Source organism: Phodopus roborovskii, unplaced genomic scaffold (genome assembly GCF_943737965.1).
Source record: "Phodopus roborovskii unplaced genomic scaffold, PHOROB, whole genome shotgun sequence".
Taxonomy (NCBI): domain Eukaryota; kingdom Metazoa; phylum Chordata; class Mammalia; order Rodentia; family Cricetidae; genus Phodopus; species Phodopus roborovskii.
In genome coordinates this window covers 1770952-1884417 of record NW_026126541.1, presented here as the reverse complement: position 1 = coordinate 1884417, position 113466 = coordinate 1770952, and the positions used below count along the sequence as shown (strand labels likewise).

The 113466-nt window shown below is 43.9% G+C and overlaps 1 protein-coding gene across 1 annotated transcript; it reads right to left on the bottom strand.

The window, feature by feature from the left end:
• Positions 1-2282: 2282 nt before the first annotated feature.
• Pdzd8 (PDZ domain containing 8) lies at positions 2283-56426 on the bottom strand. Its single transcript, XM_051200075.1, has 5 exons — positions 55504-56426; positions 35000-35122; positions 23701-23803; positions 10062-10224; positions 2283-7003 (listed from the first exon to the last, which is right to left on the bottom strand). The coding sequence occupies exons 1-5, from the start codon at positions 56379-56381 to the stop codon at positions 4803-4805; spliced, it is 3468 nt and encodes a 1155-aa protein (XP_051056032.1). The 5' UTR covers positions 56382-56426; the 3' UTR covers positions 2283-4802.
• Positions 56427-113466: the final 57040 nt, after the last annotated feature.

The window sequence follows — 113466 nt, the reverse complement described above, 5'->3', positions numbered from 1 at the left end:
TTTTTAGACTCCTAAAAGTTGTTCATAGCAATGTAGAAATGAATTTCAAACAAAGATGAAGGAACGAAATTGTTCATGTCTAACATGATTATGTTAAGATAATAGGGTGGTCAGGACACTTTCCCTTTCTGAAGCAGAAAAAAACAATCTACAAATGTGTATGTATTACTGTATCATCTTGTGTGCTGGGTAGAGTAACTTTTCTAAGCGTGGTGACGCTGATGTCCCTTTTCAGTGTGCCAGCTTAATATTACTAGTGACCATTATCTATAATTGCTTTGTATGAGATTACAACCTTCTGGAATACAAAGTATGGGATATGTCTCAAATAGTATGTGTTAATTCTGCAGTTGTGTAATTATATATAAGAACAATACCTGTAGGTTTTGTTAAGCTAAATTGTGTTTGTGTGACCCTGAACATTAAGAGAACTTTAGGATAATAACCCCTCAAACTTATTGGCGATTACACATTCTTTAGGAAAGTAGCTTATACTTTTGCTTTATGAAACGTTCTGTGACCTTGGTGGTTTGAAGTCTAGTGTCTTTGAGGGAAACAGGCTTCCTACTCATTAAACTATTGGATAGCCATACAGGTATGCAACTCTGAAAGATGGCTGCAGAGGACTAAAATCGAAGGGTGGAACCTATACATCTCCAGGACAGCTTTAGAAGTACTGTGGTTAGAAAGGGCTTGTACTTTTCCTTGCCTACAATACCGTGTACAGTAATTGACGCTGATGCCATTTTTGTTTTTTGAGGCTTCATCAAGAACAAACAGCAAAGGCATGCCAGTCACTCAACTACGGGGAAAAGAAAAAATAAATTTAGAACTGTTAGAGAGCAAAAGATAACCTGTTCCTAAGGTGAAAGTAAAGACGTTTATATGACTAATATTCTGGGTACACAAGACTGGAAATAGGATGTTTTAAAAAATACCGTGCACACACCAGAAAAAAAGGATGTACAGCTCTATGATGGTTTTTACAGAGTAGAGGTGGCTTTTGTTCGTACTTGGTAATTCAGACACACATCTTAGTGAGGTAGTGATGGATACTGAACTTCCTTTTGACTGCTAAGTGTATCTGTTCTGGCTGCACTTTAGATTACTTAATAAATCTTGTTGAACACTGTGCTGTGCCCGCCTGTATTCTTTCATAAACCATTGCATCAACACTGTTGTTGGAATAAAATACATAGACATTGTTTTGGCTGTAGATATTTAATTAAAAAGCATTCTTTGTGTTTGTAGGCATCAGGCAAAAGTTACTCCAGGCTAGGGTGAACCATTCTCTGGCTGTCCACCGTTTGCTTTAAATGAAACATATGGCTTGTTGTAGCCTATCAGCATGGAGAAAAGAGTGAGTTTCCCTGGACTTCACCTCCAACATTGTTCTAATTGCTGTGAACAGATAATTACCTGATAGAGAGAGAGCTCTAACACCTAGCCAACTAACAGAACAGGCTCTGCAAGATGTACAAATCAGAATCATTTTGAGTGGGTTAGGATGGCTTGCTGTTTTATGCAGACCTTAAGAAACATCAAGGGATCAAAAAGATGAAGGTAATCTCCTTTCTACCATTGTTTGCTTTCTGGAGGGAGGGGATAAGGAAAACCATCACCTCAATTTAGAAATTAAGGTAACAGAACTTTTAAAAATTGAAGTGATTTCAAACTTACTTTAGAGGACTTAGAATTTTGAATTCTATTGTCTTACTACATATGGTAAAAATGTCTTTAAAATTTTTTTTAAGATAGACTTTACCCTCAAAGCTTTAGGCTGTTCTTTTTCTTAGAATAAGGAGGTATCTACACAAAAAGTTCTATTATTAATGAATGAAGTCTGATACTAAGAAATATAGTACAGCTGGACATGATGGAACATGTCCTTTAATCCCAGAACCCTAGAGGCAGGTAGGTTATCTGTTGAGTTCAAGGCCAGCCTGATCTATACAGTGACCAGGATAGCCAGACCTATGGAGAGAGACTTTTATCTCAAAAAAAAAAAAAAAAAAAAAAAAAAAAAAAAAACCACACACAATAAATAGAAAAGAAATATAGCATATCGTGATTGCAAAATAATACTAAAATGTTGCTCATTCTGTCTATCCCAGTCATTCATCTAAATACCAATGAAGACAATACATTTTAAATAGTCTAATTTTTCTTTCCCGAGACAGGCCTCACTATAAATCTACTTATTGCCATATAGCATTAGGAAAAAAAAAAAAAAATCCATATATCTATTTCAAAAGGTAAGGAGGCAAAGGTAAAAGTTTGGATGCTTTTGCAAATTTGTTTAGTAAAAGTGGATTGTTAGCTAGTCTGCATGGCCAAATTACACCAGGCACAATGCCACAGAGATGAACCAATTACTTTGTTTTCAGATGCCATCAAATGAAGATATTCTTATTTTCCGTGGTAGTCTTTATTATTATTTTAGCTATTGATAACATAGCATGGTAGCAAGATTACATGAGTAATGTAATAATATACAACCTTTTAAATTGAAGCCTTATCCTTTGCTATGATCTAGGATATTTGGAGTTTCCCCTCCTTCCCTGCCCTAAAGTACAACTGTGATGCCTCTACTGTCTCTCCCAATAGAAAAATATTGCACTACATTTAAAGGTATATTTTACAAACATCATTAGCAGCACTGTTGAGCTTTCCATGATTGTGGTTCTACAGAGATAAATACTTTAAAGCATGAGTAGATTCTCAGAACTAAAGCTTTGCATTATTTCCACAGCTCTTTCAAATGGATCAGTGCAGGAGCATGCTTGGGTATCACTAAACCTTCCATGGTTTGATCCATAAGCACACCAGCCACTTACAGACACATCCCTTCAGTAGCAATGGCAAGTTACTGTTTACAAGATGAAACAAGGCTATATGTCAGGCAGAGCGTTTCAAGCATAAGATGTGGAACATCATATTTTAGCCTCTGGGATTTGTTGTGGAAAGTTTTCTATTGTGCTGTCCTTTTAAACCGTGAGCATGCTTAAGTAAACAATAAAGAAGCAGGGGTGGGGTGGGGAGTACACAGATACAGCCTTTTCTGTAAATCTGGCAAAGACAGGTTTGTGTCCTAGTATTTCACTTAATAACAGGAATGGGAGTGAGCTATTGAGTTTAAATCTGGAGTAACTTTCTACACTCAAAGATGCTTTCCTTATGTAAGTGATACCTTTTGTTTTTACAGCTTTTTACTGTTCAAAGAGTTCTTGCAGTTATGTTTGTCTCACAACAGTCCCATGAGGTAGAGTAAGTACCTTCAGAGATGAAGACGCTGTGTGACCCCTGTGACCTGCTCTTGGCTGCAGAGCTCACTAAAAAGTTTGACCTTAAACTCCTGGTGGAGTTTGGGCTACAGATGGGCCAGCCTCTTTAATATTATACTATGATTTTTCCTGCAGCCAAAGAGCTGTTCCATAGTTTTAATTCAGTTGGCTTGTGTGTTATCACAGTAGTTACTGTGAAAGGGAAAAACACCTTCTGCAGGTATAACAGGCTCAGACCTTTAAAGGCGTGTCGGTAGGGGTCAAGCTCACATATCCCTCCTCTCAGCTGTGTTACCAGCATCCATTACATGAGCCCGGGGCTATAGCACGCCTGCATTTTTAGGAACTGGTCCCAAGTCCTATGTACACTGTCTATTTTTATTTTTCTTTACAACGAATGAAGATGGTCTGAACTACTAAAGTATTCAGAATGACAGACATCCCTTTAAGGCCACAGACACCAAATGATGTAGTAAACATATTCTGTATAATTGCCCTTCACATCATGTTCCTACATTAAATTTTTTTTTTTCAAACAAAGCCAGCTATCAATGCAGCCAATTGTCAGAACAAGTCCTGTGAAACTTTAAATAACCTTGCACATGCTTTATTTCCTACGGGAGAACCAGAGATGAAGAAAATCATCACGCGTGTTTATAACTTCCATTTAAAAGGAGAGCATCAACATCTGAAAGATATTTCAAAGTCCTACTGGCTACTGTTCTTCAGTAATAAAATCCTGTTATCCTCTCTATAAAATTCTTGACCAACTAGGTTTTGCAATTGTCCTCTACACAATACAACTTCTTCTAACTAATTATTATACTTTTACTATACTTCAACTGCATAAAAGCTTTAAAAATATCACAGAAGCATAAGCAAGCAATATATGTAAAAAAAAAACTAAATCAGCATAACATTTTTAAAGCTGTAGGGTTCACTTTCATTTATATTTGGCAACAAAAACAAAAGAAAACAAAACAAAAATTCCCCAAGCCCCTTTCAACAAAAACCTCAAGCAAGTGCAGCTGAAAAACCTCATAACACAGGAGAAAGAGGACTCAAACCCGCTCCCTCAATGATCACTGTTGTCAATTTAGGCATGCAACACATCTGCTGCTAGAACCGTGATGAAAATGAGGATGAAAATATTTCAGGACTCTGGACAGCATCTGCCTTAACATTAATTCAAAATCCAGGAAGGAGGAAAAAAGAAAAAAAAAGACAGTGAGACATCACACATTCATAAACACAAAGTTAGCTTACATAATTAGAAAAAGTTAAAAATAAATTAATAAAACCCAATTCCCAGTACAAACCCCCAAACCATTAACTACAAGCACAACCCTAACAACCAATTCGGTGAGCTCGTCACGTTTCTGCTGGAAAACTACCTTTCACTCTTTACAAGCAAGTAACAGCAGAAGCAGGCCAAAGTGTACCATGAGAGCTGACACATGGCTGTACCCATGGCATTCCAGATGCATTTTGTCCCCAACCACCTGAAGGTTTAGTTTGTTACACAGACTCAGATGGGCCAAACAAGTCATCTGAGATGCTGCCGAATGGCTGAGAGTCTATCAGTTGGCTTATTTCACTATCAAGGTCTTCTTCTGTATCGTCCGTGTACTTATTTATTTTTTTCGAGTGCTGGTCCAAAGACAGGCTTTCTAAGGTTTCGATATCTTCAATGCCTGCTCTGTAGTGGATCATCAGAAGTGTCAGGGCTTGTAGTCTTTCACCTGATTTAACCAGCGCAGCAGAAAGAAGGGATTTTTTCCTTGTATCAGTTGTTTCCTTTTCTTCTCTAACAAGGGAATTATTGTGTTCTAACTCCTGATCAATTTCATTCTGTAATTTATCCAGCATGAACTCCAGCTTTTGGATCCTTTCTTCTGTTGGCAAGCCTCTATACAGATCACGGCCTATTTCCTTAACTGCAATGAAAACACTATCATCCAGCCCACCTTCCTTCCTCACTAACTTTATTCCTGCACCGTGCCCTCGTTTGGAAGGGCTGTTGGGACCACACACCTCTGTGTCACTGCCTTCATTGTCTGATGTGTTGGGTGTGTGCTTTGGTGATGGTTCCACAAGCTCTGTTCCTGGTTCAGAAAGGCGAGTTTTAGAGACTTGGCGCAAATTAAGTAAGCGAGAGCTGGTATTAATGATGTGCCTGGTCAAGCCTGTTGTCTTGTGGACTGACTTGTTGGCTTCCATCTCAACACGAGGGGGAAGACCCACAAGTGGCTCCTGTCCTTCCAGCCTGAGGTTCTTCAGGGCACGGTCTATTCGCCTCTCCGTTGCCCCACAAAGAGGCGTCTCAGCTAGACACTTTTCTTGACATTTTTTATGGCAAACATAAGCACAGACCATGCACTGGGAAGCAGCTTTTGTCCAGACTTTTTTCTTACAGTAATCACACCAAGTTGGGTTTTGGAACTGAGTATCTTGGAAACTATGTTTATTTTCTGACAAACTCATCTGTCCCACAAAATGCTCCTCTTTAGGGAGTGTGGAAACTTCCTCAACCAAAGGAGGTTCTTTTTCTTTCTCTACATTAGGAACCACGTGGTGATCTGGTTCTCCTTCCTTCAAATACTTGAAATGAACAGTAATGTCACCATAACAAAATTTGTCATTGAAGCCCTTTTGCATACTCAGATTGCGTAGTGCAGTTCTAGTGACCATGGCCTTAGGAGCAGGGGCTTCCAGTCTGAACTTTGAAAGGTATTCCATGTTTGATGTAGCTAGGCATCCTAAAGCCACCTCTTCAAGTTTTAAACTAACATGCCCCAAACAGATGAGGCCTCCTAACTTGAAAGGATCCCTGCACCAGAGTGCAATGTTCAGGTACCTGTGGCAGGCTTCAATGTCAAACAAGCAGGATGCTCTGGTCCTGGACCACTTCCCCACCTTATTGCGATAAAGAACCTCTGATGATTCCCACATCTGATGATCATCTGAAGTGTCCTTAGTAGGCCCACAACTTTCTGAAGGAAGATCCTTCACTACTTCTGGCTTCGCTGAAGGCTGCTTCCCTGTGGCCACGTCTTCCACGTGATCCACACTTCTCGCCTGCTTTTCAGCAGGTTTCTCTGCAGGAGGAGGAGGGAGCAGCACCTTCTCTGGCTTTTCAACAGCATCCGGGTCTGCCTGAGTTGGGGTGTCCGTGGCGGGCAAAGGAATTTTCACCTGGGGTCGTGGCGGCACAGGTGGTTTGAAAGTGGGTCCTTGGGGTTTGGACACTGGTGCAGTTTCTGTGACCTCTGAAGCTTTTAGAGCTGATGGTTTATTTCCTTCTTTAGATGGATGTCTCTGTGGTGGTGGATGGATTCCTGAAACTAGTTTACGATTTAACACTGGGGATATAGCGCCCAGGGGTTTAATAGAGAGTGTTGTTGGAGTGCGCTTGGGACTGTGAGTTAACGGCTGTGCCTCCTCTTTGAACTCTGTCTGTACTCGAACGTCACTTGCCAGGTCTTCAAATTCAGAGTCCAGGTCTCTATTCTCGGTATCCAGCGGCAACCCAGCAGCTTCCTCCTCATAACTGGGCTGGCAGGAGCTTGACAAGAAGTTTTCTTCAAGCTGGCCCAAACTGTCTGGCAGCACTGCCCCTTGGTTGCTCTGGCCAACAGGCCTTTGGTAGTACACCAGGACTCGGTCCCCAGCCTGCTTGATGAGCTTTAACACCTGCAGGGTGGATGTGATTTTCACACCTGGTTTAAGATTCAAAAGGGAAAGCATGTAAATTATTGCAATAAAACTTGCCTACACCAACCATTACCTCATGATTATTTAATAAATGGAAGAGCAATAAGGAAACCTCAAAAAATACTTTCACTGAAATCTGAATTAATCAGCCTATGGTGCCCTGGAAATACTCTGTTACCTGGATAACACAGAAGCCCTGAGCAGCTGCTGATTCCTGACGGCTTCCCTTCCCCTCTTGTCTTAAACAACAGTAGGTCTCACTCCAATTGCTGAGGTGAGCAGAGAACTATTTAAACAGGTTTACTAAAGAATAAACCATACTTTGGATGATGGAAAGCAGTCACTTTACTAAAGGACATTCTCAAATAAGTCCAGGGCTTGTAAGCAAATTATCTCAATTTAGAAAAAAAGTGTAACAAAATATTACACACAGACCCTACCACAGAGCCTGTCCATTAGCTACATGCACACACAATGACCAGCCTTTTTAAGAATGGGGATTATAATGCACATGGTCTTGCCCTGACTACAACTTGTACTGTCCTCTTAACCCACCCCCTCCGCTATCAACCCCAACTCGGAGCTCTGGGTCCCCCCCCCCCCCCCCCGACCAGTGCCTTGAGGACAGTCATACACAGTCTTTAACTGCAGCATCTCAGCAGATCTTTTCTGCTCTGGTGCCCAAGCTGCCAGGCTTTCCAGTGGAACTCTGAGCTTCCTCTCCGGGCTCTTCCTGACTCAGTCTGCTCAAAATCTTGACTACTTCCATCCGAGAATACTACGTCCCACAAGCACGGACAAAGGGAGCAACAGCTACTGAGCTCTAGTAAGTAGGCAAAGGCTCACCCCAACCCCAGCTCTCCACCTGTACTTTGGGAAGCCTGCCCTCATCCCATCTTAGGTGCTTTGAGGACGCGATCACTATACCAGGGTTTGCTCATCCAAGCCTGGAATCTGGATTTTTTTTTTTTTTTCCAAACATGCTCAGAAATTTAGAAAGCAGCAAAATAAACTATTTTTTAAAATCTAAACATAACATTTTGCCAAATTTAATTTCTACTACTACTACTACTACTACTACTACTAATCTACTGCTAAAGCAATTGTAAATCCAATGAATTACAATTTACTTAAGAAATACCTATTAACATAGGGCAAAGTTTATTATATATTTAAAGAAAAAGGAGTTGTTAAAATATATTGTAGGACTTGAATTCTGTGGGGTCGGGGAGATGGCTCCAGCAGTTAGGAGTGGTTCTTTTTCAGAGGATGGGGTTTGACTCCTAACATACACACCGTGGCTCATAATCCTGCGGACCTCAGGAAAGGTGACACCCTTTATTGGCCTCTGCAGACACTGCATGCAACTGGTGTACAGATACACATACAGATAAAACGTGCATACACAATAAATTTAAAATATCGTTTTTTCTATTATGTTTGAAACTTTAGCAACAAATATGTACAACATCTGACTTTTTAATCAATAAAATTTGTTTTTAATTTTATGAATGTTGGATATCTTGAAAAGGTAATTTTTGCTTTTTTCTCTGTAAATATTTGTATGGCTTAGACTTACTTATTTGGGTTATAGTTATATGCTACTTGTATAATTAAAAACAGAACTTAAAAGGCACATTTAAAAGTTAAATGATTTAAAATAACCTGTAAGTTAAAAGTAACATTTCTACTGAACTGTGATTTTGGCTAACGGAGACAGACTTTTTACATTTATATGTAGAGCTTTTGTAATGGACAAAGTCTACTTTATGTCCTCCTAAGTGTCCACGTTCCAGGAGCACTGGAATGGCCTAGGGAGCTTATTAGAAATGCACATTCTTGCCGGGTGGTGGTAGCACGCGCCTTTAACCCTGGTATTTGGGAGGCAAGGGAGGTTGATCTCTGAGTTCAAAGTCAGCCTGGTCTACAGAGCGAGTTCCAGGGCAGACAGGACTACACAGAGACTCTGTCTTGAAAATAAAACAAATATGCAAAAAAACATAAAACAAACAAACAAAAAACCCCACAAGACACCCACCAAACAAAAAAGCAGACAGAGATGCAGATTCCTGGACTCCACCCCAGGTTTTCTGAATCACAATGATTTCTGAATACTCTGCCTGGCACTGAGGTTTGTATAAAAGGCCTTGTACATGCCACCTGACAGTACTAACTTCATTGGCCTCCCGGTGCATAACTAAACCATTTCCATTACTCAATGTCAAGACAGATTTGAACCAAAGGCAGTGGTTCTCTAATGTAGCCAAGGATAACTACTTTTTATTGGGGCCTGCTATACTTTACTGTTGTAGCCGTGAAAGAACACAAAATATTCTTAAAAGAAAATTACATCCAGTTGTATGTGTTCAAAGCCTAGAAGAGGTGGGCAGGCACTTGAAGTCTGACAAGGCCTGGACTCTCTGTGCTGCTGTGCAGCTGAGCTCTGCTGTAAGGTTTACACAGTCAGCAAATAACTTGTCTCGGTTTTCATTTTTATTATTTACAAAAACCTAGCTGGCAGGTGGATATGATGTGTTCGGGTTACATATCTGCAGATTTGGGTTGGACTCTGTAAACAGCACACTAACAGACCACCGACCATTCACGCAAATAGAGCGCCAGAGTGGCATTGGGTGAATCCTTCCTCTTAGGAAAGGAACGTTATTCTCTCCCCTATTCACTTTCTAGTCCTACAACAAGATGCCAGTAGTGGAGTATCACCATAGTTAGGACCACAGTGGTGACAGATGTACAAGAAGGGATAACTTACTCTTAATTTTACATTCAATAATACAGGGGAGAAGGTGGGTGGGAAAGAAAATTAGAGTTCTAGTAAAGTGGTTTAAAAATGAAATATGTTAAAGATTTAGAGATTAGGACTAACCTGGCAGATGTTTTACAAGCATATTAAGGTATCTTTTACAATTCTGTTTATAATGATGTTTTTCTGTTATAAAACTAGTAGATGCCTGTCTGAGGTATAGGGAGAAGAGAGAAAAAACTCTCCAATCTACATTGTAGTTTCTCTGTACACGTAAGTTACACTTCGAAGTGTGTAATTACCTCCAATAGCAATGAGCCGGTCTCCTCGCTGAAGATCTGCAATCGCAGCAGGTGAGTTTGGGGCCACAGTTTCAATTATGACATGCCCAGCATACCCATCGGTTGACTGAACAAGACGGAGTGTAAGTCCAACGCTTTGTAAATTCCCTTTTATTAACTCAACCTTTGATAACAGGTTAAAAAAAAAAAAAAAAAAAAAGAAAAGAAAACATTGAGATAACAGTAATACACCTGAGAGCATCCCAGTCAGCCATGGCTTTTGAAACATGGTGACTATAATTACTGTCAGATGAAGCCATTACTGTAATGATCTAAATTAACACACTTCCAGATTATGAACACTTGAACGTAGCCATAAAAAAATAGGTTGCCTATGCTCTAGTATGTGCACGCAAGCTGCCCCAACTGGGCCAAGTGGATTATCTTTAAGCGGAGGAGGAACAGGAGAGGAAGATGTTGTGGGCGAGGGGCGAGGCTCATGGCTGCGGTGCAGTGGGCAGGGGGAGTTATTTTCCTTGTTGTGTGTGGCCATCACTGGTAGTTTGCCCAAGCTCCAGGGGATAACCCCATACCCATGCACTAACTGGACGCGGATTTATTAAAACTAAGAGGACATCAAGTTGGCAGAGAGGATGTGTTGGGGAGGGTGTGGGAAAACTGCAGGTGGGAGCAGGAGACAATGTGATCAAAATACTAGAACACATATAAGAAATTCTCAAAAAGTAAAACTGCATCAGAAAAAGAAGACGTGAAGAAGTGTGCAGACACTGGTCCTGGGGGAAGTCGGGAAGGGTTTGTGTCGACCATCATCAAAATACGTATACAGTCGTGAAATTGCCAAACAATAAATAACACAAAGTATTCAATATGTCTTTTTAAAGTAAGCACACCTACAGTAAAACATTTAGGAGTAAAGAAACAAAATGTAAAGAAACCCACTCCTAATCAAACTATCTAGAACTTCTGTTAAAATCTGCATTTGCTTTTATTTAATACAAAATTGGGAATTGTCTCAAAACTGAGACATGGTGAATATAATCATATGTTGGGAATATAATTCTGAATATGGCTTTTCTCAAATTTCGGTGGGAATAATCTATGTCATTAAATGGGTTTTTTAAGAACTCTACTTTTTATGATATAGACATGAACATCTACTTTCAAGGAAGAACACATCAAAAATATTAAGGAGCTAGAGAGTTGACTCAGCAGTTAAGAGCACGGCTGCTCTTCCAGAGAACCAGAGTTTGGCTCCTAGCACTCACATGGTGGCTCACAACTGTCTCTAACTCCAGTTCTAGGAGACCTGAGGTCCCCTTCTAGCTTCCAAATACAACGCACAGATGTGGTACAGAGACCTAGGTACAGGCAAAACATCCATATATAAAATAAAATCTTTAAAGAAATTTAAAGTTGGGTGTGATAGCTCACACCTTTAATCCTAGCACTCGGGAGGCAGAGGCAAGCAGATAGATCGCTGTTAGTTTGAGGCCAGCCTGGTCTACATAGTGAGCTCCTACACAGCCAGGGTTACATAGAGAAACCCTGGAAAGAAAAAAGGAGGAAGAAGGAAAGAGATATTAAGAAAAACACTGCATCTATACTATTGATGGTGTACAGTGTACAGACTTTCTACCTTATCATTATTCCTTAAATAACACACTATGATGATTACTGTAAGTAACCCAAAGAAGCTGAAGTATAAAGAGGGATATGTATAGGTTAAATGCCACTTTATATTAAGGAGAGGTGAGGAGTTCTGGAGAAGAACGAATTTGCTGCAGAGAGATGACGGTATTGCTGAATTTCCTGTAGGGGTATAAAGGGAGTTCACAAATATATTTTACCAGATTTATCTGATGAATGAGAAGCCATTTATCTCATTCAGAGCATTTTCTTAACTAAATCTGTCACTTGTCATTCAATTCATCAGGGATGTAGATAGCAGATCAACATCACCTGGGAATTAATAAGAGCACTGTCAATTTGTTCTTATCCGACTTGCTGATTTAAAAAGACCAACAGGACCCAGCACACCACCCTCCAGATGGTGACAGTTCACTCGGTGCTCAATTAGCGGTCAGGGCACTGCATTATTCTTTAGCCAGCATCTCCTGGACCTGCTTTTCAAGGGCATGTTTCTAAAATTCCTGTTAATATCCAAGGAGTATCTATGTCTGTTTTTAGAGCTGTAATATATAAGTCCTGTTTGGCTATGTCTTCAAAGCATGAGAAATTGGCAGAATGAATGAGGCTATCATTTAGGGTTACAGTTTTGGTAGTACTGGAGGGTGGCACAATGGGAAATTAAAATTGTCAGTTATCAGCTGACTTAACTGAGACTGCAATCCAGATTGTAACAGGGTTGGTTTTTACTAGAGAAAAACTGCAGCACTACATGGACCTATCAAAGAATTCTACAATTCTGTTTAATAAAAGATCCTAAATATGGAATATACAAAGTCTACCTAGTTACTATAAGTATGTTTCTGAGATATTACTTAGTGGCTTTTTTTTTTCTTAAGAAAAAGAAGGAACAAAACCAATAATATTTAATGCCCACTATATGCCCATTGTAGATATTAATATTTTCCAATCTTCCCTGCTTGGTAATCATCTATGTCATCCTTCAATCCTGCATATGGTTGTAGTCGGCACAGCCATGCATGTCACACAACACAGTTCTACCGGCTTTCCTTGATAGATAGTTGACTGAATCACATTTCTTGTTTATCTCATACCCGTATGTAGGGGGTTTAGAAAATGAACATGAACAAGAATGTTTGTCTTTATGATTTATACTAATGGAGACAGTAGGTTCATGAATTATGATTGTGACTTTTAAAGGCAGTGGATTATAAAATGAAGCAAAATCTACCCATATAGGTTCCTCGGCAGGCATGCTGCTTTCTATTTGGTGAGAAAGCAGTTAGTTCCCAGCCTGGTTACAATCTGTGCTCTGTAATCGTGAGCAAATTGAACCGACAACTGGTATTCAGTCAAACAGTTTGTTATATTTCTAACATGTTTGTCTGCCAAGTATATAAATGTTTACCTTGCAAATAGTTAAATTTATGCAACATAAAAGTTGCTCTAGCTTTAGAAACCTTAAAAGCATATCCTTATACCATTTATTCATTGTATGTGTATGGAAAAGGGACATGTGGAAGTCAGAGAAAACCTCAAGGGGAGCTGGTTCTCTGCAACATGTAGGTCCTGGGATCAACCTTAGGTTGTCAGGTTTTATTCACAGAGACATCTTGTCAGTGCTAGTTTTAGAAATGTTGACCTCTCAATTACCATTCAGAGCTTGGAAATAAATATTTAATATAATAATGAAACTGTCTAAGTTCCTGATATGTAGAATTAAATTACTCATAGTTGCCAAAATCTATCACTACAGTTTAACCTATTCATAAATTCTTGCGAAGTAAAACTGCGCAAGTAAATTTTTATGTCCTTGTTTCAATGATGACATTAATCTCCCTCTGCCCTACACCCTCACATGCCATGGTGTTTAAATGGGTAGATCTGTATAGGATTAGAATGAATTCTAAATTAAATTCTCTCACATGAACTACAGAGGTAAAACTTTCCTTACTGGAATGATGTTTGCCTTTTTAGCAGTTAATGTTCAATGAATAGTGAAAATCCACCAAAATTAACTTACTCTCCCAAGCCCCAATAGTAATGGCACACTGGGAAAAAAAAAAAATTCTGAAGGACAACTAAAAATAACCTGGGATAGTTTTGTACTCAAATGGGTTTGAATTCTGGCTCTATGTATAAGTTTTATCAAATTTGGAAAGTGATTTAGCCCTATGGGACTTACTTGTTCTCTCTCTCTCTCCTCTCTCTCTATCTCCCTCCTTTCTTCCTTCTACTTCTGAGACAGGGACTCACTATATAGTCCTGGCTGTCCTGGAAACCACTATGTAGATCAAGATGGCCTCAAACTCATAGACACTACCTGCTTCTGCCTCCACTGCTGGGACTAAAATGCATGCACTGTCACATCTAGCTTGTGGAATTTATTTATAAAGAAAACATCTCAATTCATATTTATTATAACAAAAAAATCCTGATGTAGAATATTTGTGAAGAAATATTATGGAGGTTCACTGTTAGGGCACCAGTCAGCTCTTGTAAGGACTGCGTAGTAAGTGGCCTCATTTACTACAGTGGGAAGGAACTCGTACGTGTAAGAGAAAAGAGCAGACAGCAGAGCAGGAAGCCAGATGATTCGGCTGGGCTCCCTGGTAACTTGTTTTTAGAGAGTCCCAGGGGTCCTATGAGAGCTACATTAATTTCATTGAGAGTAATTTGGTGACCCAAGGACTTCCCCAAGGCTTCACTTCCTTAAAGGTTCTATCATCTCCTATATTGCCAAATTGGGGCCAAGCTTCTAACACATTAACCTTTAGGAGAAACGAAACATATCCAAGTCACAGTGAAGAGGCCACTATCTTGGGACACTGGGTTGTTGTCATGATTAAATGAAACTGGGCATAAATGTCAAACACAAATCAGATGCCTCCATAGTCTTTTAGAGGAAATCCAAGGCAGGCCTCTACAAACAGAATGGTAACTTGGCCATCAGGTAACTTAGCTTCTAAAGTAACTGAATGGTAAGCAGGACTATATCCTTCAGTCACAAAGATATAATAGAGACACAGAAATGCACTGGGAACAGAAACTTCATTTTGTAAACACAAATGACCTAAGAGATCTAAGGAATAAAAATAGCTTTGGTGTCCTACTTAGGTTCAAAGGGCTGTTAAAAGAATAATCAATATACTTAGGGTTTCTTTTCTTTTTTCTGTTTTTAAAAATTTGATTAAAGCCTTTATTAATGTTTTGACTTGAAACAGATTCAAATTTTATACAACCATTCTAGTGAAATCATATGCTAAGAAAAGTAGGTGAAGGCTGAGGTTGTTATGGAAACGATAGCATGAAATACTCATAGCCTTTGAAATTCAGAAAAACAGCTCTTATTCTGAATACCAAGCCACCCTTCACCGTCACACAGCATCAGTACACTTCTGCAAAGTGATTCGGATGACCAGAGCACAGACATGATCCCCTTTCAGTGGCTACTTCAATGTTCCCGAACAAGGTTCTCTCAAATAAGCCACCCTCCTTATTATAGTAACCCTGCTATGTTAAAGCCACCACTTGTCCTTCTCATCTTTAAAACTAGTTTAATTCAAAATCTTTTTTAGATTTTTATTTTGGGAATATTTTGTATATATGTATGTGTATCATGTATGTGTATATATGTATGTGTATCACGTTGCCCTTGGAGAACAGAAGACGGTTCTAATACATAACTGGATATCTGGTACTGGAGTTATGGATAGTTCTAGGCCACAATATAGCCACCAGGTGCTGGGAACTGAACACAGATTCTCTCTAAGAGCAGCAAGTGCTTTTAACCACTGAGGCATCTCTCCAGCCCTGAATCTCTTATCTTAAAAACAAAGAAAAAGAATCACCTTCTCTCATGGCTCTTCTCCTCTAGAGGAGATGAAATAAAGTGTGCACTGTCATAAAACTAAAATGGAAGAATGTGGATTTGAACCTAGGCATACTAGATTCCATTTGTGGAGATGATATAATAAACAGTGAGACATGATGTTCTCTGAAGAAACTGCTATCAATATTACATATCCTATAGATTGCTTGCTTGACCTTGACTAATTAAATCATAACTATGGAGAGTTGGAACGTTGCAGGTTCATAACCAAAATCTATGGATATTACAAGCCCCTTTTAACCAAGTGTCTAAATTTCTATATCTGGCCTAACATGCTCCTATTATATCAGTTTAAAACTTCCCAGGGTGTGTCTTAGTAAGTTTAGTAGAGCCTTAATCAACCCTAATGCCAAATATACTATAACAACTGAAATCCACAGAAGAAAATTTCCCCCAACTTATTGTGATCCACTTGCCTGATGTTTCCTACGAATATAAATAGTATGTCCACTAACTCATGACTTTACTTTTTTGTCCTGTGACTGTAAAAGTTTTGTGTAACTGCTTCCATGATGGTATCATTCAGAGTAAACAGAATCCATGTTTCCAGGTCATGATCATTCATATTTGATACAGAACAACTTCTGTTGAAGTCAAATTTGTTACATCAACAAGTAAAACAGAATGCCAGCTGTGGATCACTGAGTCTGGGTTTGCAGAATGCCTCTGATGCTTAATTGGGCATTATTTTCTCTTTGACTGAGTACACGTGGGTAGTAAGGTGGCTATCACTTAACTGCATGAACCCTGGCAGCATCTGTATATGACTCAGAAAATGAGCTATCCAGTGAAAAAGATTTTATGAGGAGATGCTACTTACTGTGCTTTGAAAAGCACGTTAGTTCCTGAATTCAGTTAGTCTTGGCTCACAATGGAGTAAAACATATGAAGAAATAGAACTTAAAAGTAATGCTGATGTTTTATGACTATTACCTCTCTCTAGTTTTCTCTCAACAGCTCCTTTTTTTTGCATGTGTCTGTGTGTACATGTTTGTGTACATGCAGGCCAGAGGTCAGTGTTGGGTATCTTCCATTGTTCTTCACCTTCATCTTCCATTCTGAACCTGGATCTCGGCAATTTGTCCAGAGATAGGATGATCAGTGAGCTCTAGGGATCTACCTGTCAACCCTCCTCCCAATGTCCTTGTTGCTTTTACAGTTTTTTTTTTTTTTTCCATGCTTACATAGCAAGTACTTTACTCAATGAGCCATTTCCCAAGCCCCTTCAACAACCCTTAAAAACAAAACAAAACAAACAAAAAACAGAGCACTGGGCAGTGGTGGCACTCAGGAGGCAGAGGCAGGCAGATCTGACAGTTCAAGGTCAGCCTGGTCTACAGAGCGAGTGCCAGGACAACCAGCGCTACACAGAGAAACCCTGTCACAAAAACAAAAAACAAAACAAACAAAAAAATTAGAGCTGGGGATGTAGATCGCTGCTGGAACACTTGCTTAGTACGTGTAAGGCCCTGGGGTTCTGATCCCTGCATTGCCAAAATACACAATGAATTTTAATTTTTACTACTATATTGTGAAATCACCATTTCTCCTACCCTATTTGAAGGAAAAGACTTAAAAAAAAGGGGATGAAGTCCAAATAAAATGTTCAATTTAAAAGTTCACTGAAAGCTAAAATAATAGTACTGTAAATATAAAAACAAAATAAACAGCGAATCATCAGAAAACTCCATCTCTGGACTGCCCTTTGTTAGTCATGATCATTTGAAACCTAAGTTGTTTAGAATATCTGTGTTTTTCTCTGTCTACCTCCTCAAAGCTGTTCTTTCTGGCTACCTCTCTAAATTTCTCCCATTTCCAGAAATATCCAGAGCCATTTTGATTCCATTTTTTATCTCCATAATCATCAACCTAGTTTAGATGTTCACTCCCCTCTACTACCTCAAGTCTTTCCCTTGCCCAATCACAACATTGATGCTAGGAGCTGTGCCAGACATTTACAGACGTAGAAGTACCTGCCTCTCAGGAGACCGTGAGAAGCAACGTCAGTCTTATTTACAGAATTATAAAGCGCTTATACGCGAGATGGGTTTAGACTTCGCCTTGGACATGCTGCCAAAAGAAGTCCTGGCTAAGACTGGAATCCCACTCTTAGTCTCCCTTAAAGAGAGATTCTGATTAAAACACTTATCCTAAAAGCCTTCATAGTCTGTACTTGTCTTGGAAGTAACAGTTACACTTCTCAAATGCTATTTAAAGCTTTTATTCTTGAAGTTTTTTTCACTTGTTGCCTCTTTAACACATTATTTACTAGTTACACCCCCCCCCCCCCAAAAGAATGCTACTATCCTTCACTGGAAACTGGAAGCACGATTACACTGAAGCTCTGGCACATTCTGAGCTGCTCACAACAATATATAATGCACAGGGGAATGCTGCTCTTATTTCTTCTCTTGTCTTAGACTAATTTGGTTTGAAGTAAACAGTATCTTAACACAGATTCTTACTCCTTCCTGGAGTGTCACAATCATACCGGAGTGTAGGAGGCTGGGACAGGGAGCTTTGTCCCTTATTTTTAACTTAGATGAACTTTTAAGAGTGGAAATGTTATGCAGGACTTTCTATTAGAGCTGAAAGGCATTTGACTCATTTAAGAAGCCAATTATAAAATGTTACATATGGTTAAAATTTCATTGAGTCCCTACTGTATTCTAAAATGTTATCAAGCTGAACTAAACCAAAGTTTTCATAAAAGACTGACATTTTCAAAAAAGCTTTATTTGCTTTAATCTTTCTTTTCCTTTTGATAAGATTAAGACTGCAAATGGCAAAATGGTTAAATAGGCACACCAAAATTCAACCTGCCAGGCATGTTGGCCTTAAGTAAACACACCAAAATGCCAAGTCCTAGGCATCTGGTCTAATATATACAGAAGTCTGTCTGTCTCAGTTCAAATGTTCTCACTTAAAATTACAGCTTTCAGGGTCCTTTTAAATCCTTTGTAGGCACTGTCAATAGTATGTAGACAGATCTGGAAATGTAGATTTTTTTTTAAAATTCATTATTACCCAACAAGGCTTCTGAAAGTCTCCAGAGCTAAAAAAACGTTGAAGACAGTTCAATTTTTAACTCATAGCAAGTCATTTATCTCAGCAATGCTAAGTGCACTCAGGAGGAGGCGTTCTTTTGATGTTTTTAGTACTACATCACTAGGCGCTACGTTTGTACACTAACATGCTTACACTTGAAAAGCAGCTCTTCACAAAAGCAATATTGAGCAGTAAATCTCAGTTGGTAGAGCTCCTTTTCCTAAGGAGTTTTATCTGCTTAACAGACATGGGGAATACTCAGGGAAGGGGAAAGAGATCAAAGGAGATGAAGAGTCATGGTGAAACTGCGAAGGGCTGGAGGAAAAGCTGCTAACGGTACCTGGAGGTTCTTGTTCTTCCGAGCCACATTTAGTTTTCCCAGAATATTTACTGAATATGTAGAACAAAGCCAATCAAGGCACTTTGTGTAATAGAAGACACTGCTGGAGATAACACCAATACAATTATCACACAAATATAACCGTAATACTCCAGCTGAGGTTCGTATTTAATAAGCAGGCTTATGCTCGTTAGGAATTGTTTCCCAGAAGAAGTGATGATTGTAGGATACAGATGACACTGGCACAGAAAGTGAAAATTCTTAATATTTGGAAGCCAGGGCAATCTACAAATGAGGAAGAACTGAGTTCCAAGCAGGATAACAGGATGCAGAGGTCACCATCACCTTTAGATGGGCAGAAGTAAGAAGCGGTATTGGGGCTAAGCATCAAGTAGACACTGGAATGGCTTGTCCTGTGAGAAGCAGCGATCAGGAAGGTTTAAGGTTAGAGGAAGAATACCCTGTTTCTCCGGCCCAGTCTCACTTCCTATGAGTTGAAAACAGAAATACAACTGTCTGATGTGACATGAAAAATAAAAGACCCAGGGACTGATCCTGGGGTTCAAGCTTCAAGCTGAAGATCAGAGAAGCAAAGCAGCCAAGCCAGCAATCTTACCTCTACCAAGCTGAAATGGCAGTCCTGTCTCCAGGAATTCTCACAGGCAAAAGCTTTCCAGTTCCTGTCTCCTCTCCTTATATTCCTCTCTCCACCCAGCCATATCACTCCTGTCTCCACCTCCCTAGTGCTGGGATTAAAGGCGTGAGCTCTTCACTCATGTAGGTGAGGGTGGCTTTGAACTTAGTAAGATCCATCTGCCTGTCTCCCGAGTCCTGGGATTAAAAAGGTATGTGCTACCATTGCCTGACCTCTATAGCTTGTGGCTGGCTTTGCTTTCAGAATCCTCTTGCAAACTTTAATAAATCATAAATACTATATCACCAGTATGAGGTCAGCCCTCTCCAGAAATAAACCAGGACAAAAGTCCAGGAATTTACCTAAACAAGAGCAAGCAATCTAAGGCCTAGCCGGCACAAGCAGAATTCTTAAGAATATAAACGTATATGGAGAGACAAGCTGGGTTAGCATATTACATTTTTCAAGAAAGAATTTTAGGAGAATTTTGAAGCGTGCACAATTGCTAGAGATGTACATACAATACAGAATAAGGCCAGTAAGAAGGATTAAAGGCTAGCACGACTAAAGCTCAGAACGAGGGATGAAAACAGGCAAGGAAAAAGACAGGAACCAGGCTAGGCAGTTTCCCTTCTTGGTCATATCAAGGAACCTGTCCTTATCTTTAGCGTAACAAGGAATCATGCAGGGCTTTAATCAGGCACTGTGACATAGGAGACAAAATAATTCCTGCCAATCAGATCTTAAAAATCATTAATTAGCCTCCTCTTTCTTTCCAGAACATTCACTCTATGAATCGCAAAGCAGATAGCATAAGAAGTATATTAGTATCTGTGTATCAGTATGTGTGTAGCTTGAAGTAATACCAAGGACAACTTAAGGTTTCTATTAACAGTGACCATCAGGGGCATGAGATTTCTTCTCATAATTCCACAACCTGAGTTCCCTACCCAGTAATACCTGGATTTATTGCTCACCTCGGTAGCTTTTCAGTTGATAACACTAATTTCCCCCTCATCCATTTATCTTTACAGTTATTTCATGGGGTTACTTGTGGCAGGAATAGTAACAGGAGAAAACAGCATCAAGATTAGCTACAAAAGCCAGTTGGCAGAGGATAGGAAACATTTCCCCATGTGGGCTACTTGCAAGAAAGAGCACCAGGAAAATAGCCTAAGATTTACAAATGCTAGAGAAGACAGGTGCCAGTGGAAACCCCACAAAGGGCCTTAAGACAGCTAGCACAGTGATTTGGGGTATATGCCTTTCCCCAGCTCATTAGCTCACACTCACTTCTAGAATGCCTCCCCCACCCCCTCTATTTCTATTAACTTAAAAAAAAAAAAGCCATCAAACAGGTTTGTTTTCTTGGGGATGAGCTACCTAAAACCATTTACAAATCTGTTTTTCAGGTGGTCAAAGTGCTTGCCATAAAAGCGTGAGGATCTGAATCTGACCCCCAGTACCCACCCACATTAGAAGAACACAAAGCAAGCAAGCAAGCAGACACCCTGTTGCAATCCCAGTGCTGGGGAGGCAGATAGGTAAATCCTTGGAGCTCATTGCTCATTGGTCAAGCAATTTAGCCTACTCAGGCCAGTGAAAGATCCCACCTGAAAAAGCTAAGGTGGACAGCCCCAGAAGAACAAGAGGTTCTAACACACTCATATGCATGTGTGACTACACACACACACACACACACACACACACACACACACACACACACATTCACTCAGGTTTCCCATACTATATGGCTAAGTTCTACCAATGAGAGCTATTAAGTGAAAATCCGTGGAAGAGCAGTGTCTAAAAAGCATTTAAAAAGGAGATACAGGTAAAGCACTTGCTGAAAAACCTGGAGGACTTGTTTCTCCCAGAAACTGAAAAAAGGCAGGTACAACAGCAAACTCCAGCAATCCCATGAGATTTGAGACAGGGCCAGAAGAACCCACAAAAGTTCACACAGCCAGTTAATCTAGCACACGCAGCAGTGGTAAGAGATGGGGAAGGGGTAGCACCACGTGGCAGCACACGGTGACTCCGTTCCATCTTAAGGTCAGAGAGTACAAGCCTATTCTTGCTCCTCAAGGCCAAATTACGGGATATTTGGCTAAAGGTGTGGCTATTAGACGTTTTGAGAATGAGGAAGCGGTTATGGTAAGGAAGTCTTCTGCCCTCCCTTTGCTTTGGGTATAGAAGGGCAATGGGGATAAACTCTGGGCTGCTGTATTCCCTGAGAGCCCTCACGGCTCTGCCCTCTGTCTTTTGTCTCTTCCTTTCTTAGCCCTCGCTCCCCTATTCAGGCATGCTTGGCTGGCCCTGACAGCACGACACCCCAAGTCGTTCTGTGTCCCGTGGCACATGTATGCCTGCACTACCACTTACGCTCACTTGAGCGTGTACTCTCTCCTCTTCCTTCCCCCGGCACATCCCAAAACAAAATAAGAAACCCAACCACAACAGCCACCTTAGCTGATGCTTATCAATGCTCTGCCTTGGCTACTTAGGTGTACATTAGATATCGTACAATCATGAAAACAAAACTCCACACTAAGGATGAAGAGACAGTCAGGATCTTTGGTTACAGTTCTGTAAAGCTTTAAAAACTCAAAAGCACACTAAACTGTGGAGGAAGGAACAAACAAGAAGAGCAGACTTATAATCCCAGCTTTCCAGACGGCTAAAGCAGGAGGTCAGCCTGAGGGAGATAGATAAAAAACAAAAAGTTAAAGGGTCGAAGATAAGCTCAGTGGTGGAACGCTTGTCTAGCAGGTGTGATGCCCTGGGTTGAATCCCCAGCCATAGGGGAACAGAGGTGGGTGACTTCCTTTCATTCTTCCTGTTCATTGCAATTAATGACCAAATTCAGAGAGAATAAATTTCAGCATTAAAAATGCGGATTCAGCCAGGCAGTGGTGGCACATGTCTTTAATCCTAGCACTTGGGAGGCAGAAACTGGTGAATCTGTGAGTTCGAGGCCGGCCCAGTATACTGAGCCAGTTCCAGGACAGGCTCCAAAGCTATAGAGAAACCCTGTCTTGAAAAACAACAAAAAAAAGTGGACTTAAAATTGAAAAAAAAAAAAAAAAGAAAAAGAAAAAGAAAAAAAAAAGACCATCAAATGATTTAGCATATCTTTTTTTTTAATGATATGAAATTTAATGCTCATATTTCCCATATATATATATATCCCAAAGTACCAAATTCTATTCCTAATAGTTTATACTCCCTTGGAAAATAGCAATTTGCCTTCTTAAAATTATTAAATGCACATTCAGTTTATTGGTTGCAAATACTACTGTTGACATTTTGAACATCTGTTATAATTAGTAACCTAAAATTCATTCTTGAAAACTACATGTGACATATGCTAAGATCTAAAATAATGATTCAAAATTAAAAGTCTTACTAACCTTTATCTCAAAATATTAAAACTGTCTAATCTCGTGTCTTTAAAAACAAAATAAAGGAAATTGAAAATGCCAGAAGCAATGGCAAGTTATGAGCAACTCAAAGTCAAAATTTAACCAGACAAAATGATAATGCTTTTTCATACAGTTACGTATTTCAGCACAAACTCTAGAACTAGCTATTCCAATCCTTGGAGAGACTACTTCAAATTGACTGAAAATGAAAGCTCACAGTTGGGGCTGGAATAACGATCAGAAAGGGAAGGGGGAGAGAGGGACGGATAGGAGAAAAGGAGGAAGGGAGGAAAGAGACAGACAGACAGATACACATGCACAAACACTTGGGTGGCATCTAAGGAACTGCAGTAAGCTCTGGCCTTTACATGTGAGCTCACACATATGCACCCACAGACACACACATTATAATCTGATTCCTTACCTGAAACAGTGTTAACCTTTTAAAAGAAAGCTGAACAGACTGCTTTTTGTTCAGTCTGCCCAATACTAGCTGCAGGTGATCTACTTTTTTAGTGATGCTGCTACCAGTCACTGTTATCCAGACAAATAATAAGTATCTGCTCATGACCAACAATAAACTTAGGAATACAGAAGTACTAATAAAGGCATGCTCATAGAATAATCTTACATGAATGTAAAGCTATCTTTACCGTCTTAATAGAACTCCTTTGTTTTTCTTCCCACACACCACTGCTCAACTCAAGTGTGCAATGAACATTTGCTTCTCTGTCATAGGATCCAAAAATGAGTAACCTGCAGAAAAACACAGAACAGGCATGGTACTATATACAATAAATACTTCCTTTCTGATAATCATAAGGAGAAGCAAGATAATACTTCCTTACTATTTTAATAACAGTAATTGTTACACCCTCAAGTTAGAGGTTTCCTAGGCAGCTGGCTTTCAGTGGCTTAAACAGAATCAAGTAAAACAACTGGCCAGATATACATGTTACAGCAAGCAAGACAGACAGAGATTTTCAAGATAGACTGTTGGATTTAAAACCAAGACAAGTTGCAGAGTGATACACATAGGTATATCATTTCTGTAAGACTGTGACCCTATTTAAATTATTTGTTGTCCTAATCTCTTTTCCTCTCTGGACACTATAGAACAAGAATAGCATTACTTACTTTTCAAGAACTATTTTTTAAAGTTAAAAGACCACACACACACACACTACTTAGCATAGTATTAATAAGTGCTCAATGTTTGTTACTTCTTCCCTTTAAAAAATATGTATAAATGTTTTGCCTGTATGCCTTTCTGTGTACAACATGCATGTTGGGTGCCAAGAGGGAGTCAGATCCTTCAGAAGTAGAGTTATAGACAGTTGTGGGTGCTAAGAATCAAACCACGGCCCTCTGGAAGATAAGGCAGTGATCTTAATCACTGAGCCATCTTTTCAAACTGTCTTTCCCTACCTTGAAAACAACAGCCACAGAATAAAGGAAACACCTAACTCATGCCTAATATCCAGTTATAAACAAAGCTCTAATTCTGAGATGATATAAAAATTTATTATTTTATTTAAAAAGGATATTATCCATGTCCAACTTCTATATTATGTACCCTCATAACCAGACTGTAACCTACCAGTTTGTCCTGGAATAAGCGAGTGAATACCTTTAGCATTTACCAGCACTTTGGTTGTTACTGTTACTTTATCACTACATAAAGAGCATAGTAGGAATAAAATAATGGAAGAAAAGTGGGAAACCACCATGTGCACTACAGAAAAGGTTGTCGTAAGCTTGGAGACATTGAGCAAGACCAGCAGATCACAACCACATCTCACGAACTGGCTTCATAAACTGAGAATCCCAAATAACTTATGAGGATGGGAGAGAAAGTCCTAAACTTAAATGTTAAAGAATCTTTAAAAGGACTCCAAACTTAGTGCCAAATAACCTATTACCAAAAAGAAGACAGGTGAAACATATTGAGAAATTCCTAACTTTAAAAATGCTGAGGTTTTGGAATACCAAGAATGTTTATTACTAGAGCTCTACTGCCACCATCTGTTCAGAGAGTGAATTGCCTCAGGCTTCCCCAAGAGCAGAGAAGGCTGTACCAACTGCAGGTCTAGGCTCCAGACAGGTGTGCAAATGAGCAGGAGTCAAGAACCAGAAAACAGAGCTCTCAGGAATTCTTCCTGACATCATAAGTTATTCTACATTTTTCAAATAACAACATATAACAAAAATTAAAACAGATTATTAAATGAGATATAAAAAACCTACAAAACTCAGAAGAAAAATCTTGTTCTAGACTAAGCTATGCTTTATTATGATACAAAGTATAAGTACCCCCCCCAAAAAAAAATCAGACATAAAATTAGACCCACAAAAAGCTGGTCTCTAACTCAGTGGCCGAGGACTTGCCTAACAGGTACAAGGTCCTGAGATAGGTCCCAGCACAGAGTTTAAACAAACAAAACCCCAGAGAATTACTGCTACGTTTTAAAGGGTATATCATATAAATGAGACAATTCCCAGAATAGGAGCAGATATTTTAAAATGTATTGATAAAGGTCAAGTATTTAGGAGGAAAAAAGTTATGACACAATAAAAAGCAAAATAACACAATTTAAGAACAGGTAAGAGGGTGCTGCAGGCTAGAGAGATGGATCAGAAATTAAGGCCATTTTGCTGCTCTTGCAAGAACAGCTACATGAAGGCTGGCAACTATTTGCAACTCCAGTTTCAAAGGATCAAACCCTCCCTGGCCTCCTGCATACACACGGTGCACCTGTTACTAATCATGAGGGTGATACAAACCCAAACCATTTTAAGCCCATTACCATGGCTATAGTCTTTTAAAAAGAACTTTTTTTTTTTTTTAAGGCAGCAAGAGACATTGGTAGGATTATGGAGAAATCGGGATCTGCGTACATTATTATTTAAATGTAAAATGGTACAGTCACTTTGAAGAATAGCGTGTCAGTTGTTTATGAAATTAACATATGACTTAGCAATTCTACTCCAAAATATTATTTGATAACAAAATATTTATTATAGCACCGTACAATATGGATAAAAGAAGCGTCAATAATGAACACATAAACTCCATTCACACTAAATTTCTAGAGTAAGAAAATTTATAAAAAGAAACCAGAACCATTGTAGGAAGTCATTATTTTGGACTGAGTTCCTCTACTAGACCACCAAAGGACAAACTACTAAACCAAAATGGAGTCACTCCTGTTAAATGTCACATCTTCCATGAGTAAGCTGCTTGCTATAAAGCATAAGAATTTGAGTTTGGACTCTCAGGGATGGTGGATGTGCCTATACCACCACAGCAGGGGTGGAACCTGGGGGCTCACTGGCTTTAGGTGAAATGATGAGTTGCAGGTTGAGTGAGAGCATCTAAAAAATCAGTGGGATGTAGTGGCATCTGCCTGAGGATGTGGCTTCAGTGTGCAGATGTGATCTTATAAGGAAGAGGAGAGGCCCACGCTCTCTCTCTGGGGCTGTGGTCTGAGCATCATCACAGAATCCTGCACCTCCAGAGGCAGACGACCACGGCAGCTATTTTACCTTCACTGTGTGAGTGTTCCCCCAATAAGTATGTCATTCTTTATTCAGGCGTGCGTGGACTTCCTTACCCTGCCTTTGGAGGAAGACAGCCAACATCCACCCTTTCATTCCCACACACTTTACACAATGTCACACAATCAACTGAAACCTTAAGGAAGTAAATGGATCCCCAAACAGACCAATTTGTCCTGAAAACAGATTTCAGCCAGCCCCTTCTGCTTTAACCTTAGACAGACAGACAGACAGACAGACAAATGTAACCTGGAGCTAAAGAAACGGTTCAGGGTTACAAGCTTACTGCTCTTCCAGAAGGCCCAAACTCATTTCCAGTACCCACATCAGGTAACTCCAGCTCCAGAGCATCTGACACTCTCTTTGGGCCTCCATGGAACTTCCATACTCACTCTCACACACATATAGAAAAAAACAAAACAAACTTTAAAAAAAGTAACCTGATGTTAACTTACTAGATTTTCTCACTGTTGTTTTGTTCCAATTTTACAAAACTCGCTGCTCAGCTAGTGCCCAGTGCACATGCTCATGCATTTTACACCATACCGAGTGGACTGGGTGGGGTGGGAGGAAGGAGGGGTAGCAGGTGGAGGGGAGGAAGTGGGAACTGGGGTTGGTATGTAAAATGAGAAAAACTTGTTTTTGAAATTAAAAAACGATATAAAAACAATTCACAAACGCAGTTTTCAAAGGTTAATTACATCAAAGCAGGCTTCTGTCTGCTTGGTGGTTCTCAGTGTCTGTAAGCATGGCTTCCACACTCTTTTTACCCAGCTCTTGTCATTGTGGTGGTGTTGAGTTTCATTACTCTCATATAAAGTACGTGCTTATTGGCTTATTTGATGGAACTATTGATGTGTTTGCTTTTCTTTCCTGGTTGCATTTCGTGCCTTTATGGGGGAAGACTTAGAGTCTAGCCAGTGCCACCAACTCTGGCACATCACTTTGAGGCAGAACCAAGCCCCTTTCTCTCTCCCCATATCTAGGCTGAGCAAGGCATCCCTCCAAAGAGAATGGGCTTCAAAAACCCAGTTCAAGCACCAGGAATGGATCCTGGTCCCCACTGCCAGCGGCCCCACAGACTGCCCAAGCCACACTGCTGTCACCCACATTTAGAGGGCCTAGTTTGGTCCTATGCAGGTTCCCCCGCTGTCATTCCACAGTCAGTGAGCTCCCACGTGCTCAGGTCACCTGTTTCTGTGGGTGTCCCCAAAATAGTCTTGATACCTTTGCTCATGTTATTGCTCCTCCCTCTCTTCAAAGGGACTCTGGGAGTCAGCCCAGTGCTTAGCTGTGGACCTCCCCATCTGCTTCCATCAGTTACTGGATGTAGGTTCTACGATGACCATTAAGGTAGTCACCAATCTAATTGGGAGGGGGGGAGGCAGTTCAAGCACCCTCTCCACTGATGCTTAGGGTCTTTAGGGTCTTAGCAGGGGTCACTCTTGTGAACTCCTGGGAGGTTCCCTAGTGCCAGTTTTCTCAATAGCCCATAATGACTCCCTCAATCAAGATGTCTCTTTTTTGTTCTCCATCTCTACCATCCCCTTGTGTTTTGCTCCCCACTCCCCCACACTCCCGATTTCCTCAGGAGATCTTTCCTATCCTTCCCTGGAGGACCCTCCCTTCTGCCCCACTCCCCCACACTCCCGATTTCCTCAGGAGATCTTTCCTATTTCCCCTCCCTGGAGGATCCATGCATGCCTCTCTTGGTGTCCTCCTTGTTTCCTAGCTTCTCTGGGGTTGTGGGCTATAGGCTGGTTTTCCTTTGCTTTATGTCTAATATACTTATGAGTGAATATATACTGCGTTTGTCTTTTTGGTTCTAGGTTACTCAATCGGGATAGTTTTTTTCCTAGTTCCATCCATTTGCCTGCAAATTTCAAGATGTTACCTTTTTTTTTTTTTTTTTTTTTTTTTTTTTTTTTTTTTTCTTACTGCTGAGTAGTACTCCACTGTAAAATTTGAAAAGTATTTAAGGGGATATGCAGCTAAAGGGGTTCTCTGTCTAAGGAAGTATTTCACCAGGTCAGACACAAAGGTAGTTGGAGGGGATCAGACTTCATCCCAGCGGAGTGATCCACATGGCACTGGTTTTGAGAAACGAAAGCTGCAAGACTAAGGGGGCTAGAGACTTTGCACCGTGGCACCAAAGAGCTGCCGAGGCTGGGCAGTATGTGGTCGAGCATCTGCAAAGAGGACCCTGCCTGAAGCTGCAACGGTGAAGCCTAAGCTATAATAATGAACACTCCAGGATGATGGAGACACCTCTCACAGATCATCTGCTAAGAAAAGCTGAGGGCAAGGAGCAGAGCTGGCCTAAGAGAGAAACAGAGAAACTATGTGTACTACAGGTAACAGAACTCAGGCGGAGCTACCCAACTCTCTGGGCTTTTCACGCAGGCACTTACACTCTGCAGCAAGGACATGAAGGCCGGGGGAGAAAGGGAGATTGGGTGTCATCCTCCATTGCTTTCCATCTTATTTTCTGAAACAGAGACTCTCATTGAACCTGATGCTCTTTTTCAGCTGAGCAAGCTCCCAGGATCTACTTGTCTCCACATTGCAAGGAGGGGTTACAGGTTCATGTGACTATGCCTAGCTTTTAAGTGGATGCTGGGGATTAAAGCGCATGTTTTTTGTTTGTACAACAATCACTCACAAGACACTTCAGTGATCTAACAAATACAGCTTGCCTGAAGATCAGAGTGCAAACCTAGCCACACTAGTTAGCCATAGAGGCCAGGCAGTGGTGGCCACACCTTTCATACCAGCACTCGGGAGACAGATGCAGGCAGATCTCTGTGAATTCAAAGCCACCCTGAGCTACATAAGATTGACTCTATCTAAAAAAACAAACAGCTCACACAAAGGAGTGACATGCCTTTAATCCCAGCACTAAGGAAGTGAAGACAGGAATGATGTGGCTGGGCAGAGAGAGGAAAATAAGACGGGAGGAGAGAAGAGAGATTCAGTCTAGGCAGTCCAAGGTCTGGAGCTGCAGTCCGAAGACAGACTCGCCCTTTGGTCTGTGCATTGGTAGGTAGAGGCAAGGACTCACTAGTGGCTGGCCACTTTGTCTCTCTGATCTTCAGCTTTAACCACAATGTCTGTCTCTGGGTTTTTCTTATTAAGACCAAAGAGAATTCGTGCTAGACTCAACTCTGGACAGAGACAGCGCTAGATTACAGTTAAAGACTAGGAGTACTTCCGCACTTGGACGGAATACGCTGTACGTTGTGGGACGACCAGAGATGACCAGGAGCTGTGGAGCTCAGGGGCGGAAGAGCACAGCTTAAGTGCTTTAACTGGAAGTCAAACTGACAAGAAGTCTTTGTGATTATTAATCTTCATTGTTACCTTTGATGGGATTTAATCACCATGGAAACAAACTGTGGTTGTGACTATGAGGGAGAGTTCCTAGGTCAGGCTAACTGAGATGGGAACACTCACTCGAAATATGGGTGGTACTAATCAATGGGTCATGGGTCCTGGACAAAGGAGAAAGGGAGCTGAGCAAATCATTCCTCTCTGCCCTCCACCTGTTGATGCAATGTGATTAGTAACTCCACACTCCTGCACATACGTAACTTCCTCACCATGAACGCCTGTACCCCCAAACTGTGACCCAAAATGACCCCTTCCTTCCCTAAGTAGCTATAGCTGGGCATTCAATCACAGCAACAAGTAACTAAAACAGATGGCAAGGAATTATAAGGAAAAAAACTGGAAGTCTTGAGATTACAATAACAAGGAAAGGATGGGGGAGGGAGGCGACTGGAAAAGAGAATGTCAACGCCTGTGGATTTCTGTGTGTGTGTTACACTTAACACTGAAAACAACAAAGATATGTTTTTAGAAGCCAATAAAACAAAACTGCACCCTAAAAGCTGCTGAGAGAACACAGGCCTTAGAACAGAACAAATGTGACTCAGGGAGGATTTGACCTCAATTAGCATCATCCACTTAGAGTGAGAACAGAACATCCTGAATGTACTACTTTGGGGTACAGTACCCTCACAACAAAACTTTACTGGTCATATTTTCAATTTGTTTTTCAAAGTATAACCAGTTGATAAAATCAGCTCCTCAATGTATCTGTTATGTCACCCAATACCTTTCACATAACAATATGATAAATTCCTCTTAGAATTTAGAGACAGAATTATTTTCTCTTCAACATGTGTAATTTATCAACAAACATGTGGACCTCAGGAAAATAATGACCTTCATCTAATAGCTCCATAATGTATGCATATTTTAAAGCATGTTACATAATGCAAACACTCTGCCAGTTTAAAAAAGTTAAATTTAAAAAACAAAAGTAAACTAAGAAATTAATTAAATTTCATTTGTAGCAGGGAAATTGATCCCTACATAGCTCTGTTTGAGGTGATTTACCTTCTTAACATAACCACACTTGACTTTTACAACCATCTCTGACTCCAATCCAAGGGGACCAGACGCCCTTTTCTGACTTCTGCAGGTACCAGACACACACATGATGCACATACATCCTACAGGCAAACCACTCATACACTAAACAGTAAGTATATATCTTATATTTTCATTTATCTCAAACTCTTTTGACATATTAGTTGGATAAAAACCTCCATGCGTGCTCTTAAGTCTAAAATTACTTCAAAATAAACAGATAAAATTCTTTAAGAACTATTCACACAACCTTTTCTCTATTTCAAAGTAAATAGTTTAAAAAATAAAGTCCTTACAAGAGTCATGGTTGACCACAGATAATGAGCATCTTGAGTATCATATTCCATTCCTGGAAGATATTTTTTTTTTTTTTGGTATTTATTTATTGGTGTGTGTGTGTGTGTGCGCGCGCACACACACATGTGTATGTGTACTAAAACCCCAGCAAACTTCCATTCATCATAGTAAGCCAATTTAGAACTTTAACTATTTATGTTCAAATGGTCTACAAAAACACTTTTAGTTAACTGTCTTGCATTTAAACTTTTTTTGAATATTCTATTCATTACAACCTTTTTCATATCACTAAGTAATTATGGTAAAAATTATCTCAAAAGGTGTTAGGCCTTCACGTCGTCTCTAAATGTAAATTTTTAAGTATTTTCTGGGCCGCCTTCTGCAGAAGACACACTTTCACTGTTCTTCCTGTTACCCCACATAAAACCTATCTGGATAGAAAGTTCTATTTCTATATTAAGTAAAAAGAATTCCATACTAAGGAACAAAATAAGCTTTAGTAAGAATAGGCGGTGGGCAGAGAGCTGGCTCAGTGCTGAAGAGAAACTGCCGTTTCTCTAACCTGGGTTCAGTTCCCAGCATCACATGGCAGCTGGCTACCCATACCTACAGTTCCACGGGATCTAGAACCCTCTTGTGGCTTCTGCCAGCAGCAGGCAGTTCACTTACATGCAGGCAAAATCCTCACATACATAAAATGAAAACAAACAAAGAAATCTTTAAAAAAAATAATAGAATATATGCAATGGTTAATCTTGGCTGCCAACTTAGAATCCTCTAAGACACACTTCTGTGTGGGTCCAGAGTGGGAGAGACCCTCCCTCAGGGCAGGAAACACCTTCCCATAGCAGCTCATATGTGAAAAGCAACCCTGCTTTGGCTTGCCTGCTTTACTCCCCACTGGTGAGAACATCTACACCATCGCTCTCATCCTCCCCTGACATCACAAGTCAGCTTCTTTACTCTTCCCACACAGACTGAGTGTCCGCCGCCATCCAGGTCTTCAGTGCAGCCAGCCACTGTAACTAACTCGTCCCTACTGCGCATGCCAGCCTTTTAGTAAACACCCTTTCTAACATATATTCATACTGTGTTCTCGTCTAGCGATTTCTAAGTAATACAATACAGAAAGAATATTAAGACAAAAATGCTAGGATGAGTTGAGAGCAACTTATTTTCTCCCTTATATAAAAACTTTTAATTAATCCTTAAACTATGTGAACAATGACATTTTATCATAAAGTTAACTTTTATCTGTTTATATTTATAAAAATAGTGTAGAAAGTTATTTTGATGATACCCATTCCAAATATGAAGCTACCACTGGCTTAAAAGTACTGGCTACTACCCCAAGGAGCTAGAGTTAACATAAGAACACCAATAAAACAAACTATTTTCCCTACTTTCCCTTTTAACTCAATTCTGCACTCTACAAAACTGCCAATCTAACTTTTGACAGGTGGCAGTCACAAAAATGAAAGGCATATAGAACATTTACAGTGAACAGTCAGGCTGTCACATTGGCCCTGGCCCTCATCATAAACCCAGCTCCCCCACTCTCCCCTAAATACGTCTACCGGACTCTTCTATACTCTCCCTGAGATTCAGCAAGCAGTTCCTTATTAAAATACACAAAGTTGCAAATATTCCACAAATTCTAATGCTTTCCTTTGTATCGTTTATTTCAATTCAACATGGCCTACACTAATGCCTACCTAATCTTTCTCAATGGCTAACACAGCCTTTGAGTACGTGAGTAGCAGCTTTAAGCACAGCAGGACTATGAACAGAGACAGAGACAATGGCCACACGCTAACAGACACATAATCAACCATTAACACCCCCAGGAACATTGGGGCAGAAGAAATAATTTTTTTTCCTAAATACATAGCCTTATACCTACTGTATCTGTTTTAGTGTATGCTATGGTTCCTTTTATGATACACATGGTATATTTGGCCTCCCCCTTTCAATTAAAGACCCTTTCTTGTCAAGACTTTCTGACAGAATGAAGCACAATCCTTGGTCACCACAGGACTTAAGAAAATGAGTTCATGGGGAATGTCCTTCTGTGTATGTGTTTCTCTTACTGGTTGAAGAATAAAACCTGTTTGACCAACAGAGGCAGGAAGATAGGAAGGACTAGCAGACGAGAATTCTGGGAAAGGTAGGCAGAGGGAGACTGTGAGAGATGTCATGTAGCTGCTAAAGGAGTAACAGATCTGGACCCTTCTCTAGTAAGCCAAAACCACATGTAAATACATAGATTAATAGAAATGGGTTAATAATTAAGACAGAGCTAGTCAATAAGATGCCCTAGCCATTGGCCAACAGCTTTATAACTAATATAGCATCTTAGCTAAGTGTTCATTTGGGGCAAAGTGGCCGCAGGACCCGGCGGGACAAGAAAAACTCTTGCAGCAATGAGTTATTATATAATCAGTATAATCAGAATGAATCTACTTGCAAAGACTCAAATGTATTAAGAACAAATATAACCCTAGTACTCAAGTACTTATTTGTATTATGAGTTAGAAATAAAATTTAAAGGTGATAAGTAGTCAGCGGTACAATCAAGTGTCACAAGAATGTAGCCTAAGGGCAGTGTATTGTATTTGAATGCTGAGCAGACATTAAGGAGGTAGCTTTTGAGTGTACCAAGACAGGCTCGTTTCAAAAAGCACGAGGCAGTATGGGCTTAGAAGGCAGATGACAGTCAGCAAGGAGTTTCCTTTAAGATGTCTAGGGTAGTTGGGTGGTGGTGGTGCATGCCTTTAATTCCAGTACTCAGGAGGCAGAGGCAGGTGGATCTCTGTGAGTTCCAGGCCAGCCAAGGCTACACAAAGAAACCCAGTCTCAAAACAACAAAAACAACAAAAAAGATGTGTAGCCTGAAAATGGCAGTAATGGTCCAAATTCAGGCAACCGTTTGTTTTCTACGGGTTATCAACAGATAAACTCTCCTCTTTAAGTAGGAAGAGCCACAATTAGATTTGCATTTTAAAGGTCATTCTGGCTGTCATACTGGGGACCAAAAGTATTAGGAGTGATAAAGCTAGCACAGCAATTAATTCAGGCAAGAAATGAACACATCTTGGATTCTGGTGGTAAAATATTGAGGCTAGGAAAGACTAGTTCCAAATGCACAGGGTTCAAAATCTGATTTAGTCACTTTAGTAAGTATTTTTGTTTGTTTGTTTTTCTGAGACAAGGTTTCTCTTTGTAGCTTTGGAGCCTGTCCTGGAACTAGCTCTTATAGACCAGGCCGGTGTTGAACTCACAGAGATCCACCTGCTTCTACCTCCCAACTGCTGGGTGTCACCACCTCCTGGCTTCAGTGAGCATTTTTATTAATCATAATTCTCTAAACTGCTGTGCTACAAATGCTCTTCAAAAGGATAAGCTAAAAGTGTCAGCATAGCACTGTGTATGTGAAAACTTGGGAAGTATTGCAAAATAAATATTTCCGAGTGTCTTTCTAAGTATGATTTATATTTTTGTAAACTGGAAAAGACTATTTTCATTAGATTTATGTTCAAACTATTTAAAGGAAAAAATAATACAATATAAACTAGCATAAAAACAGAATAAACATGAACAGTCTTTAAGTACATTTCTATTACATTCTCTTGTCCACATATAAAGAGGAAACAAAGAGCTTACCTGCTACATTCTAACAATGTAACCTTAAGCCGGCCTTCAGTAAGTGCCCACTGTTGAATATGGATAAGTTCCTCATCTTCTTCAAATCCTTGCAAGGCTTGGTATGGAAAAAACGGCTTAAACCTGACAAAAGGAAAGATAAGTCTAAATTTCTGAATAGTAATCACAGTTTAGAGCATAATTAATACCTACCTGTTTAACAAAAGGCACAGAATACTTAATGCATTAGCTCTACAAAAATCAAGCATAACACGCCTGGAAGCCAATGGTGTCCTCTCTGTATCGTCCAGGAGTTGTGGTTTTGTGAACACCCTTACTGACAAAGCCGACTTAGAACACAGAAAAGGGAAACCCAAGAGGCCCTCAAATTTGAATGGAGACAGATTCTTTAGATCAGATGAGAAGTTCCTATAATACATGATCAAAATTCAGAATGCATGGTCAGTGGACACAAGATGATAGTGATTAATGCATAATGAAAATAATAACAAACAGCATCAAGGGTAATTGCTGGCAATGGGAATTGCTTTATATGAGTTATCTTAATGCTCACACTCCACACTGAGCATTACTGCCCACTCCCCTCTCTAGACAGTGAAGCTCAGAAACATTATGAAAGGTGTGATTCAACTTTACACAGCAGGGCCCAACCAGAATTCAAGCTAAACTGACTTTATCAAAGCCGAAACTATGGAACACCTCAGCTATGACTTATTGGAACACTGTATGGTTATCATTAATGACCTTTTCTTGTGAGATGGACAATAATTGGTTATAAACTGTAGGAGTTTAAAAAGAGCAAAACTTGAACATCAGCCACAACTCATATTCCTCCATTAATGCAAAGGACAGAGAATATGAGAGAAACTGGACTTGAGGCTCTGTGGCCTTCAGTCTGCACTAGCTATGACATTTACTGTTTAGACATCTGCGTGTGGTGGCCTGTAATCCCAGCAACTAAGAGGTTAGGGCCTCTTGATCATGTGAACTCAGGAATTTAAACCAGTCTACACACCTTAGCAAGATGGAGTCTAAGAGATTCTCACACTGAGATTCTCAGTTTTATATATAAAGTCCACCAAGATTTATCTCTCCCCCACTCCCCTCTCTTCTTGTTTATTTGTTTGTTTGTTTGGTTTTTTTTTTCAAGACAGGATTTCTCTGTGTAATTAGCCCCGTCTGTCCTGGAACTCAGAGATCCACCTGCCTCTGCCTCCTGGGCATATGTCACCATGCCCAGCCACAATTCATCTTTCTAATCATACATCCTCTGAATGCAACAAACCTTTCTGTCTAGGAAGTCACTGCACACTCCCAGAAGGTACCATGCACATAACTTTGGACCTTTGGTTCCAATTGGAGGTTTATTTTCCTGGCTCCTCAGGGATGTCAGTTCTCAGGCTTCTTTTTTCTACTTGGCTTCAGAACCCAGATCACAGCAGACTAAATGCACTGGCTTCTTTTCTCTTTCTAACAGTCTTTTAAAGTGCTGGCCACTTAGGCCTTGCAATCTCTAATATGGCCTCATCTCACAACTGCCTGTACCCCTCACAAATCAGAGTGTCTCACGCGTTCAGCATCTCAGTACTGTTGAGATGATTTATAAAAACAAACACTAAAAATTAAACACTTGGAGTGTATCAGTAGTGTACTGTGGTTTATCTCCAAGAACACTGTTTTGCAGTAAATATGAATAAAGGGAAAATCTACTAAAGAAAGAAGTAGGAACACGGACAATGCTCATTGTTTTCTCCTGGTTTTAAAGTAGGATAGATAGAAAGCAGAAAACTCTTCAGTTTCTCCAAAATATTGCACTGATTTGCTTTTGAAGCCATTTGACTAAGGCATATTCCAAATCCCTTGAGATTTAAAAAAAGATCAGAAATGAGATTATATGTTAATACAATGTTATATCTCATATCTCTGACCATATCAGCCTTACAGTTACTGAAGAACATTTAAAAATCTATTAACTCTTAAAATATTAGAAATATCATTACATTCTCTAGACATTTAACTGTGAGTTATTTAGCTAAATTACAGCTACCCCAAGAATCCATTCTCCTTGTCAAAACCCGTCACAATCCTCACAGGAGCATGAACTTAACAGTGTATGATAGACAGTCCAATCTGAATTTATCAATGCCTACAGTGTTTTGCTAAGGATGTTTATGCATAAAGTACATTAAAATCAGAAAATGGATACATTTCATTTAAGATGAATACACTGAACAAGGATAAAGCTGTCAATCAGCAAACCAGTCAAAAGACTCAGCCCTGATGATACTCATGGGAGACCTGCCCTTTCCTAAACAGAAACCAAGGGAGAGTGGACTGGGAGGTGGGAACAGAGACGGGTAGGGGAGGGTTTGGGAGGAGAGGAGGGATGTAAAAAAAAAAAAAAAAAATTATTTAGACAAAAAAAAAAAAAAAGTAAAAATAAATAGGGTGAATCTTGGGGGGAGGGGGAGGAAGAAAGAACATTTGGCTTTCAAACCTGTTTAAGACAAGGCCTCCCCCTGCCCGTAGGAAGCTCAACAACAAAGCAGGCTGCTGCTACTCGGCCTTTACTTTTCCATTTTATTCTACCACCTCCTGCCAACCTAGCAACTAAAAATGTTAGTTTTCCCACTCAGGCTTGCAGAAAATGAGCCTTCTTTAGCAAACTTCCCGCACTTCCTCCTACTGCAGAAAACTTAAATACTAATCTTAGGAAGACTGGAATTAAGGGGGACAGTGAGATCATCTAACTTGCTCCCCCGTAAAATCTGTGAAAAAAAAATTTCTTTAAAGAAAATTAAAAACAAAACGAAATCTCTGAAATGGTTCTAAGGGCAAATAGTAAATGAAAAAACATCTATTCAAAAATTTCTATAAAAACTTAGAAAGTCAAGTCTGATGCTTGAACCAAGACGGCTCCCTTTCTTAAAATAAGCAAGCTCAGGGAGACAGACTCTGCTCCAGACTGTGAAGGGCTTTGTCTCTACAAGGGAAAGACTGATCAGTGTTGTTGTCAGTCCCCCAGCTGCCTGTTACAAGGCTTCGTACTCATCAACGCAGTAGAGAGGTCCTTCGATTTGTGGAATGAGATGTCTACCTTGGGTACAGCACCCGGAGAAGACACCACTGAGGCCGACTGCCGTTCCACAGTGACGACGGCTAAATAAAGCACATCTGCCTGTGCAGGGCAGTCCAGCGCTCAGTTCTTAAAGCTGGCGTCTCCCAGAGAGAAGCCTACTGTTGGTCCCTCATTGGTTCTTCCCACCACTACTTCAGAGTCTTGGCACAGTACTGTAGTGAGAGGAGGAAGACGGTCAGATCAGGAAAAAACTCTCTACAAATCTCTTCCCAGCAAAGTGAATTGGGTGCACAACAGACTATGGAAACGCACTGAAGATTCAAGGGCTCAAGAACATACACCCTAAGACTATAGGCTCCTGGGCTGGGAGCATCTCTCCCGGGATCAAACAAATATCAAGCACCGACTAAAGAACCTATGGCGAGGGAGCCACACTGTATTCAATTTGATTGGTCTGAAGAACGACAATCTACACTTGGCAGCACTGACAGAAACAACAGACTTAAGATCAGAAGCTTACCCTGTTAAGCACACACATGCTGTACTAGAACACTCTAGACAGCAACTAGGAAACAAGCTAACAACTAGCATGCTGGTACACCTAGACGAATAGCACAGATCTTAATTGAAGGTTAGCCTGGGCTACGTAAGATCCTGTTTCAAAGGTCACTGTGGTAACAAGGAAACAGCAGTTATGAGCACTGGGGTAGGAGAGCCCAGTACTCATGAGTTCCTAAAACTAAACAAATCACAAAACATTCCAACAAACAGGAAAATATGATCCATCAAGCACAACAGTGAAAACAATAGGAAAAACAAACTGCTTGTGAGAGTTAACACACTATAGATGCCATCAGTTTAAAACTGTGATATTTGTATTGGAAAAAGGCAGAGGAATGGTAAGAAGGGGCATACATTAATTCATCTATCTTAAGAAGTTAAACAGTAAAGAACATTACAGTTGAATCAAAAGTAGCTAACATTACTGAAGCTACAATTACACCACTTAGCAGATGTTAAAAAGAGAAATAATTACAAATGTTCTCTCCTAGACAGTGAGACTTAGAGTGGCCAAGTAGGGGTTAGAGCAGTAACTTGGCAATTTTTATAAAACCTTTTCTCTTTAGGCTGTGGTTCAATGGTAAAGTAGGTCCTGGGTTAAATTCTTAACATCTGAATAAATCCTTCTGTTCTATTCGATTTTTAGCTTATATACATTAACTAAAATGAGGAGAGACAGGACTAAATACTAGGGGATGTGAAAATGCTGGATTAGACAATCAGAAAATAGTCATTCTCTATTAAATCTGAAAAGACATATAAGCCTATGACTCAGAAATCCTACTCCAAGTAGTATCTAAAAGAAATGTACACAGTGTTCACGAAAAGACATGTGTAAAACCACTCATAATAACACTAAGCAAACGTCCATCATCATTCCACTGAGGCATAACAACACATACTTTAGCGAAAATAAAACAAACACACTACAGTTATATTCACAACCACTTAATCAAAGAAGCTAGACCCTCCACCCCCAATGAGTATATAATACAATTCAACTTATAAAGTTAAAAACCAGGACAAAAAGTATTAAAAAACCAGAAGTTGGGAGAGTAGTTCATTTAGGCCAAGCTTCTACGTGTGTGTGTGTGTGTGTGTGTGTGTGTGTGTGCATGCGCGCGCAACTATGCAGGTGTGTGGACATCAGGGAACAATCCTTGTGTGTTGTCCGCAGTAAGGCTATCCATCTTCTTTGAGAGAGTGTCTTGCATTGCCTTGAATTTTACCAATTACATACACTTCACTGGCTGGTCAGTAGACCCCAAAGAGCCTCCTGTTCCAACTCCCCCATCACTGAATTACAAGCACGTCCAACATTTTCATCTGGGTTTAGGAGACTAACTCAGGTCCTCATGCTGATTTTATGGCTATTTTGTCAAAATTCTGAGCTACACTGTCAAACAATTGCAAACTTTTCAGGCAATGAGTTAAACCTTCAATTAATGTTTAAGGACTAGAAACAAGTCTAATTTTTAAAAATGTGTTACTTTAGTATATTAAAAATATATTACAGTATATAATTTAAATTTTATACCTAAGAAGCTAAGCCTTCTTCTCATATGAATGACAGAATCTTTTGTAACATTTAGAATATGTTTTTACTCTACGATGTCTTTTCAGAATTGTTCTATAAAACACCCTGAATGCCAGCTGGTGACATCTCCATCACATGGCGGCAGTAAAATGGTTTGCAAACACTGTGCTCTTTAGAGAAGGGTTTACTACAAACCAAGAATAAAAATATGCTGAGGTCTAGAGTGACTCGACTTTAGTCAGCTTGTGTATTCTTTAGAGTTTTCAGCCTAGTAAAAGGCAAACCCTAACAATTAGAGCTAGTTTTAAAAAGGACACAGCCCCTCAATGCAAAGCAAGAATTCTGCTTCTAGAAACACCCAGGCAAGGGCAAATGGAGGACTTGTCAAAGAGGCAAAGTATTGTGAAAAGAACACGAAACGTAAAACAACACAGAGATGGCACACTTAACTCCATCATGTAACAAAGTATATCATTTCAGTAAGGTTTTTCTTTTCGTCTATTTCTTGTTCAAAAGTGGGGGGAGGTTGTACTCTATCTGTGAGAAGAAATTTTTATTCTAACACTTTATAAACTGCAAGGTATCATATAAATGTTATCTTTTAAACACAGAATTCTTTGTGTCTATGTCACCTCTGAAGTACCTGTCAACACCCTTTAAACGTCTGTTCTGTATTCATAAAGGACACATGTTGTCTTCTATACCTATGTACAGAATTTCAGAGCATGACTATACAAAAGCAAGTTCTAGGAGCAACTTTCTACTATGTGATAATCGAAAGTAATATGAACACTGTCAGTCAACAAACAGGAGAGATGTTTAAACCTTAAACATTATCTGGGGCAAGCTCCCCATTTGTGTAGACTACACAACCAGCTTATTAGAACTATTATCTCAACAACTAAGCCTGCCCCTCTTCTTATCCAGCCAGTGTTTATGTGGGAGGCACTGTTCTAGGAGCTTTGTCTCTACTATTAACTTATTTAACTCTTAAACACACATGTAACAGCATTTCTTTTTAATTTTTAACTGGCTAAAAACAGCATGTATTATCCAGCCAGAAGAGTATCATGAAAATAAAAACACTTCCAAATGCTCTACACAACACTACATATGAGAGATTAATTGACAAATATCCTACAATGTAAAGGAGAAATTAGAGAATAAGAAGGACAAAGATACAACCAAGTCTGGAAGCAGAAGCGCACTCAGCCCAAGGCCAGAATCAAAGTCAGAATAAAGCTGCATCTGAACCTACCAATCTGATAATCCTGCTCACTTTAGGTGGACGGTATGTTGTTTTTACTCTTAATGGCATTGGCAAAGGCTAAGTTAGAGCAGTGCGCTAACAAAATAATATGTACTGTACTACTAATCTACTCTTAGGGTAGGTATCTGGGAAGTAGGTGGTAAGAATCAAGAGGAACAAAACAGAAGGGGGAAACTTAGCCACGACTCAGATATCTTTCATTGGGATTTCATGTCAGCTTTACCTGAATCAAGAATAGTTCTCTACTCATTGCTAGCCCTTACTCCCCAATGCTGCATTCTATATCCGTTTTAATGTCCATAATCCCCATCTTCCTTAGGTTTTCTTTGATTTCCCCACGGGCCTTTCTGTCTGGTTTTAACAAGGCAATTTAAAGTAGTGCTGTTTACTTGTTCTTAGACTTTGGCTTTAATACTTACTAGGTGTGAGAACTTTTAGGCAAGTTCAGCTTTGGAGAGGTCCAGTTTCTTCGCTTGTAAAAGATAGTAATAGCGCTCATCTTGTACACGTATTTTATTCATCAGATTAGAAGTTTCTCGTAAAGTTTGTGACACAATGATATGCTCTAGAAATACCTCCTATCAAACTTTCTATGCACCTACATTAAGGCTGGTCTTCTACAGATATGTCAGAGACCAAACTCCTCCTCCTCTTCCACAATAAAGCATTTCAGAACTTTACCATGTATTCAAGACTTTACAATTATGACTAGTTCTCTCCCCTCAACTTAAATTTTAGATAGGCTTTATTTCAGTACCCACAATTGTTTTAAACTGTACCTTACAAGGTAAGTATCAACTAATAATTACAAAAGAACAAATCAACAACAGTCAGTATGTTTCTCCATTTTAGTATTCCTAGCCATTAAATTTTATAACTACATTTATATTTTAAAAATGACTTAAGGAAACCCACAAAAGATTGTTTTATTCATGAACCTTCTTGGTGTGTACTACTGATGGCCAAGTCTATACTTCAAGAAATTATTTAATTTCTATACACCTATGGAGGAAGAGAAAGTACTCCTAAATAGTTAGGGCACTAAGAACAAGAACAACAAATACTGTGATAAGTCCTTCCCTCAATAATCATATCCTCTACCTCGGAGTAGTTTTATTTTTCAAACTCTTAATTCTACAGAAATATAATCAAGATTGTGTTTAGTCCTGGGAATGCAGCTCAGTGGTAAATACTATCAGGCACAAGCTCTAGGTTCCATTCCCAACCAGGAACACAAGCAGTAAATCAATCAAAGGCTGGTAAGATGGCTTACCACATAAAGGCATTTGCTTCTAAGCTTGACGACCCAAGTTCAATCTCTAGGACTCACATAGTAGAACTCCCATAGATAATCAACTGACCTCCATACAGGGATCCCTGTTTACATGTGTCCCCTATAAAATTTATGGTCTAAAATTTTCAGCTTTTACAAAGCAAAAAAGTTGGCAAATGTAAACTCCTATTTCTCTATATCATGGACCTCCAGCACGTATCTTTGAATAGAGAATACAGAAGTATCATCTGATACATATTCCTAGCACTTAAAGTCACACTATATTTTTACATGTACCCTCATAACAACACATGGGACTTAATAAGCCTTGTTTTCTCTAGGTGAAGACGAAAGATGAGACACTCAAAATATATGTTTGCCATTACACAACAAATGGTACTGTCAAAACTGCAGCAGATCCACTCACTCCTATGTCTTGCTCCATCAACACAGCTATCAGTGCTAAATAGTAACTGAAAATAATGTTCACCAAAGGTGACTAACAAAGGAACAAATAGGAACAGTAGTTCCTTTATGTACAGTGAAAATAAACATTAGGTTAAACTAGAGGTTTGAAAGCACTTCGTTCTTAGGATCCTCATATATGTTTTTCAATTATAAAGGACCCTAAAGAGCTGTTGTTTATGGGGATGATATCCATTAATATTCCCATGAGAAATTAAGCCTACATTCTATTAGCTGTCAGGGTAATGCTGTCATATCATCTGACTTCTGGAAAACTCCACTTTAATGGACTAAATGGAAAGGGCAAATTACATTTTTTTTATTACTATGAGTACAGTTTTGATTTGGTAGCCCCCCCCTCATAAAGGTCTAGGACAGCCAAAAGAGTAACTCAACTACATTTTAAAGAGTTAAGACTATAAGGTGTATGTTTGTGTTAGAGTTTGTGTATAGGTATATATGATTGTGGTCAATGTTAATTGACCTTTCCCTATCAATATTCCACCTTATTTTTTTTTTAATCCTTTAATTTTATTTCACGGGTATGGGTATTTTGTCTGCATATATGTCTATGCATCCATCATGGGCATGCCTGGTGCCTGCAATGGCCAGAAGAGGGCATCGTATCCCCTGGAACTGCAGTTACCGGTAGTTGTAAGCCGCTATGTGGGTGCTGAGAATCAAACCCAGGTCCTCTGGAAAAACAGCCAGTGCTCTAAAATGCTGAGCCATCTCTCCAGCCCCTCTACCTTATCTTTTGAAAGAGTCTCTCATTGGATCCGGCACTCACCGATTCAGCAGGCTTGGCTAGCCAATGCGCTCTAATGATCCACCTTTTCTTGGTCCTGTCCACATTCTATGACCAAGAGCTGGGATTACAGATACCCGATACCACACTAAGTTTTTATTTATTCCCTTTATCACAAAGTATTTCTGGATTGCACAGTACCCTTAGCAAGGCAGGATTTAAAGTTTATTGCATAATCTGAATTAAATAATAGGGTAAAACCTAAGGTAAAATTATCACCTCCCAAGTGTAGAAAAGACAGGGGCAATAAAGTATGAGTATTAAAGTTTAATCTGTGTCCATTAGACAGAACACAAGCTAACCCCAGATAGGAAGGCCGTGAGAGAAGAACAGAGCAACAAGGGAAAATTATACTCTAAGGCTTTCACTGTTCAGCTTCTCTTTTCTTTTAAAGACAGGGTTTCTCTGTGTATCCCTGGCTGTTCTAGAATTCTTTCTTTAGAACAGGCTGGCCTCAAACTCAGAGATCTGCCTGTCTCCACCTCCCAAGTTCTGGGACTAAAGGTATACACCAACACTGTCCAGCTATTTAACTGTTCCCTCTCAAATAAAAGCAAAATATTTTCTGAAGTATGACTGATTTTAATATTGTATGTATCTCCATGTCTGTTTATAATAATCACCTACTACTTGTAAGATTAAGGACCCTCTAGTCTACACGTTGAGAATCTACACAAAGTCTATTCTAAGAGAAGATGCAGCCTACAAAACAGGGAAGCAATTGCTAAGTCATATATTCATGTAGTTCTTTCTCTCAACTTGAAAAACCAGATTTTCACTTTATTTGGTCTCAAAACAGTAAGCAGCACAATTGGCCTAGGATAAACTAAACCAAGAAACCAATAGTAATTATAGAAACAGAACACAAAGTCCTTATCTGCTAATCCCATTATTTCAGGGTCAGAGGCTGAGTTACTTTTAAAAGAAACCTTAAGAGTGCAGATATTTCCTAAGCTCCAACAACTATTATCACAGAGTCTGGTTCTAAGACTCTCAGAATTGAGGTCAAATCCTAGCTCTAAAGTTATTAAAACTTAAGTTGTAAGTTGTTTTGTTTATTTGGATATTTTAAGGAATATTCAGGTACTTTAAGTAATTTACTTTTTAAAAAGACTACAACTAAAATATACTGTTCTTAGTAGAATTTATTACAAATTAAGATTACCAAAATTTTTCTCCTTATTCATCTCAAAATACATGAACTAAATTTAGTTTATACTGCTTGCCATATCAACATTAGAAAACAAAAGGAAACCATTTTACTGTAAATATTTAGCACAATTCCTCCCATGTCAAAAATTTGCTACTGTGCCTGCTTAAAAACCAAAAAGTTGAACATTAAGAATTAATAATCTTGGCCAGGCAGTGGTAGTGCATGCTTTTAATCCCAGCACTCATGGGGACATGCAGACAGAGCTCTGTGAGTTTGAGGTCAGCCTAGTCAACAGATTGGGTTCCAGGACAGCCAGACTGTTGCACAGAGAAGCCCTGTCTTGAAAAACCAAAAAAAAAAAAAAATAATAATAATCTTAAACCAGGTGTGATACATACTCTGAATCCCAACACTTGGGAGGCAGAAGCAGGTGGATCTCAAGTTCAAGGCCAGCCTGATCTACTGAGTTCCAGGACAGCCAGAGCTACACACAGAGAAAACCTGTCTCCAAATAAATAAATAAATAAATAAATAAATAAATAAATAAATAAATAATAGTCTTCCAAATATTAAAGTGCTAATTTTTACAGAAAAAGTATATACCCAATAATAGTGAGAACAAAAGACTTTCAATGCCTTCTAAAAGTAATTCTCATACAACCATATGAGGATACCTTACTCTAGCCAATCATAAAGAACTGATTGAGTTATCTGTGTTACCGAATGAAGCAGTAAGACTGTATGTAGTCAATTAAAACCATCCTTCATGTTGACTGTTATTACCTAATAAGCATGAAAATCTATTGTGAGGAATGGGAGAGGGAATGGCTTATTACAAGAGAACTATCCATACAACCAATCTACTGTGCCAAAAAAGCAACCTTGAATCTAGGATGAAGTCAGGGATTGGCTAACCTGGATCATAAAGTTCTTGGAGGACTTTGCAGGGTGGCTAGAGATGAGTTCAGGGGAATTTCCAGGGATGTATGTTCTGGAGAACATGGAAAGAGGGTGAACCAAAGAGGGTCAGCCAATTGCTCTCTTTCCTTGGAGTTTTCAAGATTTTATCTCAATTTCTGACTCCCAAAGGTTTTATTATACTAGAATAAATTAGAAATCATTTCATCAGGCAGCTACAATGGCTCAGTGGGTAAAACACTTATCAGGAGAGCTAAGGACCCAAGTTTGGAACCCAGCATTCATGTAAAGCTGGGTGTAGTAGCATCTGTCTATAATCCCAGTGTTCATATTGTGAGATGGGAGGTCACACAAGAGAATCCCTGGAAGCTTGCAGGCCAGCTAGCTTGGCAAACAAGATGCTATCACAAAACAAAGTAGAAGGTGAAGATAGTCTGGATATTGTCCTCTGACCTCCACATGCTCACCATGGCATGTGTACACACGAGCGTGCATGAATGCACACACACGGGGTGGGGGAGAGAGGGGAGAGAAACAGAGTCACAGAGAGACTTTAAGAAACACATTTGTGAATCAGACAAAACACTGCATAACACAGACACCAGATGCATGATTTGCTAGATGCTTATATCTGCATGCAACAGTTGTCTAAGAACAAGAATGCAAGTTCATTATCAAGATTCCTGGTTTTTAGTACTGCAATGTCTCACACACACACACACACACACACACACACACACACACACACACACACACTTTCAGCTACGGAACAGAAATAATTAACTCACACTACTGCTACCTAAGATCACCTCAGTTTGCCTGTTTTTTGAGACAGAATCTCAGGTAGCCTAGAATTACTATGTAGCCAAGGATGATTTCCTCCCCCATTTCCCAAGTGCTAGGATTACAAAGTGTGTGCCATGGAGTTCCTACTGCTACAAAAGACTTTCCAGCAAAAGCTCGTGGTTACATATTGTAGTTTGCAGAGGTCACTACAGCGTTGACCCTAGGAGCAACATCATTCCTACGTCACAACTGACTGTTTAACTGGTATGTACACACACACACACACACACACACACACACACACACACACACACACAGCAATGACCCATGGAAATACATACAGTACTTGTGGGATTTTGAATGAGAATGGCCCCCAGGGGCTCAGATTTTGATTCACTGGTTTCCAGTGGGTGGAACTGTTTGGGAAAGATGAGGCGGTGTGACCTTGCTGAGTGTGTGCTCCTGGGTCTTGTGATTGTGTCACAAGGTGTGAGCTCTCAGCTACTACTTCAGTGCTGTTCATGCCACGTCCCCTGGCATGACACGATGGTCACAGACTCTAGCCCTCTGAAACTGTGAGCCTTTGCACATAGTGTTTTCTCATAGCAACAGAAAAGGAACTAAGTCAATACTTAACACAAGACAATAAAGCTTCCTTGCTTATTTCTACTACAGTAACCACAACATTTTCAAGTATACAACGAGAACAAATTATGCTTGGGAGAGAGACGTTTCTAGCTCTTTTACTAAAGTTAATGAACTCAGAGTCCAGCTATTTCAGTATCCCACTCACCATAAAATCAGCTTCATCATTCCTACAATACATGAAGAATTCATGATGCCCAATTAGCTGACTACAGAATAAAGAGAAATGTGTTCTAAACATTCTGCTGAATTCACAAAACTTGGCAATTACACACTAGACCAATGAAAATAAATTTTGTTATTAGCCTATATCAGTTCAGGGAAAAATAATCTACAATTAATCAATATTGACTTTTCTAGGAATACAAACTTAAAAGCCAAGGCTTTTTGAATACTAGAGAGGGTTGCAAAAACACTTGTGGTTGGTTTTTTCATTGTGTGTGGAAAGAAGGGGCCTGTACTCAATATGGGACTAGGATAGAGTTCAAAGTCCTTGTACTGGACTGATATCGGCACAACACTGTGCATGTATGTCATTAGAGGAGGCACACATCACTGTAGAGACTATACAAAGGTGTTTATTTATAAACCATCAATAAGCAGTAATCTTTAACCATTAAGAAAAAAAAGAGAAAAAACCAAGTTAAGCCTGAAGAGATTGCTCAATCAGTAAAGTACTCCTGCAAATATGGAAAAGAGTTCAATTTCCTAGAACCCACACGTAAAGACCAGGGGCTAGATCCTAAGGCTAGAAGGCAGACAGGATGACCCCTGTGGGTAGCCAGTCTAGCCAAATCTGCAAGCTCCAAGTTCAGTAAGAGAGCCTGTCTCAGAAAATAAGGTGGAGAACGACCGAGTCAGAACCCAACAGCAAACTCTGAACTGTACATGCAGACATATAAATGTACTTGTACATACATACGTCGTAAGTGTGTGTACACCCTTAAAGGGGGGGAGGGGTTAAGCACTCTCCTAATATACTATCAAGAAATCCAAAGACAGAGAATGAACAAGAGTAAAGTTAAGCTATCTTCCTTTTTGTGGCCATCACTGGATCCACAGATGCCAAAATGGAGTTCAATTCCTTTGTGATTTCTGACCAAAGCAAGGACCAAAACCAGCATCTTCTCACTCTCAGGGGAAGATCATGTCTTCCCCTCATTCCAAAGAGCTGGGACAGAGTACAATGTTTGATCTGCTTCCATTGGAAAGGATTGAAGTTCAGGTTGTACAAAAACACTACCAAGGCCAGCAGACTGCAAAGTGGTCCAGGAGGTGTACAGAAAGAAATGTGTCATCTACACTGAACAAGTACAGCAAGAAAAAGCATTTAACGGCACACTGTCCATGTGGTTTTCACCAGCTAAAGCTGAACAAAACTGCAAAAAGACCCTGAAAAAGAAAGTCAAGTCCCAGTAAGTAGGAAAGGAGAAGATGCAGGAGAAGAGGAATCTCATGCACAACTTCCATTAAAGACTGCTTAAGCTAAAAATCATGAAGGAGTGAGGAGCACATGAACTGAACCCACGTATGCTGTTGGGAGGGTTGTCCATGTTAGTCACAAACGCATCTGCAGGGTCACATTAACGTTGCACTCTGTTGCTAAGGACACGAATGGAAGAACAGGAGAGGACAGGCACAGAGAGGAAGACAGAGGAAGAACTCTTCAAAATGACTGGGTGTCTGTGTGTCAGATCTCTAAAGGGTATTCCAAAACTATGTTGAGGATAGCAGGAATAGATTTTTAACTACAAGTACTTTAAATTACTATTTGAATATCTGCAAATGACTGGCAAAATACTGTCAAAAAATTCAACATCTACCCAATGACATGGGTAATAGGAAGTTAACGGTGCCATTATTTGGGGTGAAGGGTTGAAACTTGGATTTGATGCCTCAGCAAGCTATAGGGAAATTTCACCAAGAGGGAAAAGACAAAGAGAGACAGAAAGGAAAGGAGGAAAGAGAAAGAGAGAGAGAACATTGAATAGAACTTTGTCTAGAAATATCTGAGCCATACAACCTTGTATACATTCTAAGGAGGTCAGCTAGACTGTCAAGTGTCTTCTATGAGCTATCTTACTTGTTTTAGTTTAACTTATGGCAACAAAATTATCTCCTGTCTGTGTTTACTTTTCAGCCCAAAGTATAAGAACCCTACATGTGCTTCAAGGAAACAAACTAAATTCATGAAATTAATTGAAAATTTGTTTTTGTATTCTTAGCATAAATTATCCACAGTCCCCATTAGCTTTCCATAAAACAAAACCCCAAAGACCCTTAAAAAGGCTAAGAAGCATTTTGCCTTTGTTTTTTGAGGGTAAAGATCAGGGACTGGCAAAGCTCTCCTGAAGAAGGCCAGGCAGTGAATAGTTCAGGATTTTCAGGTGCAGATAGTTTCCTCATCATCTTTTAGAATTTAAACACACACACACACACACACACACACACACACACACGCACGCACGCACGCACGCACGCACGCACGCACGCACGCGCGGAACTTACAGGCCTAAAAGAATCTAGCCGGCACAACTCTCTGAATGTAGAGTAATGACTGTTTTATTGCTACAGAAATACAGCATGGGACTTTGGGATTCCTGGATTTTTGCTATTTACTTATTTAGGACTCTGAGAAAGTTACTGATCCCTTCTAAGTCTGAGTTTCTGCATCTATAAAAAGAAGCTGCCTACCTACCTGTCTCACTTGGGGGAGACACAGCAAGTATGTGGACTAGGGTGCCTGGCCAACACATGTAAGAAATGTATTTTACTTCCCAGCTCATCTATGAACTGCTAGTAATACTTATACAACACACATACACATTACTGATTAAAATCTAAGTTCCTCCTCATACAGTTTTACCCTCAGATTTCAATACATTTTTGTAACAATACTATCTTCAGGAAATTCAGCGTGCCAAAAATAAAACTATCATTAAACAAGAGAACTTTACTCTTTGTAGGTGAGTATCTCAACATCACAGAACTCTCTGATACATACTGACAACACTCTACAACTCCAGTGGATATATGGAACTGAGTAGCACTGTACCATATATATATATAGTTTTTCCCTAGACATTCTATGCTATATATAACAAGTAATCATCTAACTGCTTAAGCAGAAATATCGATTTCTCCTCTTCCTGTGCCTCACAAGCATAACATCTTCAGCATACCCAGATGCCACTAATATGAACTTTGATTATTTGTTTGCCCTAGAAAAAACAGACAACATGAGAACATGAATATCTTACAACTATTTTTATCATCCCAACGCCCAACAAAGGACTTGGTATGTGCAGTGTATGATTAGCACTTACTGAAAAATAAGTAATGACTTTTAAAATGACTTCATGATTCATCTCTGAGAAAATGATCTTGAAATTCCATTTACAAAAAAAAAAAAAGAAGAAAACACAAGAAAAAAGGCACAGCAGATGAAAATTTGCCATTACATTACATCATTACTTCAGGGTAGCTACGGTAACACACCCATGCCACTGCCTCTAGTGCCTTGACCATCAAAGGCTAGTTACACTTCCTAATGACATTAGTAAGTAAAGCTAACAATTGTCAAACCACTCAGGAGTTTTAGTAGCCACCTTAAAAGGAACATAGCCTTTCAAACTTATCTATACACACAGAGAAAAGTATTGAAAGAGTAAGTACAATAATACAGCTCCCAAACAGTTTTGTCAGTTTTCTGTGAGTTTACTTGGGAAGTTTTTAAGAGAGCATGGATTATTTAAAGTCATCTTTACCTCAGGTAATCAGGGGGAAAAAAATCTAAATATAATTAACATTAAAAATAAATAAATGCTTCTCTTTTTCATCACATTAGAACAAAAAAATAAATTATGTATAAACTGCATTACAAAGTAGGAGGTTTAACAGGCCAAGCCTAATCTAGTTCTTGGAAATCAATGGTGTCTACATTAACAGAATGAATGGTGTTACTGCCCTATCCCTCAACCTTAGCAGGGACAATACAGTGGTCTTCTATGCCTTCCGGTCACCAGGGATATGTGAAAATCTAAAAATATAATTCAGGATGTTTACAGGAATAAAAAGATAGGGCAAAATAATTAGTTACAACAAAAAGCCAGGCTCAAAAGACACCCTACACCTCTAAATGACACCCTCATGTGTCCATACCTAGTAAACTCAAACATCATGCCAACTTAGTATGTTTCCTCTTTTGTAGCTGAGAATTGTTTAATTGCTGACCAAATCCACTCAAGCAAAACATTTTCCAAATTCAAACAAAAGGCAGACTCTACTAATACTACTCAACAAATCAAATGGAAATATTTCAAGGTTTTTAATTTGTGGCAAAATTACTTTTTAAAATTCAACATTATAGAGATCTTTAATAAAAGTAAAATTGCTCAATGGCAGCTTTTTCAAAAACAAAGTTTAAAAAGGGTAAAACAATCACCCTCCATTAACTCTCACCAGCACCCACTCCAAAGGGTCTCAAATGCACATGACTCCAAACCAACCAGGTACCAGCTCAGCTGGGGCAGGTGAGTAGGAACTATGACGTACAGGAAAATGTCACACACAAGTTTCACCCCAAAGCTGCTACTACAGTTCCTTTTGCTTCTGTTGTTATGAGGAATGCAGATATGGAAATCATGAGAATCAGAAGCCAGAAACTGACTTCATGAAAAATCTCCCACCTTTTAGCATTAGAAAACCACTACAAGGCTAATAAACAGTGCCTGCAAACGGAATTTGCCCTTCCCTTGAGAAATCAGTGTTTGGCTACAGGCCAAAACACACTAAGACAGTGGTTCTCAACCTGTGGGTCCAAACCCCTTTGGGGGATCAAACAACCCCTTCACAGGGGTTGCCTAAAACCACGGGAAAATACAGGTACTTACATTACCATTCATGACCGCACCAAAATCACAGTTATGAAGTAGCAACAAAAATAGTTTTAATGGTTGGGGGGTCACCACAACAACAAGGACTGTATTAAAGGGTCGCAGCATTGGGAAGGTTGAGAACCACTGCCCTGCCACCCCAGGAGTACAACCCAGACTGATGTCACAGTGAAGACAGACTCTCCACATGCCAGACAACAGTGGGAAGATGAATTTGGAGGTTAAAGGTTTTAAAAATATTTCTACTTTATGAACTGTTTGAAGGTACACATTTTAAGGAAAAAAGATTAAAACAACGAGGGAGCTCCTAATACAACAGAGAACACATTTTCAGCGTATTACAATTCGTTTTTTAAAATGTAGTGTTTTATAAACTGACTGTATCAGTTCGGTAAAGTCTGAGTTCTTAGGAAGCCTGACTGTTTCTAGGTGAACCAGTGAGACCTGTGAAAGGTACATGGAAAAGGAAAAGTTTACAAACAACAACAATGTCCGCCAAGATGCCTGTTATATCAGGGTTAACGCAGCAAAGAATCCAGACTCAAAATACTTCGCTTTACTATTTTAGCTCTTAAAGAAGATTAGATGTTCAAACGGATACACACAATCTGGGAGATTAAAAGAGAAATGCTGTGCTGAACACCTCCCAGTGTAACTTTAAGTCAGCTGGGAAGTTTCAGAGCTACTTTGTACTCAGAGTGCTGGGTTAAGTTGGGGGGGGGGAGAGGGTAATGTGGCATTACTGAATCAGAAGCTCAGTACCAGAAGGCTTGCCCAGCATGCTCCAGCTTCCACGTGGTTATCAAGATCAAAACTTTGTGTGCCCAGAGAAGACACCCTCTCCTATTTGCTAATCAGTTCTGCTTTTGAGAGCCATTATGGTTTTTTGGTTTTGTTTTTGCATTACTAATAATCAAGATAATTAAATGGAGTCATCCTGATCACTTAATGGGACTTACCTCTGGATCTGGGGGTAAAACTGTAGGCTGTGTGAAATGTTATCTTTAATTCGGAAAACAAAAGAAACTTTTTGTGTATTTCTTCTCTTCATTTAATCGGAATGATTTAAAAGGTTTTGCAAGCAGGAAGCAAAAATGTATACCAATAAGCATGTATTGGTGGATAGTACCCAATCCAAGAAATATAAAGAGTTAATGAGGTTGAACTGAAATTCCTTTAAATTACAAAAAAATTAAAAAGACAGCCTCACTTTATCCACTTGACAGCTTGTGTGACTTCTGCAGGTTACTCAACTGCCATGTGCTTCATTCCCTCAATAAAAGCAGGACCAAATGCTAGCCATGCTCTCTTTGTAGGACTGGGGACACATCTTAGATGTGTTGTCCCTCAGGAAGTCAACTCCACTACATTACCACACAGCACACTACTGGCTACTACTACTACTACTACTAACTGGCTACTACACTACTAACAAGACGTGTTAGCACTTCCTCAGGCAGTACTTCCCATCCTCACGTTTCTATTTCCCTTCTGCTAATCTAAAAAGCAGCTTCCTAGTGATTTCAACCCTCTACCAACTCCAGCCTCGTTTAAATGTCAGTAAGCGGAGAAGTCTATTCTCAGTGAACTCTAAACATTATAAAGGCGGTGGCAGCCCTTATTTCTGGTAAGTACAGAATCTCACGCACTGAGAACAGCAAGGAGGATGTAATAAATGTCCCAAAGTCATATACTGAGTGAGGCACTCTGCAGTAGTTTCTGACTGACCAATGAATTGTGATGCATTATCAAAATTTGCAACTTTCACGTATGACTTTCTTTGCTAAGACATTTGCTATAGACAACATTTCTGCTTTAAAAACTACAACTCATAATGTAATCACATAAAAGTACGTTTCATAAACTACAGATGCTTTACAGAACTAGAAGTCCTACACTGTAAATAACCAGTTCACCATCCCCTGCAAATCCACGGGGATATGTGCCTCATACAATAGTTCTCTTGACACCCAACAGTTTCAACTCTCCTTTATTCTATATAACTAGTAACGTCCAAGCTTCACAAAGCGAAAATCCATTCCAGATCTGCACGATTTCTGAAATTATGTGGTTTGAGACTGCGGTAAAAAAGAAGAAAAGAAAAAGGAAAAAAAAACTAATGTTCAGGGACATTCAATTTCCACTAAAGGGCAGGTGTAATGGGATGACAATAGATGACGGATAATTTCACAGTAAAGAACAAAATCTAAAACGCTCAATTTAGGGAACATGGAGTCAATGACAGATAGAAAGAGAAGTTAAAAAAACTGGCTGCTTTGAAAGAAATAATAGCCTTTCTACTCAAACAAGCCTTCCAAGACCCCCCCAAATTCTCATTTCCCCCATCCATGTCAGTAAAAGGCAACTCAACCCATTAATTAATCAAAACAATGTATCACATAAAAATAGGTCACCAGATACAGAGGGGCTTTTAGAAACTCAAAATCCCCACCTTTAAAATACAATCTTCAAGACGACTTAAGAGAGGAACAGCCACTGGGGACAGCAGACACCTGGACAAGTGGAGTCTGGGTCTGTCCGTCTGAGATGCTGAATCCCCTTCCCAAGGGCACATGGATGACAGTTACTCCAAATGCACAGAGAGGACCATCAGGGCACAGGACTCAAGTCTAAGACACATCCTTCTGCAACGACCTCCCCCCCAACCCCTGCCTTTGCCCCGAGAGCTGCAGAAGCACTAAAGCCTGTGCCGCAGACGGACCTGGGCTGTGAGCGCGCCAGCCCTTCGGGCCTGCAATGTATCCAGAACAACTTCTCCACGTGGCCCCGGGAGATGCTGCAAAAGACGGCGGCGACACTGCCGCCGCCCCCAGGGTGCAGCAAACCTCAGGCGGGAGTGTCTCAACAGTCCCAGGAGGCCCCTGGGGAGAAAAGGCACTGAGTGGCCAGTGGCACCGGGTAGGGCTTCCAGCTCCCACGGTTGCGTCCTTACCTAGGAGCCCCCCTGCCCCGGGCGGAGGCGCAGTGCGCTCCAGGGCCGTGCTGGGTGGGCCCCGGCCCTTCCGTGGCCACCGCACCCCCACCCCAATCCCCGGGCAGCCGCAGCTCCCCTGACCGTCCCCCACCCCCACCCCACCCCCTCCTCCTCCTCACCTGATCTTGTAACTGGGCAGGGTATGCTTGCGCTTGATGATCTTCTTGAGCTGGTTGACGATGATGGAGGTGAGCTGCGGCATGGGCCGCCCCTCGAACTGGGAGCGCACCTCGAAGTCAATGACCGGGTCCTCCACGAAGGAGAAGAACCAGTGGGTGAAGGGCACGCGGGTGAGGACGAAGCGCAGCCTCCCCACCACCCGCGACAGCTTGACGAACAGGTAGGCGGACTTGCCGAACACCAGGTCCACGTCGATGGCCAGGTGGAAGCCGCCGTCGTACTCCACCTCCGCCTCGAAGGCCAGCTCCTCGGGGCAGGCGGCGGGCGGCGCGTCCCCGTCGGGGCCGTCGGGCTCTCCGGCGCCCGAGGCCACCACGGGCCGCAGCAGCCGGACGGTCCTGATGAAGGGCACCGCGTCGCCCAGGAACACGTCGCGCAGGCTCAGCCCCTCCAGCAGGCGGCCGGCCGTCTTGGTGTGCAGCAGCTCCTCGAACTCCACCTTGATCTTCTTGGTGACCCAGCGGCGGGCGAGCGCCGTGTCCCGCAGCTCCCGGAACAGGAACAGGATGGTGGCGTTGAGGAAGTAGCAGGTCTCCCGCGTCGGCGGGGCCGGGCCGTCGGGACCCGGGGCCGGGGCCGGGGCCGGGGCCGGGCCGGCCTCGGGCTCCTCGCCGCCGCCCCCCCCGCCGCCGCCATAGAGGTACTCCCTGAGCGGCAGGCCCGGCACCGGCTTGAGGTAGCGGAAGCCGTCGCCCGCGCGGGCCGCCTCGTCCGCCCGCGGCTCGGGCTGCCTGCGGTAGAGCAGCAGGAACTGTGCGAGCAGCGTGAGGAACGAGCCCAGCACGGCCGACGCCAGGATCATGAGCAGCAGCCCCATCCCGCCGCGCCCGCCGCCTGCCGGCCTGCTCCCGCGCTCTCCTCCGCCTCCTCCTCACGCCGTCGCCCCCGCCGCCTCCATCTTGAGGACATCGGTCGGGGATGAGCGGCTCCCCGGGCCCGTCCCGACCGCCCGCAGCCCGGCGCTGCCGTGCGGCGCCTCCTCAGACGCTCGCTTCCCCCGCCTCCACCGCCCGGTCCCCGGGGGCGGCACGAGCGGCGGCGGCGGCAGCGTCCTGCGGCGGCGGCGGCGGCGGCGGCGGCGGGCGAGGGCGGGAACGGCGCCTCCCCGCAGGGACGGCGCTCATTGGCCGGGCGGCGCGTGACGTCAGAGCGTGCGCGCCCCCGGCGGCGGCGGCCCCCCCCACGCTCGCACCCGGCCCTGCGCGCGCGCGCCCCCGTCCCCTGCCCTGCGCAGCGCAGCGCGGCGCGGCGCGCGGGGATAACGGAGCCGGGGACCTGCGCGGAGTCGGAGCCCGGCGGCGGGCCTGGCGCGGGCGCCCGTTATCCCGCGCCCATCCCCCGCGCTGGCCCCGGGCCCTGCCCGTCCTGCATCCCGCAGCCTCCCCCTGCAGGGCGGCAGCCCGCAGAGCACTCACGGCACCAGACGCCGCCGCTAGCCAGCGGACACCGGCAGCCGCCCCGGTCCGCAGGGGGTGGGTGGGAACTAACTTTCCCACCGCCTCAGGGCGAATTCTCTAGAGGTCTGATGGGGGGGGGGGGACCGAGAGGGATTTGCCCGCGGGTTAGAGGATGCTGCCCTAGTGACTCCCGTCACACTGTTGTTCACGCCCCCCTCCTTTCTCCCTCGCCCAGGGCGTTATCACTCAGTCGGTCCCCGAGGCAGTTGGTTGGTTTTAGCACCACCCCATTTCACGGATGACTACAATGACACAGTCTAAAAGAAGTTGTTGGGGGTCTTTGGTTTCTACTCTGTATAATAACATGGAAGATGCTGGAGTTGTTGGGAGTTGGGGGCGAAGGGGGTGGGCGGCGAGTCTATCAGGTCCCTGGTGCTCCAGAAAGAATTTGGAGATAATCCAGAGATGGGAAAGGGGGAGGCTTTTGCACAGGGTAGTGCCAGGGACCAAACCAATAGAGCTGGAAGCTTTTGTGTTCCCTGGCAACAATGTTTCCTCTGGTGCTGTCTGAGTAAGCCATTGTTTCGTCATGGCTTACAGCCTTGCACTGGGACACAACCTTCTAGTCCAAGGGAGGTGAGGTATTCCAGTACTAAAAGTCTGTAGGATTCATGCTGGCACTGAGACATCAGTGCAGGTATCCTTTCTAGCCCTTGAACATCTTTAGGCCAAGGATTGTCTTGACAGAGTGATTCTAGAATTAAACCAGAGTTCTGACCCAGCCGGGCCAGGTTTAGAGCTTTGGAATCAATTTGATCTCATCTTTCTTATCCATGGCCAGCTCTGAGACCAGAATAGCTTTTGAATGGGAAGACAGATGTTTGCTGAGCAACCTAGCTGACATTTCTAGAGGTTTCAGACAACTTCTGTGTTCGTGGTCACCCTCTGTTTCTGCTTCTGGGACGCCTTCTCGGTTATGTATTAGGACTACAAGCCCTTGCTGAATTTTCACGGGCAGTCTTACACCACTGTGCCACACATGACACCAAGGGGAGGGGTGGGGAGTTCCTCACATCCATGAGGTATTAAAACTCCCAAGGAAAGGCTGGAGCGATGGCCCTGTCAGTAGAGTCTTTGCCGTTCAAACATGTGAGTCCGAGTTTGGATCCCCAGCACCCACTTATGGATACTGCAGCACTGTCCTGTAACCCCAGCACTCGGGAAATAGACAGGAGATTCCTGGGACTCGATGAGTCCTGAGCTCCAGGTTCAGCAAGAGACACTGACTCAAGAACTGAAGAGAAGTGTGATTGAAAAGATACCTGATGTTAGTGTCTGGCTTCTACATATACACCAAACACACACACACACACACACACACACACACACACACACACACGCACGCACGCACGCACACACGCACAGAATCAAACCCAAAAACAATGTTGATCTGTTGTGTCTCTTAGATGATCCTGCACCCAGTACTCTCCCCTTCCTAGCAAGGTTGGTAAGCCCTGTGGGAAGGAGTCTTCGAGCTCACTCCTGTCTCGCCATCTTCCTAACTCCCTAGGGTACCTCTTGGAACCCAGTATCTTCTCGGTCTTATTAGTCATTCAGTAGCTCTTGTCCCCAAAGGGCACACTCCAGGCTACTGAGCTCAGCAAATCTTGAAGAAACAGGAGGAAGAGGATTCAGGGAGGAAGAAAGGTTCACATTTACTAAATACTAGTAACAATTCAGATGGGATGGTTTGATCCCAAAGTAACTGCCGTAGGATCATGTTTTGAACACTGTATCCCCAGGTTTGTGGTTGAAGGCTGGAGATTGGCTTGTCTTGTGGAAGTAGGTCACCCGGGGCAGGACCCTGATTTCTGTCTAGGCTCTGATTTCCCTACCAACAATGATGGGAGATGTCATTCTGTGAATATGTTTCCAAATTCCTTCTTTTTAGTTAGACAGAAAAAAGGAGTTGATGGAAGATGTCATTCTGTAAATATGTTTCTCTTATTGGTTAATGAATAAAGCACTGTTGGCCAATAGGAAAGCAAGATAGGTGGGACTAGGAGACAAGGAGGATTCAAGGAAGTGGTAAGGAGTCAGCATGTAGAGACTGGAGAGAGCAGACGCCTGCCCCACTCTCCGGTAAGATGAGACCATGTGGAAATACTTAGATTAATAGAAATGGGTTGATACTTAAGACAGAGCTAGCCAATAAGAAACTAGTAACTGGCCAACAGAAGTATATCTAATACAGAGTCTCTGTGTGTTATTTGGGGCTGGCGCGGCAATGGGACCAGACTGGCGGGGGGGGGGGGACTTAGTTGTAACACAACAAGCCACTGTTGCTCACTCCTGCTACCAGGAGCTGAGTCACTTTGCGGTCTCCGTTATGCCCTCTCCACCATGATGGATGGTGACCCTCTGAAACAGTGACCAAAACAAATCTTTCCTTCTTTGCCAGAAGTTTTGCCATAGTGGCCATAAAAGTAACTAATACAGTGGAGCTTTGATGTGTCAGGCATGTTAAATGCATGTTGTGGGAACTCATTTTGCCAGTAGCCTTGGGGTACCATGCCCCAGGGTGCTCTCCCACCACACCAAGAGAAAGCTAGAGCAAGAGAGTGAAAGACCCTTCCTCCTCAGCTTATCAGTTGTCAGGACTGGTACCCCAAGGCTATTGGCAAAATGAGTTCTTCCCATGATACTTTATTGTTTAAAAATATTTTTTTTAAAGTTTGTAAGTCAAAATGGTTCTTATAGTCAAATGTATGTGATACTTAGTTGGTGCTCACAATAATTTGGGTGTGGTATGCCCTTTATTTTTATGAAATATTGCTGTATTAATAGAAGATTGGGGGCTGAAGAGATGGCTCAAAGGTTAAGAGCACTGGCTGCTCTTCCAGAGGTCCTGAGTTCAATTCCCAGCAACCACACGGTGGCTCACAACCATCTGTAATGAGATCTGGTGCCTTCTTCCGGCCTGCAGGGATACAAGCAGACAGAACGCTGTATATACATAATAAATAAATAAATCTTTAAAAAAAATAGAAGCTTGGTGCTTTTCAATTCCAGTCTTAGAGAAACATAATTCCAGCAACCCTCGTCTTAATAATAACACTGGTTTATAAGTGCTCAGAAGTCTGAGGACCACTGTCCCTGACTCTGAAAATCTGAGATTCTGAGTAGATATGAAGAAGATGCACTAATGACCCACTAAAGTGCTTCAGGTGACATCGTTGAGATTAAGTGGCCCCGTGGTGACACAGAACTTGTAGGAGTGGCCAACCAATGTCCAATTTGACTTAAGGCTCCTCCATGAGAAGGAACCCATACCCTGCTTGGAAACCAACCCTGCTTGGGTAACCAGGAACCAGAGACTGGACAGTCTAGAGACCTGGAGTAAAACCAAACCCTACTGATTCAGTTACAATGACTCCTAGTTATATTCTACTATACTCACAGATCAGTGCCTTATCCAGTCATCATCAGAGAAGCCTGTGGCAGTTGAGGAGAAAGATTTAGAAACCTACAGCCAGACTAACAGGGAAAGATAGTCTAAATGGAATGTCTCCATCAAAGCCCTCAGAGCTCGGGGGATCTCGCTGAGGAGGAGGTGGGAAGAGAGAGCCAGAGGGGATGGAGGACACCAGGAGAACAAGGCCCTCTGGATCAATAAACAGCACATTTGAGCTCACAGAGACTGAAGCAGCAAGCACAGGCCTACACGGGTGAGCACCAGCTCCTCTGCATATATTTTACAGCTCTTAGTGTAGTGTTTTTATGGGACTCCTGACCGTGAGAATGAGTGTGTCTCTACTTTTGTCCCTGCTTTTGAGACTTTCCCTCCTGTTGGATTACCATGTCCAAATTCGATATGATGGCTTTTGCTTTAGCTTATATATTTTGTCATGTTTTGTTATCTCTTAGAAACCTGTTCTTGCCAGGCAGTGGTAGTGCATGCCTTTAATTCCAGCACTCGGGAGGCAGAGGCAGGTGCATCTCTGTGAGTTTGAGGCCAGCCTGGTCTACAGAGTGAGTTCCAGGACAGCCAGGGCTACAGAGAAACCCTGTCTCGACACTACCCCCCCCAAAAAAAAACCTTTTCTAATGAGAGACAGAAATGGAGTGGATCCAGAGGGGAAGGCAGGTGGGGAGGAACTAGGAGTAGAAAGAGAGGAAACTATAATCAAGAAATATTGTAAGAGAAAAATCTACAGTAAAAGAAAAAAAAATTGGAGGAAGTTGTGCCAGCAGCTTTCCTGAAAATTATCCATCTCAGAGGTAAAGAATACAGGTTTCCTATTAAGATCCACAGCCTCACCAATCAAGAGAGAGGCAGGGCCTTCTAATGTCACTGTATTCTGAATCCTTTATATTGGATTCCAAACAGGAGAAACTTCTATTTGGTGGGATGGAGCGGTTAGGACCACATGAAAGTCGATTTAATGAAAATTATGTAAATTAGTGCAAAGCTTGCCAATTAGATTGAGAAACGCCTAGAGAACGCCTGAAGTGTGCCTCTAAGAGTGTCTGTAAGGGCATTTCCAGAAATGATTTAGGTCCTGACGACTCTGGCTTCATCCCTTTTGGGGTCCCTAATATGATGGCATTATTAGAAGGTGGTGGAAATCAGGAGGTAGGACCTGGCTGGAGGAAATGGGTCAGTAGGGGAGTGTCCTTGGGAGTAGGTCCTGGTCTTTTCCTACATTATTCTTCTGGCCAGTCCGTGGTGGTTCACACCTTTAATCCCAGCACTGGGACCCAGACACGGGTGGATCTCTGAGTTCAAGGTCAACCGGGTCTACAGAGTTCCAGGACAGCCAGAGCTGCACAGAGAAATGTTGTGGGATAACCCTCTTGTATAGTAAAGATTTGCCACTCAAATTGATCTAATGAAACACCGATTGGACAGGAGCCAGGCAGGATGTATAGATGGGACGACCAAACTAAGGATGATGGGAAGGAGAAAGGCAGAGGCAGAGAGTTGCTGGCGATCACAGCGAAGCAAGGTGAGAATACCATACTGAGAAAAGGTACCAAGCCGCATGGCTAAACGTAGATAAGAATTATGGCTTAATTTAGCTAGTAACAAGCCTGAGCTATCAGCCGAGCATTTATAAGTAATTTTTAGTCTCTAAGTCAATTATTTGGGAAGTGGCTGCCAGGTATTTGGGAACAGGCAGGCAGGAGATAAATATCCATTTATAGAGAAATCTTGTTTTGAACCCCCACCCCAATGATCTTCTGATTCCCGTTGGTTAGGATATGAGCTTGCCTCTCCCTGGCATGATGGATTGACACCTTTGAAACCATACACTAAAATTAATCCTCCTTTTAAATTGCTTATATCTGGTATTTATCACAAACTTAGAAAAGTAACATAATAGCAAAATTGAGGGCAAAGCAGAGAGAAGTTTAGAATATCTGCTAAGAAAGGATACATTGAATCGTTTTGTGGACTGTGAAGATAAGAATCCAACAGCTACTTTTTTTTTTTTTTTTGAGTATTCAACATATACCTGTAATGAATGAGCAGGACAGAGTCTCTGCCCTCAGGGAGAGGCAAACAGACACACACAAAACTCTGATAAGAGAGCCACTGCTGTAGCAAAGGTAATACTGGAGATACTGTGGGAGCAGTTAGTTCAGGGACAAAGAACAGAAACTGCCTGGGGCTAACTTCACTGCTGGGTAATTTAATTCATGGTAACGGCACTGGAATATCTCCAGGAACTCAGTCGCAAGATGTTCCTTTGAGGCGTGTACAGAACCCTCACTTGAGAGGACTGTGTCTCATTTCCTTTACCCTTACCTTGTTACCTTGTCAAGACATCTGCTCTTAGTTCCTGTCCCCCTTTAAAAGACTCAGGCAAAGAGCCAAGAAAACATCAGCTCTGGACCCAAATCTAGAGTCCTACACCTGGTGCCCATTGAGGCCCTCTAACTCAATCTTAAACTTTGGGACAGAATCCTTAATTGGCCACGCTAAATCAATCTGCTGTGCCCTGGGCTTGCCAATGCATAGTGAGGCAACTTCTCCCAAGAGGGAGTAAGAAAATGATGGGTTATCCAGTGTGGTGGTGCACACCTTTAATCCCAGCACTCGGGACACAGAGGTAGGTGGATCTCTGTGAGTTCGAGGCCAGCCTCTTCTACAAATCCAGTTCCAGAATAGCTAGGCTCTGTTAAACAGAGAAACACTGTTTCTAAAAAAAATTAAAAAGGAAAAAGAAAAAGTGATGGGCCATTGTAGTTTGATAGGAAATAAGACAAGAAACGGATTCTTTCTTGAGAATAAGGAAGGCTTTGGGGGCAAACAGACTTCCTTTTGGTGCTTGGAGGCATTTTCTCTTCAGAGTCACAAATTTCCATGTTGAAAATTCAATGTAGTAGGCTGGGCAGTGGAGGCACATGCCTTTAATCCCAGCACTCGGGAGGCAGAGGCAGGTGGATCTCTGTGATCCACCAGCCTGGTCTACAGAGTGAGTTCCAGGACAGGCTCCAAAGCTACAGAGAAACCCTGTCTCAAAAAAAAAAAAAAAAAAAAAAAAAAAAAAAAAAAAAGAAAGAAAGAAAGAAATGTCAATGTAGTCTAAGGAAATTGAATTGAGATAGGATGCCTGGAAGAAGGTGGAATGAATAAGGGCTGGCCAGCGTTAAAGAAGCCAAAGACCAGGCAGGGAAGGGTTATGAGCTGAGTTAGGGAGGGGTGGAAATGCAGGGAAGAGGTTCAGTTCTATTTTGCTGACTTTGTAATATGGGAAGGTTTTTTTTTTTTTTTTTTTTTTTTTTTTAAGCAAGAGCACAACACATTTCCTTCCATCCACCACTGGCAAAAAGCCAACACAGCATTTCAACCTCCTCTCTGCCTCTGTGCACTAATGGTCCTCCTTATACATACTATACCCCTCATCACATCATCCCCTCCCACAGCCCACACTGCCTCCATTATCCTAGTCAGCATCTCTGCCATTTCCCACAAGGTGCCCTCAAATCTTGACCAGTCTCTTGCCTCTTGCCCTCTCTTGCTCCCCACCATGCTCAAGGGAAGCATTTCAGGGAAGAAGAAGAGGCCTGTCTGCTAACCCGGTCCATGTCTCCTTCCTTCCTGGCAACAGCTCACGGACAGAGTCCTCTCTTCTGTGGCGGCAATAACCACAACAAGAACGCTGAGACAGAACAGAGATGTTCAGGAGGTAAAGCGCTTCCCTTGCAAGCATGAGGACTTGAGTTCAAGCCCCAGAATCCAAGTCAAAAAAAAAATATATAATTTTTTTTTTGGGGGGGGGGACAGGATGGTACATGCTTGTAATTCCAGATTTGAAGAGCTAGACACAGATCCCTGGGGCTCACTGGGCAGTTAGCCTAGTCTACTTGGCCAATTTCAGAACTGTAAAAGATGTTATCTCAAAAATAAAGTAGAGGGCTGGTGATATGGCTCATCAGGTGGACCTGGGCTCAGTCTTCTGAACCCACAGGACAGAAGGAGAGAACTCACTCTTGCAAGTTGTTCTATAGTCTCACTATGATGCCTATGTCCTCTTCCCCCCCACCCCTGCCCAGCACAAAAGTGGAGGGCTCCTGAGGAATGATACATAAGGTGTCTTCTGGCCTTTACATGGACGCTTACATATGCGGGACCTGTATGTACAAGAACATGCCCATATGCCCTACCACCCACCCCAGAATACAGCACACAAAACAAGCAAAGCAAAACTATGTTCCTGCAGTGGAGCTTGATCCTGCAGATCTGTTACGAGCACTTTCCCACCAGCCTGGTCCCACAGTCCCAAATAACACAAAGAGACGCTGTATTAAATATTAAGCTGTTGACCTGTTACTAGTGTTTCTTATTGGCTAGCTCTGTCTTAACTATTAACCCATTTCTATTAATCTTGGTTTACCGGGAATGCTGGCCCTGCATCTGCTTTGCCTGTTACATCTCTGCAGAGAAGAGCACAATTTTCTGTTTGCCCCTGCTTATATTCTGACTCTGCCCAGCTATGTCACTTCCTACCCGGCCAATCAGTGTCGTATTCATCAACCAATAAGACAAACAAATACTGAAAAATATTCCGCATCATCTTTTCTTTTCTGTCTACAAGGGTTTTAACTTTAACATAGTAAGTATATATAACAAAACAGTTATCAAATAAGAATTATAGTTAACAATAGTCCATTAACATCATCAGGAATTAAAGAAAATATTCCATCATCCATCTTTGTGAGTCTAAAGTCTTATATGTAACTTATCTTTAATCCTAACTAAGGAAAACTATAACCATAACTATCTGTCTTCAACTCCATCAAAGACCAAAGAAGGATAATATATAAGCTCTAGAAATGACAGAGACAGCTCACCTGGTCAGTCACCCAAAGTTCTTCTGTAATCTTCCATCTTCAGCCCATAGGCCATAGTGTGTCTGGCAGACTCCTGGCCAATCGGTGTTTTATTCATCAACCAACAAGACAGACATATACAGAAGAACAATGTTATACTGGGTGGGGATGGAGAAGAGTTGTTTGTGATTATTAATGTAAGAAGTCCCAGCCCATTGTGGGAAGTATTTGTGCCTTGGTTTGGGGCTCTGGGCTGTATGACTGTGTAGACTGGGCTAGTTGAGCAGCAGCAACCAAGTAAGGGTCTGTTTATCCTTTTAGCTCCTGACTGTGGATGGGATACATCCTGCCCTGCCTTGATTTCCTCAAAATGTTGGCTTGTGACTTGGAATTCTAAGCCGACTCCACCCTGCCTCTTCTGAAATGTTTTTTGGTCAGGGTAGTTTTTCTCGGCAAAAGAAATGAAACCAGGACACCCCACCTCCAGGAACCCATTCTTGGCCATTCCTTGGTAGCTGTTTCCATCAGAGCTCTGAGGACCCTCTGGCACTATGGACTGTACCCCTTTTCTTGGGCCCTTTCCTTCCCTTGACAAGACTATGTAGGACACCAGGTAACGCCGGACTTCACACTTGCTCCCTCTGTTTGTTTATCAGCATGAGTAACTGTCCCTCTAAAATGGCTGAGCATTTCTGAGGCTGGAGATAGTAACAGAAAACAATCTCCCCTGAGGAGAGTCCTGGGTGTGAGGTACCTGGCTTTCCAGTATGCTCTGGGCTGAGATGACTTCTGGAAGTGAGACATTCAATAGTAAAACCAAAAGTTCTGAGCAAACTGGGACAAGTTCGCCACCTTCAATTGGGGATCACTTTTATGGATGGAGATAAAAGGTGATTTGGTTCCCCCTCTCACTGGGAACCACAGGACAGACACTTCAAGGAACAGCAGGGGAACAGGATGGATTGTTTCCCCTTTCTTAGTGGAAATGAGGGGGAAATAAACTGCTTCTAATAATACATCCTGAAGAGTCTAACAATAGCACCAAATTCTGTCTGCTTTGCACTTTAATTACAGTACTAGCCCAGTTCCAAACTTCATATCTTTCATTTGAGGCTGTGGACTCTCTCATTGACTGCTCAGAAAGGGAAATAATCCTTGAGCTGTGAGACTTCTGGAGTCCACTTGATTGTCTCCTTTCTCAGACACCTCTCATCAAATCCTCTTTAAATAGACAAGGGCTTAACTCACCTTTGTCTATTTCTTCAACTGCTCTCCATGCAGGTTCACTTCTGGACATGCCCTGAGGATAGGCCAGCTGGGGACAGTACATCTTGCCCTTAAATTCTTACTAATGTTCCTAACTGGCCTGATCACCTCCAACTTTGCTCACATCCTTTCCTTCCCCTTTTGCCAAGCATATTCCCAACCAGCTCCGACTTACACTGTAGGCCAGGCAGAAGCTGACTGAGGTCACTCTCTTGCGCGCTTGGTGGCCACTCCTACAAGGATTCGTGGTGAGGTTTCTTTGCAGGAGTTTTTGAGGGATCTTAACCTGGGATATCCTTCCAATAAAAGTGAACACCTGGCTCTGGAATGTTTCTTGGGAAACTGGGCCACATTATTCCCTATCCTCTTCTGTGTTCAAGTACTCCTGTAGACCCCACTGTCATTGGGATTAGGCCACAATCCTTGACAGCTTTCAACATCTTGGTTTCTACTGCTTGGTCAGGGGTCTCCAAGGTGTTTCAGAAAGGGAATAGGAAACTCCCCTGGCTTTGTGTACCATCACATTTCCATGGAGACTCTTCAGTCTGGCTGTTAAAGCAGGAAGCTGCAGTTCTTGGCAGTGTGAAAAAAAATTGGAAATGGGTATGTTTTAAGAAAACTTCATTGACTAATACAGGCTGGTGATGTGGCTAGTGAAAGGTCTGGATGTGTATAATGTGTATACCCCTACTAGCTTCCTCTCAAGCTCCAAACCACAGGCTCCCCAGTTCCCTCAGCCTGAGATGATCCCCCAGTGTGTGTACAGTTAACTCTAACTAAATACCCTGGACACTGTTCCTGTGCCGAGTTCTTCCTTGACTTCTGCAACCCTGACAAACTCCCCTAGGAAATACATCCAAAGCTCTCTTCCTCTCCTTCACTGGAGTCACCACTTGTAGTTTTTGATACTTTGTATTTTCTCTGTCTCCTCACTAGCTCGTAAGCTCCCCGTGTGCAGTGAAGCCTGCGGAGTACTGGCTTAGCTTGTATTTACAGGAAGGAAAGAAGGAAGAGAAGAAAGGGAGTGGGAGGGAGGGGAGGGGAAAGGGACAGGGCAGCATCAGCCCCTTTGCCTGCTGAAAGGACTAAGATGACTGAGGTGTTCAAGAGCAGCAACAACAACAGGACACTCTCCCTGCCCGCTCAATGTGCACGTAGGAGCGCAGGCTGTATACCCTAGTCTTCCTTTTGAGCCATTTCAGTTTAGCGCCTGGGCAGTATTCTTTGGAGGTGAGAGCAGATCTCTGGCCACACTGTAGGGTAAGTGCAAGGGCAGGCACCACCTTGCAACCCTCTCTTCCCTGCACCATGACCTCACACGTCTCCCTTCATGTGAGTGGTTTCCCCACTGAGGTCACCTTTCCCCAGGTCCTTGCTCAAAGACAGTTTCCCCCAGGGTTGGATCTCTCAGAGCTAGGACGTGATGGCTGCACAACCTGGGACGAATTACACAAACGCTCAAGGCTTAGTTTCCTTTGTGTGAGGTGGGGTAGTGCCACAGGGGCTCTTGGGAGAATTTGATAACACAAAGACTGTGCTCAGCTTACAGCCTGTGTCAACTCCAATAGTCTGGTTACTGTCAGCTAATTTTTTAGAGACAGTGTTTGAGTAAAGTGTTACGCCCCACGATTAGCGTTTGCTGAGTTAGAACAGTTTCCTCGGCCTCGTATATTTCATATGCCTGAGTTTTAGAATTTATAAATAAAACCATTAAGCTCTGTATAGGCGTGTATTTGTGTGCCTGTGTGTGGATTATGTGTACATGTGTGTGGAGGCCAAAGAACAACTTCAGTCACGTTTTTTTTTTTTTTGGTTTTTTTTTTTAACTGTCCTGGAAGTTAGGTCAAAGCAAAGCTGGCCAGGGAGCTCCAGTCTCAGTGATCCACCTGCCTCAGCCTCCTTGAAGCTGGGGTTGCAGACATGGGCCATATGCCTAGCTGTGTGTTATTGTGGCTCTGGGGATTGAACTCAGGCCTTTGTACCCGAAAGGCGTGCATTTTGCAATGGTGTTACCTCCCCAACCCAGCTATTAGATGTCTGTAAGTTCGATAACAAAGACAATCGAGTTTCAGTTTTACTGTGCATATGCTTAGTGCCCAGGGATATTTGGATGAATGAAACAGTAAAGACAATTCACGAGTTATCCATCCCATAATTTTTGTGATAGTAAAAAAATTACTAATTATGATCAAAGTATATAAATAATCTATGTGTTTCTACAGTAATCGACTGTAATATTTAAAATAATGTAATTACATTCATAACTATGAAATTTGAATATATTTCCATCAAAAAATGTGAATGAAGAAAAAGGTTTAAATATGAAATTCCAATTATCATTAAAATTCCAAGTAAAATTATGATTAGTAAATAAAAATAAGTTATTTGAATAAAGCTGTGATTTTTAAACTTAAAATTTTTAGTTTTCTTTTTTTTTTACATTTTTATGTATTATTATTGCATGTGCCTGTGCATGCTCTGTGCATATATCCATGTTGTATGTGGGGGTGTAATCTCCGTGATACACAGGCGACCAGGGGACAACTTTGTGACGTTAATTTTTCCCTTTCTTCTTTAACATGGGCTCTGGGGATCAAACTCAGGTCACCAGGCTCGAGTGCCAAATGCCATTACCTGTTGAGCCATCTTGGGACCCATTACTTACGCTTCTGATCATGGGAAGAGAACTTAAATACTTCTATAAAAAAAATAGTTGGGCATGATGACACATGCCTGTAATCCTAGCACTCAGATTGCTGAATGCAGGAGGATTTAAGTTTGCAGACTGTCTGGACTATGTGATGAGACTCAGTCTTCAGAAATAGAAAAAAAAAAAAATTTCCATTTCTAGCATGCATTCTCTTCATTTAGTTGCCAATTTAAATAACCAGTATTGTACTTCCCCTGTACTTTGCATAGACTCATATATTTAAATAAGTTAGATTTTTAAAATAGTATTGTAGCTACTCATAAGCACCTTACTTGTGTGGATATGCTAATTCTCCATCACTTTAGGAACCTCAAAAGAACACAGATAAAGGGAAAAATTCTCGGCATTCCAGGACTCTACCAAAATCCACCTGGTTGGTGTCTGGGAGGGAACCAACAGATTGTGTGGTTTGTCTCTCTTCTCACAAAGGAACTCAACCCTTCAGCCCTGTGTCCAGCTCTGACAGTAGCGGGACTAACCCACATACCTTTCTGGAATTTGGGTCTGGTGGAGCACAAAGGACAAGGCATGGAAGTGTTCCCCTAGGGGCCTGAGGAATGGAACAGCCATGAATGGAAGCCAGTGTTAGCAGGTGCTGAGAGATAGAAGCACCTTCGTGATCTCTAGGGAGTGTAAATGTGTGTGTGTGTATGTGTGTGTGTGTGTGCACATGTGTGTGCATGGGCGTGTGTGAGAAAGAGAGAGGGAGACAGAGATAGAAAGACAGAGACTGTGGAATCCCAGAACAGAGTGAGGCGGGAAACACACAAAGCAGTTCCCTGGACGGAGGAGGGTGGTCACTGAGGTATCTGTTCGCATTGTAAGAAAACACTACTGAGCCATCAAAGACTCTGGGATAAACAGGAGATGCCTGGCACCTCTTGCTTTCCCTGGCTCCTGCCACTGGCGGTGACACACACCCAGGCGAGAGGTTCAGCAGCTGTCTAGTTCTTGATAGTCATGTAACTTAATACTCTGTTGCTAAGCCGTCCCGCCACACTTGGTAAGAAATGAAGCACTTAACTTCCTGACCTATTGATGACAGTTTCAGAAGAGTACTCTAACAAGCCACTTAATAAAAAACACATCAAATTGAAACCAAACTAATAGAGAAAATCTGTTCTTCAGAAAATGCCAACTCTGTGTGAGTGTGTGTTTACACACGTGTGTGTAGATGTTGGCGGACACTTTCTGCTGTCCCTCCTAAGACACAGTTTACCTTGTTTTCCTTAAAATCTCTCCCACACCATATGTGTGTGTGTGAGTGTGTGTGAGTGTGTGTGAGTGTGTGTGTGAGTGTGATCAGAGGACCTTTGTGTCAGTCCTAACCTTTCCACCTTGAGACAGTCACGTTTCTGTTCCCTGCTGCACACACCAGGGCAGCTGGTCTGCAGGCTTCCAGGGATTCTCGGGTCCCCATGTCACATCTCCCTGTAGGAGTTATGGAATTACAGACACGAGTTCTGGGGATTTGAACTGAGTCGTCACACTTGTACGGGAAGCACTTTGCCCTCTGTGCTATCTCCCCTGGCTAAGCCATTATGTTTTCTTGAGACGGAGTCTTTCTCTCGGAGCTCACCTCCCCAGTGTGGCACTGGCCTTGTCTTTGGCGTGGTACACTCGTTCCTTAGTCCGTTTTCATCTCGCTTTCAAAGGACACAGATCATCAACATTACCAAACTCTCACTGGGACCGCTGGCCAGTCGTGTTTCCCGTGCCCATTCTTCAAGGTCTTCCCAAGAGACAAATGGGTCTTATTAACTCCATGTGAATGGTTAATAAGCATGCATGGCAGAACCAGGCCAGAAGACATCATAAAGCAATCTTTGCTGACCTACTTCTCCAGTTGAGTAAAAAAACTGAACCTCAGAGAACCTCTAATTACAAAGTGCTGGCTTGTTTCATCTCCTGAAGACCAACATGCCTTGCAGGGTTACTTGAGTTGAAAAGGTACCCAAGGGCCTTGCATCACAATATGAGAGTATGTGTCACGGTGTTGCAAAAATATTAACAACAGCTCTGTTGTGCCAATATCTCTCTCGTGGATGAGATTTCCAAACAGTTTTGTTAAGACTTTTTTTATGTGCCATAACACTCGCCCATTTAATGCGTACAGTTCATTAGAATTTAATATATTCAGAGTTGTATCACCACAATCTAAATTTAGAAACACACTTAACACCCTAAAAAGCAACCTATATACATGAAGCCACTTCCCAGTTTCTCTCAACTCAGAAAGCACCTCACCACTCTGTGTGGATTGTCTGAATCCAGATGCGCCAGCTGTGAGGTTATTTGCTGGCTTCTTGGGCTTAGCTTGGTGTCTTTAAGGTTCACTGTGCTGCACGTATATCAGAGTCCCTTTGTGGCCCAATCCTACTCCACCATATGTGGGCATATAATCATTAGGTGCATGAGATCAGTCTGCCATATTTACCCAGGAATCTCATGACCATCTATGTGTAAAATAAGAGTGAATACAGTGGAGGCCTTTCTTTTTCCATTATGCCTTTCCCCCCAACTCATTCCCTTTACTATGTTGTGTGTGAGTGAGAGAGAGAGGAGGAAGAGAGAGACAGAGATAGAGACTGACAGGCAGGCACACACACACACACAGAGCACATACGTACATATGAGTGTAGAAGCCAGACATTAACCTTGACTCCCACACCTTTGACCTCTATCATTCTTAGTCTTATTTTTTGAGACAGGGTCTCTCACTGAACCTGGGTTCACCTCTCTGGTTCAGCTAGACTGTCTGTCCAGTGCTTTTCAGGGATTACAGACTCTTGCTGCCCAGCTGAGCTTTTTATGTGGGTGCTGGGCATCAGAACTCTGGTCCTTATTTATGGGCAGCAAGCCCTTTACTAATGAAGCCATCTCCTCATTTTCTGTTTTTGAAGAGGCTAGACCCCTTATCTAGGCATTCTGACCACTGATGGGAGATGCCATTCTGTAAATATGTTTCTCTTATTGGTTAATGAATAAAGCACTGTTAGCCAATAGGAAAGCAAGGTAGGCGGGACTAGGAGACAAGGTGGAGAGAGGAAGGAGTAGGGAAGATCCAAGATGGAGGACGGAGATAGAAGAATGGCAGCCCTTCTCTCCGGTAATGTAAGACCACGTGGAAATACTTAGATTAATAGAAATGGGTTAATATTTAAGACAGAGCTAGCCAATGAGAAACTAGTAACTGGCCAACAGCATTATATCTAATACAGTGTCTCTGTGTGTTATTTGTGGGTGGCATGGCTCTGGGCCCAGGTCGGCAGAAAAGAACCTTACTCCTAACAGACCACCTCTCCTATGGACCTCCTTATTCTGTGTGTATACTTCTATTCTTACCTCTGTCACGCCACAGGACCCTCTAGTTTGCAAAATGCTTGTCAATTCAATTAGATCGGGCTACTCAGAGCAGGGACTGCAGTCTTATCTGCTCCAGGCCCTGTAAATTCAGCCTGGGATACGGGAGACTCGATCTCAAAACAAACAAACAAACAAGCAGGCAGTAAAAGAAATAATGCTGAGTGTACATTGGGCACTTTGGTATACATGAACTGTAGAAATAAGATACACTCAAAATGTCTAAACATTAAACATAAAAGGCACGTCGGCAGGTAAATTTTCTTTTACAAACTGAGGAGGAGGGTTGATGATCATTGGCAGACATTGATTCATTAAGAACTGCCACATGGAACCTAGTACATGCGTGTTTAAAAGAAATCCATCCCATGACCTGAATTTCTGAGTGTTTGGATTCACTGAGCAGATAAACCCATGTTTGTTAATTGTTTTTCCCTGCGGCTCTATAGGAATTGTTCTGGACATTTGTGCATCACGCAGACAGTTCTGGTATCCTTTGCGTAAAGCCGTTCTCTGCAAACCACACTTGGCTCTTCATGTCCTTTGCTACCTCTGGGTCATTAGTTGAAGACACATCAGGTTTCTCACTTTCTGGCTTAGACCAAAATACCTTTAGGCTAAAATGAGACCTGGCACTGACCTGAGAATATTGATCCTGCCGGTTTTAGATCAGATCCCTTTTTATAGGCATCCCCACTGTCAGCATGGGAGTAATTAAGAGTGTCCTCGGGCTGGTGGGTACCAGGGCATGACCACAAAAGTGCTTAGCAAAGCAGATTTTTCTTCCTCCTCATTTTTCAACTGACCTGAACATCCACAGCAATGACACAGACAGTGTCCTTTCCTGTCTACCTTTTTGACAAAAGGTGATTACACAATTGCTATCGTACTTTATACACAATGGGTCCGTCCTAATGAACACACTTCTAGTGGCATGTGGAGGTTAGCAATCTTACTTTTCAAAGGACCTTCAGGGGGCTACATGTTACTTCTTACCAAAAAGCCAACATAAATGGCCTTGTCTCAGAGTTCAGAGATCGCACACTAAGCTTGTATGAATAGTGTTTAGTCTGGGGAAACAGGAATTCCTTTCTCTCTACTTTAGCAGTACATCTTTCTTAAGACAGGGTCTCATATATCCTAGGCTGGCCTCAAGCTTGTTATAGCCAAGGATGACCATGAACTCCAGAGCCTCTGCCTACCTCCAGAGTGCTGGTGATGAGATGGCAAGTCTTCCCCCAGTGACCATCTGAGTCAGTGGCAAATATTAGCATGATGCAGCCACAAGCTAAGGGACCCTGGGAGCCAACTAACACTGAAGGAAGCAGGGGAAAATTTCCCCTAGGTGCTTGGACGGGGTCCTGATTGCAGAAAACTTGACCTCAACTCCTGGCCTGCATAATAGTGACACCAAAGTTTCGGGCTGTCCTGAGCAATGTGGTCTGTAGTACAATGCTACATCCTGACCAAAAGCCTCTTATGAACGTAGAGGGATTGTTTTGATTTACACTTTCCACTCACAGTGCACCATTGAGGGAAATCAGGCAGGAACTGGAAGGCAGGAATGAGTGTTGTCCCATACAGCATTACCTCTATCCAGGGGACTTACTCAAAAGCCAGTAAAGAGTATCAGAAAACACGGAGGGATATCCTTGATGGCTCAGCCGTAAGCTCATGCTTGGCTAGCTTTCTTATACAGCCAAGGGACACCTGTGAGCTTCTGTGTAATAACGAACAAGCTACATGCTTTTTATTGCAAAAGAGAAACCATCTCAAGCTTCTTTTGTCTGTGACATCTCCAGTTTGATAGTTTTGAAGGGCAGCCAGCTAGGAAGCTAAGTTCCCTCCATTCTCCAGCTTGGCAGGTAAGAATCTAACCTTCTGTGTCTTCTCTCATGAATAAGCTGAAGTCCTTGGCTCTCTGACCTTTCATCCCCTGAGTCCTTCTCGCTGGTGTAGCAATAGCATGTCACCAATTGGTGAAGAGAAATAGGAGGAAGCCGAGATTCTCTTCCTGTTTGAAACACAAAGTTAATTGGTCGAAAACAAACAGTATTGATTCTTACCTATTTCTCTTCTTCCTGAAACAACTCATGGGTGCCACTATCAGTGTAATATTTGTCTTGTTTTTAAGACTTAGACTTCAGTGCAATTTCTGGTTCATTGTTTTTTCAAACTTGTTTTCCCCCAGCTCCTAGTAGGCCAGTGGTACCTGAGCTATAGGATATTTAAAGGACTCTACCTTTGCCTCTACTGCTTTTGATTGGCAAAGCTTCCAAACAAACAGAAATCTAGAATCCAGGCCACGTGGGGGTGTGATACAATAGGGGCTAGGAAGGGGTACTATATGTCTCTGTGTTCATTCACCAGCCAACAAGAATTTGCCGAGTGCCTACCCAAGTGCTAGGCAGAGAGTTATCAAGTGATGGTCATAGAGATGAGTCAGCATTATGTTGTACTTCCTGCATGGAGCTTATGACCTTGGGAGAGGCAAAGAGAGATGAACGATGACACAAATGAATGCATAATTGCAAGCTATAAAAGCTCATGGCAGACAGGTGTCTGGGCATGGTGAGATCAAACACCACAGGCAACAGCCCCAGGGGCAGGAAGGCTTCTCAAAGAAGGCAGGCACACTTGCCTGAGATCTGAAGGGTGAGTGGGTGTTTCCCTGGGTGAAAGAAGGAATTGGGGGTTGGGAAGGTTTCCAGTCAAGGGAACGCTGAATGCAGATATTCGTTCAGGCAATAGCCATAATACGTAAATATACGTCCCATGTAGACCCATGGAGTTGTGAAGGATAGGACAGCAGAAAGTTGGGTTCTGTAGTTAGACATTGCATGAGGCTGCCCACCTATCTCTAATCACATGTAGATCTTTCTAGAAGGTTTGAAGAGGTCCTGGAATCCTGGGACAAGTAGTGTTCCAAGAGCTTCTCTGGTTAGTCTCAACCATGGTGCATGAAGAGACCATCTAAAGAGTCAAAGAACCAGAAAGTAGTAGGTTTTGTCAGAAAGAAAAGTAATTTTCATATTATTTTATCTTGTCACTGAAGGAGATTGATGGGTTTCTTTGGGCATAGAAAGATCTGCAACTGAGGCTTTCCCCCTCTGGCCTCTATCTGTCTGAAACACACTCAGCTAAGGCCTGCCAGTCATTCAAGAAAACCATCCGAAGGACAAAGTTTGACACCCAGGCACAGAGATCAATGTGAAGAAGGCACCGACTTCTCCCAAGGACACCATTCTCAATGGACCACTCCATTCCCTGTGTTTAGGGAGTCTAGGGTGCATGTCCTAATCTGATGTGCGACTTTTCCTAAGAGGGTGGGAATAAATGTCTACTTGCCCCATATAAGACACTGACAGCAGAGCAAACAAATGACTCCACCCAAGTCTAGATCAGAGAGAGAACCATGAGTTTCTCTGAGTTGTGGGAGCGTGGATACAGTTGGTCACCATTGGAGTTCCTTGTTCAGCTTGCAGACAGCTCACTGAAGTTAGTGTCCTCCTGTTTGTCCACTTGCCACATTTTTTATAGGTTATATATCCTTGGGGAGGGGCCTGTCTTGAGTCTTAGAACCTGAACATCCTGATCCCCGTGTCTCTTTAGCTTCCCACACCTTATGGAGGGGATGTTTGGAGGAAATATCTATCAACACCATCACAACCTGCTTGTCAAAGCAGACACTAGCTGCCTTTCTGTCTCCCAAACAGGTGCAGGGTTCTTTGTGGGACCCAGGTTTATGTTTTGTGCCCAGCATCTGGAATGTACGTCTTAAGTATCCAGTAAATATTTGTTGAAGTAATAAACAAGTTTTATTGTAGGTGTGGTACATGCACATGTACATCATCATATGTGTGTTGACATGCTCGCAACTATGTGCAGCCATGTGTGGAAGCAGAGGCTGACATCAGGTGTCTTAGTTTTCGAGACAGAGCTCACTGCTTTGGCTAGACTGGCTCTGGCCTGTGAGTTCCCCATCCCCCAGCTCCCCAGCTCCCACATTTCCTGTCCCTGTTCAACCGGCGCTGTAATTATAGACAACGCCATCATGCCTATCTTTTACATTATTTACTTCTGACACAGGTTATCGCTGTGTCGCCCTGGCTGGCCTGGAATTCACCATGTAGACCAGACAGAGATCTTCTTGCCTTTCCCTCCCAGCGCTGGGGTCAAAGTCATGCACCTCATACCTAGCATAGGATGCAAGGGATCTGAACTCATGGACTCATGCTTGTGTAACAAACATTTACCCACTGAGCCATCTTCCCAGCCCCAGAGATCTTATTAACCTATATTCTGTTCTAATCTCCAAATCTTTTGAGGCTGAACCAAGCTGCCTGGAGATAGGTAACGGAATTAATAGATTACAAGTGTTTTCCCACTACTTTGTGCATGGCAGGGTCCATGAGTGACACACTGCGTAGACAGCTGTCAGATCCGAAGGAAATCCCACTTCCCCACATTCTATGTTAGACAAAAGCCAGCACTCCTCAGGAACTTGAGAAGCCCACTCCTCTCTACCAGAAGGAGCCATTTCTCTTATCACTGGCTGAAGGGACGAATGGCTATGTTTGGTGGCTATTAGCACACCAAAGTGCATGCTGGTCTCCCTCAAGTTCCTGGTTCTTTCCACCCCCTCCCCAACCCTGAACTTCTGCAGCTGATGGGCTTCCCTCCCAGCCGTTAACTCATTCTCGTAACCCTGCTACCCCCCTATGCCCTCTCCTTTGCCCCATTCTCTTCATCTCTCCCCCCCCCCCCACCCCTGCTCACGCTCCTCTCATGGCTAGGTTCAGTCTGCTGGCCATGCTCGGCCTACTACTTCCTCTCTGTGTTCCGGACTGTTCCAGATGCCTCTGCTATCCTCTCTCTCTCTCTCTCTCTCTCTCTCTCTCTCTCTCTCTCTCATCTATAATAAAAACCCTCCCCCTAAGCATACAGGTTACATAGCAGTTATAGATGTCCCGTGCTAACACCTGGAACTTACGTGTGGCACTATTTCACTCTTAGTGGCATTCCTTTTGGAAGAACACAGCACCGAGGGGTAGGATCCAGACCTCCCTAAGACGGTTGTTTCAGTGAGAAAGATAGTCTGCAATTGCCATTGTCTCTGTACGTAAGAGTAGAAAGAATGCCCTTTCCTTAAAGGAGAGCACAGCTTCTACCATTGGAACCTAACCCTTGTAGGTTAAGACACTGGTTCCCTCCTCCTCATTATTGTTACTATTGCTGTTGCTAATATCTACAAAACAAAGTTTGCACATCTTTCAGCAAAGGCAGTTGAGGTTCCCGTATCTCCTCCTTGCACAATGAGTCCTGTCATCAAGATAGCCCAGGGTGGGAGAGGGTGACAGCTAGCCAGGATAGCCTGTAATATTTTGATAAACAAACATCATATTTATCAGAGTGGCTCCCACGTGCTTTCTTGCATACAAGCATACAAGGGCAGGAAGTCCTCCCTAGGCCTGGATATAGTTTTCTCTGTATGAGATAAATCTTTAGGGCCATTACAGGGAAAACAAAATGTTTGTACTCTGCTCCCTGGTTACCTAGGCTAATTTACTGAGCTAAGAGGTCTTAGAGCTGTTAATAATACACAAATGCAAATTAAAGAAGGAATTGTCTCTGTTAATTGGCTTTTGTGATGCTAATCTGATGCTCCCTGGCTTTCCATATTGCACAGCAACTGTTCCACACTGGAATTAGTGGCTTCAGAGAAAGCAAACAGGCATCAGAGTCTGGGCTAGAGTTTTTAGGACACGCCCCATCTTCCCTTGCTTTTCTTTTTAAAATTAGAGACAAAGGACACATGGAAAAAGGACAGGGAGTTTCTCAACCACAGTAGAATAGTATAAATGTTCTTTCATGGCAGGCCCTGCTTGGAGATTCCAGGCTTCTTGGCCCAGAACTGATGGCTATGATGAGATGGGTTAGAAGCAATACCATTAGATTCTGTACTGGGTCCATGAATCTTAAGAAAGAAAACATGTATTCTGTCAAGGTGGGATACCCCTTTAATCTCTGTGCAGAGGCAGGCAGATCTCTAAATTCCAGGCCAGCTTTTCCTGCATAACAAGTTCCAGGTCAGCCAGGACTACAGAGAGAGAGAGAGAGAGAGAGAGAGAGAGAGAGAGAGAGAGAGAGAGAGAGAGAGAGAGAGAGAGAGAGAGAGAGACTTTCTCAACAAACAAACAAGCAAACAGGCAAAGCAATACACCCGGTAAACATTGTTCACTGACATCCCCAGGTTCAACTCTACTTGCTCTCTATGATCTCTGACCACAGAGAAGGCTCTGGACTTCTGTCAATTCAACAATGAACAGTGGTGTTCAGGGACTGGATTTCTCAGGCCAGCCTTGACCATCAAACGGATTTGGCTTTGGTTCTTATCCGTCCCCTTGCACCTGAAACCACTGGTCACCTGCAGCAACAAGTCTGGGACCTGAAGATACAAGTTCATGGCTTACCTGAAGATCTACAATCCCTCAGGTTAGGGCCCAATCTTTTCTCCCTCTGACTAACCTTGTCCCCAGGATAACCTTTGTCTCTTCCTTGGAGACGCCAATCACAGTCCCCACAGGAACGGTGCAGAGAAACAAAGAGTTGAGAGGAGCCATTGCCATGGTGGTGAAGGGGCCTGTGACTTCCATTAGCCTATGCCTGTTAGCATATCAAGGTCCAGCTAGGCGCTCGTTCCCCTCACTCCCTACTCTCAAGTATCAGTTATAGACATATTCCGGACGGCTTACCCCGTCCCCTACCCTAACTCTCTCCAGCCCCTGACATCACTTCCCTGCCTCCAGCTACTCTGACTCCTCCATGACTCAGACATTTTGGCTGCGCACCCGCTTGTGTCTCTCGGATCCCACGTGCTTTTTGCTCCCTTTTTCCTTTCTTCCTTCCTTTCTCATTCCCCCCACTTGCCGCCTGTGCTGTCTAGACTCTTCCAGATTGCTGCCTCTGGTGGTGCTTCCCCGGAAACGCTCTCCTCAACCTTCTTCTTGGAGCAGTTTCGTCCTTGTTATCATTCATCACTGCCACCTCATCGTTTGAGCTTTTGGTTCTTCCCAAGGTGTTTCTTTCCATTCCCGAGTCTCCTTCTGCACCTGCCCTCTCTTTCCTCTTCAGTGATTGGAGACCAAACTCGGGGACTCAGGCGCACTTGGCAAGTGTTCTACCCTTGAGCTACACAGTCCCAGACCCTGCGGTTCTCTTTGACCGCGTTTCCTCTGGAACTTTTCACCGTGGGACTTGGCCCCTTGAAGTCTCCTTCCTTCCTTCTTGCCTTTCTACGTGAAAAGGATAAGAGAAGTCAGGTGTGTGATGCATAGCTAGAATTCTAGCACTTCAAGTATTTTGAGGTCATGGCCACCCTCAGCTACGAGGCTAGCGTGGGCGTTGTGAAACCCTGTCTCTATAAATAAGTAGATAAATAGAGTAAGAGAGGCAAAACCTGGACCCAGAAGGTGAAGCTCAAGATTTATGTATCTATTCCTCAAAATGAAAGTGATGATTCCTACCGTAGAAGGTAAGAGGGGATTAGGTGGGAAGTCAGTAAATAGGAATTCTGAAGCAATATTTTCTACCATGGTCTGTGGACTTAGCTTACTGGGTTGTTGTTACCAGTGTTCAAATGAAGTACAATGAAAGAGAATAGAAAAGCTCGACATACATTGTGTGCAGTAGGAACACTTACCTGTGACTCTCTTCTGTGTGTCTCACAGACATACATGGATTTGGGTCTCACATACATATGTTTGCAATCGCTGGCACTGGCAGCCTAAAAGAACCTTTTATAGTGGGGCATAGAGAATGTTCCAAAAGTCTTTCTGTAAGAGTTGGTTAAATGTTTGTTGTTAACACTCCTTCTCAGCTTTGAGGCTGAGATCTCTGAGAAACTTAGTAAGCCTCCACAATTCTGATTCTAAAAATATTGGGGACCTCAGGTAGGCAGGCAGGGGCAGTGATACCACACCAAAGACAGCCTGGGAACTAATGTTTTTGTTAGATTCATGTACCATTTAAAAAAAAAATTTTTTTTTAAAAATAAGCTGTCATTTGTAAATGAGAAAATTGTGTGTGTGTGTGTGGGGGGGTGGTTAGAGTATCAACGTCTTTGCAGGATTTTTGGAGATCTGACCACACAAGATGACCACACAAGATCTGATCACAGCCATTAGCTGGCCTGTATCCTTTTCTCTTATGCTGCCTTGGTTCCAGAAGCCACTGAGACTCAGTTGCCATCCAGTCATTGACCTAGAGTCCATCGCCACCAAACACTACTTTGCTTCAAGGAACAAAAAGATGGACTATCCTCAAGAGTTCCTTCGATGTGAGTGACCATTCATCAGTAGACACAAGGGGCCAAGGTCACAAGGGTCATGAGCGATGTAGGTGAGAAACAAGCCAAGGTCTGTATGCCTGTGGATTAGAACCCCTGGCCCAACACCAGCCCTAGGAGAACTAAAGTCTGCATTTAAAAAAAAATGCATTCAATTTGCTTGAGATAGCCCTAACTTTCTCTCCCTGGTCTTAGTCAGGGCATGTTGGGCCTAAAGAGGCCTGGGCATGAGGCCTAATAGGACTTCCCCAGCCTGGCTAAAGTTTGGCGACCTGTCTTTGGCCTGTAACCTCAACCCGGGAGTGACTCAGCTAGGCATGATGTAAGACTGCCCCCTGCTTAGCTAACCACTAGCTAGGTGGAATATTATTGGCCCTTTCTCTTCATATCACCTTACCCCATCCTAAGACTCCCACCTCCTACCCCAACTCTATATGAGTCCCTGCTTGATGCAATAAACCAAGTTCCTGCCCCTGACCAGCTCCCTGTCGTGTCTGATTGTCCTTGTGTAAGATCATCAGAATGAGGAGTCTCCCAGTTTCGGTCGGTACCCCCAAGAACTCAATGTCCAGTCCAGTTGCTGCAACACACAAGAGGCTTTAATGAACAGGAAACGTTTGTGCAAACGGGTTCCCTCAGCACGCAGTCTAGAGAGAAGTCCCATCCCCCGGGCACAGGTGTTTTTAAAGGCAAAACCCACAAACTTAGGGAGGGGGTGGAACCCTCTGTCCATTGAGTATGTGACCCTTTGAGGCTGGATGGTCTCGCTATTAGGGTCAACAGACCTTAGGGCCTCAGGGTGTGCTAATTAATTTTGTCTGGGCAAACCAGAGTTACAGCTATCTCTTGACCCTATTTACCACCTGCTGACTCACAAGAAAGGAGGGGCAGTGTGAATTCTTGGTATCTTGTTATCTCAGGGCCTTGTGAGGGGAAGTTAGCAAATTCCAAGGAACAGATATTGGTCTGGGTTAGCTTTCCAGGTTAGTCTGTCCTTCATTTCAAGTGTGGGGGGGGGGGTTTCTTTAACTTTACTTTTTTTGTCTTTCACTGCGGTGGACAAGGGCTGGGGCATGGGTGGATAGCACACTCACCTTTCCTCAGTCCTCTGGGGTGGGAATTTTGGGGGGATGACCCCAGAAGGACAGATGTTTTCTTGGCCAACGTGAAATTCCATCCCATATATGGTTGTACCTGTTCTCTTTGATTTCTCCTGTGGAGTTGGCTGCCCAGAGTAGCTTCTACAGGAAAAAGACACAGAGCCAAAGACCCTCACTGAAACAAGCATTTAGAAAAGACTCATCATCACCAGGTGCTGGTGCTGCACGCCTGGAGGCGGAGGCAGGTGGATCTTGTGAGTTCGAGGCCAGCCTGGTCTACAGAGCGAGTTCCAGGACAGCCAGGGCTACACAGAAAAGAAACTGAGAGAGAGAGAGAGAGAGAGAGAGAGAGATTTGTTTCTTCAATAATTACAGCTTAGAGAAAAATAGCTTGAGATACATCTGGGGTCTGGAATGGTCACAAGCAATGCCAGCATCAGAGTCATGGCATGTGTGTCATACCTTGATTGCTCCAGACAGATGGTGCAGATAGCTCTGGCAGGGCTTTTTCCAGAGTAAGAAGGAACCAGCTGGGAGCCAAGGGCTACACTGATTTTTTATTATTATTATTATTATTATTATTATTATTATTATTATTGTTTTAATTATAAAACAAACAAACCTTTCCTTCAGGTTGGGGATATAGCTTAGTCGGTTAAATGCTTGCCAGGCATGCATTCTACATGCAACAGACATGGTGTCCACACTTATATTCCTAGCACTCACGGGATCAGAAGTTCAGAAGTTCAGGGTTATCTTTAACTACATAATGAGTTCAAGGGTCAGAGTGAGTGTCTTAGTAACTTTTCTATTCCCAGACTGAGATACTGGGACCCAGAGAACTTGTAGAAGGAACACTTATTGGGACTTAGAGCTTCAGAGCCTGAGTCCAGGGCAGCAGGCAGGCCATCATGGCATGGGAACAGGAGCTAAGAGCTTACCTCCTGATCCACAGCAGGAGGCGGGCGAGAGAGCTAACCGGGAACGCCAGTGCCATGGGACTTGAAGCATACTTCCATCAGCAAGATCTCACCTCCTAACCCTTCCCAAACAGTTCTGCCAACTAAGGACCCATTCTCATTTAAACCACCAAAGTGGGCTACTAAGACCCTATCTCAAAAACAAACAAAAACACTTACTACGCATAATAAAACAGTCAAACAAGGTGGAAAAGATAGCATTTGATGATCATCAAGTCTTTATTGTGATATTTCTTTCCCGCCCTTGGGTATAATCTACATATAGCAAAATGTATCAAGTTGAGGGGACCTGGTTGATGACTTTTAAGAATATTTATTACATCAAGATAATTTCAAATTTAGAGGAAGCTAAAAAGGGACCCCTAGGAGACATTCTCATATCTTTTAGACTAAAATTCCCCAAACCACACTTATTTAACTACACTTGTCTCGAATTTTATAGATACATAATTGTTAATGACCTCTGGGAAAGATTTTTGGCCAGGTTATCATTCAGGTTGACTTGAGTTGTGGGACACCTTCCATATTCTAGAAAGTTCTCTGGTGCTGTTTGCCAAAGGCAATCAGTGTTCTTACTTATTTTTATCACCATAGATTAGTCTTGCCTATTCCTGAATTGACGTAAATGGAATCATCCCCTACTTTATTTTTTGCTGAATTATTTTAAATAACTCCCAGAATTTAGGTTCTTTAATCACTGTGTACCCTGCATCTCCAAATGATATGGGCATTTCTTTCCTTACATAATCGTGATTCTGTTGGGATTATGTAAAAACTTTCCCTAACAAGCTACTTCCTCTTACAGAGGAACACACCAGCTCAAGCAAGCCGAACCGCTTGGCTTGCCTAAGGTCACCCAGGAAGTGTCTAGAGAAAGCAGGCGATCCTCCCTCTGAGAGGCAGGGCCTGTGTGGTTTGTTTTCTGTCTGTGGGGTTCCCCATTCAGGCTCCCAGCATGGCTCTGGCTGCAGAGGCATAGGAGAGGCCCCATCTGGTCCAGCCCTTTGTCTCCTAGGGGTCCCCTCTCCTGTATCCGACCCATGGAGTGCCCTGTACTGCTTAGCCAAACCAGTGTTGTGGATGGATGCTGCCTGATTCTACAGACAGAGAAAAGGCCACCCTCAACCCCCCAGTGGCCAAACAGCTGGAGACTTGCAGACCAGTTTCTTTTTCTTTCTTTTTTAAAGGCTGCTGGGCACTTTGCATTCAGCCTGGTCTAGACTTCAGAAGCCTGCTGAGACAATGCATTTGAACCCAGAGCTGACAGATGCCATTAATATTTCAGATGGTATTTGTAGATGAGTTCTAATAATACACAAGCCCACATTTGAACAACCCCCCCCCCCCCCCAGTCAAGCTGCTCCCGTGGGAGATGCGGGGAGAAAGAAGCTTAAAAGAGTGGATTGCTCCTTAAAAGCCCAACACTGAACTCTCTAAGAACAGATAACTTTCAAGTTATCTGATCAACTCCTACTATTATGCTTCTATTGTCTCATGAATTGCAAGGGCCATGTAGCTACTAAACATGTCAAAGACTCAAATGCATTCACAAAATCAAACCTTACACCTGCTCCAGAGGGCAGTGAGGATGCCTTTCTGTGGCTTGTTCCTAAAGTAGCATTGGATGGGGATGTTTGGATAGAAACAAATTTTCGGTAAAGAATGCATTTCTTAATTACTTGGAAATAATTTATCTGTTCTGCATGTGATGGGTTGGTTAATACAAGGTTTTCAAGCTGCTTCTCCTTCTAGACAAAGAGAGAGAGGGAGGACCTCAGGCTGGGGAGATGGCTCAGGGGGTAAAGTGTTTGCTTTGCAAGCACAAGGGCCTGAGTTTGATCCCTAGACATGACGTTCAATCTGAAAGAGGGGCGTGTGGTGAGGTGCACTTGCAGACTCCCTCCTCCCCCAGGGCCCACTAGCCAGCCTAGCCTAGTGAGCAAGGTTTATGCCAATTACAGTTCCTGTCTCAAGGAAAAAACCCAACTGGACAGCAGCTGAAGAAGGACACTGAAGGCTGTCCTCTAGCCTCCACATGCATGCATCTGAACGCGTGTGCGTGCATGCCCACCTCCCCTCCCTGCATACACAAAGAGGACTCGCCAGGGTGGGATGGGGAGGCTGAGGGGAAACAGGAGAGGCTCCAGCCCTAATACCCTCGACTTTATTTCATTTTATTCTCCCTCATTAGGAAGAAACTTTCCCGCCCACTTTGCAAATGAAAAGCAAGAAACTCATGGAAAAATCTGAATCATTTCTCAGGGTCACCAGGTAGAGGAGTCAGAACTGTGTCTTAAACCCTTCTTTCTGCCTGGGTTCTGTTGACCTGTGTCCCAGTTTCTTCACTGTGACTCAGCTGCGCGATGTCTCCACTTTAGTCTGCCACACACCTCTTCCTCCTAACCACTAGAATTCTCCACTAAAGACAAGATGGACTTTGGAAGAGGAGCCAGCAATTCATTCTCCTGAGTCCACCCTACACCAAAGAGACAGAAGGTACCCCCGGCCCCTCAAAAGGGTCTTACAATCCCTCTTCAGGGTGATGGGGTTCAGAGACACAGGGGCCCAGAGAACTGGAGAGAGTTTTTTTTTTTTTTTTTTTTTTTTTTTTTTGTATTACATTTCACAAATACAGTAAAAAACAAATCCTGCTAATAGGATTGCAGACTCTGCAGGCCTAGGCAAGTAATTCTAAGGAGACAGGAAGTGTCTCGGCACACCTGGGGATTGATGACAAATCTGAGACAATGCCAGGCACCCAGAAATTAATCAGGAGAGCTGCCCCACCACTAAAGAGAGGAGAGGTGGAGGCAAGGTACAAGGCTTCTGGTTTGGGGAGGTCTAACTCTCTCGCTGTCCCGTGGCTCCCAAGGAGGAAAGTTCTAGTCTGATCGCTGTGACTTTTCAACCACACTGAAAGACCCGCGGAGGCCTTGAACCTGCTCATGCCCCGACACAGGAAAGGCGTCCCCCCCAAATCACTCATGACAAGCGGTCTTGATGCAAAAGCATGAGGTCTTTTATATTCTAGTGCACTGGGGTCCGCAGCCATACTCCACGTGGGGTAGAGGACTGGGAACCCTGGGTACAGGGTTCAGACAGTTTTTATAGGATTACAACAAAGCCCGAGCATTACAAACCAATAATCTCATAGCATCCACTGCGGACCAATCAATTTGAACTATCCAAGCCTGTGCTTTGCCCAGGAAGTCTGCTTTCGCTAGGGCTTCTGGGTAGTGTGGCACAGCTCATTTCCTGTTCTCATTCACTCACAGGTGCTGTCGGTAAACCGCCCTGTCGTAAACAGTCAAGAATGGCCTTTTGCTTATTCACTGCTAGGGGGCAGAGTCTAGGGAGAATTAGGCTAAATTTTTCCATCCTTACAACACCAGACCTTCCCCAAGGACAGGGAGTTCAGCTGACCGCAAAGGGGTGGGAATGGGGGGCTTCCCCTGGTCCACACAAGATGCCCCTGTGACCCTGTGGCTTTTCCTGCATGGCTGCCTGAGGAGGCACTCTGCCTTCTGGATCCAAAGAGCTCATTCTTTCTAATCTTGGCCTGGTCTGTCGCCAGCAGCTCTAATAGGGCCAGCTTTAATATTGCCGTCTGCATGCCCTTAGTCGCACTGGGCTTCCTACCTTTCGCTTCTGTTACAGCCTACTTAGTGGCAGAGAAGCTGGGAATGAGCAGGCTGGGGACCCATGGGCCTTGATAGATGCTCCGAGGAAGCGAGGGGGGTCTAAGTCGCCTGTGCCAAAGCACTCATGTGGCTGACAGGCTCTGGATCGTTCAGGTCCCGCATTTCTACGCCAAGAGGTCTATTACAGGAAGCCCGCCAGAGATGGCCACTCAGGCACAGTTTATACCCAGTTGGACCCAGGCTGGGTCTACCCAACTATATTCAGGGATTCTGGACCAACACTAGTGTTTAGAGTAAGGTGTTTTTTTTTTTTTTTAAGACAAATACCACATCCTGGTATTATCTGTCTCAACAGCGGGAGGGGGAGGTTTTAAACGAGCAAGCTGTTTTACAGAAGCTAAGTTAGCTGTGGCATCTCGACCTGGGGTTCCTAGAAAAGAATTGGGTAGCTTTTCATGGCATTCTCCACCAAAGAGACTGGATTCTAGTTAAGCCTAAAATGGCCTCAGCAAGAGTATGAGATGGAGGAACCTTTCAGCTGTCCATGGATATAAAAATCCTCACGAGACACGCAGACCATCATAAGCTTACCTTTGACCTTCCAGCCTGTGTTAAGGATACGTTTTTTGGAAATATTCCGTGCTCATACAAGATTTTACCTTGCCCGTCCTTTTTTTTTTTGGGGGGGGGTAATTACTGCAAATCTTAGCTCTCTCCTTCCCTCCACGAACAGACTGGGGAAATCCTTCTCAGGTTTCATCCCCACATCCTGCCTTGTCTGTTACAGAATCAGGTAATTGTCGCTCATCTGCTGGCATCTACTTTAAAACTATCTTATTTATGTTTCTGTGCATGGCTGTTTTGTTTGCATGCACCACACCAGTGCCCGGTGTCTGAAGAGGCCAGGAGAGGGTGTTGGGTCTACTGGAATTGGAGTTGCAGACAGTTGTTAGCTGACATGTAGGTGCTAGGATTCAAACCTAGGTCCTCCAGAAGAGCAGCCAGTGTTCTTAGCCCCTGAGCATCTCTCCAGATCTGGGCTTCTACTTTTTAACTTACCTCGGTGCTATGAACCAAAAAAAAAGCAAGGCCTGACATGAGGTGCTTGGGATGTGGGCAGTGTGGTTACTGACCTTAGCATCCTGTCACAGAGGTAGCAGTCTTAGTCTCAGTCTTTGGTTGGTCAGCAAGGCCTCACTGAGCCACAAGACAGTCAAGAACAGCTGATTTCATTTATTTTCAGTTCAACACTCAATAGTAACTTCTGTATGCTGCCCCCTGTTGGTGGGAAGCAACTACAGCTTCTTCCTTAGCATCATCGCTATGTTACAGGCAGCTTTCCTGCCAGCCTGGTCCCAGAGCTGCATCGGTCCCAAATAACACACAGAGATGCTGTATCAGATATAAAGCTGTTGGCCTGTTACCAGCGTTTCTTATAGGCTAGCTCTGTCTTAAATATTAACCCATCTCTATCAATCTTAAGTGTTTCCACGTGGTCTTATCTTATTGGAGGGAGGGTCCAGACCTCTTCTCTCAAGTCTTGAATCCACCTTGTCTCCTAGTCCCACCTATTTTGCTTTCCTATTGGCTAACAGAGCTTTTTTCATTAACCAGTAAGAGAAACATATTTACAGAATGACATCTCCCATCATCGCTGTCTCTGTTCTCCAGAGCCAAAGGCAGAAATAAAGGCGGAGCCCAAACCTTTCACAAGGCCCATCCCAAGCCAATGAAAGTTCTGTGTGTGGAGGAGAACTGGGTTCCTCCAGGAGAGGTGGATAGTAGTGCCTCTGCAGGAGAGATCATGCAGAAAAAAAATAAGTTCTCTTTCTAGTACAGAGAGGCCCCAGGCTTTGTGCTCACAAGGGGACAGCCTGGTGTCATGGGAGTTCAGAGGCTTGAGCTTTGCTCAGGGGAGTGTTTGTAGTCTTGCTATTTCCTCCTGCAGGCCAATAGGCAACCATCCTGCCAAGTTTGCCAACTGTCTGGGTGCAAGGTCAATGCTGGAGGCTGCCACCTGGAAACTGGAGATAAGTAGGAGTCAGGGTTTGTTTGTTTTCATTTATGAATAGTGAGAGCCTCTTAGCACTATGAAAGCAATTGAAGAGGCAACATGGCAATCAGGCTCCGAACTGCAGGGGTCCTGATGGCTGGCTGGACGTCTAGATTACAGCACCCGCCCTTTCCTCTGGGGAGGCTCAGACACCCAGGGAGCAGAGCCCAGGCTGGGGTATGTGAGGCCATATACTCACGTAGACACACTAGCGCTTCTGTCTGGCTCGTGGGTGGGGCAGCTGACCAGAGGGGGACCAGCCCACTGACTTTTCATGTTGGAACCACCTGGAGGTAAGAGGAGCAGGGCTGTGACCTGGCGTGCGTGTTCTCCTGCACGGGGGAGGCAGGTGAAATCTTCAGGCAGAGGCAATGGAGTTCTTCGTCTCATTTGCTTCTGTGACCCAGCGGCCATTCGGTTTTTCATGTTTAGGTGAGTGAGACACCTTTGGTCTGAGCTTGCTTAAACCGAACTTCTGTTACTTCAGACCAAAGTAAGATGTATCATCTTTCCATTATTGCAACAAAAGTACCTCAGGAAGTCAACCTGAAAGAGAAAATGCCTATTTAGGCTCAGGGTTGTAGAGGTTTGCCCCACCTCCAGTTTCCACCACCGACAGTAGCACCATCAGATGGGGACCAAGCTTTCAGCACATGAACTTTTGGGATGGGGGCTGCAGACACGACTTGGTGTTTAGGAGCCATTGTCCGCTCTTCCAGAACCCAGGATAGATTTCTGGCACCCACATGGTGGCTCACAACCATCTGTGACTCCAGACCCAGGGGGCCCATCGACCTCTTCTTGCCTTTTCCACAGGCACCAGGCATGCCTGCAGGAGAGACACCCATGCACATGGAACGATGGCAACCAAGCCACCCGGTGCTGACTCGCGGAAACAAACCTTCCCCAGCACTGGAGAGACCCGGGGCTATCGCCCTTCAACCTCACTATCCCCACCTGCACCTTGAGAAAGACCTCAGCTTCTGACGGAAACTGTTGCAGGGCATTCAGCCTCCTTGAAGCCTTCCTCCATCTGACTCTGAGGAGCCTGTTCTGGCTTGGGGAGCACTAGGCTTAATTTGGGGAGCACTAGGCTTAATTTGGGGAGCGTTAGGCTTAATTTGGGGAGCGTAGACTGGCGTGGAGACTGAAGAGCACTGGGCCTGGGGTCCTATTTTTGTCCCTTTCTAGTCACATGATGTCAGGTGAACCTCTGAGCCTCTCTGGGGGCGGGAGGGGGTGGAGTTTGTCTTCTCATCTATAAAGTGAGGAGAAAACTAATACATGACTCATGGATCTATTGGAAACGAAGTTTTAAATTTAAGTGCTATGACTGTTGCAGAGTGAAAGCAGACCACATGGACAGACAGCTCTTCAACCATTGGATTCTGTCCAGGGCCATTTAATAAGTATTGCTGAGTGGTTACCACAGGCCAGTTCTGTTTAGGGATCCTGCAATGAGTAGGACAGATAAGAGCTGTCCTAAGCAATCAATGTGTCGAGGGGGGACAACAGAGCACCAGCAAGTATGTCAAGACGTAAACAATTTACCAAAAAAAAAAAAAAAAAACCCAACCAACCAACCAACCAACCAAACAAACAAACAAACAAAAAAACCAAAAATCTGAAAGAAAGCTGGGACTGAGTGGTGTATGCACTGGAAATGGGGACATTCTTACAAAGTGTGAGGCTCTTGGTGTCCGTAAATATAAGCACAGACACTAGACGTGTGATTTGTCATCTTGCCAAGCCCCAAGGGTCACAAGTCTCCTGGGCACACTCCCCCCCCCCCCGCCCCATTTTGTTCTGCCCTACCCATCAGCAGCCTTATCCCAACAGCCGTGGTATCCCCACAGCCCTGAGACCACGGAACAGGGCCCTGTCCTAGCAAGAGTCAAGTGATTCGATTGGTGTGACGATTGCCCCAGATCCTGAATCAAGGCTTCTAACTCAAAGTTGAGTGTATCTCCTAGCAGGCCACACAACTGGCTGTGTTTTGTTCTTTATGAGATTACTCCCTTGTTACCAATGGCCCTATGTGTCCCTGTGAATCTGGGGTCAGCATTCAAGTAACCATTGGTACCTTGCAAACTGTCAGGGCATCAGCCTGAGCTCTTTGGCCTTGGGCCGCAGGCATTCGAGCTCTCCAAAAGGAACAGCACCAGTGACTCACCCACCATGCCTGCCTCCCACATCTGAACACCAGGCATCCTGGAAGAAAGATGCAAAGCTTCAAGCAGATAACTCCCAGCGACCACTGGATGTCAGCACTGATCTGTTCTTGATAACCGAACATCTTGTGGGGATGGGCAGAGCCCACTGCACCAGGATTTCAAGGGGATCAGAGAGGAAACTTGACCAGTGGCAAAGTGCACATTAGCAGCATATGCTAAGAACCAGTTGGTTCTGTCTGGTGCCATCTCTGCAGGCTCCTGTCCTTTCCTCTTTGGGCCCCATCTTTAAGAGTGTATGCTATGGTTTGAATATGAAGTGTTACTCACAGGCTTATGTGCTGAATGCTCAGACAGTGGTACTCTTCTAGGAGTTTGTGGAAACTTCAAGAGGTTGAACCTGTCTGTCAGAAGTAGGTCACTGGGATTTTGAAGGTTATTCTAGACTTGGCTACTTGCTCTTTTTCTATCTGCTGGCTTCTAGGAGGTGAAGAATCTCCTCTGCCACATGCTTCCATTGACCACGGTGTTCTGCCTACGCAACCAGAATCAAACTCTCTGGAACTGTGAGCTAAGACAGTTTCCAGGACCTTCCTGCCTTTCCTCATGTAGTCTTAGATTCCACACTCACTCATATATCCCCAGACTGGTCTGTGAGCCTTGCCTTCCCATGCCTCATCTTCTGGGAGGTTTTTGTTTTGTTTTTTGGTTCTTTTTTTTTTTTTTAACTTAGGGAAGCCTTCCAGGCCAGCAATGTGATGTGGTATGAACATCACAAGGGGCTCTGTCATCATCAACTGCCACCAAGAGTATGGGCTGTGGTGACTGCTCACTTGGTGGATTCTGATTTAGCCAATCTAGGACCTGGGAAGGGCTCCGGAGTGGATCTGGATGGCGTCATCAAACTGCTAGTGGATCATGTGGTGGGACTTCCAGGCAGGAGCTGACCTTCTGTTCTCCTTGCTAGCAATAGGTAGAAAGCCCCCCACTTCCCCTTCTGCCGAATGTTTGATTTTCTGATAAGTTGGGCCTAGGTCATGACCTGAGCAACCATTTTATCTGACTTCACTCATGATGGGGGCAATGGCAGAGCCTTGGCTTCCCTGGACAGAGAGGTTAAGTCTCAGGGTACAGACATGGACAGATGCATAGAGAGATTGGGCAGTCTTCCAAACTCACAGCCATCTTCAGGCAAACCCTTGATTCTTGGCAAAAGTATTTCATAGTAACACAAGTATAGTAACAATTATGTAGGTGACTGGTAGATCAGAGGGGAAATGTAGGAGTGAGGTCAACTCGTTAAGAAAGACAGGCAACACCATGTTTCCCCTCTCTCTGTGTGTGTCTCGTGTCTCTGTCTCTGTCTCTGTCTCTGTCTCTGTCTCTCTCTCTCTCTCTCGTGTGCTGGCCCAGAGTCAGATGTACAACACCACTGTAGATGTTTCTATCATCCCTCCTCCCCTCTGTCTTTTTTCTTCTTCTTTTGAGGACTTCCATTGAGTTGTTAAGCTGTATTTACCAGGTTAAGCTGTATTACCCAGGGGTGGGGAGATGACTTAGCGTGTAAAGCCCCTTCTCTCTGAAGATCTAAGTTTGAATTCCTAGCACTGACATAAAAGCAAAGTGTGGTCTCTAACTCTAGTGCTCAAGAGTCAGGTAAGCCTCACCAGAGCTCGGCGGCCATCCAGTGTAGCCAACCTGTGAGCTCTGGGTTCAGTGAGAGACTCTTCCTCCCAAAAGATGAAGACAATAGCAGGAAACATTCGGTATCAACTTCTGCCGACCCATGCATGTGCACACCAGAAGATGGTATCGCATGCATACATGGACATGTATGCGCTATAACACACAGATGCATACAGACACATAGACGTACACAGACACACAGGCACACGTTTCCACGCACAGATGCATCCATCAGATTCTCTTAACAGCTGGGTGGTAAGCAAACTGGGTGGGAGGGAGGCTTGGGAGTGGCTGAGAGACATCGAGGAGGATGATAGCAGCCCACTGGCAGCTGCACAAGTCTTGTCTTGTCTCACCATGAAATTGGAGTTTTCTCATGAGGAAATCATGTTAAGGTAGACAAAGTCTCTCCTTTATGAGACGCTACATGACTACTCTTGCATGCAGCTACTTTCTTTTCAAATAATCCGCAGTAGCAGAACTCACTGCCACAGCCAGTTTCTGTTCGCATTATAAATCTGGTTTCGGAGAATAGCATGTGACACTTTATCTTTCTTAGGGCTTCAACTTTTTTTTTCCCAAAGAAAGAAGAAAAGAAAGGAAGTAAGAGAGAGGGAGAGGAAGGGAGGGAGGAATAAAATGATGTACAAACAAGCAGTCTGTATACATGTATGCACATGTTAAAGACACCAAAAAACCTGGGCATCAGGAGGATGGTTTAATCATAGGGATTTCGGCAAAAAAAGAGTGCATTAGTTACCCCCTCTTAGCTATGACAAAATGCCTGACAGAACAACCGGAAGTAAGGAAGGGCTTGCTTTACCTTACAGTCTCGCATGTTTTTGTTAGGAAAGGCGTGGCAAAGGTTATGGTATTGGGAGCATGCGGCTGGGGCTCCTCACGTCTTGGTGGCAGGCAAGGAGCAGAGAATGTAGACGAAGACCAGAGAGAGGTGTAACCCTCAATGCTCTGCCAACTCCTGAGCTACTTCCGCCAGCATGGGCCCATGCCCCAAGGATCCCACAACCTCCCCAAACAGTGCTACCCTCTGAGGACGAAGTGTTTGACACACGAGCCTGAGCCGTGCATTTCAAACGTCCAGTAGGTATCAGAACTTCGATCTGGAATGGAAGGTTGTGTTGAGAAGGATTCTGAGACTGCAACATCAGACGGAAAGAACTTGGATGGATTATTGATGTCTGCTGTCTACCACAACCCTCTGGGTGGAAGGGGCTGTGTGGAAGGGGCAAAGGAACCATCCCTGTATAAATGAGAGTAAGTTTCCTCCTAATAGAGACCCCATTTCTTCACAATATTTGATAACTGGGAAAGCTATTTTAATGAGATTACTTTTTATTTAACTATTCTGCCAACTGGGTAAAAGCAGTAGGGCCAATACATTGTCCTATTAACGAGTTTGTTCTATGTTTATTGGACAGTTACCATACCAGGCTGTGGGAGACTCCCTAAGGATGTGACTATCAGTTTCTTTTCTGTTTTTACATGCTGCGCCTCATGTGAGAAGTGTGGTTTAGTTCCTCTCCCTTTAAAATTGGTCATCCCTGATAAATTGTGAGAAGTGTGGTCTCATTCCTATCGCCTTCAATATGGCCATTCTTAGTGATTTCCCTGGCCCACAGGATGCAGTTGATAGGATGCCCAGAAACTTCCAGGAGGTCTCAGGCAGGCTCTTAGTTTCTGCCTAAATCCCCCTGACATCTTTGCATTCTGAGCTCTGATCTGCCACTCAGGAAACAGCTGCTCTGGAGAGATCATATGGAGGAGACTGGATGCTGGAGAAGGGTGAATCTGATTCCAGTCCTGCAGTTGTCCCACTGAGGGGCCAGCTATGTAAGAAACTATCCTGGACTCCCAAGCCCAGCTTCCTCTCCAGTTCAATACCACCAAGTCATTGACACAAGATGGTGTAAAACAGTGTGACTCCTCACACAATCATCAAGGGAAAAGCCTCATGTTGGAAAGGACTAAGTTTTGGGGGTGTTTGTCACGTAGCAACACTATGCTGTGTAACCAGAACACTGACCTGGGGTTTTTGTTTGTTTGCTTGTTTGTGTTTTGTTTTTCAAGACAGGGTTTCTCTGAATTGCTTTGGAGCCTGTCCTGGAACTGGCTCTGTAGACCAGGCTGGCCTCAAACTCACAGAGATCCTCCTGCCTCCGCCTCCCCAGTGCTGGGATTAAAGGTGTGCGCCACCGACGTCCGGCTGATCTGGGTTTCTGTAGGGCTAAATAAGACCCACTTTTGATCCACATAGGGTATAGTCTTTTGGGAGAGGTGGACATGTGAAGAGATAAGCAAAAATGTGGTGGAACCAAACATGCCAGATTTAATGGTGACCCAAAGGGCGGGAGATGTCTCTACCTAACGGGGTAGGGAAGCAGACAGGCAGGGATACTCTCTTTGTCCTTTGACCTCAATGATTGGGGGCCATTGCATAGAACACAAGAAACATTCAAAATACGAGAGAAGGGACACTACCTCAAGTCTACTTTAGATAACTTGTCCCTTCAAGCCATACCAAGTTGAGCCAATCACGTTTTCCTCCAACTGAAGCAGGTTCCAGAGGCTGGGTGTCATTGGAACCAAGTCATGATGACGGATCCCTCCCCGGGCTGGGCTTCTCGACTTTGGACTTGGGCACTATGAACATTTGGGCTGGTCCCTTCCTTGCGGGGATGGAAGGGGTGGTCCTGGGCGCTTTACAGAATGTTCATAGTCTCTGTAGGGCTCCAGGGGAATATTTGCAGCACCCAACCACTAACCATGAAAATGTCAGTGTTCCCTGCATGGGGGTGGGGAAACAGCCTCTCACAGGGAGCCGCTCCTCTAGAACAACAGCCCCCAACTTCGTGAGTGATCCTCTCTTGCTCTCAATGAAAGGGAATAAGCTTTCCTATCTAAGCTGTCCCAGAACCTCCAGTAACTTGAGCCAGTGTCCATATCCTTGACCATATGGTACTGAAGGTTGGGATGGAGCTGCTTACACAGCTAGGGATAGGAAGAGTTTGAGGAGCAAGAACTGCAGGTGCAGGAAATATAGCACCCTAGAAGCAATGGTGCAGCTGGAACTTCACGCAGAAGGTGGGGGTGGGCTTCAGTCTGCAAGGATCAGCCATGTCTTGCAGGTCATGCCAAAATATGCAGGCCCAGGGACTGTGCCCCGGGGTTGGTTGTTTTCATTCTTTGGCTCTTTTGGGAGGCCCACCACCCAGCTCCCAAATAAATACGCAGAGGCTTAGTCTTTCTTATGAATGCCCTGCTTTAGCTTAGCTTAACTTATCCAATCTCTCTTTTGCCTCTGGACTCTTACCTTTCTCTGTCTCTGTATATCTTTGCTTCTTATTCCATATCTGGTTGTGTGGCTTGGTGGCTGGCTCCTATGTCCCCCTCACCCCCCATTTCTTGCTTACCCATCTGTCTTTTTCTCTTTCTATTTATTCTCTCTGCCTGCCAGCCCTGCCTATCCTTTCTCCCGCCTTGCTATTGGACATTCAGCTCTATGTTTTGGACAGGCAAAGTAACACAGCTTCACAAATGCGACATAAACGAATGCAACGCGTCCTTGCATCATTAAACAAATATTCCACAGCACAAGCAAATGTAACACATCTTTAACTAATATTCTACAACAGGGTCCCTGGAAATGGACAACAGTGCTTTCCACAGGACCAAAGGTCTCTCACCTTCTTTCATCGTCTCAGGGTGGAAGAAACATGTCTTTCTGGCTACACCGGGGCTCTAAAGAACGAAATTCTAGAGAAGACTGACTCCTCTGGAGGTACTGATTGTTTCCAGAGCTTAACCCTTTGTATTTCGTAGACAAAAGAAAGCAAAGACTTGAAGATGCGCATTGAATTATGCTGGATCTCACAGAGGACATAAATCACAACTCAACATCACCCACTGTGCATGTGTGAAGATACATGTGGGTTCCTTCGGGTCACAGGTATGTTGTGAGGGAGCTCTGAGTGTTTGCAAGTGGCCAAGTCTCTCTCTCTCAGACTTGGTTTCTCTCAGTTTTTAGTTCCATGCTTCTTGATGCTGCCCAGGAACAGATTTTTCCCTTTTTCTCAAATTGAAGTTCTGCAGGAGATGGTCAAGTTGGCTCAAATTCTGATATAGGGCTGAATTTGTTGTCTTAGGCAGTTATAAACACCTGCCTTGAGGACTGTATCCATTGCCAGGTGAGTGAAGGACAATGCAAGGTGAATCTTTGGGGGAAGGAGGGTCTCAGAAGAGGCTTCATAGCTGTCTCAGAAAGGGATGTCTGGTCTCCATAGAAAATGTGGGAGTTAGAATTATTTGGTGCTGCTGCTGACAATTGCAAGCTGATCTTGGACCTAGAAGTCTAGCTTCCAACCAGCTGGCCAAATCCTGTAGCCTTGGACTCAGGGCACCCAGGGGAAGCCACTTCTGAGGAACTGGCTTCCAGGAACAAGTTCCCTTGGGAAACTCTGCAGGCAGCTCAAAGCTCAAGAAAACTACTCATTAGGATCTCGGGGAGCTGTTAATTGCCCTGTCCAGCCGAGACACAGTGTGGCTGCGCCAGCCCGCTGCACAATAAAGAAGTCTCTGGAAGCTCCAGACCTGGCCTGGCTGTCTGGGCCCCCTCCTCCATCCTCTTCATTCTCTCACCAAAGACACTGTGCCCCCTGCTGTCCTGCTGCCCAGAGACCCTCACTGCAGCTTCCAAACAGAAGTGCCCCCCTCGGGACCTGTCCCTGTGGACAATCATCTTCTCCAAAAGAACACGCAGGGGCGTCAAGCCCAGCAAAGGCTTGTTTAGCTGTGTTATCAATGTTTTCATCCCGAAGTCATGTTTACAAAGGGATAAAGATTAATGGAGAGTGATTACCTACCCCTCCTCAGAGAAGTATTAAAGTCCAAGAAATTCATCCTGTCTTGGATAAAGCTGTGCTTTTCTGGTTGTCATGGCAACGGCCCGGTTCCCTCGGCCTCTTACTCCTACACTGAAACAGGGCAGTTGCAATCTTCAGAACAGTGCAGAGGGGATAGAATGCCCACGTGAGGGGAACCAGGAAGCCTATATCATCATCATGGTTCCCAGGGCTTACTAACCAGGCCTTTGGACGTGAAAATGACAAACTAATAGATCCAAAACGCCTAGTAAGAACTAGTAGAACTTTGCTAGTGAGAACGTCCCCGGGGAAAAGTGAAAAGAACCTTAAACCTTCCTTTTAAAGAGGATTTGGCAAGTGAAACCACTTGGCACTCGCCACATCCTGTGGGTGAAGGTGGGGCAGGGCGCCTCCTTCCCAGCTCACCGAGAAAGCTGGATCAGAAGAAAGGCTGTCCGTCTACACTCAACCACCAGGGGGCAGCACGCAACCTATACTCAGGCAAGGGTCTGGGATTTCCAATCTGGAGACACAGAGGTTACTCAGGGTGGCAGCTGGTGAGTTATCGGTGCAGTTGTCAGGTTGGGGAGTGCCTGGGTTTCCAAAAGTGATGTCTCAACTGAGAGTTACTGTGGTATAAGCATAACTGTGTAACTACTGTTACCTTCAGTGGCCTTGCCTAGTCCATCTATTGAATTCCGTAAGCATTCCTATACTTTCATTATGGTTCCGATGTTTTCTCTTCAGTTGGCCAGGACCCCGACCAGAACCTTGAATAACTAGTTAACCCATGGCCTGCTCTCTGTGAGTGACAGCGTTTGGAAGTCTTACCGAATCCCAAAGGTCTTGTAGTTTGGCGTCAGCCTTAACCCAAGGTTGTTGCCATAGAGAATCATTCTCCTTTCACCTGTGAGGAGTGCTCTGAAATCAAACTTGTTGGGAGTGTCACAGCCAGTAGAGGCACCTGCTGCCAAGGCTGAGGACATGAGTTCAATCCCTAGGACCCACATGCCAGAAGGCGAGAAGTGGCTTCCTCAAGCTGTCCTCCGACTCCAGTGTGAAATACGCATGTGCATTCCCACACAGGTAAACAGTTTAACTGTATTAGTGGATGTTTTGCATGTATCATGTCTGTGAGCCCCGTGCATGAGTGCTCATGGAGGCAGGAAGAGCATCTCCAATCCCCTGGGACTGGAGTTACACTGTGTTTTTTATGTAGGTGCCGGGAACCCTGACTCAGTGCCTCAAGCTTATGCTTTGAGCACGTCATCTAGCTGCAAAGTGGGGCTATTTAAAAAAAAATTTTTTGTTGCTATGGCAAGAGCAGTACACCCCACATCCCCTCAGAGCTCCACCTCTGCAGAAGGCAGCTGACTTTCCTTATCTATCATCTCCCCACAAACCAGACAAACCAGATAAAGCCTGGTGCCTATAGGACTTGCTTGTCACTGTCCAAACACCGAAGTCCGGAAGCCAGAGAGCTGGGCCTGTGGTCAGTAGCAGAGCTGGCAGGCTCCCAGAAGCCACCCACACCAGCACTTCCTCTCCACAGATGGTGAGTCTAAAGCTGGAAGAAGATGCTAAGGGACTTCCTGTGGCCTCCAAGTGACTTAGCAGCAGCTTGGGGGGGGGGTGGTGTCACCAGACACCATGGATCCTGGGCTACTATTCTTCCCATGTTACCTCTCATGCCTGTAGCCAGAATATCTCACTCAATAAAATCCCCATGGCTGTTGTAACACATGACCAAACATTTGGTGTCTTGTAGTAATGCAAATTTGTCTTCCCATTCTGGGGGTCTACAGCTGGACATGAATGAATTCCACAGGGCTAAATTCCAGGTGTCAGGAGAGCTGTGGTCCTCTCTGAGGCTCTGGGACTCCCCTGAGATGGTAGAGAGAATTTGACATATGAACCTGTCATTATTATTTACATTATTCTTACCCTTGGTTATCGCTCCCCTCATGGCTTCCCCTGCCTTACTTCTCCACCCCACTCCCAATTTATTTAAACCTCGGTCCCAATTACCTACCTTTTCTCCCTCCTGCTACCTTCAAGAGGTCTTTCTCTCTCTCTCTCTCTCTCTCTCTCTCTCTCTCTCTCTCTCTCTCTCTCTCCCCCTTCCTTCCTTCCTTCCTTTCTTTTCTTTTTTTTTCTTTTAGCCCTCCCTGCCAGTGGTCCCTGTCTAGTTTCCTGACAAACCAAGCCAGTCAGTGTTCACCACAGAGGAGGAGGGACTTATGAGACACCCACACCTGGGAACCTGTTGATGGTTGATGGCTTCTGGGGGAAGGAAGGAGAGTTTTTATGAAGGTGTGGTCCCTGGTCGTTCATCATGCTTCAGTGGCTGGTCCCACACCAGTGAGTACTGGGTGTATTATTTAAAACAAACAAACAAACAAACCGAACACAGAGTTGGAAGAGGGTGGGAGAGATTTGGGAGGAGTTGGGGGAGGAATGGGGAGTGAATGTGATCAAAATACATTGCATGAATGTATAAAATTCTCAGAGTGTTAATAAATATTACATATTAAATAAAGTGGAGGCACGTGAACTGGCCAAACTGTTTTCTTTCATAAACGGAACTGTAAGGAGGCCTCATGGGTTGGGTCTAGGGATGAGAGTGGAGTGCAGATGAGGTTAAACGTGAACGTGAAGGTCACAACATTTTAGGACGAAGTAAGCTTAGTTTTTGCTTGTCTTCCCTCCGTCCCTTTCTCCTCTTTTCTTCTGCTCCCTCGCTTTTCCTTTTTGTACAGATAAGGTCTTATATAACTCAAGCTGACCTCAAACTCACAGGCCTCCCCAGTCTGTCTCCTGAATGCTGGCACCGCAGGCATGTGCTTCTCCGTGTGGTCACAGTGTATGGTTTCAGATGTCCTTGTTGGTGATGTCTTTAAGAAAGTGTGCGTCGTTTCTGTAGGCATTTGTGGCTGTATTCACTGTGTCAAAGTTCCCAGGAAGATAAAGTGGATCCCAAGATGAGGGGATTTATTTCCCCTGTCTGGTACTTCCAGTGTTTTCTGTGTTGTTAAAGGGAAGCTCTAGTCAAAGAGGCTCTGAAGAGAGAGGCCTGGGATCAATCTATACAAGGCCGGCCTTTCCTTATTCTTCTTGCTTGGCTCAGTTCTGCTGTTTCCTTCAATCAGCTTCCTCTTGCCCTAGGACACACACCTGACAGCATCTTCCCACCTTGGGAAGGACTTCATTGAAAGATAAAGCCAGAGGCAGGCACATTGCTGTGAGTTCTAGGCCAGCTTGGTCTACAAATCAAGTTCCAGCACAGCCAGGGCTCTGTAGAGACCCCTCAAAAACAAACAAACAAACAAACAAACAAACACAAAACAAAGATAAAGCCCTTCCCCTCCACCTCCAAAGGAAAAGTACCGAGAAAGGATTTTTGAGTGTCCGGTGTCTTGAGCTGGTCCAGTGCTCCCACTGGGATGCATTGTAGGCCACAGAGACAATGACAGGAGTCCTTCCACATTCATCATAGGAGCAGAGGAGTGGCTACCCAAAGGGGACATGTGCTCCCTTCTGCAAGAGCGTACGCATACCCCTCACTTCTGCAGCTGTAGCTGTGAAGAACTCCCACAGACCCCAGCACTGGATCCCTCCAGAGTTCTCGGGTGCCTCCGGATCTCCCCAGCCAAACGCTGCCGTGCCCCATCTTGGTCCCTCTTCATTGATTCCCTCCCCTCACACACAGTGTGTCTACATGGTGGCCAAGTCCCTGCTCTTAGCACTACAATGTCTTACCATGTCCCTTCCCTGGGTCAGAAGCTTTGTGACTCTATACTACCCTCTGGAGCCCCTGAGCCCAATTTGTCCACCAGCTATGTATGATAAGGCAGAGGTGTGATGAGTGTCACTTTCTACAAGTTGCCCTAAAATTCCAGAAAAGGGCTTCAGTAAGTTCTAGGCTTATCAGAGGTTGCAGGGCGGAAGCCCTAGGATTTGAACTTGGGCCTCAAAGTCCCAAGGCTAGTATGTGCTCTGATTCCCCCCCCACATGACCTGAAAACAGCTGCTGGGTGAATTATGGAAGGTTCTGTTATGTAGACTCTTGGCTCGGTTGACCCTTGGTTGTTGCTCATACACCAAGTGAGCCACTGACCTCTTGGCTTATCTTAAGGCATGTGGGTCCCTGGCTCTGTGGAGGAAGACAGAGGGATGAGAGGAAAGCCACAGGCTCAGCTGTGTGTACTTGCTCTTTCTACTCCCCCAAGTGGAGAGACCTTGCCTAGACAGCTGGATAGGTGCTCAGTTGGTATTGTTGGGTGGAAGGATGACTAGACTGGATGGACAGATGGGCTGGAATAGACTAGGTAAATAGATAAATGATGGATGGATGGATGGCTAGATAGATGGATGGATGGAATGGATGGATGGATGGTTAGATGGATGGATGGAATGGATGGATGGATGGTTAGATAGATGGATGGATGGATGGATTATGGTTAGATAGATAGATGGATGGATGGAATGGTTAGATGGATGGATGGATGGATGGAAGGATAGATGGATGGATGGTTAGATGGATGGATGGATGGTTAAATGGATGGATAGTTAGATGGATGGATGGATGGATAGATGGGTGGATGGATGGATTATGGGTAGATAGATAGATGGATGGATGGAATGGATGGATAGATGGGGGATGGGATGGGATGGGTTGAGTGGGTAGAAGTGATAGAGAAACAGGTATGATAGGTAGAATAGAATGGTTGGATGAAATGGATTGGTAGATGGATGGACAACAGATGGAGAAAAGCCAGGCAGGGTGGTTCATAACTTTAATCCCAGCACTCGAGGTGGAGGCAGGAGGATCTCTGAGAGCTAAGATAGCCTGGTCTGTATTGTAACGGCTAGAGCTGCATAGAGAGAGCCTTTCTCTAAAAACCAAACAACAGTATGGATGGCGAACCTGACAGGTGGACAGATGGAATGGCGTGGAAGGAAGGATGAAGAAGAGTGTCTAGCTGAAGTTCCGGAATTAATCAATGGTCATAGCATCTGGTGATTGCACTCAAACAGCCATTTATTTTGTACCCATTTAACCAACTGTGCCCTCACAGGACGGGGCCTCTTAACTTACTGAGAAAAGCCCCAAGCGTCTCCCCTCCCCTTTACAAAAATATGCTGTGACTTAGCAGGCGTTGATCTTGCATTGAGGAAGCAACCAGCTGAGCCAGCCACTGCAAAGGAGAGAACTGGGACAAAGAGCCCCGTGTCTCTAGGTACTCGCCTCCCCCTTTGCTCCACACATCCACAGTGTGTGCTTTTAAATAAACAAACAAGCAATTAACGAGCTGCTGCAGGGCCAGAAGAGGAAGTGGGTTCAACCCTGTCCCAGCAGCCGGGCAGGCTGGCACAGAAGGCCCCGAAGGGACACGCTGCCCGCCCTGCCGGCCTCATTAATCTCACTGGAGGGGCTGCCCTCCTACAGCCAGCATCTCAGAGCTGTTGGCTGGGGGACTCGGGCAGCAATGGGGAGCTCTTTGCATCTGCTTTTTTTTTTTTTTTTTTTTTTTTTTGTGGTTGTTCCAGTACTTTGCAGTGGCCAGTGAAGAAAAGCAGTCCCAGGCTCCTGCTGGCTGGGCCTGGCTGAGTGGACCAGGCAAGCTACTTTTGGGGCTTCAGATCACTCATCTGGAAAACGAGGAGGTTGGACAAGAGTGGCTCTTTTGCTAAACTCGTATTTATTTATTTGCTTGCTTAGAATCTGCTCTTGAAACAAAACCTAACTAGGTCACCTCTCTTGAGCGCCATACATTAAAGCGGAGAGTGGAAAGGGAGGCGGGGCGTGTGGGTGGGAGAGGCAGCAAAGCTTCCTTCCTACTGCTGCCCTGTTGGTCCCCAGCCTGAGAGCAGCTCCCTGGAACCCCATGCTCCGCTACACTTCCCGAGCTTGCTCAGTTCTAACTGGGGTTGTCGCTCGTCAGAAAGACCACTAGCAATCTGACAAAAGAAGAGTTAAGGGGTTTATTTATTCATCCATTTGCCAGCCATGATTCCAGAGGCAGACGGTCCAGGGTTGGTAGAGTAACCCCACAGGGGAGCCTGGGAGAAGAGACACAGGCTCCCCCCCCCAACCCCTTGTTCCATCACCCTGAGCCCATGGCTGCCAGTCTCAAACTGGACCCCTGGCGCAGTATGGCTGCTGAAGCTCCGGACATCACATTCCCGTTCTAGACAAGGGAAGGGAGGAAAGGAGACGTGGACTGGCCACGGCAATTTAATCTGCCCCCTTTTTAAAAACTTTCCAGTCTCCATCTGACATCTCCTTGGCAAGAGTCATGTTGCATGATGACTTCTGGCTTGAAGAGAAGACAGAAAAAGTTTTCATTATTATTTTTTCAAATGGGTGTATTGGCATCCATGATTAAAAAAAAAAAATACCTCAGGGTCTTGCAAATAAGGATGATGAAAATAGAGCATGAGCCACAGGAAGAGCCAATAGAACGAGCTAATAACTCGAACATTTGCACAGTAAAAGAGCCAATAGAACGAGCTAATAACTCGAACATTTGCACAGTACTTGGCACTATGTTGAGAATTATATTCATGCTCACATTATCTCAATTAATTTCCAAAACTTCTCAGCTGAGTAAGCGTCCACTCCCATCATTTAGCTCGGGATGTTGAGGCACAGAGAATTTAAGGAACTTGTCCGGAAATCCTCAGCAAATAAAAGATGCACATTTTAGTTCAGAAGCTGATGCTGGAGTCAGAGCCACAAGGTGACACTTTTGTAGGAGAGCTGTGGCATCAATAACCGCCAGAATCTCCCAGTGCAGCCTCTACAGCTCTCAAAGAAAGGGGCTGTAAGTGCCGTAGCCTATGCCAGAGCTGCCTTGGCGGTCTCCTTATCAAGTGTCCCAGGAAGAGACAGCTCCGGCAGGCCAGGCAGACCTTGGTGCACTGGCCAGAAGGGAAGTATCTTAGACATGCCTTGGCAGCATTACAGAGACTTGACATTCAGCAATGATTTATGAAACAAGATTAAAAAGGCTAAATATATATGGGTTGGCACAGTAAGGAGGGGGTACTGAAGGGAGAGAAGGAGCTAGCATGAAAGCAAAGCAGAGAGCCTGGAATGTTCCAGAAGTCTTAGAGAGGGCTATGACAGACAGCAGGAGCATTGCCCAGATCCAAGTCAGAGCCAGTGCTGGGCTCTGTGGATCCAGTGTTTAGAGCTCAGTGGGCAATCAGCTCTGATATAGGAGGGGTTGCTGCTGCCCTAAAGGGTAGAGGATGGGCTGTCAGGCCTGCAAGAGTGCATACCCCTTCCATCCCTTCACTCTGGAGCTAGAGGCAGGAGCATTGATCGCGGCAAGTTCCAGGCCAGCCTGAGTGGCATATCAAGACCCCCATTGAAAACTTGGTGGTGCGTATCTGAGATTCTAGAGCTCTGCAGGCAGAGTCAGGAGGGTGGCAAGTGGGAGGTTACCCTGGGCTGCTTATGGGGCTGGCTTGCGCCTAACAGTGTAGACAGAGGTCTGTCTCCACGGGCATAAAGTGGCTTCTGTACGTGGAGCTTCGAAGCTTCAGGTTGCAACTTCTCTTGGGGTCATCTCAACATTACTTCACTTTTTGAATGAGATGCCTAAGGCAGGACACTGAAACTGAGACAGAAGAGCCCAATTCCTACCTGTGTTTCCATCGTTAACAGGCAGCACAGGCTTGTTGCTGGAGGTTCTTTCCCTCCAGTCTGGTCCTGCAGTTTATTTGGGGGTCTTTCAGCCCCCAAATAAACACACGGATGCTATATTAATTATAAAACCATTGGCCGGTGGCTAGGGCTCCTTATTGGGCAGCTCTCTCTTAATTATTAATCCATTTCTATAAATCTATGTGTTTCCACATGGTTTTGGCTTACTGGAGAATACCCGGACCTGTTACTCCTTTAGCAGCTACATGGCGTCCCTTTCTGGCAGGTTTCTCTGCCTATCTTTCCCAGAATTCTCCTCGTCTCCTAATCCCGCCTATCTCCCTGCCTCCATTGGCCACAGTGTTTTATTCATCAACCAATAAGAGAAACACATACACAGAAGGTCATCCCCCATCACAGGCTCTGGCAGGACAAGCATGTTTTATATCTTGCTTTCAGCAGCAGCTTCCTTCAAAGCAAGAGAAATTGGCAACTACAGAATGCCAGGTCCCCCATGGTTTGTGTGGGGGTGGCGCCATCAGACACCTTGGACTATCTAAGATCTCTTTATTTCCTCAGAGGGCACCCAGCAGCCTCTGTCCCCAGCTCAAACTTCAGGGCAATGGAACTTCTTGCCTCTTCACGCTTTCTTTCTTGAACTGAGCAAAATATTTCTTTCTCTTTCCTCCCCCTCCCCTTCCTTCTGCATCTCTGCCCCCCTATTCCCACACCTCCTCCTCCTCTTCTTCCCCCTCCATCTCTTTTTCCCTCTTGTTCTGGGGATTCAATCTAGGGCTTCACACACATGTAAAGTAAGGTAAGACTCCTACCACTGAGCTAGTCCAGCTATTATCTGTGCAAAGGTTTAAGCTGGTTAAGTAACGTGACCTCAGATTCAAAAGACATCGCACAGTTCCAGCCAGAGTCAGATCCACAGGGACACAAGGACACAGCAGAGAATACATGGCTACATGGCTCTGTTTAAAAAGCCAACATCTATGTCACATAGTCACAACTAAATCCTTGTAGATGTCCTCCTGGGTCAGTTTATTCACTGGAAGAAAAGGACCCCAGTTTATTCACTGGGAGAAAAGCGCCCAGTTTCTCCAGGGCTGAGTACTGATATTGCTAAGTAGAGATCAGAAGGTTAGAGACCTGGAATTTTGTTACTAAGCTTTTTGTTTGGGCACGAGGGAAGCTTTCTGGGGTCTTGGTAATGTACTGTTTCTTGATCACTATTGAGAATTTATTATTATTGTGTACTTATTGACGCCTACTCAGTGTATGGAAAAATACTTTTTAAGAGGACTATCCCAAAACAATTCATAAAGTCTTCAGCTTTGGCTGTGGCAGACAACAGGTATCTCCAATGATGACATTATCTCTTTTTCCTTAGATGGTAATTTGTGACTTGTTGTTGTTATTGTTGTTGGTTTGAGATAAAAATTTCTCTGTAACCCCTAGGTGTCCTGGAACTCACTCTGTAGATCAGGCTGGTCTCAAACTCACAGAGATCCACCTGCCTCTGCCTCCTGAGTGCTGATTTTTTTTTTTTTACAGTTGAGGACCCTTTTTAATTTTGCAACTAAATGTTTTATATTCTCTCTCTCTCTTGTGTGTGTGTGTGTGTGTGTGTGTGTGTGTGTGACAGGACCTCTAGTAAGCCTCTTTGCACCTGCTTTTCACTATTGCTCTCTATTATTTAGTTGGCTTTCTTTGGGTGAACGGCTGAGTCTTATTTGGGCTGTCCAGACTCTGACTGTAGCGATTTTAGGAGCAACATCTCAGACAAGAATATTAAAACAGCCAGTGAACCATGCTTAAGGACAAAACACCTGAGCAGTGCACCTGAAAAAAGGCATCCTACAGTTTCATGTGCAAAAGGGTATCATTTAAGAGAAACAGGAAGACTAGTATGTTTCTACTTAAATTTGAAGCTTTTTAAAATTAAACTTTAAATCTTTAAACAATGTAGCTAAAACCAAGGAACTTTGTGTACCAAGACGTTTAAGTGTATCTGTGAATACCCACACTGGAATCTGTCCTGTGTGTACTCTCCTTTGCCCAATGAACTACAGCTCTGCTTCACACTGACTGGCTTAGCCTAAAGTTCTGTGTGTGTGTGTGTGTGTGTGTGTGTGTGTGTGTGTGTGTGTGTGTGTGTGAGAGAGAGAGAGAGAGAGAGAGAGAGAGAGGGAGAGGGAGGGAGAGAGAGAGTCCAGCTCTCAGCTGCACCCGAGTAGCCGTCTCTAGTGAGAACTTCTGAGGTTCCACAATGCACAAAGTTAAATTGTGTTCTGCTGTCAAGGACACTTCCATACCCACCTCCCCCATAGGCTTCTAACTCTAACAGGTAGCACCATGTCATTCTCCGTCCAGCCCAAGACTCAGGAGCAGTTTCCAGAGCAACGGCATACTGTAGGTAGAGCTGAAGCTCCATCTTCCTTGAAGGCTTGGAAACCATTACTTAAGGCAGGAAGCAGAATGGGAGGGGGATGGGAGGGGCGGGAACAGAGCAGGTGGCAAGGGCTTCCTCATGCAGTTGAAAGACCATTTCTGGGAGAACTCTGCATCCCCAGTGTAGGTTTTGCCTGCATGTACGTCTGTGCGAGGGTGTCAGATCTGGAACTGCAGTTACAGACAGTTGTGGGCTGCCATGTGGGTGCTGGGCATTGAATCCTGGCCCTCCGAAAGAGCAGCCGGTGCTCTTAACCATTGAGCCACCTCTCCAGCCCTGTTATCATGCTTTTTAAACCAGTGGAAGACTCTGCTGGCGAACCGAGGCTGCCATCTGTGGGTCATTAGACAAGGGTCTCCCTTAGTAGGGTAGGTGGCAGCTCAGGGACCACAGCCGCCCAGGCGGGCCAGGTGTCCAATTCTCCTTCCCCACCCTATCCTGGCTTAAAGCTCAGACCAGCCTCCAGCCGTCATCTGCAGTAGTGGGTGGACCAGGGCAGGATAAACATTGGTGGTGACTGATTTATGTGCTCATTGTATGCAGATGACCTGGAAAGAGCCACAGGCCTCCCCGTGACCCTGAGCCATGACCCTGAGCTGGGTGAGAAAGTGCCACAGACGTCTCTACCCTTCACCCATCTCTGGCTTTGACTGATCTTGTTTCAGGCTTGCCCATCAGAAGGAAGGAGTGGGGGGGGTTGTGGGTGAAGAAACATGCAATCACGTCTTCCAGCCTGGCATTGGCATGGTTTTGTTATGCGGTCTATGCCCCAGCTTCTTTCTTGAAGCTGAGTGGTAAGGGCCAAGCAGGGCACATGGGGACTGCCAAATGCATGGCCCAGAGTCTGTCTCGGGTTTTCTGTGACCTTGCCTCGGCCTGGGAATTTGGATTTTTAGCAAACACTTATGGGAACTTCTGAACCAAGCCTTGCTCTGGCAGGTTGAGGCCAGTTCCACCTTCCTGAACTTCCTCTTCTGTTTTTCCTTCAGAGACTTCCCTTTCCTCCCCTCATGGCTACCAGAAGGTCTGATGCCTGGAGCCTGGCTGGGAGCTTGGAGGGGAGAGTCATATGACTAGGACCACCAGGGCAGGGCAGTGCTCGTACACAGGGGAGCTGTGCCCGTTTCTGCCACCACCAGCTGGACCTGTGCCTTCTCAGCCACCTGGGCCACCACTCTTTCTTCCTGGGGACAAGGCAACATGGCTCGACACGGCACAGGCAGGCTCGGAGCCATCCCTGGACCCACACGTTTGCAGAGAGGAGGGGTGAGCGGGTGGGGGAAGAATGGGGAGGTTTGAGACAAAGGGGGTGGTTTGAGGGAAGGAGGGAAGAGTAGAAGGGGAAAGGAAGGGGGAGGAGGAGGGGATGAAGGGTGAAGGAGAGGGAGGAGGGCAGTAAACCGAGAGAAGAATCTGCCCACAGAGAAAGACCTCTCCCATTCCCAGCACTTGCTTGCACTCCACTCATCCAACAGGCCTCCACCGGGCCCACCCTCATCCCCAGGACCTCGGCAGATACTCACAGTGTCCTTGTGTCCTAAAGTACCATTGTGCTTACCATTCGTTCGGGTTGGTAAGCTGAGGTGTGGTCGAGGAGCCCAAGGCCACGTTGACTAGTGGAGACTGACTGTGGAACTCTCTGCCTGGTTCATGTTCACACATTGATCCCTGCCGTGAGCTCTCTCTGCCCTCTGTGACTAAAGTACAGACTCAATGAACCTAATGGCTCTTCCTCGACCTGGGGCGGTTGTAGGTGCACGGGAAGACCCTGGGAAGGTACCTGGCTCCCAGTGCATTGCAGGCAGGGTTGCCTGGCTGTTGGGAAGAGTGAGTGGGACCCAGGGGGTTTTGCCCTGCCGAGGAAGACACCCAGGGTCAGCATCCTGGCTCAGCCCACAGCCTCACTGACAGGTTTACTACCAAGCTTTACAGCTTCCAAGCTTAGTCACTGCTGAAGTCAGACTGCTCAGAAACAAACACATAGCAAAGCTGTGACCCAGCCGCCCGATCTGGGAAAGGCGACCCACCCTGGGCAGAGCTGGCGCTGGGGAGGCACAGGCTAAGGTCTGGTGCCTTTGTGGTGAGCCACACACTTGCCCTTAATTGTCCTTGTCTTCCCTTTGAAGCACCAAGGGTGCAAGAAGCAGATGCCTGCAGCCACCTGAGGCGACCTAACACTTACCGAGGGTGTGGGATGTCCTGTCCTCTAGGCCTCCCTTGGGAGGGAGGGGAGGGAGGGGAATGAGGGGAGAAGGAAAGGAAAACAAAATGAAAGAAAGAATTTAATGTCCTTCTGGCTTTCAATTAATGAGCAGAGAAGAGGCCAGGCCAGGATCCAAAACAGTTCAACCCAAATTCCTTTCCCCCGACTGCTCTTTTCCCCGTACATGGCCTCAGTGAAAACCCGGCCTTCTCAAAAATCTTTCTACTTGCGACCCATTACTAAGCATGACCCAGGACCTCAGCCCTTCATCCGTCTGGGTTTGCTGCAAGCCGGGATAGAGTAGCAGTCAGTGGCTCCCCTGCCCAACTGAGCACAGTCAGGATAAATAATGCCACTTGGGAGCTGCCCCTCGTGCTGTGTCTGAGGCTTCAAGGACATGGGGCTTCCCTTGCTACTGGCTGTCCCTGCAGCCAGCTCACCTTAGACTTCTGATGCAGGCTGGAGAAAGGGAGCCTTGAACGTGCCTGGCCCCCTGGGTTATGGCTTAGGGCCCACGGTCAGGCCCTGAGCATTCAGTTCCTCACCCGACTAACCCTGGATCCCATCACTGCTCATTTGCCCAGGGAACTGAGTTGTCCACCCCCGCCCACCCCCAGATCTCTTGCTGGAGCAGGGGCGCCACGCCAGCCCCTTGTGGCAATCACAATCATACCTTGCTCTCTTCTGGACTTCTGCATCTTAAATACAGTCTATTCTTTTCCCTTCCTTTCCCCCTTTCCCAGCACGCACTAATGTTTTACGATAAAATTACTCTTGACTTTCATTTAATTGTAATGTAGTAAAAGCTGCTGCGGTGCTGTTAAATAAGGGCTGGAAGTTCCCAGCCATGAAGGCAAAGGGCATCACTCGGTTCAGTCTGTGCATCTGGGAAGCTCTGGGATCCACGGGACAGATGTCACTACGTCACACAACCAAATTTACATGACACACGCCTGTGCATCGTTGTGGGGTTTTCCTGAAGCGGCAATAAAACCCATACTCAGGATGTTAGTTCCAGAGTGTTCTAGATTTAAATCCCAACTGTGCCGCTTACTAATTTTATGATGCAGGCCTATATGTAAAGCTCAGAGTCTACAGCTCTCATATGTGAGAGAAGAAGGCCTGCCTGCCTCTCAGGGAGCTCGTGTTTCATAGTATACTGGTCAGGAATGGCCCGGTAACAACCGTCCATTCTATCATATGGTAACGAGTGAGTATTTTCCATGTTTCTGAGTCTGGGCCAGGCTGAAGGTCTGGTGGCCTCAAGCCTTCTTGTTGTTGAGTTTCACGGAGCCCAGGACTCTTCCGACAGCAATGGAGAGACACAGAAGACAGTCAATGACAGCAACTGCTCAAGCACGTTTCAGGCCTTAGTCCTAAGCCTTATTTACTTACATTCCATTGGCTAGAACAAGTCCAAGGCTGAGCCCAGGGGTAGAAACAGGGAAGTGTATTCAGTCCCCCGGCAGGACAGACGCGGTACGGAAGAGTGAAGACTTAGAGGTGTTGATGCTCAACGACAGAACGTTGAGCTCATTCAAAGCAAGGTTCAGTTCCCCACATTTTGCTGCCACTCAGGAAAGGGGACCAGGGTCAGTGCCAGGACCCTAGCGGTTTGCGGTTTGCGCAGGACACCTGCCTCAGGCTCATCCTGGGCAACAGTAGACTCTAGCCCTCACTCCGCATTTGATGAGCCATCAGCATCTTACTGCTCCGGCGTCATTATCCTCCCTTCTGCCTTCGAGTCACAAACATCCTGTAGCCGTGTCTTGTCCTCTGCACCCTGCCTTTATCAAACTCCTCCCTCCCCGCCTCACAGAATTCTTCCAGTGTTCACGTTTTACATCTGTGTGCACACCTGCGTGCGCATGTATAATTTTAAGTCTACATTCTTCGTGTGAGAGAGAAAAATGCGATGTCTTTCTGAGCTTTTATTTCTCTAGCACAAGGGCCTCCAGCTCATTTTCCTACAAGCGTTCCGATCTCGTTCTTTGTTGCGGATGAGTAAGGTTCCGTCATGCAAACGTTTTCTTTCTCCTTTCATTCGGTAATGGACCTCTGAGGTAGTCCTATACCTCAGCTGTTATAAATAGTACAGCAGTGAATACGGAAGACCCAGTATTAGCTTCTTCTTGGTGACACCACCACTGCATGTGACAAATCAAGGAAAGAGTTTCAGCGGCAGAACCCTGGGTGTTGATGGCCTGAGATGTGTAGTACCGGGCCACGAAGGGGATGCTGGTGAGTCCCCTACCCAAGCTTACGTCGCAATGAGATGTTGATCCCATGTCACAGTCTCCACGGGATACTTTTTACTTCCCATGTGGGTTTTATTTATTTATTTATTTATTTATTTATTTATTTATTTTATGTGTGTGTGTGTGTGTTTTGAGACATGGTTTCTCTGTATTGCTTTGGAGCCTGTCCTGGAACTACCTCTGTAGACCAGCCTGGCCTCAAACTCACAGAGATCCACCTCCCTCTGCCTCCCGAGTGCTAGGATTAAAGGCGTGCACCATCAATGCCAGGCTACTCCCAATGTGTTTTAAGGCATATTACCTTGCAAGAATTTCTTTAATGCCAGCCTCGCTGGGTCTCATGAAGGCAAGACCTTTGTCTTTGTCAATCAGCCAGTACCTGTGCTTGGTACAGCCTCTATATCTGCTTGGTGAATGGGGAGACAGAGACATAAATGTGAGATAACAAATTCCTTCAAGAGTTTTTTTTTTTTTTGAGAAATATGAGAAATGTACAAGGAAGTATGGAATGCTCTCCAGATGGCCTGGCCTGGGTGCACGCAACGCATCTGTCTGTCTGTCTGTCTGTCTATCCATTCAACTATCCATCCACTTATCATCTACCTATCTGTCTGTCTGTCTATCTTCTATTTATCATCTATCTCCAGTGATCTACCCTTAATTTCTGCCATTGGGTACTCAAGAGTACAGGGTCCAGATGTTTAAAGCATGCCAGCTTCTCTTCTCTTTCCAGACCATCCTGGAGTTCTTGAGTTCAGCACTTGAGGTTGTATAAAGAAAGCCCTTTACTTTGGATTTCTCTTTCCCAACCACTGTTGTGGCCCTTGGTCCCTATGACTCAGGCAGGCTTGCCAGACACTGGGAACATATTGACAATGTCTCATTAAAATACTGAAATCTCTCACCAGATGGCAAATGTGTGAGTCATTGAGACCACAGCCCGGCCCAAAGCACTGTCTCCGGCAGCCCAGGAGAGGTGTTCACTGCAGAGACGGCCATAGAGGGCTTAGAGTGGAAAGGATGACCCCCTGCCCTGCCAGTCACTTGAGAATAGCCTATGGAAGTAGAGGTAGCAGCAGAGTGGCAGCTGCTGTGACCGCCCAGAATGCCAGGCAGCTGTAGCTGCAACAGAAAACCAAATTCCAAGGAACTAGAACGGCCCTGGAAGTGTTTGTGACAATCCTCACACAGGCGCCTGCCAAGTAGTGGAAGCTGGAAAAACAATAAATAAAAGAAAAAGAATTACCCATGAATGAGTTGCTACAAGTTCTGAGGATTCCATGAGTGTGATGTCTGATGTCTGTGACGTTTGTCTCAAAGGAAAAAAGCGTCAGTGTCAAGTAACGTACTCATCGCTTTTAAACATTGTTCTACCTGGTAAAGAAACTCGAGGGA

Excerpts from the sequence above, each read along its gene's own strand:
- Pdzd8 (XM_051200075.1), bottom strand. The coding sequence starts at position 56,381 with ATGGGGCTGCTGCTCATGATCCTGGCGTCGGCCGTGCTGGGCTCGTTC. Across the intron at positions 35,123-55,503 it reads CTGCCCAGTTACAAGATCAG|GTTTAAGCCGTTTTTTCCAT; the intron begins GTGAGGAGGAGG and ends TCCTTTTGTCAG. Across the intron at positions 10,225-23,700 it reads AAAGGAGTTCTATTAAGACG|GTTGAGTTAATAAAAGGGAA; the intron begins GTAAAGATAGCT and ends CTGTTATCAAAG.